A 144,179-nucleotide genomic window follows, 5' to 3' on the forward strand; every position below is an offset into this window, starting at 1 on the left:
AGTGAACGTACGGTGGGATATTTTCCTGAGCCAAACAAGCCATTATTTTTCCCATTGACAAAAGCTAACCTAAGGATCATAGATGATTATCAAGTGATTTATCATGCGTAACGGGCTATATTTTTTTGTAAGGAATGACTGATGGATTGGGAGTCAACATTCAGTAAAAAATCCCACGCCTCCTCTTTTCCTGACAATTGCAAAACCTAATATATAAAAACTAAAAAGTGTTTACAATCCCTAAATATTACATACACTTTTTGGAATTATCTCTCTCTACATTGGTGCACTATGCATTTCCATTTTAAATGTATACTTTTTTTCTTAAATCAAAACTTGAGTTTTCACTTTCATTTCATCTCTTAAACAAAAAAAAGATTAAAGGCAAATAGATCACAACAAAATGAAAATTTTAGAGTTTATGAATGGAAAAAATTTTCAAAAATATAAAATGTAAGCAAATAAAATTTATTGACACACCACAGATGCACACAAAAGTTTTGTTATCCAAGCTTGGGAAATTCCAGTAGTTCAACCAAAATAGCTTGGAATTTTATATGAAAGAGATTTCCACACATATTTTAAAAAAGGATATGCATGCTTGAAAAATGTTAGACATGCAAATGACCAATGGATCCAAACCTATTAAACGCTCATTAAATTCTCAAGTGAGCGTGCGGTAGGATATTTACCCGAGTCAAACAAGCCATTATTTTGCCCATTTTAAAAAACTGACCTAACAATCCTAGATGATTGTAAAGTGATTTATCATGCATAATGGGCTACATTTTTTTATAAGGAATGACTGATAGATTGGGAGTCAACACTCAATTAAAAATCCTTCACCTCCCCCTTTTGCCAACGATTGCAAAACCTAAAATAAAAAAAACTAAAAAGAGTTTACAATCCCTAAAAATTATAGACAATTTTTGGAATTATCTCTCTCTACATTTGGGCATTGTGCATTTCCATTTTAGATGTATACTTTTCATCTTAAATCTAAACTTGAGTTTTTACTTCCCTTCATCTCGTAAACAAAAAAGAGATAAAAGGCAAATAGATCACAAAAAATGAAAATTTTAGAGTTTATGTATGGAAAAAATTTAAAACAATAACAAATGTAAGAAAAGAAAATTTATTCACACAAGAGATGAACACAAAAGTTTTGTTATCCAAGTTTGGGAAATTCCACTAGTTCAACCCTTATAGCTTGGAATTTTATAATAAAGAGATTTCTACTCATGTTTTAAAAATGGATATGCATGCTTGAAACATGTTAAAGATGCAAATGACCTATGGATCCAAACCTTTTAAAGATAATAACAAACACTCATTAAATTCTCAAGTGAGCGTGCTGTGGGATTTTTTACCCAAGTCAAACAAGCCATTATTTTTCCCATTTACATAAAGCAGACATAACGATCATAGATGATTGTAAAGTGATTTATCATGTGTAACGGGCTATATTTTTAGTAAGGAATGACTTATGGATTGGGAGTCAACCCTCAGTTAAAAATCCCCCACCTGCCCCTTTTCCCGACGATTGCAAAACCTAATATATAAAAACTAAAAAGAGTTGACAATCCCATAAAATTATAGACACGTATGGGAATTATCACTCTCCATTTTTCCATTATGCTTTTCCATTTTAGATGATTACTTTTTTTCTTAAATCAAATCTTGAGTTTTCACTTTTCCTTCATCTTGTAAACAAAATAGAGATAAAAGGCAAATAGATCACAACAAAATGAAAATTTAAGAGTTGATGTATGGAAAAAATTTAAAACAATATCAAATGTAACGAAAGAAAATTTATTCACACACCACAGATGAACACAAAAGTTTTGCTATCCAAGTTTGGGAAATTTCACTAGTTCAAACCCAATAGCTTGGAATTTTATAAGAAAGAGATTTCTACACATGTTTTAAAAATGGATATGCAAGCTTGAAACATGTTAAAGATGCAAGTGACCTATGGATCCAAACCTTTTAAAGAGAATAACAAACGCTCATTAAATTCTCAAGTCAGTGTAAAGTGGGAAATTTACCCGAGTCAAACATGCCCATTTACTAAAAGCTGACCTAACGATCAAAGATGATTGTAAAGTGAATTATCATGCATAACGGGCTATATTCTTTTATAAGGAATGACTTATGGATTGAGAGTCAACACTCAGTTAAAAATCCCCCGCCTCCCCCTTTTCCCGATGATTGCAAAACCATATATATTAAAAATAAAATTAGTTTACAATCCCTAAAAATTACAGATACTTTTGGGAATTATCTCTCTCAACAATTGTGCACTGTGCAATTCCATTTTAGATGTATACTTTTCTTCTTATATGAAAATGCGAGTTATCACATTCCCTTCATCTCATAAATAAAAAAGAGATAAAAGGCAAACAGATCACAACAAAATTAAAATTTTAGAGTTTAAGAATGGAAAAAAATTTAAAAAATATAAAATGTCAGCAAATAAAATTTATTCACACACCACAAATGAACACTAAAGTTTTTTTATCCAATTTTAGTAAATTCCACTTGTTCAACCCTAATAGCTTGGAATTTTATAAGAAAGAGAATTCTACACATGTTTTAAAAATGGATATGCATGATTGAAACTTGTTAAAGATGGAAATGACATATGGATCCAAATATTTTAAAGTGAATAACAAAGGCTCATTAAATTCTCAAATCAACGTGCGGAGGGATATTTACTCGAGTCAAACAAGCCATTATTTTTCACATTTACAAAAAGCTGACCTAAAAATTATAGATGATTGTAAAGCGATTTATCATGCGTAACGGGCTATATTTTTTTGTAAGAAATGACTTATGGATTGGGAGCAACACTCAGTTAAAATTTCTCCGCATCCCTCTTTTCCAGACGATAGCAAAACCTAATATATAAAAACTAAAAAGAGTTTACAATCCCTAAAAATTACAGACACTTTTTGGACTTATATCTCTCTACATTTGTGTACTGTGCATTTCCAATTTAGATATATACTTTTTTTCTTAAATCGAAACTTGAGTTTTCACTTTCACTTCATCTCGTAAACAAAAAAGAGATTAAAGGCAAATAGATCACAACAAAATGAAAAATTTAGAGTAGAAGTGTGGAAAAAATTTAAAAAAAAAAACAAATGGAGGAAAAGAAAATTTATTCACTCACCACTGATGAACACAAAAGTTTTGCTATCCAATTTTGGTAAATTCCACTTGTTCAACCCTAATAGCTTGGAATTTTATAATAAAGAGAATTCTACACATGTTTTAAAAAAGGATATGCATGATTGAAACGTGTTAAAGAAGCAAATGACTTATGGATCCAAACCTTTTAAAGTGAATAATAAAGGCTCACTAAATTCTCAAATCTACGTGCGGTGGGATATGTACTCGAGTCAAACAAGCCATAATTGTGCACATTTACAAAAAGCTGACCTAACAATCATAGATGATTGTAAAGCAATTTATCATGCGTAACGGGCTTTTTTTTTGGTAAGAAATGACTTATGGATTGGGAGCAACACTCAGTTAAAATTTCTCTGCCTCCCTCTTTTCCAGACGATAGCAAAACCCAATATATAAAAACTAAAAAGAGTTTTTCAATCCCTAAAAATTATAGACACTTTTTGGACTTATCTCTCTCTACATTTGTGTACTGTGCATTTCCAATTTAGATATATAGTTTTTTTCTTAAATCGAAACTTGAGTTTTCACTTTCACTTCATCTCGTAAACAAAAAAGAGATAAAAGGCAAATAGATCAGAGTTGATGTGTGGAAAAAATTTTTAAAAAAAACTAAATGGAAGAAAAGAAAATTTATTCACTCACCACTGATGAACACCAAAGTTTTGCTATTCAAGTTTGGGAAATTCCACTAGTTCAACCCCAATAGCTTGGAATTTTATATGAAAGAGATTTCTACACATGTTTTAAAAATGGATATGCATGCTTGAAACATGTTACAAATGCAAACGACCAATGGATCCAAATATTTAAAAAAGAATAACAATGTTCATTAAATTCTCAAGTGAGAGTGATGTGGGATATTTACCAGAGTCAAACAAGCCATTATTTTGCCCATTTACAAAAAGCTGGCCTAATGAACATAGATGTTGTCAAAGTGATTTATCATGTGTAACAGGCAATATTATTTTGTAAGGAATGACTTAAGGATTGGGAGTCAACACTCTGTTAAAAGTCATTTGCCTCCCCCTTTTCCCAACGATTGCAAAACCTAATATATAAAACCTTAAAAGATTTTAGAATCCCTAAAAAAAACAGACGTTTTTTGGAATTCTCTCTCTCTAAATTTTTGCACTGTGCAGTTCCATTTTAGATGTATAGTTTTTTTCTTAAATCAAAACTTGAGTTTTAACTTTGCCTTCATCTCGTAAACAAAAAAGAGATAAAAGGCAAATAGATCACAACAAAATGAAAATTTTAGAGTTGATATACGAAAAATTTTAAAACAATAACAAATGTAAGCAAATAAAATTTATTCACACACCACAAATAAACACAAAGGTTTTGTTATCATAGTTTGGTTGATTTAATTAGTTCAACCCTAAAATTTTGGAATTTTATTAGAAAGATATTTCTACACATGTTTAAAAATTGGATATGCAAGCTTGAAACATGTTAGAGATGCAATTGACCTATGGATCCAAACCTTTTAAAGAGAATAACAAACGGTTATTAAATTCTAAAGTAAACGTGCGGTGGGATATTTACTCGAGTCAAACAAGCCATTCTATTCCCATTTACAAAAAGCTGACCTAAAGATCATAGATGATTGTCAAGTGATTTATCATGCGTAAAGGGCTATATTTTTGTAAGGAATGACTTATAGATTGGGCATCAACACTCAATTAAAAATCCCCAGCCTCCCCCTTGTCCCGAAGATTGCAAAACCTAATATATAAAAACTAAAAAGAGTTTACAATACCTAAAAATTACAAAAGCTTTTTGGAATTATCTCTCCCTACATTTGTGCACAGTACATTTCCATTTTAGATGTATATTTTATTTCTTAAATAAAAACTTGAGTTTTAACTTTCCCTTCATCTCGAAAACAAAAAAAGAGATAAATGGCAAATAGGTTAGAACAAAATGAAATTTTTAGAGTTAATGTATGGAAATAATTTTAAAAAATAACAAATATAAGAAAAGAAAATATATTCACACACTATAGATGAACTCAAAAGTTTTTTTATCCAAGTTTGGGAAATTCCACTCGTTCAACCCTTATAGCTTGGAATTTTATAAGAAAGAGATTGCTACACATGTTTTATAAATGTATATGCATGCATGAAACATGTGAAAGATGCAAATGACCTATGGATCCAAACCTCCTAAAGAGAATAGCAAACGCTGATTAAATTCTCAAGTGAACGTGCAGTGGGATATTTACCCGATTCAAACAAGCCATTATGTTGCCCATTTACAATAGGCTGACATAACGATCATAGATGATTGTAAAGTGATTTATCATGTGTAATGGGCTATATTTTTTGTAAGGAAGGATTTATGGATTGGGAGTCAACACTCAGTTAATAATTCCCCGCCTACCCCTTGCCCCGACGATTGCAAAACCTAATATATAAAAACTAAAAAGAGTTTACAAGCCCTAAAAATTATAGACACTATTTGGAATTATCTCTATCTACATGTGTGCACTGTGCATTTCCATTTTAGATACATACTTTTTTACTTAAATAGAAACTTGAGTTTTCACTTTCCCTTTATCTCATAAACAAAAAAGTGATAAAAGGCAAATAGATCACAACAAAATGAAAACTTTAGAGTTTATGTATGGAAAAAATTTAAAACAATAACAAATGTAAGCAAAACATTTTTTTACACACCACATATGAACACAAAAGTTTTGTTATCCAAGTTTGGGAAATTCGACTAGTTCAACCCTATTAGCTTGGAATTTTATAAGAAAGAGATTTCTACACATGTTTTAAAAATGGATATGCATGTTTGAAACATGTTAAAGATGAAAATGACCTATGGATGAAAATATTTTAAAGAGAATAACATATGCTCATCAAATTCTCAGGTGAGTGAGCAGTCGGCTTTTCACCCGAGTTAAAATAGCCATTATTTTGCCCATTTGTAAAAATCTGGCCTAATGATCATAGATGATTGTAAAGTGATTTTTCATGCAAAACATGCTATATTTTTTTGTAAGGAATGACATACGGATTGGGAATCAACACTCAGTTAAAAATTATCTGCCTCTGCCTTTTCCCGATGATTGCAAAACCTATTACATAAAACTTAAAAAGAGCTTACAATCCCTAAAACTTATAGACACTTGTAGGAATTATCTCTATCTACATTTGTAATTTGTGAATTTCCATTTTATATGTATACTTTTTTCTGAAATCAAAACTTGAGTTTTAACTTTCCCTTCATCTCATAAACAAAAAAGAGATAAAAGGAAAACAGATCACAACAAAATGAAAATTTTAGAGTTTATGTATGGAAAAAATTTAATACAATAAAAATGTAAGAAAAGAAAATTTATGCACACTCCACAGATGAACACAAAAGTGTGATATCCAAGTTTGGGAAATTCCACTAGTTCAACCCTAATAACACCGAATTTGATCAGCAACAGATTTCTACACATGTTGTAAAAAAAGATAATTTCTTGAAACATTTTAAAGATGCAAATGACCTATGGATCCAAACCTTTTAAAGAGCATAACAAACGCTCACTAAATTCTCAAGTGAACGTGCAGTGGGATATTTACCCGAGTCGAACAAGCCATTATTTTACCCATTCAAAAAGAGCTGACCTAACGATCATAGATGATTGTAAAGTGATTTATCATGCGTAACGGGCTATATTTCTTTGTAAGGAATGACTTATGGATTGGGTGTCAACACTTAATTGAAAATTCCCCACCTCCCCCTTTTCCCGACGATTGCAAAACCTAATATGTAAAACTAAAAAGTCTTTAAAATCCTTAAAAATTACTGACACTTTTTTGAATTTTCTCTCTCTACTTTTGTGCACTGTGCATTTCCATTTTAGATATATACTTTTTTTCTTAAATCAAAACTTTCCCTTCATCTCGTAAACAAAAAAGAGATAAAAGGCAAATAGCTCACAACAAAACTATAGAGTTGATGTGTGAAAAAAATTTAAAACTAACAAATATAAGAAAAGAAAATTTATTCACACAGTACCGATGAACACAAAAATTTTGGTATCCAAGTTTGGGAAATTCCACTAGTTCAACCCTGACTGCTTGGAATTTTATAAGAAAGAGATTTCTTCACATGTTTTAAAAATGGATATGCATGCTTGAAACATGTTAAAGATGCAAATGACCAATGGATCCAAACCTTTTAAAAAGAATAACAAACGCTCATTAAATTCTCAAGTGATTGTGATGTGGGATATTTACCCGAGTCAAACAAGTCATTATTTTGCCCATTTATAGAAAGCAGACCTAAAGATCATATATGATTGTAAAGTGATTTATCAAGCATAACAAGCAATATTTTTTTCTAAGGAATGACTTAAGGATTGGGAATCAACACTCAGTTAAAAATCATTCACCTCCCCCTTTTCCCAATGATTGAAAAACCTTATATATAAAACTTTAAAAGAGTTTACAATCCCTAAAAATTATAGACGTTTTTTGGAATTATCTCTCCGTAAATTTATGCACTGTTCAGTTCCATTATAGATGTATAGTTTTTTTCTTAAATCAAAACTTGAATTTTAACTTTGCCTTCATCTCATAAACAAAAAAGAGATAAAAGGCAAATAGATCACAACAAAATGAAAATATTCGAGTTCATTTGTGGAAAAAATTTAAAACAATAACAAATGTAAGCAAAGAAAATTTATTCGCACACGACAGATGAACACAAAGGTTTTGTTATCCTAGTTTGGGAAATTCCACTAGTTCAACTATGAAAGCTATGAATTTTATAAGAAAGAGATTTCTGCACATGTTTAAAAATGGATATCCAAGCTTGAAACAAGTTGGAGATGCAAATGACCTATGGATCCAAACCTTTTAAATAGAATAACAAACGCTCATTAAATTCGCAAGTGGGCGTACGGTGGGATATTTACCCGAGTCAAACAAGCCATTATTTTGCCCATTTACAAAAAAATTGACCTAACGATCATAGATGATTGTAAAGTGATTTAGCATGCATAACAGGCTATATTTTTTTGTAATGACTTATGGATTGGGAGTCAACACTCAGTTTAAAATCATCCGCCTCCCCCTTTTCCCAACGATTGCAAAACCCATTATAATAAGAATAAAAAGAGTTTAAAATCCCTAAAAATTACAGACACTTTTTGGAATTATCTCTCTGAACATTTGTACACAGTGTATTTCTATTTTAGATGTTTACTTTTTTTCTTATTTCAAAACTTGAGTTTTCACTTTCCCTTTACTTCGTAAACAAAAAAGAGATAAAAGGCAAATAGATCACAACAAAATGAAAAGTTTAGATTTTATGTACAGAAAAAATTTAAAACAATAACAAATTTAAGCAAAGAAAATTTATTCATACACCAAAGATGAACACAAAAGTTTTGTTATCCAAGTTTAGGAAATTCCAATAGTTCAACCCTAATAGCCTGGAATTTTATAAGAAAGCGATTTCTACTCACATTTGAAAATTGGATATTCATGCTTGAAACATATAAAAGATGCAAATGACCTATGGATCCAAACCTTTTAAAAAGAATAACAAACCTTTATTAAATTTTCAAGTGAATTTACGGTGGGATATTTACCCTAGTCAAACAAGCCACTATTTTGCCCTTATACAAAAAGCTGACTTAATGATCATAGATGATTTTAAAGTGATTTTTCATGCATAACGGGCCATATTTTTTTGTAAGGAATAACTTTTAGGTTGGGATTCAACACTCAGTTAAAAATCCCCTGCCTCCCCCTTCTCCCAACGATTACGAAACCTAATATATAAAAACTAAAAAGAGTTTACAATCCCTAAAAATTATAGACCCTTTTTGGAATTATCTCTCTCTACATTGTGCACTGTGCATTTCCATTTTACATGTATATTTTTTATCTTAAATTAAAACTTGATTTTTCACTTTCCCTTCATCTCTTAAACCAAATAGAGATAAAAGCCAAACAGATCACAACAAAATAAAAATTTTAGAGTTTATGGATGGAAAAAATTTAAAACAATAAGAAATGTAAGCAAATAAAATTTATTCACACACCACAAATGAATAGAAAAGTTTTGATATCCATGTTTGGGAAATTCTACTAGTTCAACCCTAATAGCTTGGAATTTTATAAGAAAGAGATTTCTTCTACACATGTTTTAAAAATGGATATGCATGCATGAAACATGTTAAAGATGCAAATAACCAATGGATCCAAACCTTTTAAAGAGAAAACAAACGCTCACTAAATTCTCAAGTGAACATGCAGTGGGATATTTACCCGAGTCAAACATGCCCTTCTTTTGCCCATTTTCAAAAAGTTGACCTAACAATGTTAGATGATTCTAAAGTGATTGGTCATGTGTAACGGGTTATATTTTTTTAAGGAAATACTTATGGATTGGGTGTCAACAGTCAGTTAAAAATTCCCCACCTCCCTCTTTTCCCGATCATTGCAAAACCTAATATATATAATCTAATACGAGTTTAGAATCCGTAAAAATTATAGACACTTTATGGAATTATCTCTCTCTTCATTTTTGCACTGTGCATTTCCATTTTAGATGTATAATTTTTTTCTTAAATCAAAACTTGAGTTTTCACTTTTCCTTCATCTCATAATCAAAAAAGAGATAAAAGGCAAGTAGATCACCACAAAATGAAAATTTTAAAGTTTATGGATGGAAAAAATTTTAAAAATAACAAATTTAAGCAAACAAAATTTATTCACACACCACAGATGAACACAAAATTTTAGTTAAGCTAGTTCGGGAAATTTCTCTAGTTCAACCCTAATTTCTTGAAATTTTATAAGAAAGAGATTTCTACACATGTTTTAAAAACTGATATGCATGCTTTAAACATGTCAAAGATGCAAATGACCTATGGATCCAACCCGTTTAAAGAGAATAAAAAATGATAATTAAATTCTCAAGTGAGTATGAGGTGGGCTATTGACCCGAATCAAACAAGGCATTATTTTGCCCTTTTAGAAAAAGTTGGCCTAATGATAATAGATGATTGTAAAGTGATTTATCATGCATAACATGCTATATTTTTTTTAAGGAATGACATATGGATTGGGAGTCAACACTCAGTTAAAAATCAACCACCTCACCCTTTTCTTGACGATTGAAAAACATAATATATAAAACCAAAAAAGAGTTTACAATCCCTAAAAATTACAGACAATTTTTGGAATTATCTCTCTCTACATTTCTTCACTGTGCATTTCCATTTTAGATGTATACTTTTTTTCTTAAATAATAACTTGATTTTTCATTTTCCCTTCATCTCGTAAACAAAAGAGAGATAAAAGGCAAATAGATCACAACAAAATGAAATTTTAGAGTTTATGTATGGAAAAAATTTAAAACAATAACAAATGTAAGCAAAGAAAATTTATTCACTCACCACAGATGAACACAAAAGTTTTGTCATCCAAGTTTGGGAAATTCCGCTAGTTCAATCCACATAACTTGGAATTTTATAAGAAAGAGATTTCTACACATGTTTTAAAAATGGATATGCATGCTTGAAACATGTTAAAGATGCAAATGACCTATGGATCCAAACCTTTTAAAGAGAATACCAAATGCTCATTAATTCTCAAGTGAACGTGCGGTGGGATATTTACCCGAGTCGAAAAAGCCATTATTTTGCCCATTCACAAAAAGTTGATCTAACGATCATAGATGATTGTAAAGTGATTTATCATGTGTAACGGGGTATTTTTTTTGTAAGGAATGACTTATGGATTGGGTGTCGACACTTAATTAAAAATTCCCCGCCTCCCCCTTTTCCCGATGATTGGAAAACCTAATATATAAAAACTAAAAAGTCTTAAAATCCCTAAAAATTACTGACACTTTTTGGAATTTTCTCTCTCTACATTTGTGCACTGTGCATTTCCATTTTATATATATACATTTTTTCTTAAATCAAAACTTTCCCTTCATCTCGTAAAAAAAAAAGATAAAAGGCAAATAGAGCACAACAAAATGAAAACTTTAGAGTTGCTGTGTGAAAAAAATTTAAAACTAAAAAATGTAAGAAAATAAAATTTATTCACATACTACCGATGAACACAAAAGTTTTGTTATCCAAGTTTGGGAAATTCCACTAGTTCAACCCTAATAGCTTAGAATTTTATAAGAAAGAGATTTCTACGCATGTTTTAAAAATGGATATGCATGCTTGAAACATGGTAAAGATGCAAATGACCAATGGATCCAAACCTTTTAAAGAGAATAACAAACGCTCATTAAATTCTCAAGTGAGTGTGATGTGGCATATTTACCCAAGTCAAACAAGCCATTATTTTGCCCATTTACAAAAAGCAGGCCTAATGATCATAGATGATTGTATAGTGATTTATCATGCGTAACAGGCAATATTTGTTTGTAAGGAATGACTTAAGGATTGGGAGTCAACACTCAGTTAAAAATCATTCGCCTCCCCCTTTTCCCGATGATTGAAAAACCTTATATATAAAACTTTAAAAGAGTTTACAATCCGTAAACTTTATAGATGTTTTATCTCTCTCTAAATTTATGCACTGTATAGTTCCATATTAGATGTATACTTTTTTTCTTAAATCAAAATTTGAGTTTTAACTTTGCCAACTTGTCAAAAACAAAAAAGAGATAAAAGTCAAATAGAGCACAACAAAATGGAAATTTTAGAGTTCATATGTGGAAAAAATAACAAATGTAAGAAAAGAAAATTTATTCACACACCACAGATTAACATAAAGGTTTTGTTATCCTAGTTTGGGAAATTCCACTAATTCAACTCTAAAAGCATGGAATTTTATAAGAAAGAGATTTCGGCACATGTTTAAAAATTTGATATGCAAGCTTGAAACATGTTGGAGATGAAAATGACCTATGGATCCAAACCTTTTAAATAGAATAACAAACGCTCATTAAATTCTCAAGTGGGCGGCGGTGGGATATTTACCCGAGTCAAACAAGCCATTATTTTGCCCATTTACAAAAAGTTGACCTAACGATCATAGATGATTGTAAAGTGGTTTATCATGTGTAACAGACTATATTTTTTTGTAAGGAATGACTAATGGATTGGGAGTCAACACTCAGTTTAAAATCATTCGTCTCCCCCTTTTCCTGACGATTGTAAAACCTATGATAATAAAAATAAAAAGAGTTTAAATCCCTAAAAATTATAGACACTTTTTGGAATTATCTCTCTCTACATTTGTGCATAGTGTATTTTTATTTTAGATGTATACTTTTTTTCTCAATTCAAAACTTGAGTTTTCACTTTCCCTTTATCTCGTAAATAAAAAAGAGATAAAAGGCAAATAGATCACAACAAAATGAAAAGTTTAGAGTTTATCTACAGAAAAAATTTAAAACAATAACAAATGTAAGCAAAGAAAATTTATTCATACACCAAAGATGAACACAAAAGTTTTGTTATCCAAGTTTGGGAAATTCCACTAGTTCAACCCTAATAGCCTGGAATTTTATAAGAAAGCGATTTCTACTCACATTTTAAAAATGGATATGCATGCTTGAAACATGTTAAAATTGCAAATGACCTATGGATCCAAACCTTTTAAAAAGAATAACAAACCTTCATTAAATTCTCAAGTGAGCGTGCGGTGGGATATTTACCCGAGTCAAACAAGCCATTATTTTGCCCATTTACAAAAAGCTAACCTAATGACCGTAGATGATTGTAAAGTGATTTATCATGCGTAACTGGCTATATTTTTTGTAAGGAATGACTTATGGATTGTGAGTCAACACTCAGCAAAAAATCTGCCACCTCTCCCTTTCTCCGACGATTGTAAAACCTAATATATAAAAACAAAAAAGAGTTTACAATCCTTAAATATTAGTGACACTTTTTGGAATTATCTTTCTCCACATTTGTGAACTATGCATTTCCATTTTAGATGTATACATTTTTTCTTAAATCAAAACTTGAGTTTTCACTTCCCTTCATCTCGTAAACAAAAAGAGATAAAAGGAAAATAGATCACAACAAAATGAAAATTTTAGAGTTTATGAATGGAAAATATTTGAAACAATATGAAAGGTAAGCACAAATTTTTTTTTCCCACACCATAGATGAACACTGAAGTTTTGTTATCCAAGTTTGCGAAATTCCACTAGTTCAACCCTATTTGCTTGGAATTTTATAAGAAAGAGATTTCTACACATGTTTTAAAAATGGATATGCATGCTTGAAACATGTTTAAGATGCAAATGACCGAAGGATCCAAACCTTTTAAAGAGAATAACAAACACTTATTAAATTCTCAAGTGAGTGTGCGGTGGGATATTTACCCGAGTCAAACAAGCCATTATTTTTTCGATTTACAAAAAGCTGACCTAACGATCATAGATGATTGTAAAGTGATTTATCATGCGTAACAGGCTATATTTTTTGTAAGGAAGGACTTATGGATTGGGAGTCAACACTCGGATAAAAATCCCCATCTCCCCCTTTTCCCAACGATTACAAAACCTAATATATAAAACCTAAAAAGAGTTTACAATACCTAAAAATTACAGACACTTTTAGGAATTATCTCTTTCTAAATTTCTGCAATGTGCATTTCTATTTTAGATGTATACCTTTTTTCTTAAATCAAAACTTCAGTTTTAACTTTGCCTTCATCTTGTAAACAAAAAAGAGTTACAATGCAAATATATCACAACAAAATGAAAATTTCAGAGTTGATGTATTGAAAAAATTCAAAGTAATAACAAATGTAAGCAAAGAAAATTTATTCACACACCATAGATGAACATAAAGGTTTTGTTATAAAAGTTTGGGAAATTCCACTTGTTCGAACCGAATAGTTTTGAATTTTATAAGAAAGAGATTTCTACGCATGTTTAAAAAATGGATATGCAAGTTTGAAGCATGTTAAAGATGCAAATGACCTATGGATCCAAAGCTTTTTAAGAGAATAACAAACGCTCATTAAATTCTCAAGTGGGCTTGCGGTGGGATATTTACCCGAGTCAAACAAGCCATTATTTTGCCGATTTACAAAATATTGGCTTAACGATCATAGATGATTGTAAAGAGATTTATCAAGCATAACAGGCTATCTTTTTTTTGTAAGGAATGACTTATGGATTGTGAGTCAAACACTCATTTAAAAATCATCCATCTCCCACTTTTCGTGACGATTGCAAAACCTAATATACAAAACAAAAAAAGATTTTACAATTCCTAAAAATTACAGACACTTTTTGGAATTATCTCTCTCTTTGCTTGTGCACTGTGCATTTCTATTTTAGATGTATACTTTTTTTCTTAGAACAAAACTTGAGTTTCCAGTTTCCCTTCATCTCGTCAACAAAAAAGTGATAAAAGGAAAATAGATTTCTACAAAATGAAAATTTTAGAATTTATGTAAGCAAATAACTTAAAACTATAACAAACGTAAGCAAAGAAAATTTATTCACACACCACATATGAACACAAAAGTTTTGTTATCCATGTTTGGGAAATTGCACTAGTTTAACCCTAATAGCTTGGAATTTTATTAGAAAGAGATTTCTACACAAGTTTTAAAAATGGATATGCATGCTTGAAACATGTTAAAGATGCAAATGACCTATGGATCCAAACCTTTTAAAGAGAATAACAAACACTCATTAATTCTCAAGTGAACGTGCGGTGGGATATTTACCCGAGTCAAACATGCCATTATTTTGCCCATTTGCAAAAAGCTGACATAACGATCATAGATGATTGTAAAGTTATTTATCAAGTGTAACGTGCTATATTTTTTTAAAGGAAAGACTTATGGATTGGGAGTCAACACTTGGTTAAAAATTCCCCGCCTCCCCCTTTTCCCGACGATTACAAAACCTAATATATTAAAAATAAAAAGAGTTTACAGTCCCTAAAAATTACAGACACTTTTTGAAATTTTCTCTCTCTACATTTGTGCACTGTGCATTTCCATTTTAGATTAATCCTTTTTTTCTTAAATCAAAACTTGAGTTTTCACTTTCCCTTTATCTCATGAACAAAAAAGAGAAAAAAGGCAAATAGATAACAGCAAAAAGAAAATTTTAGAGTTTATGTTTGGAAAAAATTTAAAACAATAACAAATGTAAGAAAACAAAATTTATTCACACATTATAGATGAACTCAAAAGTTTTGTTATCCGAGTTTGGGAAATTCTACTAGTTCAACCCTAACATCTTGGAATTTTATTAGAAAGAGATTTTTCTACACATGTTTTGAAAATGGATATCCATGCTTGAAACATGTTAAAGATGGAAATGACCTATTGATGCAAAAATTTTAAAGAGAATAACAAACACTTTAAATTCTCAGTTGAACGTGCAGTGGCATATTTAACTGAATCATACATGCCATTATTTTGTCCATTTACAAAAAGCTGACCTAACGATCATAGATGATTGTAAAGTGATTTATCATGCGTAACGGGCAATATTTTTTCTAAGGAACGACTAATGGATTGAGAGTCAACAAATAGTTAAAAATCCCCCACCTCCCCCTTTTCTTGACGATTGCAAAACCTAATTTATAAAAACTAAAAAGTGTTTACAATCCCTAAAAATTACAGCCACTTTTCGAATTATCTCTCTCTACCTTTGTGCACTGTGCATTTCCATTTCAGATGTATACTTTTGTTGTTAAATCAAAACTTGAGTTTTCACTTTCCCTTCATCTCGTAAACAAAAAATAAATAAAAGGCAAATAGATCACAACAAAATAAAAATTTTAGAGTTTATGGTTTGAAAAAATTTAAAACAATAACAAATGTAAAGAATGAAAATTTATTCACACACCACAGATGAACACAAAAGTTTTGTTATCCAAGTTTGGGAAATTCCACTAGTTCAACCCTAATAGCTTGGAATTTTATAAGAAAGAGATTTATAAATATGTTTTAAAAATGGATATGCATGCTTGAAACATTTTAAAGATGCAAATGACCATTGGAACCAAACCTCTTTAAGAGAATAACAAACGCCCATTAAATTCTCAAGAGAACGTGTGGTGGGATATTTACCCCAGTCACACAAGCCATCATTTTGCCAATTTTAAAAAAGCTGACCTAATGATCATCGATGATTGTAAAGTGATTTATCATGCGTAATGGGCTATTTTTTTTTGTAAGGAATGACTTATGGCTTTGGAGTCAACACTCAGTTAAACATTCCCCTCCTCCCCCTTTTTCCGACGATTGTAAAACCTACTATATAAAAACTAAAAAGAGTTTACAATCCCTAAAAATTATAGGCACTTTTTGGAATTATCTACCTTTACATTTGTGCACTGTGCATTTCGAATTTAGATATATACTTTTTTTGTTAAATGAAAACTTGAGGTTTCACTTTCCCTTCATCTCAGAAACAAAAAAAAAAAAAGATAAAAGGGAAATTGATCACCAAAAAATGAAAATTTTAGAGTTTATGTATGGAAAAAATTTAAAACAATAACAAATGTAAGCAAAGAAAATTTATTCACACACGACAAAAGAATACCAAAATTTTATTATCCAAGTTTGGGAAATTCCACTAGTTCACCCAAATAGATTGGAATTTTAAAAGAAAGAGATTTCTTCACAAGTTTTAAAAATGGATATGCATATTTGAAACATGTTAAAGATGCAAATGACCTATGGATCCATACCTTTTAAAGAGAATAAAAAACGCTCATTAAATCAACCACCACCCCCTTTTCCCGACGATTGCAAAACCAAATATATAAAAATTAAAAAGAGTTTAAAATCCCTAAACATTACACACTTTTCCGAATTATATCTCTCCAAATTTGTGCACTGTGCATTTCCATTTTAGATGTATACTTTTTTTTTTAAATCAAAACTTGAGTTTACAGCTTCCCTTCATCACGTAAACAAAAAAAAAAAAAGGCAAATAGATCTCAAAAGAAAGAAAATTTTAGAGTTTATGTACATAAAAAATTTAAAACGATAAAAAATGTGAGAAAATAAAATTTATTCACACACCACAGATGAACACAAAAGTTTTGTTATCCAAGTTTTGGAAATTCCACTAGTTCAACCCTAATAGCTTGAAATTTTATAAGAAAGAGATTTCTACACATGTTTTAAAAATGGATATGCATGCTTTAAACATGTTAAAGATGCAAATGACCTATAGATCTAAACCTCTTAAAGAGAATAACAAATGCTCATTAAATTCTCAAGTGAACGTGCAATGGGATATTTACCTGAGTCAAACAAGCCATTATTTTACCCATTTACAAAAAGCTGACCTAACGATCATAGATGATTGTAAAATGATTTATCTTGCGTAACAGGCTATATTTTTTTGTAAGGAATGACTTATAGATTGGCAATAATCATTTAGTTAAAAATTTCCTGCCTCCCCCTACTCGCGACAATTGTAAAACCTTATATATAAAAACTAAAAAGAGATTACAATCCCAAAAAATTACAGATACTTGTTGCAATTATCTCTCTCGACATTTGTGAACTATGCATATCAATTTGAGATGTATACTTTTTTTGTTAAATCAAAACTTGAGTTTTCACTTTCCCTTCTTCTAGTAAGCAAAAAAGAGATAAAAGGCAAATAGATCACAACAAAATGAAAATTTTAGAGTTTATGAATGGAAAAAATTTCAAACAATAACAAATGTAAGCAAAGAAAATTTATTCACACACCACAGATGAACACAAAAGTTTTGTTATCCATGTTTGGGAAATTTCACTAGTTCAACCCTAAGAGCTTAGAATTTCCTAAGAAAGAGATTTCTACATATGTTTTAAAAATGGATAAGCATGCTTGAAACATATTATAGATGAAAATAACCTATGGATCCAAATCTCTTATAGATAATAACAAACGGTCATCAAATTCTCAAGTGAACGTGCGGTGGGATATTTACCTAAGTCAAACAAGCAATTATTTTGCCCATTTACAAAAAGTTGGCCTCACGATCATAGATGATTGAAAAGTGATTTATCATGCATAACGGGCTATATTTTTTGTAAGGAATGACTTAAAGATTGGGAGTCAACACTCAGTTAAAAATTCACCACCTCCCCCTTTTCCCGATGATTGCAAAACCTAATATATAAAAACTAAAAAGAGTTGACTATCCCTAAAAATTATGGACACTTTTTGGAATTATCTCTCTCTTCATTTTTGCATTGTCCATTTCTATTTTAGATGTATACTTTTTTCTTAAATTAAAACTTGAGTTTTCACTTTCCCTTCATCTTGTAAACAAAAAACAGATAAAAGGCAAATAGATCACTAAAAAATGAAATTTTAGAGTTTATGTATGGAAAAAATTTAAAACAATAACAAATGTTAGCAAAGAAACTTTATTCCCACACCACAGATGACCACAAAAGTTTTGTTATCCTAGTTTGGGAAATTCCACTAGTTCAACCCTAATAGCTTGGAATTTTATAAGAAAGAGATTTCTCATCATGTTTTAAAAATGGATATTTATGTTTGAAACATGTCAAATATGCAAATGACCTATGGATCCAAAACTCTTAAAGAGAATAACAAACACTCATTAATTCTCAAGTGAACATGCGATGGGATATTTACCCGAGTCAAACATGCCATTATTTTGCACTTTTGCAAAAAGCTGACGTAACGATCATAGATGATTGTAAAGTTATTTATCATGCATAATAGGCTATATTTTTTTAAGGAAAGACTTATGGATTGGGAGTCAACACTCGGTTAAAAATCCCCCGCCTCCCCCTTTTTCCAACGATTACAAAACCTAATATATTAAAACTAAAAAGAGTTTACAGTCCCTAAAAATTACAGACACTTTTTAAAATTATCTCTCTACATTTGTGCACTGTGCATTTCCATTTTAGATTTATCCTTTTTTTCTTAAATCAAAACTTGAGTTTTCACTTTCCCTTTATCTCATGAACAAAAAAGAGATAAAAGCAAATAGATAACAACAAAATTAAAATTTTTAAGTTGAGGTATGGAAAAAACTTAATACAATAACAAATGTAAGCAAAGAAAACATATTCACACACCACAAATGAACACAAAATTTTGTTATCCTAGTTTGGAAAATTCCACTACTTCAACCCTAATAGCATGAAATTTTATAAGAAAGAGATTTCTACACATGTTTTAAAAATGGATAGGCATGCTTGAAACATGTTAAGATGCAAATGACCTATGGATCCAAACCTTTTAAAGAGACTAAAAAACACTCTTTAAATTCTCAAGTGAACGTGCGGTGGGATATTTACACGAGTCAAACATTCCATTATTTTACCCATTTACCAAAAAAGCTGACCTATCGATCATAGTTGAATGTAAAGTTATTTATCATTCGTAATGGTCTATAACTTTGTAAGGAATGACTTATGGATTGCGTGTCAACACTCAGATAAATATCTCCCGCCTCCCACTTTTCCCGATTATTGCAAAACCTAATATAAAAAAACTAAAAAGAGTTTACAATCCCTAAAAATTACTGACACTTTTTGGAATTATCTCTCTCTAAATTTGTGCACTGTGCATTTCTATTTTAGTTGTAAATTTTTTTCTTAAATCAAAACTTGGGTTTTCACTTTCCCTTCAACTCGTAAACAAAAAAAAGATCAAAGGCAATTAGATCACAACAAAATTAAAATTTAAGAGTTTATGTATGGAAAAAATTTGAAACAACAACTAATGTTAGTAAAGAAAATTTATTCACACACGACAGATGAACACAAAAGTTTTGTTATCCAAATTTGGGAAATTCCAAAAGTTCAACCCTAAGACCTTGGAATTTTATAAGAAAGATATTTCTACACATGTTTTAAAAATGGATATGCATGTTTGAAACATGTTAAAGAAGCAAATAACCTATGGATCCAAACCTTTTAAAGAGAATAACAAACTCTCATTAAATTCTCAAGTGAACGTGTGGTGGAATATTTACCCGAATCATACAAGCAGTTATTTTGCCCATTTACAAAAAAGCTGACCTAACGATCTTAGATGATTGTAAAGTGATTTATCATGCGTAACGGGCGATATTTTTTTTAAGGAATGCATTATGGAATGGGAGTCAACATTCAGTTTAAAATCCCCCGCCTCCCCCTTTTCCCTACGATTGTAAAACCTAAAAAATAAAAACTAAAAAGAGTTTACAATCCCTAAAAATTACATACAATTTTTGGAATTATCTCTCTCTACATTTGTGCACTATGTATTTCCATTGTAGATGTACACTTTTTTCTTAAATCAAAACTTGACTTTTCACTTTCTCTTCATCTCGTAAACAAAAAAGATATAAAAGGCAAATAGATCACAACAAAATGAAAATTTTAGAGTTGAAGTATGGAAAAAATTTAAAACAATAACAAATGTTAGCAAAGAAAATTTATTCACACACCACAGATGAACAAAAAAGTTTTGTGATCAAGTTCTAGAAATTCAACTAGTTCAACCCTAATTGCTTGGAATTTTATAAGAAAGAGATTTCTACAAATGTTTTAAAAATGGATATGCATTCTTGAAACATGTTAAAGACGAAAATAACCTATGGATTCAAATCTTTTAAAGAGAATAACAAAAGCTCATTAAATTCTCAAGTCAACAGGCGGTCGGACATTTACCCGAGTCAAACAAACCATTATTTTTCCCATTTACAAAAACGTTGACCTAATGATCATAGATCATTAATTATAAAGTGATTTATCATGTGTAACAGGCTATAATTTTTAAAGGAATGACTTATGGTTTGGGAGTTAACACTGAGTTAAAAACCCAGCCTCTCCCTTTTCTCCACGATTGCAAAATCTAATAGAAAAAAACTAAAATGAGTTTACGATCCCTAAAAATTACAGACACTTTTTGGAATTATCTCTCTCTATATTTGTGCACTATGCATTTCCATTTTAGATGTATACTTTTTCTTAAATCAAAACTTGATTTTTCAATTTCTCTTCATCTCGTAAACAAAAAAGAGATAAAAGGCAAATAGATCATAACAAAATGAAAATTTTAGAGTTTATGTTTGGAAAAAATTTAAAACAATAAAAAATGTAAGCAAAGAAAATTTATTCACACACCACAAATAAACACAAAAGTTTTGTTATCCAAATTTGGAAAATTCGACAAGTTCACCCCCAATAGCTTTAAATTTCATAAGAAAGAGATTTCTATACATGTTTTAAAAATGGATATGCATGCTTGATACAGGTTAAAGATGCAAATGACCTATGCATCCAAACCTTTTAAGGAGAATAACAAACGCTCATTAAATTCTCAAGTGAGCGTGCGGTGGGATATTTACCTAAATAAAACAAGCCATTATTTTGCACATTTACGCAAAGCTGGCCTAACGATCATAGATGATTGTAAAGTGATTTATCATGTGTTACTGACTATATTTTTTTGTAAGGAATGACTTAAGGATTGGGAGTCAACACTCAGTTAAAACTCATCCGCCTCCCCCTTTTCCCGACGATTACAAAACCTAATATATATAAAAAAAAGAGTTTACAATCCCTAAAAATTACCGACACTTTTTGGAATTATCTCTCTCTACATTTGTGCACTGTGCATTTCCATTTTAGATGAATACTTTTTTTTTTTAAATCAAAATTTGATTTTTCACTTTCCCTTCATCTCGTTAACAACAAAGAGATAAAAGGGAAATAGATCACAACAAAATAAAAATTTTACAGTTGATGTCTGGGAAAAATTTAAAACAATAGCAAATGTAAGCAAAGAAAATGTATTCAGACACCACAGATGAACCCAAAGGTTTTGTTATCCAAGTTTTAGAAATTCCATTAGTTCAACGCTAATAGTTTGGAATTTTATAAGAAAGAAATTTCAACACAGGTTTAAAATATGGATTTGTAAGCTTGAAACAAGTTAAAGATGCAAATGACCTATGGATCCAAACCTTTTAAAGAGAACAACAAACGTTCATTAAATTCTCAAGTGGACGTGCTGTGGGAGATTTACTCGAGTCAAACAAGCCATTATGTTGCCCATTTACAAAAAGCTAACCTAACGATCATAGATGATTGTAAAGGGATTTATCATGCGTAACAGGCTATATTTTTTTTTAAGGAATGACTTATGGATTGGGAGTCAACACTCAGTTAAAAATCATCCACCTCCCCCTTTTCCCGATGATTACAAAACCTCATATATAAAAACTAAAAAAAGTTTACAATCCCTAAAAATTACAGAAACACTTTGGAATTATCTCTCTCCAAATTTGTGCACTGTGCGTTTCCATTTTAGATGTATACTTTTTTTCTTAAAAAAAAAACTTGATTTTCAGTTTCCCTTCATTCATAAACTAAAAAGAGATAACAGGCAAAAACATTAAAACAAAATAAAAATTTTAGAGTTTACGTATGGAAAAAATTTAAAGCAATATCAAATGTAAGCAAACAAAATTTATTCACACACCATAGATGAACACAAAAGTTTTCTTATCCATGTTTGTGAAATTCCACTAGTTCAACCCTAATAGTTAGGAATTTTATAAGAAAGAGATTTCAACACATGTTTTAAAAATAGACATGCATGCTTGTAACATGTTAAAGATCCAAATGATGTATGGATCCATACCTTTTAAAGAGAATAAGAAAGTGCACATTAAATTCTCAAGTGGGCGTGCGATGGCATATTTACCCGATTCAACCAAGCAATTATTGGCGCATTTACAAAAACTTGGCCTAACGATCATAGATGATTGTATAGTGATTTATCATGTGTAACAGGCTAAATTTATTGTAAGGAAAGACTTATGGATTGGGACTCAACACTCAGTTAAAAATCATCCGCCTCCCCTTTTTCTTGACGATTGCAAAACCTAATATTTAAAAACTAAAAAGAGTTTACAATCCCTAAAAATTACATAAGACTTTTTGGAATTATCTCTCTCTACATTTGTGCACTGTGCATTACCATTTTAGATGTATACTTTTTTTCTTAAATCAAAACTTGAGTTTTCACTTTCCCATAATCTTGTAAACAAAAAAGAGATAAAAGGCAAATAGATAGCAACAAAATGAAAATTTTATAGTTTATGGATGGAAAACATTTGAAACAATAACAAATGTAAGCAAAGAAAATTTATTCACACACAACCGATGAACACAAAAGTTTGTATATCCAAATTTGGGAAATTTCACTAGTTAACACTAATAGCTTTGAATTTTATAAGAAAGAGATTTCTACACATGTTTTAAAAATTGATAAGCATGCTTGAAACATGTTATAGATTCAAATGACCTATAAATCCAAGCCTCTTAAAAAGAATAACAAACACTCATTAAATTCTCAAGTGAACGTGCGGTGGGATATTTAGCCGAGTCAAACAAACCATTATTTAGCCCATTTTAAAAAGGATCACCTAATGATCATAGATGATCATAAAATGATTTATCATGCATCACGGGCTATGTTTTTTGTAAGGAATGACTTATGGATTGGGTGTCAACACTCAGTTAAAAATTCCCCGTCTCCCCCGTTTCTCGATGATTGAAAAACCTAATAAATAAAAACTAAAAAGAGTTTACAATCCCTAAAAATTATAAACAATTTTTGGAATTATCTCTCTATACATTTGCGCATTGTGCATTTCCATTTTAGATGTATGGAAAAAATTTGAAACAATAACAAATGTGAGCAAAGAAAATTTATTTACACACCACAGATGAAGACAAAAGTTTTGTTATCCAAGTTCTGGAAATTCAACTAGTTCAACCCTAATTGCTTGGAATTTTATAAGAAAGACATTTCTACAAATGTTTTAAAAATTGATATGCGTGCTTGAAACATGTTAAAGATGAAAATGACCTATGGATTCAAACCTTTTAAAGACAATAACAAACGCTCATTAAATTCTCAACTTAACATGCATCCGGATATTTTCCAGAGTAAAAAACAATTGACCTAACGATCATATATCATTAATTATAAAGTGATTTATCATGTGTAATGGGCTCTATTTTTTAAAAGAAAGACTTATTGATTGGGAGTGAACATTCAGTTAAAAACCCTGCCTCCCCCTTTTCCTAACAATTGTAAAATCTAATAGATAAAAACTAAAAAGTGTTTACAATCCCAAAAAATTACAGACACTTTTTGGAATTATCTCTCTCTACATTTGTCCACTGTGTATTTCCATTTTAGATGTATACTTTTTTTCTTAAATCAAAATTTGAGTTTTCACTTTCGCTTCATCTCGTAAACAAAAAAGATATAAAAGGCAAATAGATCACAAAATTTATTCACACAATAGATGAACACAAAAGTTTGTATATCCCAGTTTGGGAAATTCCACTAGTTCATCCCTAATTGCTTGGAATTTTATAAGAAAGTGATTTCTACACATTTTTTAAAAATTGATATGCATTCTTGAAACATGTTATAGATTCAAATGACCTAAGAATCCAAACCTCTTAAAGAGAATAACAAATGGTCATTAAATTCTCAAGTGAACTTGCAGTGGGATATTTACCCGAGTCAAACAATCCATTATTTTGCCCATTCAAAAAAGGCTGACCTAATGATCATAGATGATCGTAAAGTTATTTATCATGCGTCACGGGCTATATTTTTTGTAAGAAATGACTTATGGATTGGGTGTCAAAACTCAGTTAAAAATTCCCCGTCTCCCCCTTTTCCCAATGATTGCAAAACCTAATAAATAAATACTAAAAAGATTTTTAAATCCCTAAAAATTACAGACACTTTTTGGAATTATCTCTCTATACATTTGTGCACTGTGCCTTTCCATTTTAGATGTATACTTTTTTCTTAAATAAAAACTTAGAGTTTTCAATTTCCCTTCATCTCATCAACAAAAAAGAGATAAAAGGAAAAAACATCACAACAAAATGAAAATTTTAGAGTTTATGTATAGAAAAATTTAAAATAATAACAAATGGAAGGAAAGAAAATTTATTCACACACCACAAATGAACACAAAACGTTTGTTATCGAAGTTTGGGAAATTCCACTAGTTCAACCCTAATGGCTTGGAATTTTATAAGAAAGAGATTTCTTCAATTGTTTTAAAAATGGATATGCATGCTTAAAACATATTAAAGATGCAAATGACCTGTGGATCCATACCTTTTCAAGAGAATAAAAAATGTTGTTTAAATTCTCAAGTGAACATGCGGTGGGATATTTACCCTAGTCAAACATTCCATTATTGAGCCCATTTACAAAAAAAATGACCTAACGACCACAGATGACTATAAAGTTATTTATCATGCATAACGGGCTATAATTCTGTAAGGAATGACTTATGGATTGGGAGTCAACACTCAGTTAAAAATTCCCCACCTCCCCCTTTTCCCGATGATTACAAAACCTAATATATAAAAACTAAAAAGAGTTTACAATCCCTACAAATAACAGACACTTTTTTGAATTATCTCTCTCAAAATTTGAGCACTGTGTATTTCCGTTTTAGATGCATACTTTTTTCTTAAATCAAAACTTGAGTTTTCACTTTCCCTTCATCTCGTAAACAAAAAAAAAGAAAAAAGGCAAATAGATCACAACAAAATGAAAATTTAAGAGTTTATGTATGGAAAAAATTTAAAACAACAACGAATGTAAGCAAAGAAAATTTATTCATACACCACACATGAAAACAAAAGTTTAGTTATCCAAATTTTGGAAATTGAAATAGTTCAATCCTAATAGCTTGAAATTTTATAAGAAAGATATTTCTACACATGTTTTAAAAATGGATATGCTTGTTTGAAACATGTTCAAGATGCAAATGACCTATGGATCCAAACATTTTAAAGAGAATAACAAACGCTCATTAAATTCTCAAGTGAACGTGCGGTGGAATATTTGCCCGAGTCATACAAGCCATTATTTTGCCCGTTTACAAAAAAGCCGCCTAACGATCTTAGAAGATTGTATAGTGATTTATCTTACGTAACGGGCTAAATTTTTTTTAAGGAATGACTTATGGAATGGGAGTCAACATTCAGTTAAAAATCCACTGCCTCCCCCTTTTCTCGACGATTGCAAAACCTAATAAATAAATAAAAAATTTTACAATACCTAAAAGTTACCGAAACTTTTTGGAATTATCTTTCTCTACATTTGTGCACTATGCATTTCCCTTGTAGATGTATACTTTTTTCTTAAATCAAAACTTGAGTTTTCACTTTTCCTTCATCTCGTCATCAAATAAGATATAAAAGGCAAATAGATCACAACAAAATGAAAATTTTAGAGTTTATGTAAGGAAAATGTTTTAAACAACAACAAATGTCAGGAAAGAAAATTTATTTACACACCAGAGATGAACACAAAAGTTTTGTTATCCAAGTTCTGGAAATTCAACTAATTGAACCCTAATTGCTTGGAATTTAATAAAAATGAAATTTCTAAATTTGTTTTAAAAATGGATATGCGTGCTTGAAACATGTTAAAGATGAAAATGACCTATGGATTCAAACCTTTTAAAGAGAATAACAAACGCTCATTAAATTCTTGAGTTAACATGCGGTCGGATATATACCCAAAGCAATTATTTTGCCCATTTACTAAAAAGATGACCTAACGATCATAGATCATTAATTATAAAGTGATTTATCATGTGTAACGGGCTATATTTTTTAAAAGAAAGACTTATGGATTGGGAGTCAACATTCAGTTAAAAACCCTGTGTCCCCCTTTTCCCGATAAAAACTAAAAAGAGTTTACGATCCCAAAAATTTACAAACTCTTTTTGGAATTATCTCTCTCTACATTTGTGCACTGTGCATTTCCATTTTTGATGTATAATTTTTTTCTTAAATCAAAACTTGAGGTTTCACTTTCTCTTCATCTCGTAAACAAAAAAGAAATAAAATCCAAATAGATGACAACAAAATGAAAATTTTAGAGTTTATGTATGGAAAAAATTTAAAACAATAAAAAATGTAAGCAAATAAAATTTATTCACACACCACAAATAAACACAAAAGTTTTGTTATCCAAGTTTGGGAAATTCCACAAGTTCACCTTAATTGCTTGAAATTTTATAAGAAAGAGATTTCTACACATGATTTAAAAATGGATATGCATATTTGAAACATGTTCAAGATGAAAATGACCTATGGATCCAAACCTTTTAAAGAGAATATTAAACGCTCATTAAATTCTCAAGTGAACGTGCAGTGGGATATTTACCCGAGTCAAACAAACCTTATTTTGCCCATTTACAAAAAAGATGACTTACGATCATAGATTATTGTAAAGTTATTTATCATGCATAACGGGCAATATTTTTTTGCGAAATGACTTATGGATTGGGAGTCAACAATCAGTTAAAAATAACACGCCTCTTCCTTTTCCCGATGATTCCAAATCCTAATATATAAAAACTAAAGAGAGTTTTCAATCCCTAAAAATTACAAACACTTTTTGGAATTATCTCTCTATACATTTGTGCACTGTCCATTTCCATTTTAGATGTATACTTTTTTCCTAAATCAAAACTTGAGTTTTCACTTTCCCTTCTTCTCATCAACAAAAAAGAGATAAAAGGCGAATAGATCACAACAAAATGAAAATTTTAGAGTTTATGTATGGAAAAAATTTAAAACATTAACAAATGTAAGGAAAGAAAATTTATTCATACACCATGGATGAACACAAAAGGTTTGTTATCGAAGTTTGGGAAATTCTACTAGTTACACCTTAATAGCTAGGAATTTAATAAGAAAGAGATTTCTACACATGTTTTAAAAATGGATATGCATGCTTGAAACATGTTATAGATGCAAATGACCTATGGATCCAAAACTTTTGAAGATAATAAAAAACACACTTTAAATTCTCTAGCGAACGTGCGGTGGGATACTTACCCGAGTCAAACATGCCATTATTTTGCCCATTTACAAAAAAAAATGACCTAACGATCATAGATGACTGTAAAGTTATTTATCACGCATAACAGGCTATATTTTTTAGTAAAGAATGACTTATGGAATGGGAGTCAACATTCAGTTAAAAATCCTCCGTCTCCCCCTTTTCCCGACAATTGTAAAACCTAATAAATAAAAAATAAAAAGAGTTTACAATCCCTAAAAATTATAGACACTTTTTCGAATTACCTCTCTCTACATTTGTGCACTATCCATTTTCCATTGTAGACAAAAACTTGAGTTTTCACATTCCCTTCACCTTGTAAACAAAAAAGAGATAAAAGGCAAATAGATCACAACAAAATGAAAATTTTAAAATTTATGTAAGGAAAAAATTTAAAACAATAACAAATGTAAGCAAAGAAAATTTATTCACACACCACAGATGAAGACAAAAGTTTTGTTATCCAAGTTTGAGAAATTCCATCAGTTCAACCCCAATAGTTTGGAATTTTATAAGAAAGAGATTTCTATACATGTTTTAAAATTGGATATGCATGCATGAAACATGTTAAAGATGAAAATTTCCTATGTATCCAAACCTTTTAAAGAGAATAACAAACGCTCTTTAAATTCTCAAGTGTACATGCGGTGGGATATTTACCCGAGTCAAACATGCCATTATTTTTCCCATTTACAAAAAAGCTGACTTAATGATCATAGATGATTGTAAAGTGATTTACCATGTGTAACGGGCTATATTTTTGTTAGGAATGACCTATGGATTGGGTGTAAACACTCAGTTAAAAATCCCCCGCCTCCCCCTTTTCCCGACGATTGCAAAACCTAATATATAAAAACAAAAAAAATGTTAACAATCCCTAAAAATTGCAGACACTTTTTGGAATTTTCTCTCTCTACATTTGTACACTGTGCATTTCCATTTTGTATGTATACTTTTTTCTTAAATGCAGACTTGAGTTTTCACTTTCCCTTCATCTCGTCAACAAAAAAGACATAAAAGGCAAATAGATCACAACAAAATGACATTTTAGAGTATGTATGGAAAAAATTAAAAACACTAACAAATGTCAACAAAGAAAATTTATTCACACACCACAGATGAACACTAAAATTTTGTAATTCAAGTTTGGAAAATTCCATTAGTTCAACCCTTATAGCATGGAATTCTATAAGAAAGAGATTTCGAGAAATGTTTTAAAAATGGATATGCATGCTTGAAACATGTTAAAGATGCAAATGACCTATTAATTCAAACCTTTTATAGAGAATAACAAACGATCTTTAAATTCTCAAGTGAATGTGCGGTGGAATTTTTACCCGAGTCAAACAAGCCATTATTATGCATATTTACTAAAAAGCTCACCTAATGATCATAGATGATTATAAAGTGATTTATCATGTGTAGCAGGTGATATTTTTGTGAGGAATGACTTATGGATTGCAACTCAACACTCAGTTAAAAATCACTCGCCTCCCCCTTTTCCCGGTGATTGCAAATCCTAATATATAAAAACTAAAAAAATTTTACAATACCAAAAAATTACCGACACTTTTTGGTATTATCTCTCTCTAAATTTGTGCACTGTGCATTTCCATTTTAGATTTATACTTTTTTCTTAAATCAAAACTTGAATTTTCATTTTCCCTTCTTCTCGTAAAATAAAAAGAAAAAAAAAGCAAATCGATCACAACAAAATGAAAATTTTAGAGTTGATAAAAAATTTAAAACAATAACAAATATACGGAAATAAAATTTATTCACACACCACAGATGAACACAAAAAGTTTTTATCCAAGTTTGAGAAATTCCACTAGTTCAACCCTAATAGCTTGGAATTTTATGAGAAAGAGATTTCTACACATATTTTAAAAATGGATATGCATGCTTGAAACATGTTAAAGATGCAAATGACCTTTGGATCCAAACCTTTTAAAGAGAATAACAGATGATCATTAAATTCTCAAGTGAACGTGCGGTGAAATATTTACCTGAGTCAAAAGCCCATTATTTTGCCCATTTACAAAAAAGCTGACCTAACGCTCATAGATGATTGTAAAGTGATTTCTCATGCATGTCGGGCTATATTTTTCATACGGAATGACTTATGGATTGGGATTCAAAACTCAGTTAAAAATCCCCGGCCTCCCCCATTTCCCGACAATTGCAAAACCAAATATATCAAAACAAAAATGAGTTTACCAAACCCTAAAATTTACAGACAATTTTTTGAATTATCCTTCTCTTAATTTGTTCATTGTGCCTTTCCATTTTAGATGTGTACTTTTTTCTTAAATCAAAACTTGAGCTATCACTTTACCTTCATCTGGTAAACAAAAAAGAGATAAAAGGCAAAAATAGATCACAACACAATGAAAATTTTAGTGTTTATGTAAGGAAAAAATTTAAAACTAAAACAAATGCCCGCAAAGAAAATTTATTCACACACAATGAATGAACACAAAAGTTTTGTTATCCAAGTTTGGGATATTCCACTAGTTCAACCCCAATAGCTTGAAATTTTATAAGAAAGAGATTTCTACACATGTTTTAAAAATGGATATGTATGCTTGAAACATGTTAAAGATGCAAATGACCTTTGGATCCAAACCTTTTAAAGATAATAAAAAACACTCATAAAATTTTAAACTGAATATGCGGTGGGATATTTGCGCGAGTCAAATCCCCATTATTTTGCCCAATTGCAAAAAAGTTGGACTAACTATAACAGATGATTGTAAAGTGATTTCTCACGCGTAATGGACTATATTTTTTTTAAGGAATGGCATATGGATTGGGACTCAACTTGCAGTTAAAAATCCCCCACCTCCCCCTTTTCTCGACGATTGCAAAACCTAATATATAAAAACTAAAAAAGAGTTTACAATCCCTAAAAATTTTAGAGACTTTTTTGGAGTTATCCATCTCTACATTTGTGCACTATGCATTTCAATTCTATATTTATACTTTTTTCTTAAATCAAAACTTGAGTTTTCACTTTCCCTTCATCTCGTAAACAAAAAAGATATAAAAGGCAAAAAGATCACAAAAGAATGAAAATTTTAGAGTTTCTGTATGGAAAAAATTTCAAACAATAACAAATGTCAGCAAAGAATATTTATTCACACACCACAAAGGAACACAAAAGTTTTGTTATCAGAGTTTGAAAATTCCATTAGTTCAACCCAAATAGTTTGGAATTTTATAAGAAAGAGATGTCTACAAATGTTTTAAAAATGGATATGCATGTTTGAAACATGTTAAAGATGCAAATGACCAATGGATCTAAACCTTTTAAAGAGAATAACAAACACTCATTAAATTCTCATGTGAACGTGCGGTGGGGTATTTACCCGAGTCAAACAAGCCATTATTTTGCCCATTTACAAAAAAGCTGACCAAATGATCATAGATGATTGCAAAGTGATTTATCATGCATAACGAGCTATTTCTTTTGTGAGGAATGACTTATGGATTTGGAGTCAACACTCAATTAAAAATCCCCCGCCTTCCCCTTTTCTCGATGATTGCAAAACCTAATAGATAAAACCAGAAAAGTGTTTACAATCCCTAAAAATTACAGAGACTTTTTGGAATTTTCTCTCTCTAGATTTGTGCACTGTACATTTCCATTTTAGATGTATACTTTTTTCTTAAATCAAAACTAGATTTTTCGCTTTCACTTCATATCGTAAATGAAAAAGAGATAAAAGGCAAAAAGATCACAACAAAATGAAAATTTTGGAGTACATGAATGGCAAAAATTTAAAACAATTAAAAATGTAAGGAAAGAAAATTTATTCACACACCACAGATGAACACAAAAGTTTTGTTATCCAAGTTTTGGAAATTCCACTAGTTCAACCCTAATAGCTTGGAAGAAGAGATTTCTACACATGTTTTAAAAATGGATATGCATGCATGAAACATGTTAAAGTTTCAGTTGACTTATGGATCCAAAATTTTTAAAGAGAATAACAAACGCTCATTAAATTTTGAAGTGAACGTGCGGTTGGATATTTACCCAAGCAAAACGAAGCCATTATTTTGCCCAATCACAAAAACTTGATCTAACGATCATAGATGATTGTAAAGTGATTTATCATGCGTAACGGGCTATTTTTTTGTAAGGATTTATTTATGGATTGCGAGTCAAAACTCAATTAAAAATCCCCCGCCTCCCCCTTATCCTATTGATTGCAAAACCTAATATATAAAACTAAAATGACATTAAAATCCCAAAAAATTACAGACACTTTTTGGAATTATCTCTCTCTACATTTGTGTAGTGTGCAATTCCTTTTCAGATGTATACATTTTTATTAAATCAAAACCCACAGATGAACACAAATATTTTGTTATCCAAGTTTGGGAAATTCCACCAATTCCCAAGTTTTAACTAGAGTGTTCACTTTCCCTTCATCTCGTAAACAAAAAAGAGATAACAGGAAAATAGATCACAGAAAAATGAAAATTTTAGTGTTTATGTATGGAAAAATTTTAAAACAATAACAAATGTAATCAAAGAAAATTTTAAAACGATCATAGATGATTGTAAAGTGATTTATCATGCGTAGGAGGTTATATTTTTTTTAAGGAATGACTTATGGATTGGGAGTCAACACTCAGTTAAAAATCCCCCACCTCCCCCTTTTCCCGATGATTGCAAAACCTAACATATAAAAACTAAAAAGAGTATACAATCCCTAAAAATTACAGACACATTTTGGAATTATCTCTCTCTACATTTGTGCACTGTGCATTTCAATTTTTGTTGTATACTTTTTTCGTAAATTAAAACTTGAGTTTTCACTTTCCCTTCATCTCGTAAACAAAAAAGATATAAAAGGCAAATAGATCACAACAAAATGAAAATTTTAGAGTTTATGTATGGAAAAAATTTAAAACAATAACAAATGTCAGCAAAGAAAATGTATTCACACACCACAAATGAACACAAAAGTTTTTATTATCCAAGTTTGGGAAATTCCACTAGTTCAACCCTAATAGCTTGGAATTTTGTAAGAAAGAGATTTCTACAAATCTTTTAAAAATGAACATGCATGCTTGGAACATGTTAAAGATGCAAATGACCAATGGATCCAAACCTTCATTCTCAAGTGAACATGCGGTGGGATATTTACCCGAGTCAAACAAGCCATTATTTTGCTCATTTAAAAAAAATCTGACCTAACAATCATAGATGATTGTAAAGTGAATTACCATGCGTAACGGGCTATATATTTCGTAAGGAATGGCTTATGGATTGGGAGTCAACAATCAGTTAAAATTCCCCCGCCTTTCCCTTTTCCCGATGATTGCAAAACCTAAAAGATAAAAACTAAAAAGTGTTTACAATCCCTAAAAATAACAAACACTTTTTGGAATTTTCTTTCTCTACATTTGTGCACTGTGCATTTCCATTTTAGATGTATACTTTCTTCTTAAATCAAAACTTGATTTTTTATTTTCCCTTCATCTAGTAAACAAAAAATAGATAAAAGGCAAATTGATCACAACAAAATGAAAATTTTAGATTTTATGTATGAAATAAATATAAAACAATAAAAAATGTAGGCAAAGAAAATTTATTCACACACCACTGAAGAACACAAAAGTTTTGTTATCCAAGTTTTGGAAATTCCACTAGTTCAACCCTAATAGCTTGGAATAAAGAGATTTCTACACATGTTTTTAAAATGGATATGCATGCTTGAAACATGTTAAAGTTGCCATTGACCTATGGATCCTAACCTTTTAAAGAGAATAACAAACACTAATTAAATTCTCAAGTGAACGTGCGGTGGGATATTTACTCGAGTGAAACAAAGCCATTATTTTGCCCTTTTACAAAAAGCTGAGCTAACTATCATAGATGATTGTAAAGTGATTTATCATACCTATATTTTTTGTATGGAATTACTTATGGATTGGGTGTCAACACTCAGTTACAAATTCCCCGCCTCCCCCTTTTCCCGATGATTGCAAAACCTAATTTGTAAAAAATCAAAAGTGTTTACAATCCCTAAAAATTATAGACACTTTTTTGAATTATCTCTCTCTACATTTGTGCACTATGCATTTCCGTTTTAGATTTATACTTTTTTCTTAAATCTATTTGAAGATAATATCAAGCCATAACGACCAAAGAAGGCCAACATATGTAAGATTATTATAAGATGGGCCACATGACCAAGGAAGGCCCACAAGATGGGCCCAAGCCCATAAGAATTAGGACCCACAATTATTACCAAGATTTGCCATACTTATCCCATCAGTTGGAAGATCAAGAAGGACTCACAAAAATATCTTTATCTTAGGTTCACGACCAAGAAGAGTTTTAGTTTAAGTTATATTTTTCTTTTATCAGTATTGAGTTATCTAATTATTTTAGGACTTACCTTAAGTGTTAGAGTTTGGGTATAATTGGGACAATGGTAGTTTTACTGTAATTGGACTCTACTACCTTCCTCTATTATAAATAGAGGTTCATGTACTCTATTTACAACAAGTTATTTATGTCAATGAAATATTTCACTTTTCCATAAATTCAAAAAAATCAAAACTTGAGTTTTCACATTCCCTTAATCTCAAAAAAAAGAAAGAGATAACTCGCAAATAGATCACAACAAAATGAAAATTTCAGAGTTTACATATGGAAAAAAATTAACACAATAACAAATGTATGGAAAGAAAATTTATTCACACACCATAGATGAACACAAAAGTTTTGTTATCAAAGTTTGGGAAATTCCACTAGTTCATCCCTAATAGCTTGGAATTTTATTGGAAAGAGATTTTTCTCCACATGTTTTAAAAATGGATATGCATCATTGAAACATGTTAAGGATGCAAATGACTTATTAATCCAAACCTTTTAAAGATAATAACAAACGCTTATTAAATTCTCAAGTGCACGTGCGGTGGGATATTTACCCGAGTCAAACAAGTCATTATTTTGCCCATTTACAAAAATCTGATCTAATGATAAAAGATGATTGTAAAGTGATTTATGATGCGTAATGGCCTATATTTTTGTAAGGAATGACTTATGGATTGGGAGTCAACACTCAGTTAAAAATCGCCCGCCTTCCCCTTTACCCCACGATTGCAAAACCTAGTATATAAAAACTAAAAAGAATTAACAATCCCTAAAAATTATAGACACTTTTTGGAATTATCTGTCTCTACATTTGTGCACTGTTCAATTCCATTTTAGATGCATACATTTTTTACTTAAATCAAAACTTGAGTTTTCAGTTTCCTTTAATCTAGTAAACTAAAAAGGGATAAAAGGCAAATAGATCACAACAAAATGAAAATTTTAGAGTTTATGTAGGAAAAAAATTTAAAACAATAACAAATGTAAGCAAAGAAAATTTATTCACTCACCACTGATGAACACAAAAGTTTTGTTATCCATGTTTGGCAAATTCCACTTGTTCAACCCTAATAGCTTAGAATTTTATAAGAAAGATTTTTCTACACGTGTTTTCAAAATGGATATGCATGCTTGAAACATGTTAAAGATGCAAATGACCTATGGATCAAAACCATTTAAAGAGAATAACAAATGCTAATTAAATTCTCAAGTGAACGTGCGGTGGAATATTTACCCGAGTCAAACAAGCCATTATTTTTCCCATTTACAAAAAGCTAACCTAAAGATCATAGATGATCGTAAAGTGATTTATCAAGTGTAACGGGATATATTTTTGTAAGGAATGACTTATGGATAGGCAATCAACACTCAGTTAAAAATCCCCCGCCTCCCCCTCTTCTTGACCATTGAAAAAACTTATATATAAAAACAAAAAAGAGTTTACAATCCCTAAAAATTAGAAACACTTTTGGAATTATCTCTCTCTATATTTGAGCACTGTGCATTTCCATATTAGATGTATACTTTTTTCTTAAATCAAAACTTGAGTTTTCACTTTCCCTTAATCTCGTAAAAAAAAAGAGATAATAAAATGAAAATTTTAGAGTTTATGTATGGAAAAAAATTAAAACAATTACAAATGTATGTAAATAAAATTTATTCACGCACCACAGATGAACACAAAAGTTTTGTTATCCATGTTTTGGAAATTCCACTAGTTCAACCCTAATAGCTTGGAATTTTATAAGAAAGATATTTTTCTACACATGTTTTAAAAATGGATATGAATGCTTGAAACATGTTAAGAATACAAATGACCTATGGATCCAAATATTTCAAAGAGAACAACAAACGCTCATTAAATTCCCATGTGAACGTGCGGTGGTATATGTACCTGAGTCAAACAACCCAATTTTTTGCCCATTTACAAAAAAGTTGACCTAACAATCATAGATGATTCTAAAGTGATTTATCATGCATAACTGGCTATATTTTTTGAAGGAATGACTTATCGATTGGGAGTCAACACTCAGTTAAAAATCCCCAGCCTCCCCCTTTTCCCGTCGATTGAAAAACCTATTACATAAAAACTAAAAAGAGTTTACAATCCCTAAAAATTAAAGACACTTTTTAGAATTATCTCTCTCTACATTTGTGCATTGTGCATTACCATTTTTAATGTATACTTTTTTCGTAAATAAAGACTTGAGTTTTCACTGTCCCTTCATCTCGTAAACAAAAAACAGATAAAAGGCAAATAGATCACAATAAAATGAAAATTTTAGAGTTTATGTATGGAAAATATTTAAAACAATAGCAAATGTAAGCAAAGAAAATTTATTCACACACCAAAGATGAACACAAAACTTTTTGTTATCCAAGTTTGCGAAATTCCACTAGTTCAACCCTAATAGATTGGAATTTTATAAGAAGAGATTTTTCTACACATGTTTTAAAAAGGGATATGCATGCTTGAGACATGTTAAAGATGCAAATGACCTATGGATCCAATCGTTTTTAATAGAACAACAAACGCTCATTAAATTCTCAAGTGAACGTGCGGTGGGATATTTACCCAAGTCAAACAAGCCATTATTTTGCCCTTTTACAAAAAGTTGACCTAATGATCATATATGATTGTAAAGTGATTTATTATGCGTAACGGGCAATACTTTTGTAAGAAATGACTTATGGATTGGGAGTCAACACTCATTTAAAAACCCCCCACCTTCCCCTTTTTTCGACGATTGCAAAACCTAATATATAAAAACTAAAAAGAGTTTACAATCCCTAAAAATTACAGATACTTTTTTGAATTATCTATCTCTACATTTGTGCACTGTGAATTTCCATTTCAGATGTATACTTTTTTCTTAAATGAAAACTTGAATTTTCACTTTCCCTTCATCTCGTAAAGAAAAAATAGATAAAAGGCAAATTGATCACTACAAAATGAAAATTTAAGAGTTTATGTATAGAAAAAAATTAAAAAATTGACAATTTTAAGCAAAGAAAATTTATTCACACACCATAGATGAACACAAAAGTTTTGTTATCGAAGTTTGTGAAATTCCACTAGTTCAACCCTAATAGCTTGGAATTTTTTGAGAAAGTGATTTTTCTACACATGTTTTAAAAATGGATATGCATGCTTGAACATGTTAAAGATACAAATGACCTATGGATCCAAAACTTTTAAAGAGAGTAACCTATGCTCATTAAATTCTCAAGTGAGCGTGCGGTGGGATATTTACCCAAGTCAAACAAGCCATTATTTTGTCCATTTACAAAAAGCTGACCTAACGATCATAGATGATCGTAAAGTGATTTATCAAGCGTAATAGGCAATATTTTGTCAGGTATGGCTTATGGATTGGAAGTTAACACTCAGTTAAAAATCCCTCACCTCCCCCTTTTCCTGACGATTGCAAAACCTTATATATAAAAACTAAAAAGATTTTACAATCCCTAAAAATTATAGGCACTTTTTGGAATTATCTCTCTCTAAATTTATGCACAGTGCATTTCCTTTTTAGATGTATACTTTTTTCTTAAATCAAAACTTGATTTTTCACTTTCCCTTCATCTCGTAAACAAAAAAGAGATAAAAGACAAATAGATCACAATAAAATGAAAATTTTAGAGTTTTGTATGGAAAAAAAGTTTAAACAATTAAAAATGTAACCAAAGAAAATTTATTCACACACCACAGATGAACACAAAAGTTTTGTTATCCAAGTTTGGGAAATTCCACTAGTTCAACCCTAATAGCTCGGAATTTTATAAGAAAGAAATTTTTCTACACATGTTTTATATTGAATTTATAGAAAAGTGAAATACTTCATGGACTTCAACAACTTGTTGTAATCAGAGTATATGAACCTCTATTTATAATACAGGAAGGTAGTAGAGTCCAATTACAATAAAACTACCCTTGTCCCAATTACAGAAAAACTCTAACACTTAAGGTAAGTCCTAACATAATTAGGTAACTCAATATTGATAAAAGACAAATATAACTTAAACTAAAACTCTTTTTGGTCGTGATACTTTTGTGAGTCCTTCTTGATCTTCCAACAGATGTGATTAGGATGCCAGCTGATGGTAATCGTTGTGGGTCTTACTTATTATGGGCTTGGGCCCATCCTGTGGCCTTCCTTGACCATGTGGCCCATCTTATAATAATCTGAGATATGTGGGCCTCCCTTGGTCGTGTGGGCTTGAGCTTATCTTCTAACACTCCCCCTCAAGCTGGGGGTGAGAAAACAACATGAATTCCCAGCTTGATACAGATGATGTATAGAATATTTTTGTATAAAATGACACATCTTCCAATATGCCTTCATCTTCCAATACTCCCCCTCTTGTTGTGGCGTCCTTCATTGATGCACTGTGGCATAATATAAGTGAGAGTAAAAATCACTCCTAGCCGGTAGGCCATTGCTCCATATTCCATTCCTAATGCTGGATGTAGGGCACACTCTGTCTTCTATTGGAATTGTGTCTATCTCTGAAGTGTCCACCACTATGTCTCCTCACAGGACAAACGACTCTCAAGTGGAAGGAGACATAAAAGCCATTACATGGGGGGGGAGTGGGGAAGGGGGAAGGGAGGAATCACCTAGATATAATAAGAAGTTCCTTCATCTTGGACTTCTAACCTCAAATAATTTAAATCTTTTTGACGGGGATGTAGTTCCTCTGTCATGGACTTCCAACCACAAATAATTTTGATCTTTTTGACGGGGATGAAGTTCCTCCGTCATTGACTCCCAACCACAAATAATATTGATCTCTTTGACGGGGTAAAATAAATGAAGACATGAGGTCACCTCTTCTTCAATAATAATGTCTCCAAAGAGACATAATAGTTGCAACTATATACAACATGACCATCTTCCAACACATATAACACGAACCAAATAATAAACTTTGTAAATGAACCCATGAAATAATCTGATATAAAAATTTCTTCTTAGATGCACAAGCTTCATCTTTTGTGCTCCCCCTTTCTTGAATATTTTGGTTACATAAACTTATTCACTACATAAGAAATAAAATACCTATTTTTTGTACATCTTCTATTTCTCCCCTCAAGTTGGGAAGTTATGGCAGTGATCCTATCTTGAACCAAATATCATAGATGTTGCGATAAACCTAAATAATAGAGATGCTTAAATAAGCTCTCAAACCATGGAGAAGTGATATATTTTCCTGATATATCAACTCAAAAAGTGACACAAAATAATTGGCATAAAATTGGATTTTTCAATATAGCAGAATACCAGCATTACCTTTAATTCTTCCTTTGTGAATATATCTTTAAATATAGATCAGATTAACATGAAATTTTCTCATTCTAAAACGATACTTAAATACCTTTCATCCAAGTATAATTTCTCTTCATAAAATATAAATATCAGAAGATAAATAATCTGATAGATTTTGGTCTCTATCATCTGGCCGAACTAAGTACCGTTTCTCTTTTTTCCAGAATAACCATTGACTCTTCCAAGATCAATATATCCTTATATAAAAATCATACCAAGAATTGGTTGAATAGGTAAGAAAATATACTTACAGATCTTTCTTTGGATATATAATTATCCATATAAAGTCAATTTCTTGATAGCATAAAATACCTCGAAAGTTGAGGTTTTCTGCTGCCACTCAAACCTCTTATTCAAGCTAACCTTTGCTACTTCAATTAACGATTTCACTTTGTAGATAACTCAGATAAAAAATTTGTTGAATAGTTAAAATAATAGACTTACAGATATTTCTTTTGATATATATTTTGTTGTGGACTCAATAGCACACCGAGTCACACAACGAAGGAGGCAACAACAACTCACTCAATAGGATTTATTTCTTATATTACTTTGTGTAGGATTTATTTTTTATATTGTTTTAAGTAGGAGTTATTTCTAATTACTTTTATATGTAAGGGCATTTTGGGGAATTATTGTAACCCTAACCCTAAAACTCTATGACATGATCTATTTAAGGGACAGGCTGAGATCACCTATTGATCCTGAGTGTAGGGTTTACTCCAAAAATCCAACCTATCCTTCACCCTCCATTGCCCTCCATTTTCATCCACCTTCATCCACCATCATCCATAGTTGGAAGAGGAGCTTCCTGCCCCTTTTTCAAGCCCAAAGAGAGGTCTTCCCTCCTCCTCAACGTCAAAAACAAGTAGGGGTTCAATCCCTCTTGATGAGCAGCAAAAAGGAAGAGTTTCTAGTTCTTCCACATGAAGGACTAGTGGAACTCCTCTTGTTATGGAATCATCATGGAAACAGAGCAAGAACAGCCATCAACGTGTGCCAAGGCTGCCCCCAAAGCTAGGTCTTCAATCCTAGCACGAGCTGCACCAAATCAGGGTTGAAAGCCTGATTTACGTGAGCAAGAACAGGTATTTCTTCCATTATCTCTCCACCTGAATTAATTCCATTCTAGCTATAACTTTAGCACTAGAGTGAGTTCATAAAAAGGGAGACTGATCACTGGTGGAAGATTAGCCTAAGAAGGGATCTTTAACCCTCCTTACCGAGTCCAGCAACTCAGTACCAGTGTTGGATTCACAAATACCACGCCGTGTTACTCGATCCATGACCAGGGACCGTAAAAACTTGGTATCAGAGTAGGGTAACATGGGGGATACTCTCAGCAATGAAGAAATCCAAATCACGATACAAAAGATAGAAGATAGCCTTGAAACAGCACAACCAGTGTTGGGGATGGTTTGTGGTTTGGAAGAGGAGATGAGCCGAGTCTTCAGCATGATAACAGAGTTGAGGCAGAGAGACATCAGAATCCAGAGGTGAGAGAGATTCCTCAACCATATCACAAAAGAGGGGAGCAGTGGCCTGGCCGCACTGCTGTCCAACGACCCCAGCATTGAGGCATAGTTCTAAGGTACACCAAGTTAGAGTTTCCCTCTTTCAATGGTTCAGTTGATCCCTTAATTTGGTTCCATAGATGTGAAATTTTTTTTTGAACCAAGGGACTACTGAATGGGATAAGGTGAAACTAGCCTCTTTCCATATGACAGATGAAGCCATGTTATGGGTTACTCAAGTAGAGAAAGAGAGACCATGGATGACTTGGGGAGAATTTAAAAATCTATGCACAGTTAGATTTGGCCCTCCCGCCAACAGCAACCCCTTGGGGGAGTTAGTCCTATTGTGACAAACTGGTTCGGTGGAACAATATAAAAAATTGTTCGAGAAAAAGTTGGCTCATACTGGTGAGAGGTTATTGGTTGACATACAGGTCTCCCTATTCATAGTAGGTCTCAATGAGTATCTACGGCTAGAGGTAGAACTCCTTATGCCTACGGATTTAGTTCATGCAATGAATATGGCCCTAGCAATGGAACAACGAAAACAGTTGCAGCAACGTAAGCTGGGTTGGTCAGGTGACAGGAACACTTCCTCCACGTGGCAAGGGCATCGCTATACGTGGCAAGGGCATCGCTATACTTCATCTCAGGGAGCATCTCCAGTAGCCCCATCCAGACACACTCCAACTACGACTCAGGTAGCCGATCCCGGCGCTAGTAATCTCCCACCGAAGTTTATAAAAAAAATTAACGAGTGCGGAGATGGTAGAAAGGCGGTCCAAAAATTTATGTTATAACTGCGATGAGCAGTATCGGGTAAGGCACCTATGTAGACGAATTTTTTGGCTCGAGGTGGAGGATTCAGAGGATCCAGAAGATATTATCGAGGAGGAACCACCGGAGATATCCTTGCATGCTATTACTGGGCAGAAATTGCCTAATACAATCCAAGTCCGAGCTCATGACATCGACCGAGAATTGGTGGGACTAGTCGGCTCAGGGAGTACACATAATTTTTTGAGTTTGACAACCGCACAGCATATCCAGGTCCGATACACACTCATCTAACAGCCACCGTCTCAGTGGCCAATGGCAAGAAGGTCCCTAGCTATGGGACTAGTAAGGCGGTAACTTTTTTCATTGGCTCTATTTCGTTTGATGCTGAATTTTTTGTTATTCCCCTGGCGGGATTTGATATGGTAGTAGGCATTAAATGGTTACAAACATTGGGGCCCATTCTGTGGGACTTTTCGGCTTTAACCATGAGCTTTGATTTGGCCGGGAGTCGGGTGCTTTTACAGGGCTGTCAGGTGGACATGGCCCACCGCATGCACACTTTGCAGACACAGGAACAACCTGACAGTACTAGTGATGATCTGCTTGAGGAGTTCTCTGACCTCTTCCAGGAGCCATCAGGTTTGCCTTCCCCGAGGCACTAGGACCACATGATCTGTCTGAAACCAGGATTTGAGGTAGTGGTGGTACGACTGTACCATTACCCACACCTTCAAAAGGACAAGATAGAGCATCAATGCTAGGAGATGTTGAAATAGGGTCTTATTCATCCCAGTCGCTCCCCGTTCTCTTCACCTGTCTTACTTGTGAAGAAACAATATGGGACATGGAGGTTTTACGTGGATTATCGGGAGTTGAACAAGCAGACAGTAAAAGACAAGTTTCAGATTCCTGTAGTGGATGAGCTCCTGGATGAGTTACATGGGTCGTGGTTATTCACTAAACTCGACTTTCGTTCGGGATACCATCAGGTCCTGATGCACCCCTCTGATATAGAGAAGACGGCGTTCCGCACGCACCTTGGCCACTTTGAGTTCGTCATCATGCCGTTCAGGTTATCCAATGCACCCTCCACATTTTTAAGCTTTGATGAACAAGGTATTTAGCCCCTATCTTCAAAAATTTGTTCTTGTGTTTTTCGATGATATTCTTATTTATAGCAAGTCGGCAGAGGAGCACTTGGCACACTTGAGGATTGTTTTCGACTAGTTATGAGCACATCAGCTCTATTTGAAATATTCTAAGTGTTCTTTTGTGGCTTCACATGTGGGGTATCTGGGACACATTATCTCACATGAGGGGGTTACGGTGAAGATCTGAGTTATTCATGAGTGGCCACCGCCACAGTCTTGTTCTGCATTATGGGGTTTTTTGGGTCTTGCGGGCTACTACCGCAAGTTTATTCAGAACTATGGGCCAGTGGTAGCATCATTGACCAGTCTACTCAAGAAAAATTCCTTTATTTGGAATGAGGAGGCCACCAAGTCGTTTGCGGCACTCAAAGTTGCACTCGCATCTGTGCCAGTATTACAACTTCCTAACTTTGACGAATTGTTCATGTAGAGTCTGACGCTTCGTGCGTGGGCATTGGGGCCGTTTTACAGTAGTTGGGCCATCCTATTGAGTATTTTAGCAGACAGTTGACAGTCCGTCATCACAAGCTAGCAGCCTATGAGCACGAATTGATTGGGTTAGCCAAAGCGGTCCAACATTGGAGGCCTTATCTCTTGGGTCGGGCTTTTCTCATACACAAGGATCATTATAGCCTTAAATTCCTACTAGAACAACATTTGATGATGTTGCCACAGCAACACTGGATCAATAAGTTGTTGGGGTTTGACTTCTCGGTGGAATATCGTGTGGACAGATTAAATAAGGTGGCAGATGCCTTGTCATGGTGTTTTGAGGATCCGCAGTTAGTCTATTCGATCAGCCAGCAGAGATTTCTCATCCTAGACTTGGTGAGAGATGCACATGCCACTGACCCTGCACTGCAGGAACTGCATCAGAAGATTTCAGAAGGGACAATGAATTCGAAGTGGTCCATCCAGAATTCACTTATTTATTACAAGAAGTGGATTTTCCTTCCACTTGAGTCCGAGTTGGTTCCAGCTATTCTCTCGGCCTACCATGACAATACACACGAGAGGATACAGAAGACCTTGCATAGAATTCGAGCTGATTTTTACTGGCAAGCCATGAAACCCTCAATTGCGACTTATGTGGGCAACTGTCAGGTCTGCCAGCGCAACAAAGCCGAGCACTTGAGTCCAGCCGGTCTTCTCCAGCCTCTGGCCCTTCCTACGCAGGTTTGGGCTGACATTTTGATGGATTTTGTGGAAGGTCTACCCCTGTCCTCCGACAAATCAGTACTTTTCATGGTGGTTGATAGACTCTCCAAGTACTGACATTTTATACCGTTGGCTCATCTGTATACAGCAACACGAGTTGCTCAGACTTTCCTGGAGCAGATAGTCCACTTACATGGCATTCCAGAATCCATTGTGAGTGACAGAGATGCAGTTTTCATGAGCACCTTTCGGTGGGAATTGTTTCGCTTGAGTGGGACTAAATTGAAGTTCTCCTCCGACTATCATCCATAGACAGACGGGCAGACAGAGGTGGTGAACCGCACCATCGAGATGTATTTACGGTGCTTGGTGGGGGATCCTCCACGGCAATGGGTTCAGTGGCTTCCTTAGGCTGAATACTATTACAACACTTCGTTCCACTCTGCCTTGCAATCCACTCCTTTCCTGGTTATATATGGCCAGAATCCACCTCGCCTTCTCTCGTAGAACCCAGGGTCCACCCGCATGGACGCTATTGATCAGGCACTCATGGACCGGGATGTGCTGCTACAGAATATCACAGAATGGCTACGACGCGCCCAATCTCGGATGAGGGAAGTCTACGACAAAGGCCACCGAGAGGTCTCTTTTGAGGTTGAGGATTATGTGTGGCTACGGCTCCAGCCCTACCGTCAACAGTCTCTTGCGGGACCTCCACGTCATAAGCTCTCTCCCAGATTTTTTGGGCCTTTTCCCATTCTTAGACGTGTGGGACCAGTCGCCTACCAGCTCAAACTATGGGATACGGCCAAAATTCATGATGTATTTCATGTCTTTCTTTTGAAGCCACATTCCGGGGTGCAGCCTACATCCACTCCATTCCTACCACCAGTTGATAATGGTGAGGTTATTCTTAACCCAGTCATGGTGTTACGCTCACGGCTGACCAATGACCATTGGGAGATTCTCGTTTAGTGGACGGACACTGACCCTGATGCTGCAACATGGGAACGTGTGGACATCTTCAACCAAGTCTACCCAACTTTTGAGCTTGAGGACAAGCTCTTTCTCCTTGGGGAGGCAGATGTTGTGGACTCAATAGCACACCGAGTCACACAACGAAGGAGGCAACAACAACTCACTTAGAAGGATTTATTTCTTATATTACTTTGAGTAGGACTTATTTCTTATATTGTTTTAAGTAGGAGTTATTTCTAATTACTTCTATATGTAGGGGCATTATGGTGAATTATTGTATCCCTAACCCTAAAACTTCATGATGTGATCTATTTAAGGGAAAGGAATGAATGAAATAGTGAGGCTTTGAGATTTTAGAATAACCTAGTGTAAACAGGCTGAGATCACCTCTTGATCCCGAGTGTAGGTTTACTCCAAAAATCCAACCTATCCTTCACCCTCCATTGCCCTCCATCTTCATCCACCTTCATCCACCATCATCCATAGTTGGAAGAGGACCTTCCTACCCCTTTTCCAAGCCCAAAGAGAGGGTCTTCCCTCCTCCTCAGCGTCAACAACAAGTAGGGGTTCAATCCCTCTTGACGAGTAGCAAAAAGGAAGAGTTTCTGGTTCTTCCACGTGAAGGACTTGTGCAACTCCTCTTGTTGGGGAATCATCATGGAAACAAAGAAAGAACAGCCATCAACGTGAGCCAAGGCTGCCCCCTAAGCTAGGCCTTCAATCCTAGCATGAGCTGCACCAAATCAAGGTTGAAACCCTGATTTACGTGAGCAAGAACAGGTATTTCTTCCATTATCTCTCCACCTGAATTAATTTCATTCTAGCTATAAATTTAGCACTAGAGTGAGTTCATAAAAAGGGAGACTGATCACTGGTGGAAGATTAGCCTAAGAAGGGATCTTTAACCCTGCTTACCAAGTCCAACAACTCAATACCTGTACTGGATTCATAAATCCCACGCCATGTTACTCGATCCATGACCCGAGACAGTAACATATTTCTCCATATAAAGTCTAGTTCTTGATAGCAAAAAATACATCAGATTCCGAAGATTTCTGCTGCTTCTCGAACCTTTTGGAAATCCGACCTTTGATCATTCAAATATCAATATCCCTCTTAATATAACTCCGATTGGAACAGATCATTCTTATTTGGAAAGTAGACTCAAATATCTTTCCATCAATATTTAATTTGAAATATTAAAACCTCCGTATAGAGGTAAACAACGTAAAGTTACCTCTGTGAGTTGACCAAGTCAACTCACAGAACCTGCTCTGATACATTGTTGAATTGATGGAAAAGTGAAATACTTCATTGACTTCAATAACTTGTTGTAACCAGATTACATAAACCTCTATTTATAATAGAGAAAGGTAGTAGAGTCCAATTGCAATAAAATTACCCTTGTCCCAATTACACACAAACTCTAACAATTAAGGTAATTCCTAACATAATTAGGTAACTCAATATTGATAAAAGACAAATATAACTTAAACTAAAACTCTTCTTGGTCGTGACCCTAAGATAAAGATACTTTTGTGAGTCCTTCTTGATCTTCCAACTGATGTGATAAGGATGTCAGCTCATTGTAATCATTGTGGGTCCTACTTCTTATGGGCTTGGGCCCATCTTGTGGCCTCCCTTGCTCATGTGACCCATCTTAAAATAATCTTAAATATGTTGGCCTTCCTTGGTCGTGTGGGCTTGAGCCTATCTTCTAACATTTAAAAAATGGATATGCATGCTTGAAACATGTCCAAGATCCAAATGACCTATGGATCCAAACCTTTTAAAGAGAATAACAAACGCTCATTAAACTCGCAAGCGAACGTGCACTGGGATATTTACCCGAGTCAAACAACCCATTATTTTTCCCAATTACAAAAAGCTGACTTAACGATCATAGATGATTGTAAAGTGATTTCGCATGCGTAACGGGCTATATTTTTGTACTGAATGACTTATTGATTGGGAGTCAACACTCAGTTAAAAATCCCCCGCCTCCCTCTTTTCCCGACGATTGCAAAACGTAATATATAAAAACTAAAAAGAGTTTACAATCCCTAAAAATTACAGACACATTTTGAAATTATCTCTCTCTACATTTGACCACTGTGCATTTCCATTTTATATGTATACTTTTTTCTTAAATCAAGACTTGAGTTTTCACTTTCCCTTCATCTCGTAAACAAAAAAGAGATAAAAGGCAAATAGATCACAACAAAATGAAAATTTTAGAGTTTATGTATGGAAAAAATATAAAAAAATAACAAATGTAAGCAAAGAAAATTTATTCATACACCACAGATGAACACAAAATTTTTGTTATTCAAGTTTTGGAAATTCCACTAGTTCAACCCTAATAGCTAGGAATTTTATGAGAATGATATTTTTCTACACATGTTTTAAAAATGGATATGCATGCTTGAAACATGTTAAAGATGCAAATGACCTATGGATGCAAATCTTTCAAAGAGAACAACAAACGCTCATTAAATTCCCAAGTGAACGTGCGGTGGTATATTTACCCGAGTCAAACAACCCATTATTTTGACCATTTACAAAAAGCTGGCCTAATGATCATAGATGATTATAAAGTGATTTATCATGCGTAACGGGCTATATTTTTTTAAGGAATGACTTATGGATAGGGAGTCAACACTCAGTTAAAAATCCCCCGCCTCCCCCTTTTCTCGACGATTGCAAAACCTATTATAAAAACTAAAAAGAGTTTACAATCCCTAAAAATTACAGACACTTTTTGGAATTATCAATCTCTACATTTATGCACTGTATATTTCAATTTTAGATGTATACTTTTTTCTTAAATCAAAACTTGAGTTTTCACTTTCCCTTCATCTCGTAAAAAACAAAAAAAGAGATAAAAGGCAAATAAATCACAACAAAATGAAAATTTTAGAGTTTATGTATGGAAATAAATAAAAAATAAATAAAAAATGTAATCAAAGAAAATTTATTCACACACCACAGATGAACACAAAAGTATTGTTATCCAAGTTTTGGAAATTCCACTAGTTCAATCCTAATAGCTTGCAATTTTATAAGAAGGACATTTTTCTACACATGTTTTAAAAAGGGATATGCATGCTTGAAACATGTTAAAGAAGGAAATGATCTATGTATCCAAACTTTTTAAAGAGAATAACAAACGCTCATTAATTTCTCTAGTGAACGTGCGATGGGATATTTACCAGAGTCAAACAAGCCATTATTTTACCCATTTACAAAAAGCAGACCAAACGATCATAGATGATCATTAAGTGATTTATCATGCATAACGGGCTATATTTTTGTAAGGAATGAGTTATGGATTGGGAGTCGACACTTAGTTAAAAATCCCCCGCTTCCCCCTTTTCCTGACGATTGCAAAACCTAATATATAAAAACTCAATAGAGTTTACAATCCCTAAAATTTACGGACACTTTTTGGAATTATCTCTCTCAACATTTGTTCACTATGCATTTCCATTTTAGATGTATACTTTTTTCTTAAATTAAAACTTGAGTTTTCACTTTCCCTTCATCTCGTAAACAAAAAAGTGATAAAAGGCAAATAGATCACAACCAAATAAAAATTTTAGAGTTTATGTTTGGAAAAAATTTAAAACAATAACAATTGTAAGCAAAAAAAATTTATTCACAAACCACAGATGAACTCAAAAGTTTTGTTATACAAGTTTGGGAAATTCCACTAGTAACCCTTAATAGCTAGGAATTTTATAAGAAAGAGATTTTTCTACACATGTTTTAAAAATGGATATGCATGTTTGAAACATGTTAAATATTCAAATGACCTATGGATACAAACCTTTTAAAGAGATTAACAAACGCACAGTGGGATATTTAACCAAGTCAAACAATCCATTATTTTGCCCATTTACCAAAAGTTGACCTAATGATCATAGATGATTGTAAAGTGATTTATCATGCATAATGGGCTATATTTTTGTAAGGAATGACTTATGGATTGGAAGACACTCAATTAAAAATCCTCTGCCTCCCTCCTTTCCCCACGATTACAAAACCTAATATATAAATACTAAAAAGAGTTTACATTCCCTAAAAATTATAGACACTTTTTGTAATTATCTTTCACTACATTTTTGCACAGTGCATTTCAATTTTAGATGGATACTTTTTCTTAAATCAAAACTTGAGTTTTCACTTTCCCTTAATATTGTAAACAAAAAAGAGATAAAAGGCAAATAGAACACAACAAAATGAAAAATTAAGAGTTTACGTATGGAAAAAATTTTAAAAAATAACCAATGTATGCAAAAAAAATGTATACATACACCACAAATGAACACAAAAGTTTTGTTATCCAAGTTTGGGAAATTCAACTAGTTCAACCATAATAGTTTGGAATTTAATAAGAAAGAGATTTTTCTACACATGTTTTAAAAATGGATATGGATGCTAGACACATATTAAAGATACAAATGACCTATGGATCCAAACCTTTTAAAAAGATTAACAAACGCTCATAAAATTTTCAAGTGAACGTGCGGTGGGATATTTACCCGAGTCAAACAAGCCGTTATTTTGCCCAATTACAAAAATCTGACCTAACAATCATAGATGATTGTAAAGTGATTTACCATGAGTAACAAGCTATATTTTTTAAAGGAATGACTTATGGATTGGGAGTCAACACTCAGTTAAAAATCCCCCGCCTCCCCCTTTTCTAGACGATTGCAAAACCTAATATATAAAAACTTAAAAGAGTTTACAATCCCTCAAAATTAAAGACACTTTTTGGAATGATCTCTCTTTACATTTGTGCTCTGTACATTTCCATTTTAGATGTATACCTTTTTCTTATATCAAAACTTGAGTTATCACTTTCCCTTCATCTTAGAAACAAAAAAGACAAACGACAAATAGATCACAACAAAATGAAAATTTTAGAGTTTATGTATGGAAAAAAATTTAAACAATAAAAAATGTGAAAAAAGAAAATGTATTCACACACCACAGATGAATGCAAAAGTTTTGTTATCCAAGTTTGGGAAATTCCACTAGTTCAACCCTAATAGCTAGGAATTTTAAAAGAAAGAGATTTTTCTACACATGTTTTAAAAATGTATATGCATGCTTGAAACATGTTAAAGATGCAAATTACCTATGGATCCAAACCCTTTAAAGAGAATAAAAAATTCTCATTAAATTCTCAAGTGAACGTGCGGTGGGATATTTACCCGAGTCAAACAAGCCATTATTTTTTCTATTTATCAAAAGCGGACCTAACAATCATAGATGATTGTAAAGTGATTTATCAGGCATAACGGGCTATATTTTTTTATGGAATGACTTCTGGATTGGGAGTCAGCACTCAGTTAAAAATCCCACGCCTCCCCCTTTTCCTGACGATTGCAAAACCTAATATATAAAAACTAAAAAATAGTTTAAAATCCCTAAAAATTACATACGGTTTTTGGAATTATCTCTCTCTACATTTGTGCACTGTGCATTTCCATTTTAGATGTATACTTTTTTCTTAAAAGAAAACTTGAGTTTTCACTTTCCCTGCATCTCGTAAATAAAAAAGAGATCAAAGGCGAATAGATCACAACAAAATGAAAATTTTAGAGTTTAAGTATAGAAAAAATTTAAAACAATAAAAAATGTAAGCAAAAGAAATTTTTTCACACACCACAGATGAACACAAAAGTTTCGTTATCCAAGTTTGGAAAATTCCTCTTGTTCAACCCTAATAGCTTAGAATATTATAAGGAAGAAATTTTTCTACACTTTTTTTCTAAATGGATATGCATGCTGGAAACATGTTAAAGATGCAAATGACTTGTGGATCCATATATTTTAAAGAGAATAACAAACGCTAATTAAATTCTCAAGTGAACGTGCGGTGGGATATTTACCCGAGTCAAACAAGCCAATATTTTGCCCATTTAAAAAAAGTTGACCTAATGATCATAGATGATCGTAAAGTGATTTATCAATATTTTTTTAAGGAATGACTTATGGATTGGGAGTCAACACTCAATTAAAAATCCCCCGCCTCCCACTCTTCCTGACGATTGCAAAACCTAATATATATAAAAACTAAAAAGAGTTTACAATCCCTAAAAATTACACACACTTTGTAGAATTATCTCTCTCTACATTTGTGCACTGTGCATTTCCATCTTAGATGTATACTTTTTTCTCAAATCAAAACTTGAGTTTTCACTTTCTCTTCATCTCATAAACAAAAAAGAGATAAAAGGCAAATAGATCACAACAAAATAAAAATTTTAGAGTTTATGTTTGGAAAAAATTTAAAAAAATAACAAATGTATGCAAAGAAAATTTATTCACACACCACAGATGAACACAAAAGTTTGGTTATCCAAATTTGGGAAATTCCACTAGTTCAACCCTAATAGCTTGGAATTTAATAAAAAAGAGATTTAGCTACACATGTTTTAAAAATGGATGTGCATGCTTGAAACATGTTACAGATACAATGACCTATGGATCCAAACCTTTTAAAGAGAATAAAAAACACTCATAAAATTCTTAAGTGAACGTGCAGTGGATATTTACCAGAGTAAAACAAGTCATTATTTTGCCCAATTACAAAAAGCTGACCTAACAATCATAGATGATTGTAAAGTGATTTATCATGCGTAATGGGCTATATTTTTGTAAGGAATGACTTATGGATATGGAGTCAACACTGTGTAAAAAAGCGCCCGCCTCCCCATTTTCTCGACGATTGCAAAACCTAATATATAAAAATTAAAAAGATACAATCCTAAATAGACACTTTTTGGAATTATCTCTCTGTAAATTTGTGCACTGTGTATTTCCATTTTAGATGTATAGTTTTTTCTTATATCAAAACATGAGTTTTCACTATCCCTTCATCTCGTAATAAAAAAAGAGATAAACGGTAAATTAATCACAACAAAATGAAAATTTTAGAGTTTATGTACGGAAAAAATTTAAAACTATAACAAATGTAAGCAAAGAAAACTTATTTTCACACCGCAGATGAACACAAAAGTTTTGTTATCCAAGTTTGGGAAATTCCACTAGTTCAACCCTAATAGCTTGGAATTTTATAAGAAAGAGACTTTTCTACACTTGTTTTAAAAATGGATATGCATGCTTGAAACATGTTAAAGATGAAAATTACCTATGGATCCAACAATTTCAAGAGAATAAAAAATGTTCGTTAAATTCTCAAGTGAGCGTGCGGTGGGATATTTACCCGAGTCAAACGATCCATTATTTTGGCCATTTATGAAAAGCTGACCTAATGATCATAGATGATTGTAAAGTGATTTATCATGCATAATCGGCTATATTTTTGTAAGGAATGACTTATGGATGGGAGTCTACACTTAGTTAAAAATCCCCTGACCCCCACCCCCCCCCCCCCTTTTCCCGACGATTGCAAAACCTAATATATAAAAACTCAAAAAGAGTTTACAATCCCTAAAGTTTACATACGATTTTTGGAATTATCTCTCTCTACATTTGTGCACTGTACATTTCCACTTTAGATGTATACTTTTTTCTTAAATGAAAACTTGAGTTTTCTCTTTCCCTTCATCTCGTAACCAAAAAAAAGATCAAAGCCAAATAGATCACCACAAAATGAAAATTTAAGAGTTTAAGCATGGAAAAAATTTAATACAATAACAATTGTAAACAAAGAAAATTTATTCACACACCACAGATGGACGCAAAAGTTTTGTTATCATAGTTGGGAAAATTCCACTTGTTCAACCCTAATAGCTTAGAATTTTATAAGAAAGAGATTTTTCTACACATGTTTTCAAAATAGATATGCGTGCTTGAAACATGTTAAAGATGCAAAAGACCTATGGATCGAAACCTTTTAAAGAGAATAACAAACACAAATGAAATTCTCAAGTGAGCGTGCGGTGGGATATTTACCTGAGTCAAACAAGCCATTATTTTGCCCATTTACAAAAAGTTGACCTATCGATCATAGATGATCGTAAAGTGATTTATCAAGTGTAACAGGCTATATATTAGTAACTAATGACTTATGGATTGGGAGTCAACACTGTTAAAAATCCCCCGCCATCTCCACTTTCGGACGATTGCAAAACCTAATATATAAATCCCAAAAAATTACGCACACTTTGTGGAATTATCTCTCTCTACATTTGTGCATTGTTCATTTCCATCTTAGATGTATACTTTTTTCTTAAATCAAAACATGAGTTTTCACTTTCCCTTCACCTCGTAAAAAAAAGACATCAAATGCAAATATATCACAACAAAATGAAAATTTTAGAGTTTATGTATGGAAAAAATTTAAAAGAATAATAAATGTAGGCAAGAAAATTTATTCACACACCACAGATGAACACAAAACTTTTGTTATCCAAGTTTGGGAAATTCAACTAGTTCAACACTAATAGCTTGAAATCTTATAAGAAAGAGATTTTTCTTCACATGTTTTAAAAATGGATATACATGCTTGAAACATGTTAAAGATGAATAAAACCATTTAAAGAGAATAAAACAATATAAAATGTATGCAAAGAAAATTTATTCACACACCACAGATGAACACAAAAGTTTTGTGATCTAAGTTTGGCTAATTCCACTTGTCCAACCCTAATAGCTTAGAATTTTTTAAGAAAGAGATTTTTCTACCCATGTTTTCAAAATGCATATGCATGCTTGAAACATGTTAAAGATCCAAATGAGCTAAGGATCCAAACCTTTTAAAGAGAATAACAAACGATAATTAAATTATAGTGTGAATGTGCGGTGGGATATTTACCCGAGTCAAACAAGCCATTATTTTGCCCATTTACAAAAAGTTGACCTAACGATCGTAGATGATTGTAAAGTGATTTATCAAGCGTAACGGGCTATATTTTTGTAAGGAATTACTTCTGGATTGGAGTCAACACTCAGTTAAAATTCCCCCGCCTCCTCCTCTTCCTGATGATTGCAAAACCTAATATATAAAAATTAAAAAGAGTTTACTATCCCTAAAAATTACACACACTTTTTGGAATTATCTCTCTTTACATTTGTGGACTGTGCATTTCCATCTTAGATGTATATTTTTTTCTTAAATCAATACTTGAGTTTTCACTTTCCCTTCATCTCGTAAAAAAAAAAAAACAGAGATAAAAGGCAAATAGAACACAACAAAATGAAAATTTTCGAGTTTATGTATCAAATTTTTTTAAAAAAATAACAATTGAATGCAAAGAAATTTGTTCACGCACCACAAATGAACACAAAAGTTTGTTATCCAAGTTTTGGAAATTGAACTAGTTCAACCCTAATAGCTTGGAATTTAATAAGAAAGAGATTTTTCTATACATGTTTTAAAAATGGATATGCATGCACTAAACATTTTAAAGATGCAAATGACCTATGGATCCAAACCTTTTAAAGAGAATAACAATCGCTCAAAAAATTCTTAAGTGAACGTGCAATGGGATATTTACCCGAGTCAAACAAGCCATTATTTTGCCCAATTTTAAAAGGCTGATGTAACAATCATTGATGATCGTAAAGTGATCTATCATGCATAATGGCTATATTTTTTATGGAATGACTTATGGAGTGGGAGTCAACACTCATATAAAAATCCCCTGCCTCGCTCATTTCCCGAAGATTACGAAACCTAATATATAAAAACTAAAAAGAGTTTACAATCCGTAAAAATTATAGACACTTTGTAGAATTATCTCTCTCTACATTTATCCATTGTTCATTTCCATTTTATATGTATACTTTTTTCGTAAATCAAGACATGAGTTTTCACTTTCCCTTCATCTCGTACACAAAAAAGAGATAAAAGGCAAATAGATCACAATAAAATGAAAATTTTAAAATTTATGTATGGAAAAAATTTAAAACAATAACAAATGTAAGCAAAGAAAATTTATTCACACACCATAGATGAACACAAAAATTTTGTTATCCAAGTTTGCCGAATTCCACAAATTCAACCCTAATAGATTGGAATTTTATAAGAAAGAGATTTTTCTACACATGTTTTAAAAATGGATATGCATGCTTGAAACATGTTAAAGATGCAAATGATCTATGGATGCAAACGTTTAAAACAAAACAACAAACGCTCAGTAAATTCTCAAGTGAACGTGAGGTGGGAAATTTACCCGAGTCAAACAAGCCATTATTTTGCCCATTTACAAAAAGCTGACAAAACGATCAAAGATGATTTTAAAGTGATTTATTATGCATAATGGGCTATAATTTTGTAAGGAATAATGACTTATGGATTGGGAGTCAACACTCAGTTAAAAATCCCCTACCTCCCACTTTTTCCGACAATTGCAAAACCTAATAAATAAAAACTAAAAAGAGTTTACAATCCCTAAAAACTACAGATACTTTTTTTTAATTATCTATCTCTACATTTGTGCACTGTGCGTTTCCATTTTAAAATTATACTTTTTTCTTAAATGAAAACTTGAATTTTCAGTTTCCATTCATCTCGTAAACAAAAAAGAGTTAAAAGGCAAATAGATCACAACAAAATAAAAAATTTAGAGTTTATGAATGGAAAAATTTAAAACAATAACAATTGTAAGCAAAGAATTTATTCACACACCACTGATGAAGACAAAAGTTTTGTTATCCAAGTTTGGAAAATTCCACTAATTTTACCCTAATAGATTGGAATTTTATGAGAAAGAGATTTTTCTGCACAAAATGGATATGCATGCTTGAAACATGTTAAAGATGTAAATCACCTATGGATCCAAAGCTTTTAAAGAGAATAACAAATGCTCATTAAATTCTCAAGTGAACATGCGGTGGGATATTTACCCAAGTCAAACAAGCCATTATTTTGCCCATTTACAAAAAAACTGACTTAACGATCGTAGATGATTGTAAAGTGATTTATCAAGCATCACGGGCTATATTTTTGTAAGGAATGGCTTATGGATTGGAAGTCAACACTCAGTTAAAAATCCCCCGTCTCCCCCTTTTTCCAGATGATTACAAAACCTAATATATAAAAACTAAAAAGAGTTTACAATCCCTAAAAATTACAGACACTTTTTGGAATTATCTCTCTAAAAATTTATGCATTGTGCCTTTCCATTTTAGATGTATACTTTTTTCTTAAATCAAAACTTGAGTTTTCACTTTCCCTTCTTCTCGTAAACAAAAAAGAGATAAAAGGCAAATAGATCACAACAATATGAAAATTTTAGAGTCTATGTATGGAAAAAATTTAAAAAAAATAACAAATGTAAGCAAAGAAAATTTATTCACACACCACAGATGAACACCAAAGTTTTGTTATCCAATTTTGGGAAATTCCACTAGCTGAACCTTAATAGCTTGGAATTTTGTAAGAAAGAGATTTTTCTACACATGTTTTATGTTGAATTTATGGAAAAGTGAAATACGTGATTGACTTCAATAACTTGTTGTAGTCAAAGTACATGAACCTCTATTTATAATTGAGGAAGGTAGTAGAGTCCAATTACAATAAAACTACCCTTGTCCCAATTACACACAAATTCTAACACTTAAAGTAAGTCCTAACATAATTAGGTAACTGAATATTGATAAAAGACAAATACAACTTAAACTGAAACTTTTCTTCCTCATAATACTTTTGTGAGTCCTTCTTGATCTTCCAACTGATGTGATAAGGATGCCAGTTGATGGTTGTCATTGTGGGTCCTACTTCTTATGGGCTTGGGCCCATCTTGTGGCCTTCCTTGATCATGTGTCCCTTCTTATAATAATTTTAGATATGTGGGCCTTCCTTGGTCTTGTGGGCTTGACCTTATCTTCTAACACTCTCCCTCAAGCTGGGGGTGAGAGAACAATATGAACTTCCAGCTTGCTGCAAATGATGTATATAATAATTTTTTATAAAATGATACATCTTCCAATACTCCCCCTCACGCTGTTGCATCCTTCATTGATGCCCTGCGGCATAATATAAGTGAGAGTAAAAATTACTCCTAGCCTGTAAGCCATTGCTCCATATTCCAGTCCTAATGCTGGATGTAGGGCACACTCTGTCTTCTATCGGAATTGTGTCTATTGGCCTTACTCTGAAGTGTCCACCACCGTGTCCCTCCACAGGACAACGACTCTCAAGTGGTAGGAGACATAAAAGCCATTATAGGAGGGGGGAGGGGGGGGGGGGGGGGGGGGGGGGGGGGGGGCGGGAGAGGGGAGGGGGGGATCATTTAGATGTAATAATAAGTTCCTCCTTCTTGGACTTCTAAAAACAAATAATTTAGATCTTTTTTACGGGTTTGAAGTTCCTCTGTCATGGACTTCCAACCACAAATAATTTTGATTTTTTTGACGGGGATGAAGCTCCTCTGTCATGGACTCCCAATCACAAATAATTTTGATCTTTTTATGGGGTAAAATAAATGATGACATGTGGTGACCTCTTCTTCAATAATAATGTCCCCAAAGAGACATAATATTTGCAGCTGAATATAGCATGACCATCTTCCAACACATATAACACGAACCAAATAACAAACTTTGTAAAAGAACCCATGAAATAATCTAATATAAAAATTTCTTCTTATATGCACAAGCTTCATCTTTTGTGCTCCCCCTTTCTTGAATATTTTGGTTACATAAACTTATTCACAACATAAGAAATAAAATACCTCTTTCTTGTATATCTTCTACTTCTCCCCCTCAAGCTGGGAGGTAATGGCAGTGATCCTAGCTTGAACCAAATATCATAGATGTTGCGATAAACCCAAATAACAGAGATGCTTAAATAATCTCTCAAACCATGGAGAAGTGCAATATTTTCCTGATATATCAACTCAAAAAATAACACAAAACAATTAGCATGAATTCAGATGTTTTCTTCATAAAATATAAATATCAGAAGATAAATAATCTGATAGATTTCGGTCTTTGTCATCTGGCCAAACTTAGTATTGTTTCTCCTTTTTTTCCGAATGACCATTGACTCTTCCAAGATCAATATATCCTTATATAAAAATCATACCGAGAATTGGTTGAATAGGTAAGAAAATATACTTAAAGATATTTCTTTGGATATATAACTATCCATATAAAGTCTTTGTCTTGATAGCATAAAATACCTCAGAAGTTGAGGTTTTCTGCTGTCGTTCGAACCTCTTTTTCAATCTGACCTTCGCTGCTTCAAATATCGATTTCACTTTGAAGATAACTCAGATAAAAAATTTGTTGAATATTTCAAAGAATAGACTTATAGATATTTCTTTTGATATATATTTCTCCATATAAAGTCTAGTTCTTGATAGCAAAAAATACCTCAGAATCTGAAGATTTCTGTTGCTTCTCGAACTTTTAGCAATCTGACCTTCGATCATTCAAATACCGATATCCCTCTTAATATAACTCCATCAATATATAATTTGAAATTTTGAAAACTCCATATAGAAGTAAACAATGCAAAGAAAACTATTGGTCTAGGGACAAAAAAAAATAACTACGAACCTAGACTTAGGGTTTAAGGTTTAGAGAAAACGATCACATTACCTCTGTGAGTTGACCAAGTCAACTCACAGAACCTGCTCTGATACCATGTTGAATTTATGGAAAAGTGAAATACTTCATTGACTTCATAAAAGCCATTATTTTGCCCACTTACAAAAAGCTGACCTATGGTCATAGATTATTGTAAAGTGATTTATCATGCGTAATGGGCTATATTTTTTTAAGGAATGACGTATGGATTGTGAATCAATACTAAGTTCAAAATCCCGCTCCTCCCCCTTGTTGAATTTATGGAAAAGTGAAATACTTCATTGACATCAATAACTTGTTGTAATCAGAGTATATGAACCTCTATTTATAATAGAGGAAGGTAGTAGAGTCCAATTACAATAAAACTACTCTTGTCCCAATTAAACCCAAACTCTAATACTTAAGGTAAGTCCTAACATAATTAGGTAACTCAATATTTATAAGAGACAAATATAACTTAAACTATAACTCTTCTTGGTCGTGACCCAAAGATAAAGATACTTTTGTGAGTCCTTCTTGATCTTCCAACTGATTCGATAAGGATGCCAGCTCCAGGAAATCATTGTGGGTCCTGCTTCTAATGGGCTTGGGCCCATCTTGTGGCCTTCCTTGGTCATGTGGCCCATCCTCTAATAATCTTAGAAATGTGGGCTTTCCTTAGTCGTGTGGGGTTGAACCTTTCTTCTAACATTTTAAAAATGGATATGCATGTTTGAAACATGTTAAAGATACAAATGACCTATGGATCATAGCTTTTAAAGAGAATAAAAAACACTCATTAAATTCTCAAGTGAACGTTCGGTGGGATATTTACCCGAGTCAAACAAACCATTATTTTGCCCAATTACAAAAAGTTGACCTAACGATCATAGATGATTGTAAACTGATTTATCATGCGTAATGGGCTATATTTTTGAAAAGAATGACTTATGGATTAGGAGTCAACACTCACTTAAAAATCCCCCACCTTCCCCATTTCTCGACGATTGCAAAAACTAATTCAAGTTTTGATTTAATAAAAAAGTATACATCTAAAATGGAAATGAACAATGCATAAATGTAGAGAGAGATAATTCCTAAAAGTATTTGTAATTTTTTTGGATTTTAAACTCTTTTTAGTTTTTATATATGATGTTTTGCAATCGTCGGGAAAAGAGGGAGGCGGGGAATTTTTAACTAAGTGTTGACTCCCAATCCATAAGTAATTCCTTACAAAAATATAGCCCGTTACGCTTGATAAATCACTTTACAATCGTCTATGATTGTTAGGTCAGCTTTTTATAAATGGGAAAAATAATGGCTTGTTTGACTCGGGTAAATATCCCACCGTATGTTCACTTGAGAATTTAATTAGAGTTTGTTACTCACTTTACAAGGTTTGGATCAATAGGCCATTTCCATATTTAACATGTTTCAAGCATGCATATCCATTTTTAAAATATGTGTAGAAAAATCTCATTCTGATAAAATTCAATGCTATTAGGGTTGAACCAGTGGAATTTCCAAAACTTGGATAACAAAAATTTTGTATTCATCTGTGGTGGGTGAATAAATTTTCCTTGCTTACATTTGTTATTTTTTTACATTTTTTCCATACTTATACTCTAAAATTTTCAGTTTGTCGTGATCATTTGCCTTTTATCTATCTCTTGTTTACAAGATGAAGGGAAAATGAAAATTCAAGTTTTGATTTAAGAAAAAGGTATACATCTAACATGGAAATGAACAATGCATAAATGTAGAGAGAGATAATTCCTAAAAGTGTCTGTAATTTTTAGGGATTTTAAAATCTTTTTAGTTTTTATATATGAGGTTTTGCAATCGTCGGAAAAAGAGGGAGGCGGGGGATTTTTAACTAAGTGTTGACTCCCAATCCATATGTAATTCCTTAGAAAAATATAGCCCGTTACACTTGATAAATCACTTTACAAACGTCTATGATCTTTTGGTCAACTTTTTTTAAATTGGAAAAATAATGGCTTGTTTGATTCATGTAAATATCCCACCGCCTGCTCACTTGAGAAATTAATGAGCTTTTGTTATTCTCTTTACAAGGTTTCGATCCATAGGTCATTTGCATCTTTAACATGTTTCAAGCATGCATATCCATTTTTAAAACATGTGTTGAAAAATCTCTTTCTTATAACTAGTGGAATTTCTAAAATTTAGATAACTAAACTTTTGTGTTCATCTGTGGTATATGAATACATTTTCTTTGCTTTCATTTGTCTTTGTTTAAATTTTTTTCCATACATAAACTCTAAAATTTTCATTTTGTTGTGATCTGTTTGCCTTTTATCTCTTTTTTGTTTACGAGATGAAGGGAATGTGAAAACTCAAGTTTTGATTCAAGAAAAAAGTATACCTCTAAAATGGAAATTCATAGTTAGGGGTGGCTTCAAACCGAGTCGGCTTGCGTGCGGCTCGAGTTTGGCTCGGTGCCTGCTCGGTTCAATTCGTTATCTCTCGAGCTCGAGCTCCGAAATTGGTTCATTTAAATTAACGAGCCGAGTTCAACCAAAGCCAGGTTTGGTTCATTGGCTCGCGAGCCAGCTTGAGGTGAGTCGGGATTGGTATCGAGATAGGGATCGGGATCGGGAGCGAGGGATCGGGAGCGGGACTGAGGGGGGGAAATTTTTTCCTCCCCTCGTCACTGCCAAGCCCCTCCCGTCGGCTGTTGTTGCCACCTCTACCGTCATCGATAGCTGCTTGCCGGCCTCCTCTCAGGTCGCCTGTTCGATTTCTTCATCTGGTTTCTACCTCTCCTTGCCGTCGCCTCTGTTTACGTCACCACCGCTTCCTTCACCACCGCTTCTGTCGTCGCCGCCTCTATCGCAGCCATCATCCTCAACGAAAGGTCCTCCCTAGCGCCGTAACTCCCTTCTTTCCAAGTCTTCTCGACGGAAAACCAGAACGAGTAAATTCAGGGGAGAAATAATATCCCCCCTCCCCTGCACGAAGATGATTTCGTATGTACGATTTTGCACGTACGAGATAATAAAGTAAAAAAAAAAAGTTTTTCCTTAAACTCTCCTTCCTCATAGCTCTTGAAATAAATAAAAAGTACATTTTATAGAAATAAATTTCTATGAACTATTAGTATCTCATGTTTTTTTAAACATTTTTCTAATTAAAAATTCTGATTAAAAATCATATAATTTTCTAAGTAAAATTTTCCTACCAAGATGGGGTAGAAAACTGTATAGAAATTTTTTGAATAAGTATTTAACAATTGATGCTGTAATACTTTTAGCATGAAACAATTTTTTGTTTGACATTTTATTTGATTAAAAATTTATCGATAAGTATAATAATATATTAGATTGATTATTAATTTTTATTTATTTCCTGAGAAAAGGTAATAAAAGGTCCATTTAACCTTCCTAAAAAAAATTTAAAATAATTCTTGTAGTTTTCTAATAAGTCACTAATAGTAAAAGGATTTTATTTAAAGGTTGTTTTAGGAATATGTATCATAGGAAAATATTTCTAGTTTTTCCTAGAATATAAATTTTCATCTAGGGGCACTAAGGAGGCCATAGTAAATTTAAGGCCAGATTCAAAAATTACAATACAATGTAGACAACAATTGGAGTATAAAAGATTAATATTGGTGCATTTTAATCCATTATTGAAATTCAATCCTGAACCTCCCCTATTATTTCTTTTCTTAAAAATGTATGCATAATTTTGTGTATAATTTATTCGAAGCCACCCCTACGTGCGAGATCATAAATAATGAAAAATAAATCTTTGCCCCTTCCTCATGGCTCTTGAAGAAATTGAAAAGATATTTTAATAGAAATACGTTTCTAGAGACTATTAGTGGTTTTTTCAATAAATGTTGAAAAGAATTTTTAGTAGAAATAAAGAGATCATTGGTGCCTCTTGTTTTTTGAAAATATTTTTCTAATTATAAATTCTTGTTAAAAAATCATATAATTTTCTAAGTAAGATTTTCTTGCCAAGATGGGCTAGAAAATCGTATAGAAAAAAATTGAATAAGTATTTGATAGTTGATGGTATAATACTTTTAGCATGAGGCAATTTTCATGGCAATTTTCTGTTTGAAATTTTATTTGATTAAAAAATTATCGATAAGTATAGTAATATATTAGATTAATTATTAATTATTATTTATTTTCTTAGAAAAGGCAATAAGAGGTCCATTAAATTTCCTAAGAAAAATTTAAAATATTTCTTGTAATTTTCTAGTAAGTCTCTAATAGTAATAGGATTTTATTAAAGGATTTATAATTTTTATTTGGGTGATTGTAAATTGATAGTGATATTTCATTTAATTTAGTTGTGTTTGATTATTGTATGGAGTTTATTCATAATGTTATGCAATGTATGGAGTGTTTAGAGTATTTTATGGAGTGTATGGAGTGTATAAACAATTTCATGGAGTGTTTATGGAATGTATAGACAATTTTATGGAGTGTTTATGCAGGTATTATATACATAGATTATGCTCAATTTTAAGTAGAGGTCATGCTCAATATTATAAATGTATTATGTATATAGGTTATGCCAAATTTTATATAGAGGTCATGCCCAATTTTATGTAAAATATATGCATAAATTTATATTCATTTTATTTTATATATATTTTTCAAAAATTTTAAAAGTATGTTGAAGCTCGAACTCAGCTCGAAGCTCGGCTCAAACTCGGTTAAAATTTTTGGGCTCGAGCTTGATAACAATTTTAGGCTTGAGACGAGGTTCGGCTCGAAGCTCGACTCAGAATATTTACATCAAGCTCGGTTCGAACATAGGCAAGTTTGGGCTCGGCTGGGCTCCATGCCACCCCTATGCACAATGCACAAATGTAGAGAGAGATAATTCCAAAAGTGTCTGTAATTTTCTGGGATTGTAAAATCTTTTTATTTTTTATATATTAGGTTTTGCAATAGTCAAGAAAAGGGGGAGGCGGGAGTTTTTAACTGAGTGTTAACTACCAATCCATAAACCATTCCTTAAAAAAATATAGCCGGTTACGCAAGATAAATCACTATAAAATCATCTATGATTGATAGGTCAGCTTTTTGTAAATCGACAAAATAATGGCTTGTTTGACTCGGGTAAATATCCCACCGCACGTTCACTTGACAATTTAATGAGCGTTTGTTATTCTCTTTAAAAGGTTTGGATCCATGGGTCATTTGCATCTTTAACATGTTTCAAGCATGCATATTCATATTTAAAACATGTGTAGAAAAATCTCTTTCTTATAAAATACCAAGCTATTAGGGTTGAACTAGTGGAATTTCCAAAACTTGGATAACAAAACTTGTGTTCATCTGTAGTGTGTGAAGAAATTTCTTTGCTTACATTTTTATTGTTTTAAATTTTTTCCACACATAAACTCTAAAATTTTCATTTTGTTGTGATTTATTTACCTTTTATCTCTTTTTTGTTTACGAGATGGAGGGAAAGTAAAAACTCAAGTTTTTATTTTAGAAAAAATTATACATTTAAAATTGAAATGCACTGTGCACAAATATAGAGAGAGATAATTCCAAAAAGTGTATGTAATTTTTAGGGATTGTAAACTCTTTTTAGTTTTTATATATTAGGTTTTCAAATCATCCGAAAAAGGGGGAGGCGGGTGATTTTTAACTGAGGGTTGACTCCCAATCCATAACTCATTCCTTAAAAAACTTTATCCCGCTAAAATTAAAAATTATTTTACAATCATCTATGAAAGTTAGGTCAGCTTTTTGTAAATGGCCAAAAAATGGCTTGTTTGACTCGAGTAAATATCCCACCGCACGTTGACTTGAGAATTTAATGAGTGTTTGTTATTCTCTTTAAAAGGTTTGGATCCATGGGTCATTTGCATCTTAAACATGATTCAAGCATGAAAATTCATTTTTAAAACATGTGAAGAAAAATTTCTTTCTTAAAAAATTCATGGCTGTTAGGGTTGAACTAGTGGAATTCCCCAAACTTGAATAACAAAACTTTTGTGTTCTTATGTGGCATGTGAATAAACTTTCTTTGCTTACATTTGTTATTGATTTAATTTTTTTCCGTACATAAACTCCAAAATTTTCATTTCGTTGTGATTTATTTACCTTTTATCTCGTTTTTGTCTACGAAATGAAGCGAAAGTGAAAACTGAATTTTCGATTTAAGAAAAAAGCATACATCTAAAATAGAAGTGAACAGTGCACAAATGTAGAAAGAGATAATTCCAAAAAGTGTCTGTATTTTTAGGGATTGTAAACTCTTTTTAGTTTATGTATATTAGGTTTTGCAATCGTCGGGAAAAGGGGGATGCGGGGGATTTTTAATCGAGTGTTGACTCCCAATCCATAAGTCATTCCTTAAAAAAAATAGCCCATTACGCATGATAAATCACTTTACAATCATCTATGATCGTTAAGTTAGGTTTTTTTAAATCGGCAAAATAATGGCTTGTCTCATTCGGGTAAATCTCCCACTGCATGTTCACTTGAGAATTTAATGAGCGTTTGTTATTTTATTTAAAAGGTTTGGATCCATAGTTCATTTGCATCTTTAACATGTGTCAAACATGCTTATCCATTTTTAAAACATGTGTAGAAAAATATCTTTCTTATAAAATTCCAAGATATTAGGGTTGAACTAGTGGAATTTCCCAAATTTGTATAACAAAATTTTTGTGTTCATCAGTGGTGTGTGAATAAATTTTCTTTGCTTACATTTTTAATTGTTTTAAATTTTTTCCATACATAAACTCTAAAATTTTTATTTTGTTGTGATCTATTTGACTTTTAACTCTTTTTTGTTTACGAGATGAAGGGAAAGTGAAAACTCAAGTTTTGATTTAAGAAAAAATTATACACTTATAATGGAAATGCATAGTGCACATTTGTAGAGAGAGATAATTCTGAAAAGTGTGTATAATTTGTAGTGATTGTAAACTCTTTTTAGTTTTTATATATTTGGTTTTACAATAATCGAGAAAAGGGGGAGGCGGGGGATTTATTACCAAGTGTTGACTCCCAATCCAAAAGTCATTCCTTACAAAAATATACACCGTTACACATGACAAATCACCTTTCGATAAGATGTGATCGTTTGGTCAACTTTTTGTGAATGGGCAAAATAATGGCTAGTTTGACTCGGGTAAATATCCCACCGCACGTTCACTCGAGAATTTAATGATCATTTTTTATTCTCTTTAAAAGGTTTAGATCCATAGGTCATCTTCATCTTTAACATGTTTCAAGCATGCATATCCATTTTTAAAACATGTGTAGAAAAATCACTTTCTTATAAAATTCTGAGCTATTAGGGTTGAACTAATATGATAACAAAACTTTTGTGTTCATCTGTGGTGTGTGATTTAATTTTCTTTGTTTACATTTGTTATTGTTTTTAATTTTTTTCATACATAAACTCTAAAGTTTTTATTTTGTTGTGATCTATTTGCCTTTTATCTCTTTTTTGTTTACGAGATGAAGGAAAGCGAAAACTCAAGTATTGATTTAAGAAAAAAGTTTACATATAAAATGGAAATGTACAGTGAAAAAATGTAGAGACAAATAATTCCAAAAAGTTTCTGTAATTTTTAGGGATTTTAAACTCTTTTTAGTTTTTATCTCAAAGGTTTTGCAATCATCGGGAAAAGGGGGAGGCAGAGGATTTTTAACTGAGTGTTGACTCCCAATCCATAAGTCATTCCTTACAAAAATATAGCCCATTGCGCATGATAGGTCACTTTACAATCATCTATGATCATTAGGTCAGGTTTTTGTAAATGGGAAAAATAATGACTTGTCTGACTGGGGTAAATATCCCACCGCATGTTCACTTGAGAATTTAATGAGCATTTGTTATTCTCTTTAAAAGGTTTGGATCCATAGGTCATTTCCATCTTTAACATGTTTCAAGCATTCATATCCATTTTTAAAACATGTGTAGAAAAATCTCTTTCATATAAAATTCCAAGCTATTAGGGTTCAACCAGTGTAATTTCCCAAACTTGGATAACAAATGTTTTGTGTTCATCTATGGTGGGTGATTAAATTTTATTTGCTTACATTTTTTTTGGTTTTAAATTTTTTCCATATATAAACTCTAAAACTTTCATTTTGTTGTGATATATTTGCCTTATATCTGTTTTTGGTTTACGAGATGAAAGGAAAGTGAACACTAGATTTTTGATTTAAGAAAACAATATACATATAAAATGGAATTGCACAATGCCCTCATGTAGAGAGAAATAATTTCAAAATGTGTCTAAAATTTTTAGGGATTGTAAACTGTTTTTAGTTTTGATATATTAGGTTTTGGAATTGTTGGGAAAAGGGTGGAGGCGTGGGATTTTTAACCGAGTGTTGGCTCCCAATCCATCAGTCATTCCTTACCAAAATATAGCCCGTTACACATAATAAATCACTTTACAATTGTCAATGATCGTTAGGTCAGCTTTTTTTAAATGGGAAAAATAATGGCTTGTTTGACTCAGGTAAATATCCCACCACACGTTCATTTCAGAATTTATTGAACGTTTGTTATTCAATTTAAAAGGTTTGGATCCATAGGTCATTTGCATCTTTAACAAGATTCAAGGTTGCATATCCATTTTTAAAACCTGTGTAGAAAAATCTATTTCTTATAAAACTTTTGTGTCGATCTGTGGTGTGTGAATAATAAAACTTATGTGTCGATCTATGGTGTGTGAATAAATTTTATTTGCTTACATTTGTTATTGTTTTTCATTTTTTGCATACATAAACTCTAAAATTTTTATTTTTTTGTGATCTATTTGCCTTTGATCACTTTTTTGTTTACGAGATGAAGGGATAGAGAAAACTCAAGTTTTGATTTAAGAAAAAATATACTTCTAAAATGGAAATGCACAACGCACAAATGCATGTAATTTTTAGGGATTGCAAACTCTTTTTAGTTTTTATATATTAGATTTTGTAATCATCAGGAAAATAGGGGGGGGGGGGGGGGGGGGGGGTGGGGGTTGGGTTAACTGAGTGTTGACTCCAAGTCCATAAGTCATTCCTTACAAAAATAGCTCTCGTTAAAATTAAAAATCATTTTACAATCATCTATGAACATTAGGTCGGCTTTTCGTAAATGGGCAAAATAATGGCTTGTTTGACTCAAGTAAATATCCCACCGCACGTTCACTTGAGAATTTAATTAGCGTTCATTATTCTCTTTAAAAGTTTTGGATCCATGGGTCATTTGCATCTTTAACATGTTTCAACCATGCATCTTCATTTTTAAAACATTTGTAGAAAAAATCTTTCTTATAAAATTCCAAGCTGTTAGGGTTGAACAAGTGGAATTTCCCAAACTTGGATAACAAAACTTTTGTGTTCTTTTGTGGTGTGAATAAATTTTTTGTGCTTACATTTGTTAATGTTTTAAATTTTTTGCATACATAAACTCTAATTTTTCATTTTGCTGTGATCTATTAGCCTTTTATCTCTTTTTTTTTACGAGATGAAGGGAAAGTGAAAACTCAAGTTTTAATTCAGGAAAAAAGTATAAATCTAAATGGAAATGCACAGTGCACAAATGTAGAAAGAGATAATTCGAAAAAGTATATGTATTTTTTAGGGATTCAAAACTCTTTTTAGTTTTTATGTATTAGGTTTTGCAATCGTTGGGAAAAGAGGGGAGGCGAAGGATTTTTAACTGAATGTTGACTCCCAATCCATTAGTCATTCTATTCAAAAATATAGCCCGTTACGCATGATAAATTTGTTTAAAATCATCTATGATCGTTAGGTTAGGTTTTTGTAAATGGGCTAAATAATGGCTTGTCTGTCTCGGGTAAATATCCCACCGCAAGTTCACATGAGATTTAATGAGCGTTTTCTATTCTCTGTAAAAGTTTGGATCCTTAGGTCATTTGCATCTTAAACATGGATCCTTAGGATGCATATCCATTTTTAAAACATGCGTAGAAAAATTTATTTCTTATAAAATTCCAAGCAATTGGGGTTGAACCAGTGGAATTTCCCAAACTTTGATAACAAAACTTTTGTGTTCATCTGTGGTGTGTGAATAAATTTTCTTTGCTTACATTTTTTATTGTTTCAAATTTTTTCCATACATAAAGTCTAAAATTTTCATTTTGTTGTGTCTATTTGCTTTTTATCTCTTTTTTGTTTACGAGATGAAGGGAAAGTGAAAAATCAAGTTATGATTTAAGAAAAAAGTATACATCTAAAGTGGAAACGCACAGTGCACAAATGTAGACAGAGATAATTCCAAAAAAGTTCTGTAATTTGTAGGTATTGTAGACTTTTTTTATTTTTTGTATATTAAGTTTTTTTTAGTTTTTATAAATTAGGTTTTTAACTGAGTGTTGACTCCCAATCCTTATGTCCTTCCTTACAAAAATATAGCCCGTTACACATGATAAATAACTTTAAAATCATCTACGATCATTAGGTCAGCTTTTTGCAAAATGGGCAAAATAAAGGCTTGTTTAACTTGGGTAAATATCCCACTGCATGTTCACTTAAGAATTTAAAGAGCGTTTGTTATTCTCTTTAGAAAGTTTGGATCCACAGGTCATTTGCATCTTTAACATGTTCCAAATATTCATATCCATTTACTAAACATGTGTAGAAAAATATCTTTCATATAAAATTCCAAGCTATTAGGGTTGAACCAGTGGAATTTCCCAAACTTGGATAACAAAACATTTTTGTTCATCTATGACGTGTGAATAAATGTTTTTTGGTTACTTTGTATTATTTTATATTTTTTCCTTACATAAACTATATAATTTTCATTTTGTTTTTACCTATTTGCCTTTTATATCTTTTTTGTATACAAGAAGAAGGGAAAGTGAAAACTCAAGTTTTGATTTAAGAAAAATTTTTACATCTAAATGGCAATGCACAGTGCACAAATGTAGAGAGAGATCATTCTGAAAACTGTCAGTAATTTTTAGGGATTGTAAACTCTTTTAAGTTTTTATATATTAGGTTTAGTAATCGTCGGGAAAAGGGGGGAGGCGGGGGATTTTTAGCTGCGTGCTGACTCCCAATCCATTAGTCATTCCTTACAAAAATATAGTCCATTATGCATGATCAATCACTTTACAATCATCTACGATTGTTAGGTCATCTTTTTTTAAATGGGCAAAATAATGGCTTATTTGACTCGGGTAAATATCCCACCGCACGTTCACTTGAGAATTTAATGAACGTTTGTTATTCTCCTTAAAAGGTTTGGATCCATAGGTTCATTTGCATCTTTAACATGTTTCAAGCATGCAAATCCTTTTTTAAAACATGTGTAAAAAAATCTCTTTCTTATAAATTCGAAGCTATTAGGGTTGAACAAGTGGAATTTCCCAAACTTGGATAACAAAACTTTTGTGTTGATCTGTGGTGTATGACAAAATTTTCTTTGCATACTTCTTTTTTTGTTTTAAATTTTTTGCATACTTAAACTCTAAAATTTCCATTTTGTTGTGATCTATTTACATTTCATCTCTTTTTTGTTTACGAGATGAAGGGAAAGTGAAAACTCAAGTTTTGATATAAGAAAAAAATATACATCTAAAATAGAAATGCACAGTGCACAAATGAAGAGAAAGATAATTCCAAAAAGTGTATGTAATTTTTAGGGATTGTATACTATTTTTAGTTTTTATATATTACGTTGTGCAATTGTCGGGAAACGGGGGGAGGATGTGGATTTTTAACTGAGTGTTGAATCCCAATGCATTAGTCATTCCTCACAAAAATATAACCCGTTACGCATGATAAATCACTTTACAATCATCTATGGACGTTAGGTCATTTTTTGTAAATGGGCAAAAAAATGGCTTGTCTGACTCTGGAAAATATCGCACCGCACGTTCACTTGAGAATTTAAAGAGCGTTTGTTATTCTCTTTAAAAATTTTGAGTCCACAGCTCATTTTCATCTTTAACATGTTTGAAGCATGCATATCCATTTTTAAAACATATGTAGAAAAATCTCTTGCTTCTAAAATTCAGATCTATTAGGGTTGAACCAATGGAATTTCACAAACTTTGATAACAAAACTTTTGTGTTCATCTGTTGTATGTGAATAAATTTTCTTTCCTTACATTAGTTATTGTTTTAAATTTTTTCCATACTTAAACTCTAAAATATTCATTTTGTTGTGATCTATTTTCCTTTTATCTCTTTTTTGTTTACGAGATGAAGGGAAAGTGAAAACTCAAGTTTTGATTTCAGAAAAAAGTATAGATCTAAAATTGAAATGCACAGGGCACAAATATAGAGAGAGATAATTCCAAAAAAGTTCTGTAATTTTAAGGGATTGTAAAGTCTTTTTTTTTATATATTACGTTTTGCAATCGTCGGGAAAAAGGGGGAGGCGGGGGATTTTTAATAGAGTGTTGACTCCCAATTCATACGTCCTTCCTTATAAAAATATAGCCCGTTACGCATGATAAATCACTTTACAATCATCTATGATTGTTAGGTGAGCTTTTTTGTAAATGGGCAAATTAATGGCTTGTCTGAGTCGGGTAAATATCCCACAGCTCGTTCACTTGAGAATTTCAATAGCGTTTGATATTCTCTTTAAAAGGTTTGGATCCATAATTCATTTGCATCTTTAACATGTTTCAAGCATGCATATCTATGTTTAAAACATGTGTAGAAAAATCTCTTTCTTAGAAAATTCCAAGCTATTAGGATTGAACCAGTGGCATTTCCCAAACTAGGATAACAAAACTTTTGGGTTGATCTGTGGTGTGTGAATCAATTTTCTTTGTTTAACTTTTTTTTGTTTAAATTTTGTTCCATACATAAACTCTAAAGTTTTCATTTTCTTGTGATCTATTTATCTTTTATCTCCTTTTTGTTTACGAGATATAGTAAGTGAAAACTCAAGTTTTGATCTAAGAAAAAAGTATACATCTAACATGGAAATGCATAGTGCACAAATGTAGAGAGAGATAATTCCAAAAATTGTCTGCAATTTTTAGGGATTGTAAACTCTTTTTAGTTTTTATATTTTAGGTTTTGCGTTCATTGGGAAAAGGGGGAGGCGGGGAATTTTGAACTGAGTATTGACTCCCAATCTATCAGTCATTCCTTACAAAAAATATTGCTCGTTAAGCGTGATAAATCACTTTACAATCATCTATGATCGTTATGTCATGTGTTTGTAAATGGGCAAAATAATGGCTTGTTTTTCTCGGGTAAATATCCCTCCGCACGTTCACTTGAGAATTTAATGAGCGTTTGTTATTCTTTTTAAAAGGTTTGGATCCTGAGGTCTTTTGCATCTTTAACATGTTTCAAGCATGCATATCCATTTTTAAAACTTGTGTAGCAAAATCTCTTTCTTATTAAATTCAAAACTATTAGGGTTGAATCAGTGAAATTTCCAAAACTTGGATAACAATACTTTTGTGGTCATCTATGGTGTGTAATTAAATTTTCTTTGCTTACATTTGTTATTGTTTTAAATATTTTTCATAGATAGACTCTTAAATTTTCATTTTGTTGTGATCTATTTGCCTTTTATCTCTTTTTTGTTTATGAGATGAAGGAAAGTGAAAACTAAAATATTTATTTAAGAAAAAATTATACATCTAAAATGGACATGTACAGTGCACAAATATAGAGACAGATAAGTCGAAAAAGTGTATGTAATTTTTAGGGATTGTAAACTCTTTTTAGTTTTTATCTAATAGGTTTTTCAATTGTCGTGAAAAGGGGGAGGGGGAGGATTTTTAACTGAGTGTTGACTCCCAATCCATAAGTCATTCCTTACAAAAATATAGACCGTTACGCATGATAAATCACTTTACAATCATCTATGATGGTTAGGTCGGGTTTTTGTAGATGGGAAAAATAATGGCTTGTCTGACTCTGGTAAATATCCCACCGGACATTCACTTGACAATTTATTGAGCGTTTGTTATTCTAATTAAAAGGTTTGGATCCATAGGTCATTTCGATCTTTAACATGTTTCAAGAATTCAAATCCATTTTTAAAACATGTGTAGAAAAATCTCTTTCATATACAATTCCAAGCAATGAGGGTTCAACCAGTGTAATTTCCCAAACTTTGATAACAAAACTTTTGTGTTCATCTATGGTGTGTGAATAAATTTTCTTTGCTTACATTTTTTATGGTTTTAAATTTTTTCCATACAAAAACTCTAAAATTTTCATTTTGTTGTGATTTGTTTGCCTTATATCTCTTTTTGGTTTACGAGATGAAGGGAAAGTGAACACTCAAGTTTTGATTTAAGAAAAAAATATACATCTAAAATGGAAATGCACAGTGCACTAATGTAGAGAGAGATAATTCCATAATGTGTCTGTAATTGTTAGGGATTGTAAACTATTTTTAGTTTTCATATATTATGTTTTGCAACCGTTGTGAAAAGCGAGGAGGCGGGGGTTTTTAACTAAGTGTTGTCTCCCAATCCATCATTCATTCCTTACCAAAAATATAGCCCATTACACATAATAAATCACTTTACAATCATCTATGATCGTTAGGTCAACTTTTTGTAAATGGGAAAAATAATGGCTTGTTTGACTCAGGTAAATATCCCACCGCACGTTCACTTCAGAATTTAATGTGCATTTGTTATTCACTTTAAAAGGCTTGGATCCATAGGTCATTTGCATCTTTAACATGTTCCAAGCATGCATATCCATTTTTAAACATGTGTAGAAAAAAATATTTCTTATAAAATTCAAAGCTATTTGGGTTGAACCAGTGGCATTTCCCAAACTGGAATAAAAAAAAACCTTTTTTGTCGATTAGTGGTGTGTGAATAAATTTTATTTGCTTACATTTGTTATTGTTTTAAATTTTTTCCATACATAAACTCTAAAATTTTCATTTTGTTGTGATCTATTTGCCTTTGATCTCTTTTTTGTATACGAGATGAAGGGAAAGTGAACACTCAACTTTTGATTCTAGAAAACAGTATACATCTAAAATTTAAATGCACAGTGAAAAAATGTAGAGAGAGATAATTCCAAAAAGTGTTTGTAATTTTTAGGGATTGTAAAGTCTTTTTATTTTTTATATATTAGGTTATTCAATCGTAGGGAAAAGGGGGAGACGGGGGTTTTTAACTGAGTGTTGACTCCCAATCCATAAGTCATTTCTTACAAAAATATAGCATGTTACACATGATAAATCACTTTACAAAAATCTATGACTGTTAGGTCAGCTAATTTTAAATGGGCAAATTAATGGCTTGTCCGACTCATATAAATATCCCACCGCATGTTCACTTGAGAATTTAAAGCATTGGTTATTCTCTTTAAAAGTTTTGGATCCATAAGTTATTTGCATCTTTAACATGTTTCAAGCATGCATATCAATTTTCAAAACATGAGTAGAAAAATGTCTTTCTTATAAAATTCCAAGCTATCAGGGTTGAGCTAGTGGAATTTCCCAAACTTGGATAACAAAACTTTTGTATTCATCTGTGGTGCTTGAATAAATTTTCTTTGCTTACATTTCTTATTGTTTTAAATTTTTTCCATACATAAACTCTAAAATTTTTATTTTGTTGTGATCTATTGTCCTTTTATCTCTTTTTTTGTTAACGAGAGGAAGGGAAAATGAAAACACAAGTTTTGATTTAACAAAAAATATACATCTAAAAAGGTGATGCATAGTGCACAAATGTAGAGAGAGATAATTCAAAAAAGTGTCTGTAATTTTTATGGATTGTAAAGTCTTTTTAGTTTTTATATATTAGGTTTTGCAATCATCGGGAAAAGGGGGCAGTCGGGGGATTTTTAGCTGAGTGTTGACTCCCAATCCATTAGTCATTCCTTACAAAAATATTGCCCGTTCTGCAAGATAAATGACTTTACAATCATCTACGATTGTTTAGTCATATTTTTGTAAATGGGCAAAATAATGGCATGTTTGACTCGAGTAAATTTCCCACCGCACGTTCACTTGAGAATTTAATGAGTGTTTGTTATTCTCTTTAAAAGGTTTGGATCATAGCTCATTTGCATCTTTAACATGTTTCAAGCATGCATATCCATTTTTAAAACATGTGTACAAAAATCTCTTTCTTTTAAAATTCCAAGCTATTAGGGTTGAACCAGTTCAATTTCCCAAACTTGTAATCAAAACTTTTGTGTTGATCTGTGGTGTGTGAATAAATTTTCTTTGCTTACATTTGTTTTTGTTTTAAAGTTTTTCTATACATAAACTCTAAAATTTTAATTTTGTTGTGATCTATTTGCCTTTTATCTCTTTTTTGTTTATGAGATGAAGGCAAAGTGAAAACTCAAGTTTTTATTTAAGAAATAAATGTACATCTAAAATGGAAATGCACAGTTCACAAATGCAGAGAGAGATAATTCCAAAATGTGTAAGTAATTTTTAGGGATTTTAAACTCCTTTTAGTTTTTATATATTAGGTTTTGCAATCGTCGGGGAAAGGGGGGAGGCGGGGGATTTTTAATTGAGTGTTGACTCCCAATCCATTAGTCATTCCTTACAAAAATATAGCTCGTTACGCATGATAAATCACTTTAAAATCATCTATGGTCGTTAGGTTAGGTGTTTGTAAATGGGCAAAATAATGGCTTGTCTTACTTGGGTAAATATCCCATTGCACGTTCACTTGAGAATTTAAAGTGTGTTTGTTATTCTTTTTAAAAGGTTTGGATCCATAGGTCATTTGCATCTTTAACATGTTTCAAGCATGCATATCCATTTTTAAAACGTGTAGAAAAATCTCTTTCTTATATAATTCCAAGTTATTAGGGTTGAACTAGAGGAATTTTCCAAACTTAGATAACAAAACTTTTGTGTTGATCTGTTGTATGTGAACAAATTTTCTTTGCTTATATTTGTTATTGTTTTAAAGTTATTTCCATACATAAACTCTAAAATTTTCATTTTGTCATTTTTCTTTTCGTGATGATGGAAAAGTGAAAAGCCAAGTTTTTATTTAAGAAAAAAGTTTACCTCTAAAATGGAAATGCATAATGCACAAATATAGAGAGAGATAATTCCAAAAAGTGTATGTAATTTTTAGGGATTGTAAACTCTTTTTAATTTTTATATGTTAGGTTTTGTAATCATCGGGAAAAGGGGGAAGCGGGGGATTTTTAATTGAATGTTGACTCCCAATCAAACAAAAATGTAGCCCGTTACGCTTGATAAATCACTTTATATTCAACTATGATAGTTAGGTCAAGTTTTTCTATATGGCAAAATAATGGCTTGTCAGACTTGGGTAAATATCAGACTGCCCGTTGACTTGAGAATTTCATTAACATTTGTTATTATCTTTAAAAGGCTTGGATCTATAATTCATTTGCATCTTTAACATGTTTCAAGCATGCATATACACTTTTAAACCATTTGTATAAAAATCTCTTTCTTATAAAATTCCAAGCAATTAGGGTTGAACTAGTTGAATTTTCCAAACTTGGATAACAATACTTTTGTGTTGATCTGTGGGGTGTGAATTAATTTTCTTTGTTTAAATTTGTTATTGTTCTAAATTTTTTCCATACATAAACTTTAAAATTTTCATTTTTTTGTGATCTATTTTGCTTTTATCTCTTTTTTTTTTTACGAGATGCAGAGTAAGTGAAAACTCAAGTTTATATTTAAGGAAAAAGTATACATCTAAAATGGAAATGCACAGTGCACAAATGTAGATAGAGATAATTCTAAAAAGTTTCTATATTTTTTAAGGATTGTATACTCTTTTTATTTTTTATATATTAGGTTTTTCAATCGTCAGGAAAAAGGTGGAGGCAAGGGACTTTTAACTGAGTATTGACTCCCAATCCATAAGTCATTTCATACAAAAATATAGCATGTTACGCAAGATAAATCACTATACAAAAATCTATGACCATTAGGTTAGCTAATTTTAATTGGGCAAAATAATGGCTTGTCCGACTCAAGTGAATATCCCACTGCACGTTCACTTGAGAATTTAATGAGCGTTTGTTATTCCCGTTAAAAGGTTTGGATCCATTGGTCATTTGCATCTTGAACATGTTTCAAGCATGCATATCCATTTTTAAAACATGTGTAGAAAAATCTCTTTCTTATAAAATTCCAAGCTATTAGGGTCGAACGAGTGGAATTTCCCAAAATTGGTTAATAAAACTTTTGTGTTCGCCTGTGGTGTGTGAATAAGTTTTCTTTGCTTACATTTATTATTTTTAAAAAAAATTTCCATATATTAACTCAAAAAATTTCATTTTTTTGTGATCTATTTACCTTTTATCTCTTTTATTTTTACGAGATGAAGGGAAAGTGAAAACTCACGTTTTGATTTAGGAAAAAACATATACATCTAAAATGGAAATGCACAGTGCACAAATGTAGAGAGAGATAATTCCAAAAACAGTATGTGATTTTTAAGGATTGTAAACTCTTATTAGTTTTTACATATTAGGTTTTTCAATCGTCGGGAAAAGGGGGGAGGTGGAGAAATTTTAGCTGAGTGTTGACTCCCAATACTTTAGTCATTCCTTACAAAAATGTAGCCCGTCATGCAAGATAAATCACTTTACAATCATCTACAATCAGTAGGTGAGATTTTTGTAAATGCACAAAATAATGGATTGTTTGACTTGGGTAAATATCCCACCGCACGTTCACTTGAGAATTTAATGAGCGTTTGTGTTTCTCTTTAAAAAGTTTGGATCCACAGGTCATTTGCATCTTTCACATGTTTCAAGCATGCTTATCCATTTTTAAAACATGTCTAGAAAAATATCTTTCTTATAAAATTCCAAGGTATAAGGGTTCAACCAGTGAAATTTCAAAAAGTTGGATAATAAAACTTTTTGGTTCATCTGTGGTGTGTAAATAAATTTTCTTTGCTTATATTTGTTATTTAAAAAAAAATCTATACATAAACTCTTAAATTTTCCTTTTGTTGTGATCTATTTGCCTTTTTTCTATTTTTCTTTTCATGATGAAGGAAAAGTGAAAAGCCAAATTTTTATTTAAGAAAAGTTTACATCTAAATTGGAAATGCACAGTGCACAAATGTAGAGAGAGATAATTCCAAAAAGTGTATGTAATTTTTAGGGATTGTAAACTCTTTTTAGTTTTTATATATTAGGTTTTGTAATCACCAGGAAAAGGGGGAAGCGGGGGATTTTTAATTGAATGTTGACTCCCAATCAAAAAAAAATGTAGCCCGTTACGCATGATAAATCACTTTATATTCAATTATGATTATTAGGTCAGGTTTTTCTATATGGCAAAAAAATGGCTTGTCTGACTCGGGTAAATATCAGACTGCACGTTCACTTGAGAATTTCATTAAGGTTTTTTATTATCTTTAAAATGTTTCGATCCATAATTCTTTTGCATCTTTAACATGTTTCAAGCATGAATATTCACTTTTAAAACATGTGTAGAAAAATCTCTTTCGTATAAAATTCCAAGCAGTTAGGGTTGAACCAGTGGAATTTCCCAAACTTGGATAACAATACTTTTGTGTTGATCTATGGTGTGTGAATTAATTTTATTTCTTTAAATTGGTTATTGTTTTAAATTTTTTCCATACAAAAACTATAAAATTTTCATTTTGTTCTGATCTATTTTCCTTTTACCTCTTTTTTTTTATGAGATGCAGAGTAAGTGAAAACTCAAGTTTATATTTAAGGAAAAAGTATACATCTAAAATGGAAATACACATAGCACAAATGCAGATAGAGATATTTCTAAAAAGTGTCTATATTTTTTCGGGATTGTATACTTTTTTTATTTTTTATATATTAGGTTTTTCAATCGTTAGGAAACGGGGGAGACGGGGGACTTTTAACTGAGTGTTGACTCCCAATCGATAAGTCATTTCTTACAAAAATATAGCATTTTACGCATGATAAATCACTTTACAAAAATCTATGACCGTTAGGTCAGCTAATTTTAAATGGGCAAATAATGGCTTGCCCAACTCAGGTAAATATCCCACCGCATGTTCACTTGAGAATTTAATGAGCGTTTGTTATTCTCTTTAAAAGGTTTAGATCCATTGGTCATTTGCATCTTGAACATGTTTCAAGCTTGCATATCCATTTTTAAAACATGTGTAGAAAAATCTCTTTCTAATAAAATTCCTAGCTATTAGGGTTGAACGAGTGGAATTTCCCAAACTTGGTTAATAAAACTTTTATGTTCACCTGCGGTGTGTGAATAAATTTTCTTTGCTTATATTTATTATTTTTTAAAAACATTTCCGTACATTAACTCAAAAATTTTCATTTTGTTGTGATCTATTTGCCTTTTACCTCTTTTATGTTTACGAGATGAAGGGAAAGTGAAAACTCAAGTTTTGATTTAAGAAAAAACATATACATCTAAAATAGAAATGCACAGTGCAAAAATGTAGAGAGAGATGATTCCAAAAAGTGTCTGTGATTTTTAAGGACAGTAAAATCTTATTAGTTTTTACATATTAGATTTTGTAATCGTCGGGAAAAGGGGGGAGGTGGGGGATTTTTAACTGAGTGTTGACTCCTAATCCTTTTGTCCTTCCTCACCAAAATGTAGCCCGTCATGCAAGATAAATCACTTTACAATCATCTACGATCGGTAGGTGAGCATTTTGTAAATGCGCAAAATAATGGATTGTTTGACTTGGGTAAATATCCCACCGCACGTTCACTTGAGAATTTATTGATCGTTTGTTTTTCTCTTTAAAAGGTTTGGATCCACAGGTCATTTTCATCTTTCACATGTTTCAAGCATGTTTATCCATTTTTAAAACTTGTCTAGAAAAATCTCTTTCTTATAAAACTCCAAGGTAAAAGGGTTGAACTAGTGGAATTTCCAAAAGTTGGATAATAAAACTTTTTGGTTGATCTGTGGTGTGAATAAATTTTATTTGCTTACATTTGTTATTTTTGAAAATAAATATCTACACAAAACTCTTAAATTTTCTTTTTGTTGTGATCTATTTACCTTTTTTCTATTTTTCTTTTCGTGATGATGGGAAAGTGAAAAGCCAAGTTTTTATTTAAGAAAAAAGTTTACATCTAAAATGTAAATGCATAGTTCACAAATGTAGAGAGAGATAATTTCAAAAAGTGTATGTAATTTTTAGGGATTTTAAACTCTTTTTAGTTTTTATGTATTAGGTTTTGTAATCATCGGGAAAAGGGGGAAGCGGGGGATTTTTAACTGAGTGTTGGCTCCCAATCCATACGTTATTCCTTACAAAAATATAGCCCATTACGCATGATAAATCTCATTACAATCATCTACGATTGTTAGGTCATCTTTTTTTGTGAATGGGCAAAATAATGGCTTGTTTGACTCGGGTAAATATCCCACCTCAAGTTCATTTGAGGATATAATGAGCGTTTGTTATTCTCTTTAAAAGCTTTGGATCCATAGGTCATTTGCATCTTGAACAATTTTCAAGCATGCATATCCATTTTAAAAACATGTGTAGAAATCTCTTTCTTATAAAATTCCAAATTATTAGGGTTGAACTAAAGGAATTTGCCAAACTTGGTTAACAAAAATTTTGTGTTCATCTGTGGTGTGTGAATAAATTTTCTTTCTTTCATTTGTTATGGTTTTAAATATTTTTAATACATAAATTCTAAAATTTTCATTTTGTTGTGATCTATTTGCCTTTTATCTCTTTTTTGTTTACGAGATGAAGGGAAAGGGGAAACTCAAGTTTGAATTTAAGAAAAAAAGTATAGATATAAAATGGAAAGGCATAGTGCACAAATTTAGAGAGAGATAATTCCAAAATGTGTCTGTCATTTTTAGGGATTGAAAACTCTTTTTTAGTTTTTATATGTTAGGTTTTGCAATCGTCAGCAAAAGGGGGAGGTGAGGGATTTTTAACTGAGTGTTAACTCCCAATCCATAAGTCATTCTTTACAAAAATATAGCCCATTACGCATGATAAATCACTTTACAATCATCTATGATCATTTGGTCAACTTTTTGTAAATGGGCAAAATAATGGCTTGTTTGACTCGGGTGAATATCCCACCGCACGTTCACTCGAGAATTTAATGAGTGTTTGTCATTCCCTTTAAAATGTTTGTATTGATAGGTCATTTGCTTCTTTAACATATTTCAAGAGTATATATCCATTTTTAAAAATGTGTAGAAAAATATCTTTGGTATAAAATTCCAAGTTATTAGGGTTGAACCAGTGGAATTTCCCAAACTTTGATAACAAAACTTTTGTGTTCATGTGTGGTGTGTGAATAAATTTTCTTTCCTTACATTTGTTATTTTTTTAAAGTTTTTTCCATAGATAAACTCTAAAATTTTCATTTTGTAGTGAGCTATTTGCCTTTTATCTATTTCTTGTTTACGAGATGAAGGGAAAGTGAAAACTGAAGTTTTGATTTAAGAAAAAAGTATACATCTAAAATGGAAATGCACACTGCAAAATTGTAGAGAGAGATAATTCAAAAAAGTATCTGTAATATTTAGGGATGGGAAAATCGTTTTAGTTTTTATATATTGGGTTTGGAAATCGTCGGCAAAAGGGGGGAGGCGGGGGATTTTTAACTGAGTGTTGACTCCCAACACATAAGTCATTCCTTACAAAAATATACCCCATTACGTATGAAAAATCTCTTTACAATCATCTATGATTGTAAGGTCATCTTCTTGTAAATGGGAAAAATAATGGCTTGTTTGACTCAGGAAAATATGCCACCGCACGTTCACTCTGGAATTTAATGAGCGTTAGCTATTCTCTTTGAAAGGTTTGTATCCAAAGGTCATTTGTATCTTTAACATGTTCTAACCATGCATATCCATTTTTAAAACATGTGAAGAAAAATCTCTTTCTTATAAAATTCCTAGCTATCAGGGTTAAACTAGTGGAATTTTCCAAACTTGGATAACAAAACTTTTTTGTTGATCAGTGGTGTGTGAATAAATTTTCTTCGCTTACATTTTTTTTTGTTTTAAATTTGTTCTACACATAAACTCTAAAATTTTCATTTTTTTATGATCTATTTGCATGTTATCTCTTTTTTGCTAACGAGATGAAGGGAATATGAAAACTAAAGTTTTTATTTAAGAAAGAAATATACATCTAAAATGGAAATGCACTGTGCACAAATGTAGAGAGAGATAATTCCAAATTTTTTTGTAATTTTTAGGGATTGTAAACTCTTTTTAGTTTTTATTTATTAGGTTTGCAATGGACTGGAAAAGGGCGGAGGCAGGGGATTTTTAACTGAGTGTTGACTCCCAATCCATTAGTCATTCCTTACAAAAATCTAACCCGTTACGCATGATAAATAACTTTACGATCTTCTATGATCGTTAGGTCAGGTTTTTGTAAATGGGCAAAATAAAGGCTTGTCTGACACTGGTAAATATCCCACCGCACGTTCACATGAGAATTTATAGAGCGTTTGTTATTCTCTTAAAAAGGTTTGGATCCATTGGTCATTCGCATCTTTAACATGTTTCAAGCATGCATATCCTATTTTAAAACATGTGTAGAAAAATCTCTTTCTTATTAAATTCCAAGCTATTAGGCTTGAGCTAGTGGAATTTCTCAAACTTGGATAACAAAACTTTTTCGTTGATCTATAGTGTGTGAATAAATTTTCTTTGCTTACATTTGTTATTGTTTTAAATTTTTTCCATACATAATCTCTAAAATATTCATTTTGTTGTGATCTATTTTCCTGGTATCTCTTTTTGATTTACAACATGAAGGGAAAGTGAAAACTAAAGTTTTGACTTAAGAAAAAAATATACTTCTAAAATCGAAATGCTCAGTTCTCAAATGTAGAGAGAGATAATTAAGGGGTGGCTGGCGATTTTTAACATAGTGTTGACTCCCAATCCATACGTCATTCTTTACAAAAATATAGCCCGTTATGCATGATAAATCACATTACAATCATCAATGATCGTAAGGTCAACTTTTTTGTAAATGGGCAAAATAATGGCTTGTCTAACTTGGGTACATATTCCACTGCACGTTCACTTAAGAATTTAATATGCGTTTGTTATTCTCTTTAAAAGGTTTTGATCCATAGGTCATTTGCATCTATAAGAAGTTTCAAGCTTGCATATCCATTTTCAAAACATGTGTACAAAAATGCCTTTCTTATAAAATTCCAAGCTATTAGGGTTGAACCAGTGGAATTTCCCAAACTTGGATATCAAAACTTTTGTGTTCATCTATGGTGTGTGAAATTTTTCTTTTCTTACATTTGTTCTTCTTTAATATTTTTTCCATACATAAACTCTAAAATTTTCATTTTGTTGTGATCTTTTTTCGTTTTATCAAATTTTTGTTTACAAGATGAAGGGAATGTTAAAACTGAAGTTTTGATTTAAGAAAAAAGTATTCATCTAAAATGGAAATGCATAGTGCACAAATGTAGAGAGAGATAATTCCAAAAAGTATATGTAATTTTTAGGGATTTTAAACTCTTTTCAGTTTTTATATAATACCGTCAGGAAAATGGGGGAGGCGGGGGATTTTTAACTGAGTGTTGAGTCCCAACCCATAAGTCATTCCATACAAAACTATAGCCCATTACGCTTGAAAAATCTCTTTACAATCATTTACGATTGTTAGGTCATCTTTTCGTAAATGGGCAAAATAATGGCTTGTTTGACTCGGGTAAATATCACACCGCACGTTCATTTTATAATTTAATGAGCGTTTGTTACTCTCTTTAGAAGGTTTTGATCCATAGGACATTTGCATCTTTAACAGGTTCCAAACACGCATATCATTTTTTAAAACATATGTAGAAAAATCTCTTTCTTATAAAATTCCAAGCTATCAAGGTTGAACCAGAGGAATTTCCCAAACTTGGATGACAAAACTTTGGTGTTCATCTGTGGTATTTGAATAACTTTTCTTTTCATACATTTGTTTTTTTTAAAATTTTTTGCATACATAAACTCTAAAATTTTCATTTTGTTGTGATCTATTTTTCTTTTATCTCTTTTTTGTTTACGAGATGAAGGGAAAGTTAAAACTCAAGTTTTGATTTAAGGAAAACTAAATCTAAAATGGAAATGCACACTGCACAAATGTAGAGAGAGATACTTCCAAATAGTGTATGTAACTTTTAGGGATTGTAAACTCTTTTTAGTTTTTATATATTAGGTTTTGCAAACGTCGGGAAAAGGTAGAGGGGAGGGGGATTTTTAATTACGTGTTGACTCCCAATCCATTTGTTATTCCTTAAAATAATATAGCCCGTTACGCATGATAAATCACTTTACAATCATCTATGATCCTCAGGTCAGGCTTTTGTAAAAGGGCAAAGTAATGGCTTGTCGAAGTGGGGTAAATATCCCATCGCACGTTCTCATGAGAATTTAATGAGCGTTTGTTATTCTCGTTAAATGGTTTGGACCCATAGGTCATTTGCATCTTTAACACATTTCAAGCATGCATATCCATTTTTAAAACATGTGAAGAAACGTCTCTTTCTTATCAAATTCCAAGCTATTAGAGTTGAACCAATGGAATTTCCCGAAATTCGATAACAAAACTTTTGTGTTGATCTGTGGTGTGTGAATAATTTTTTTTTGCTTACATTTTTATTGTTTTAAACTTTTCCAAACATAACCTCTAAAATATTCATTTTGTTGTGATCTATTTGGCTTTTATCTCTTTTTTGTTTATGAGATGAAGGGAAAGTGAAAACTCAAGTTTTGATTTATGAAAAAATCATACATCTAAAATGGAAATGCACAATTCACAAATTTAGAGAGCGATAATTCCAAAAACATTCTGTAATTTTTAGGGATTGTAAACTCTTTTTAGTTTTTATATATTTGGTCTTGCAATCGTCGGGAAAAGGGGTGAGGCGGGGGATTTTTAATTGAGTGTTGACTCCCAATCCATAAGTCATTCCGTACAAAAATATAGTCCGTTACGAATGATATATCACTTTACAATCATCTATGATCATTAGGTCAGGTTTTTGTTAAAGGGCAAAATAATGGCTTTCCTGACTCGGGTAAATATCCCACCGCATGTTCACTTGAGAATTTCATTAGCGTTTGTTATTCTCTTTAAATGGTTTGGATCCATAATTCATTTGCATCTTTAAAATGTTTCAACCATGTATATCCATTTTTAAAACATATGTAGAAAATTCTCTTTCTAATAAAATTCAAGGCTATTAGGGTTGAACCAGTGGCGTTTCCCAAACTTGGATAACAAAACATTTGGGTTGATCTGTGGTGTGTGAGTTAATTTTCTTTGCTTACATTAGTTATTCTTTTAAATTTTTTCCATACTTAAACTCTAAAATTTCTTTTTGTTGTGATCTATTTGCCTTTTATCTCTTTTTTTTTTACGAGAAGAAGGGAAAGTGAAAACTCAAGTTTTGATTTAAGAAAAAAGTATACATCTAAAATGGAAATGCTTAGTGCACAAATGTAGACAGAGATAGAGATAATTCCAAAAAGTGTTCGTAATTTTTAGGGATTGTAAAATCTTTTTAGTTTTTATATATTAGGTTTTGGAATCGTCAACTCAAGTTTTGATTTAGGGAAAAAGTATACATTTAAAATGGAAATGCACAGTGCACAAATGTAGAGAGAGATAATTCCAAAAAGTGTCTGTAATTTTTAGGGATTGTAAACCCTTTTTAGTTTTTATATATTAGGTTTTGGAATCGTTAGGAAAACGGGGGAGGTGGGGGATTTTTAACTGAGTGTTGACTCCCAATCCATAAGTCATTCCTTAAAAAAATATTGCCCATTACGCATGATAAATCACTTTACAATCATCTATGATCGTTAGGTCATGTTTTTGAAAATGGGCAAAATAATTGATTGTTTGACTCTGGTATCCCACCACACGTTCACTTGAGAATTTAATGACCGTTTGTTATTCTCTTTAAAAGGTTTGCATCCATAGCTCATTTGCATCTTTAACATGTTTCAAGCATGCATATCTATTTTTAAAACATGTGTAGAAACATATATTTCTTACAAAATTCCATGCTATTAGGGTTGAACAAGTGGGATTTCCCAAACTTGGATAACAAAACTTTTGTGTTGATCTGTGGTGTGTGAATAAATTTTCTTTGCTTACATTTGTTTTAGTTTTAAATTTTTTCTTTACATAAACTCTAAAATTTTCCTTTTGTCATGATATATTTGCCTTTTATCTCTTTTTTGCTGATGAGATGAAGGGAAAGTAAAAACTCAAGTTTTTATTTAATAAAGAAATATACATCTAAAATGGAAATGCACAGTGCAGAATTGTAGAGAGAGATAATTCCAAAAAGTGTCTATAATTTTTAGGGATTATAAACTCTTTTTAGTGTTTATATATTAGGTTTAACAATCGTCGGGAAAAGGGGGGAGGTGGGGGATTTTTAACTGAGTGTTGACTCCCAATCCAATAGTGATTCCTTAGAAAAATATTGCCCGTTACGCATGATAAATCACTTTACAATCATCGATGATCATTAGGGCAGCTTTTTGTAAATGGTTAAAATAATGGCTAGTTTGACTCGGGTAAATATCCCACCGCACGTTCACATGAGAATTTAATGAGTGTTTGTTATTCTCGTTAAAAGGTTGGGATCCATAGGTCATTTGAATCTTCAACATGTTTCAAGCATGCATATCCATTTTTTAAACATGTGTAGAAAACTCTATTTCTTATAAAATTCCAAACTATTCGGGTTGAACCAGTGGAATTTCCCAAACTTGGATTACAAAAATTTTGTGTTCATATGTGGTGTGTGAAAAAATTTCTTTGCTTACATTTGTTATTGTTTTAATTTTTTTCTAAATATAAACTCTAAAATTTTCATATTGTTGTGATCTATATGCCTTTTAACTCTTTTTTGTTTACAAGATGAATGGAAAGTGAAAACTCATGTTTTGATTTAAGAAAAAAGTATACATATAAAATGGAAATGCACAGTGCCCCAATGAAGAGAGAGATAATTCCAAAAAGTGTCTGTAATTTTTAGGGATTGTAAACTCTTTGTTGTTTTTATATATTACATTTTGCTATTGTCAGGAAAAAGGGGGAGGCGGGTAATTTTTAATTGAGTGTTGACTCCATATCCATAAGTCATTCCTTACAAATATATAGCCCATTACGCATGATAAATCACTTTACAGTCAACTATGATCGTTAGGTGAGGTTTTTATAAATGGGCAAAATAATGGCTGGTGTGACTCGGGTAAATATCCCTGCACTTGTTCACTTGAGAATTTAATGAGTGTTTGTTATTCGCTTTAAAAGGATTGGATCCATTGGTCATTTGCATGTTTAACATGTTTCAAGCATGCATATCCATTCTTAAAACATATGTAGAAAAATCTCTTTCTTATAAAATTCCAAGCTATTTGGGTTGAACCAGTGGAATTTCCCAAACTTGGATAACAAAACTTTTGTGTTCATCAATGGTGTGGATAAGATTTCTTTGAGTGCATTTGTTATTTTTTAAAATTTTTCCAAACATAAACTCTTAAATTTTCATTTTGTTGAGATCTATTTTCCTTTGATCTCTTTATTGTTTACGAGATGATGGGAAAGTGAAAACTAAAGTTTTGATTTAAGAAAAAAATATACATCTAAAATGGATATGCACAGTGCACAAATGTAGAGAGAGATAATTCCAAAATGTTTCTGTAATTTTTAGGGATTGTAAACACTTTTTAGTTTTTATAAATTAGGTTTTGCAATCGTCAGGAAAAGGCATATGGCAGTGGATTTTTAACTTAGTGTTGACTCCCAATCCATAAGTCACTCCTTACAAAAAATAGCTCGTTACGCATATAAAATCACTTTAAAATCATCTATTATCGTTAGGTCATCTTTTTGTAAATGGGTAACATAATGGCCTGTCTGACTCGGGCAAATATCCCATTGCACATTAACTTGAGAATTTAATGAGCGTTTGTTATTCTCTTTGAAAGATTTGGATCTATAGGTCATTTGCATCTTTATCATGTTTCAAGCATTCATATCCATTTTCAAAACATGTGTAGAAAAATCTGTTCTTAATGAAATTCCAAGATATTAGGGTTGAACAAGTGGAATTTCCCAAACTTGGATAACAAAACTTTTGTGTTGATCTGTGGTGTGTCAATAAATTCATTTTTCTAACACTTTTTATTGTTTTAAATTTTTTCCATAAAGAAATTATAAAATTTTCATTTTGAAATGATCTATTTGCCTTTTATGTCTTTTTTGTTTACGAAATGAAGGGAAAGTGAAAACTCAAGTTTTGATTTAAGAAAAAAGAATACATCTAAAATGGAAATGTAAAGTTCCCAAATGTAGAGAGAGATAATTCCAAAAAGAGTCTCTAATTTTTAGGGATTGTAAACTCTTTTTAGTTTTTATATATAATGTTTTGCAATTGTCGGGAAAAGGAGGTAGGCAGGGGATATTTAACTGAGTGTTGACTCCCAAACCATAAGTCACTCACAAAAATATAGCCCGTTACGCATGATAAATCACTTTACAATCATCTACGATCGTTAAGTCAACTTTTAGTAAATGGGCAAAATAATGCCTTGTCTGACTCGGGTAAATATCCCACTACACGTTCACCTGAGAATTTAATGAGTGTTTGTTATTCTCTTTAAAATGTTTGGATCCATAGGTCATTTGCATCTTTAACATTTTTCAAGCATGCAAATCCATTTTTAAAACATGTGTAGAAAAATCTATTTCTTATAAAATTCAATGATATTAGGGTTGAACCAGTGGAATTTCCCAAATTGGATAACCAAACTTTTGTGTTCATCTATGGTGTGTGAATAAATTTTATTTTGGGTTGATGTGTGGTGTGTGAATCTATTTTCTTTGCTTACATTTATTATGGTTGTAAACTGTTTCTATACATAAACTCTAAAATTTTCATTTTGTTGTGATCTATTTGCCTTTTATCTCTTTTTTGTTTATGAGATGAAGGGAAAGTGAAAACTCAAGTTTTGATTTAAGAAAAAAGATTACATCTAAAATGGAAATGCACAGTGCACAAATATAGAGAGAGATAATTCAAAAAAGTGTCTGTAATTTTTATGGATTGTAAACTCTTTTTAGTTTTTATATACTAGGTTTTGCTATCGTCCGGAAAAGGGGGGAGGTGGGGGATTTTTATCTGAGTGTTGACTCCCTATCCATTAGTCATTCCTTACAAAAAAATATAGCCTGTTACACATGATAAATCACTTTACAATCATCTATGATCATTATGTCAGCTTTTTGTAAAAGGGCAAAATAATGGCTTGTGTTACTCGGGTAAATATCCCACCGCACGTTCACTTGTGAATTTAAATAGCGTTTGTTATTATCTTTAAAAGGTTTGGATCCAAATGTAATTTACATATTTAACATGTTTCAAGCATGCATATCCATTTTTAAAACATGTGTAGAAAAATCTCTTTCTTATAAAATTCCAAGCTATTATGGGTGAAGCAATGGAATTTCCCAAAACTTGGATAACAAAAATTTTGTGTTCATCTGTGGTGTGTGAATAAATTTTATTTGCTTACATTTGTAATTTTTTTAAATTTTTTCCATACATCAACTCTAAAATTTTCATTATGTTGTGATCTATTTGCCTTTTATCTCTTTTTGGTTTATGAGATGAAGGGAAAGTGAAAACTTAAGTTTTGATTTAAGAAACCCATATCCATCTAAATTGGAAATGTATAGTGCACAAAAGTAGAGAGAGATAATTCAAAAAAATTTATGTAATTTTAGGGAATGTAAATTTTTTTTAGTTTTAATATATTAGGTTTTGCAATCGATGGGAAAAGGGGGAGGAGAGTGATTTTGAACTGAGTGTTGAATCCCAATCCATAAGTCATTCCTTAATAAAATATAGCCCTTTACGTATGATAAATCACTTTACAATCATCTATGATCATTAGGTCAGCTTTTTGGAATGGGGCAAAAAAATGGCTTCTTTTAGTCGTGTAAAAATCCCACTGCACGTTCACTTGAGAATTTAATGAGCGCTTGCTATTCTCTTTAAGTTGTTTGGATCCATAGGTAGTTTGCATCTTTAACATGTTTCAAGTATGCATATCCATTTTTAAAACATTTGTAGGAAAATCTCTTTTTGATATAATTGAAAGCTATTAGGGTTGAATCAGTGGAAATTCCCAAACTTGGATAACAAAACTTTTGTTTTCATCTGTGGCGTGTGAATAAATTTTCTTTGCTTACATTTGGTATTGTTTTAAATTTTTTCCATACATAAAATCTAAAATTTTCATTTTGTTGTGATCTATTTGCCTTTTACCTCTTTTTGGTTTACGAGATGAAGGGAAAGTGAAAACTGAAGTTTTGATTTAGGAAAAAAATATAGATCTAAAATGGAAATGCACAGTGCTCAAATGTAGAGAGAGATAATTCCAAAAAGTGTATGTAATTTTTAGGGATTGTAAACTCTTTTTATTTTTATATATTAGGTTTTGCAGTCATCGGGAAAAGGGGGAGGTGTGGGATTTTTAATTAAGTCTTGACTCCCTATGCATAAATCATTTCTTAAAAAAATAGCCCGTTAAGCATGACAAATTACTTTACAATCATCCATGATCTTTAGGACATGTTTTTGTAAATGGGAAAAATAATGGCTAGTTTGGTTCGGGTAAATATCCCACCATACGTTCACTAGAGAATTTAATGAGCGTTTTTTGTTCTCCTTGAAAGGTTTGGATCCATAGGTCATTTGCATGTTTAAAATGTTTCAGGCAAACATATCCATTTTTAAAACATGTCTAGAAAAATCTCTTTCTTTTAAAATTCCAAGCTAGTCGGGTTGAACCAATGGAATTTTGGAAACTTGGATAACAGAACTAGTGTGTTGATCTGTGGTGTGTGAATAAATTTTATTTTCTTACATTTGTTATTTTTTTAAATTTTTTGCACATATAAACTCTAAAATTTCCAATATTTTGTGATTTGTTTGTCTTTTATCTCTTTTTGATTTACAAGATGAAGAGAAAGTGAAAACTCAAGTTTTAATTTAAGAAAAAAGTATACATCTAAAATGGAAATGCATAGTGCAAAAATTTAGAGAGAGATAATTCCTATAATTGTATGTAATTTTAGGGATTTTAAACTCTTTTTAGTTTTTATATATTACGTTTTGCAATCGTCGGGAAAAGGGGGAGGTGGGGGATTTTTAACTGAGTCTTGACTCCAAATCCTTAAGTCATTCCTTACAAACATACATCCCGTTACGCATGATAAATCACTTTTCAATCATCTATGATCATTACGTCAGCTTTTTGTAAAGGGGCAAAATAATTGCTTCTTTACTCGTGTAAACATCCCACTGCACGTTCACTTTAGAATTTAATGAGCATTTTTTATTCTCTTTAAAAGGTTTGGATCCATAGGTAATTTTCATCTTTAACATGTTTCAAGCATGCATATCCATTTTTAAAAAATATGTAGAAAAATCTCTTTCTTATATCATTCCAAGCTATTAGTGTTGAACCAGTGGAATTTCCCAAACTTGGATAAGAAAACTTGTGTTCAGTTGTGGTGTGTGAATAAATTTTCTTTGCTTACATTGTTATTGTTTTAAATTTTTTCCACATATCAACTCTAAAATTTTCATTTTTTAGTGATGTATTTGCCATTTATCTCTTTTTGGTTTACGAGATGAAGGAAAAGTAAAAACTCAGGTATTTATTTAAGAAAAATATATACAACTAAAATGAAAATGCACAGTGCAAAAATGTAGAGAGAGGTAATTCTAAAAAGTGTATGTAATTTTAGGGATTGTAAACTCTTTTAAGTTTTTATATATTAGGTTTTGCAATCGTTGGGAAAAGGGGGAGGCAGGGGATTTTTAACTAAGTGTTGACTCCCAATCCATAAGTCATTCCTTACAAAAATATTGCCTGTAACGAATGATAAATCACTTTACAATCATCTATGATCATTAGGTCAGCTTTTTGTAATTGGGAAAAATAATGGCTTCTTTTGCTCGTATAAAAATCCTACTGCACGTTCACTTGAGAATTTAATGAGCGCTTGTTATTCTCTTTAAAAGGTTTGGATGCATAGGTAATTTGCATCTTTAACATGTTTCAAGCATGCATATCCATTTTTAAAACATGTGTATAAAAATCTCTTTCTGGTATAATTCCAAGCTATTAGGGTTGAACCAGTGGAATTTCCCAAATTTGGATAACAAAACTTTTGTGTTCATATGTGGTGTGTGAATACATTTTCTTTGCTTACATCTGTTATTGTTTTAAATTTTTTTCATACATAAACTCCAAAATTTTCATTTTGTTGTGATCTTTTTACCTTTTATCTCTTACAGGTTTACGAGATGAAGGGAAAGTGAAATCTCAAGTTTTGATTTAAGAAAAAAATATACATCTAAAATGGAAATGCATAGTGCACAATTGTAGAGAGAGATAATTCAAAAAAGTGTATATAATTTTTAGGGATTTTAAACTCTTTTTATTTTTATATATTAGATTTTGCAATCATCGGGAAAAGGGCGAGGCGGGGGATTTTTAACTAAGTGTTGACTCCCAATGCATAAGTCATTTATGACAAAAATATTGTCCGTTACGCTTGATAAATCACTTTACAATCATTTATAATCGTTTGGACATGTTTATGTAAATGGGAAAAATAATGGCTGGTCTGACTCAGGTAAATATCCCACCGGACGTTCACTTGAGAATTTAATTAGTGTTTGTTATTTTCTTTAAAAGGTTTGGATCCACAAGTCATTTGCATCTTTAACAAGTTTCAAGCATGCATATCTATTTTTAAAACATGTGTAGAAAAATCTCTTTGTTATAAAATTCCAAGCAATTTGGGATAAACCAGTGGAATTTCACAAACTTGGATAACAAAACTTTTGTATTCATCTTTGGTGTGTGAATAATATTTATTTTCTTACATTTGTTATTGTTTTAAATTTTTTCCATACATAAACTCTAAAATTTTCATTTCCTTCTATTTTAAGAAAAAATATTTGCCTTTTGTCTCTTTTTGGTTTAAGAGATGAAGGGAAAGTTAAAACTCAAGTTTAGTTTTAAGAAAAAAATATACATCTAAAATGGAAATGCATAATGCAAAAATGTAGAGAGATATAATTCCAAAAAGTGTCCGCAATTTTTAGGGATTGTAAACTTTTTTTTGTTTTTGTATATTAGGTTTTGCAATCATCAAGAAAACGGGGGAGGAGGGGGATTTTTAACTAAGTGTTGACTCCCAACCCATTAGTCATTCCTTACAAAAATATTGCCCATTACGCATGATAAATAACTTTACAATCATCTATGATCATTGGTTTATGTTTTTGTAAAAGGGCAAAATAATGGCTTGTCTTACTCGGGTAAATATCCCACCGCACGTTCACTTGAGAATTTAATGAACATTTTTTATTCTCTTTAAAAGGTTTGGATCCATAGGTCATTTGCATCTTTAACAGGTTTCAAGTATGCATATCCATTTTTCAAACATGTGTAGAAAAATCTCTTTCTTATAAAATTCCAAACTATTAGGGTTGAACCTGTGGAATTTCCCAAACTTGGATAAAAAACTTTTGTGTTCATGTGAGGCGTGTGAAAGATTTTCTTTGCTTACAGTTGTTATTGTTTTAATTTTTTTTCATACATAAACTCTAAAATTTTCATTTTGTTGTGATCTATATGCCTTTTATCTCTTTTTTCGTTTACGAGATGAAGGGAAAGTAAAAACTCAAGTTTTGATTTAAGAAAAAAGTATACATCTAAAATGGAAATTCACAGTGCCCAAATGTAGGGAGAGATAATTCGAAAAAGTGTCGGTAATTTTTAATGATTGTAAACTATTTTTGTTTTTATATATTATGTTTTGCAATTGTCAGGAAAATGGGGAGGCGGGGGATTTTTAACTGAGTGTTAACTCCATATCCACAAGTCATTCCTTATAAAAATATAGCCCGTTACGCATGATAAATCACTTTAGAATCATTTAGGTTTGTTAGGTGAGGGTTTTGTAAATAGGCAAAATAATGGCTTGTGTGACTCGGGTAAATATCCCAGCGCATGTCACTTGAGAATTTAATGAGTGTATGCTATTCTCTTTAAAAGGTTTGGATCCTTTGGTCATTTGCATGCTTAACATGTTTCAAGCATGCATATCCATTTATAAAACATGTGTAGAAAAATATCTTTCTTATAAAATTCGAAGATTTTCGGGTTGAACCAGTGGAATTTCCCACACTGGGATAAAAAAACTTTTGTGTTCAACTATGGTGTGACTAAATTTTCTTTGCTTACATTTGTTATTTTTAAAAAATTTCTATACATAAACTCTAAAATTTTCATTTGGTTGTGATCTATTTGCCTTTGATCTCTTTATTGTTTACAAGATGATGGGAAAGCAAAAACTCAAGTTTTGATTTAAGAAAAAAAATATACATCTAAAATGGAAATGCACAGTGCACAAATGTAGAGAGAGATAATTCCAAAACGTTTCTGTAATTTTTAGGGATTGTAAAATCTTTTTAGTGTTTATATATTAGGTTTTCCAATCGTCGGGAAAAGGGGGTGGCAGTGGATTTTTAACTTAGTGTTGACTCCCAATCCATAAGTCACTCCTTAAAAAAATATAGCCCATTATGCATGATAAATCACTTTAGAATAATCTATGATCGATAGGTCATCTTTTTGTAAATGGGCAAAATAATGGCTTGTCTGACTCGGGTAAATTTGCCACTACACGTTCACTTGAGAATTTAATGAGTATTTGTTATTCTCTTTAAAATATTTGGATCCATCGGTCATTTGCATCTTTAACATGTTTCAAGTATGCATATCCATTTTTAAAATATGTGTTCAAAAATCTGTTTCTTATAAAATTCCAAGATATTCGAGTTGAACGAGTGGAATTTCCCAAACTTGGATAAAAAAACTTTAGTGTTGATCTGTGGTGTGTGAATAAATTTTATTTTCTTATATTTGTTATTTTTTAAAATTTTTTCCATAAAGAAACTCTAGAATTTTCATTTTGTTGTGATCTATTTGCCTTTTATGTCTTTTTTGTTTATGAGATGAAGGGAAAAGTTTTGATTTAGGAAAAAAGAATAAATCTAAAATGGAAATGCAAAGTGCCCAAATGTAGAGAGAGATAATTCCAAAAAGTGTCTCTAATTTTTAGGGATTGTAAACGCTTTTTAGTTTTTATATATTAGGTTTTACAATCGTCGAGAAAAGAGGGTAGGCAGGGGATATTTAACAGTGTTGACTCCCAATCCATAAGTCAGTCCTTACAAAAATATAGCCCGTTACCGATGATAAATTACTTTACAATCATCTATGATTGTTAGGTCATCTTTTTGTAAATGGGAAAAATAAAGGCTTGTTTGACTCGGGTAAATATCCCACCGCACGTTCACTTGAGAATTTAAGAAGTGTTTGTTATTCTCTTTAAAAGGTTTACATCCATAGGTCATTTGCATCTCTATCATGTTTCAAGCACGCTGATCCATTTTTAAAACATGTGTAAAAAAATTATCTTTCTTATAAAATTCCAAGCAATTGGGGTTAAACCAGTGGAATTTTCCAAACTTGGATAATAAAACTTTTGTGTTCATCTGTGGTGTGTGAATACATTTTTTTTCTCACATTTGTTATTGTTTTAGTTTTTTCCATTCAGAAACTCTAAAATTTTTATTTTGTTGTGATCCATTTGCCTTTTATCTCTTTTTTGTTTACGAGATGAAGGGAAAGTGAAAAATCATGTTTTGATTTAAGAAAAAAGTATACATCTAAAATGGAAATGCACAGTTCACAAATGTAGAGAGATAATTCCAAAAAGTGTCTGTAATTTTTAGGGATTGTAAACTCTATTTAGTTTTAATATATTAGGTTTTGCAATTGTTGGGAAATAGGGGGAGGTGGGGGACTTTTAACTGAGTGTTGACTCTATATCCATAAGTCATTCCGTACAAAAATATAGCCCATTACGCATGATAAATCACTTTACAATCATCTATGATCGTTAGGTGAGGTTTTTGTAAATGGGCAAAATAATGGCTTGTCTGACTCGAGTAAATATCCTACCGCAAGTTCACTTGAGAACTTAATGAGCATTTGTCATTCTCTTTAAATGGTTTGGATCTATAGGACATTGGCATCTTTAACATGTCTCAAGCATGCATATCCATTTTTAAAACATGTGTCGAAAGATCTCTTTCATATAAAATTCCAAGTTGTTAGGGTTGAACCAGTGAAATTTCCCAAACTTGGATAACAAAAGTTATGTGTTGATTTGTGGTGTGTGAATAAATTTTCTTTCCTTACATTTGTTTTTGTTTTAAATTTTTTCCAAACATAAACTCAAAAATTTCCATTTTGTTGTGATCTATTTGCCTTTTATTTCTTTTTTGTTTATAAAAGAAGGGAAAGTGAAAACTCAAGTTTTGATTTAAGAAAAAAATATACGTCTAAAATGGAAATGCAAAGTGCACAAATGTAGATAGAGATAATTTTTTGGGTTTGTTAACTCTTTCTAGTTTTTATGTATTAGGTTTTGCAATCGACAAGAAAAAGGGGGAGCGGGGGATTTTTAACTGTGTGTGGACTCCCAATCCATAAGTCATTCCTAACAAAAATATAGCCGTTACGCATGATAAATCACTTTACAATTATCTATGATCGGTAGGTCAGCTTTTTGTGAATGGGAAAAATAATGGCTTATCTTACTCCGGTAAATATCCCACCTCTCGTGCACTTGAGAATTGAATGAGCGTTTGTTATTCTCTTTAAAAGGTTTGGATCCATAGGTCATTTGCATCTTGATGATGTTTCAAGCATGATTATCCATTTTTAAAACATGTGTAGAAAAATCTCTTTCTTTTAAAATTCCAAGTTATTAGGGTTGAACCAGTGGAATTTCCCAAACTTGGATAAAAAACTTTTGTGTTCTTTTGTGGTGTGTGAATAAATTTTGTTTGCTTACATTTTTTATTTTTAAAATTTTTTTTAATACATAAATTCTAAAATTTTAATTTTGTTGTGATCTATTTGCCCTTTATCTCTTTTTTATTTACGAGATGAAGGGAAAGTGAAAACATAAGTTTTGATTTAAGCAAAAAGTATACATCTAAAATGGAAATGAACAGTGCACAAATGTAGAGCGAGATAATTCCAAAAAGTATATGGAATTTTTAGGGATTGTTAACTCTTTTTAGTTTTTATATATTAGGTTTTGAAATCATCGGGAAAACGGGGAGGTGGGGGTTTTTTTAACTCATTGTTGATTCCCAATCCACAAGTCATTCCTTACAAAAATATAATCCATTTTGCATGAGAAATCATTTTACAATCATCTATGGTCGTTAGGTCACCTTTTTGTAAATGGGCTTAATAATGGCTTCTTTTACTCGAGTAAATATTCCACTGCACCTTCACATGAGAATTTAATGAGCATTTGTTTGTCTATTTAAAAGGTTTGGATCCATAGGTCATTCGCACCTTTAACATATTTCAAGCCTGCATATCCATATTTAAACTTGTGTTGAAAAATCTCTTTCTTATAAAATTTCAAGCTATTAGGGTTGAACTAGTCGAATTTCCCAAACTTGTATAACAAAAATTTTGTGTTCATCGGTGGAGTGTGAATAAAGTTTCTTTGCATACATTTGTTATTGTTTTAAATTTTTTCCATACATAAGCTCTAAAATTTTCATTTTGTTGTGATCTATTTGCCTTTTATCTATTTTTTGTTTACGAGATGAAGGGAAAGTGAAAACTGAAGTTTAGATTTAAGAAAAAAATATACATCTAAAATGAATATCCACAGTGCACAAATGTAAAGAGAGATAATTCCAAAAAGTGTACGTAATTTTTAGGGACTGTAAACTCTTTTTTTTATATATTATGTTTTTTAATCGTCGAGAAAAAGGAAGAGGCAGGAGATTTTTAATTGAGTGTTGACTCCATATCCATAAGTCATTCCTTAAAAAAATATAAACCGTTACACATGATAAATCAATTTACAATCATCTATGATCGTTAGGTCAGCTTTATGTCAATGCGCAAAATAATGACTTGTCTGACATGGGTAAATATCCCACCGCACGTTCATTTGCATCTTTAACATGTTTCAAGCATGAATATCCATTTTTAAAACATGTGTAGAAAAATCTGTTTCTTATAAAATTCCAAGCTATATGGGTTGAACCAAAGGAATTTTCCAAACATTGATAACAAACTTTTGTGTTGATCTGTGGTGTGTGAATAAATTTTCTTTGCTAACATTTCTTTTTGTTTTATTTTTTTTCCATACATAAACTCTAAAATTTTCATTTTGTTGTGATCTATTTGTCTTTTATCACTTTTTTGTTTATTAGATGAAGGGAAAGTGAATACTCAAGTTTTGATTGAAGAAAAAAATATATATCTAAAATGGAAACGCACAGTGCACAAATGTATAGAGAGATAATTCCAAAAAGTCCCTGTAATTTTTAGGGAAAGTAAACTGTTTTTTGTTTTTATATATTAGGTTTGGCAATCGACGGGGAAAGGGGGAAGGCCGGGGATTTTCAACTCAGTGTTGATTCCCAATCCATAAGTCATTCCTTACAAAAATATAGCTCATTACACTTGACAAATCACTTAACAATCTTTTGTGTTCGTTAGTTTTTTTAAATGGGATAATTATTGGCTTGTCTGATCGGGTAAATATACCACAGCACGTTCACTTGAGAATTTAATGAGCGTTTGTTATTCTCATTAAAAGGATTGGATCCATAGGTCATTTGCATCTTTAACATGTTTCAAGCATACATATCGATTTTTAAAACATGTGTAGAAAAATCTGTTTCTTATAAAATTCCAAGTTATATGGGTTGAACCAATGGAATTTTCCAAACTTGGATAACAAAACTTTTGTGTCGATCTGTGGTGTGTGAATAAATTTTCTTTGATAACATTTCTTTTTGTTTTAATTTTTTTCCATACATAAACTCTAAAATTTTCATTTTGTTGTGATCTATTTGTCTTTTATCTCTTTTTTGTTTATTAGATGAAGGGAAAGTGAAAACTCAAGTTTTGATTTAAGAAAAAAAATTACATCGAAAAAGGAAATGCACAGTGAAAAAATATAGAGAGAGATAATTCCAAAAATGTGTCTATAGTTTTTAGGGATTGTAAACTCTTTTTTAGTTTTTCATATATTAGGTTTCTCAATCCTCGGGAAAATGGGGGAGGCGGGGGATTTTTAACTGAGAGTTGACTCCCAATCCATAAGTCATTCCTCACATAAATATTGCCCGTTATGCTTGACAAATAACTTAACATTCATTTGTGTTCGTTAGTTTTTGTAAATAGGTAAAATAATGGCTTGTCTGAATCGGGTAAATATCGCACAACACGTTCACTAGAGAATTTAATGAGCGTTTGTTATTCTCTTCAAAAGGTATGGATCCATAGGTCATTTGCATATTTAACATGTTTCAAGCATGCATATCCATTTTTAAAACATGTGTAGAAAGGTCTCTTTATTATTAAATTCAAAGCAACTAGGGTTGAACTAGAGGAATTTCCAAAACTTGGTTAACAAAACGTTTTTTTTCATCTGTGGTGTGTGAATAAATTTTCTTTGCTTATATTTGTTATTGTTTTAAATTTTTTCCATACATAAACTCTAAAATTTTCATTTTTTTGTGATCTATTTGCCTTTTATCTCTTTTTTGTTTACGAGATGAAGGAAAAATGAAATCCAAAGTTTTTATTTAAGAAAAAAATATACATCTAAAATGTAAATGCACAGTGCACAAATGTAGAGAGAGATAATTCCAAAATGTGTCTATATTATTTAGGGATTGTAAACTCTTTTTAGTTTTTATATATTATGTTTTTCTATCGTTGGGAAAAGGGGGGTGTTGGGGGATTTTTAACTGAGTGTTGTCTCCCAATCCATAAGACATTTCTTACAAAAATATAGCCCGTTACGCATGATAAATCACTTTATAATCATCTACGATCGTTAGGTCAGTTTTTTTTATAAGGGCAAAATAATGGCATGTCTAAATCGGGTAAATATTCAATTGCACCTTCACTTGAGAATTTAATGTGTGTTTGTTTTTCTCTTTAAAAGGTTTGGTTCAATAGGTCATTTGCATCTTTAACTTGTTTCAAGCATGCATATCCATTTTTAAAATGTGTAGAACAATTTCTTTCTTATAAAATTTCAAGCTATTAGGGTCGAACTAGTCGGAATTATCAAACTTGGATAACAAAACTCTTTGGTTGATATGTGGTGTCTGAATAAATTTTTTTTGCTTATATTTTTTATTGTTTTAATTTTTTTTCTATACATAAGCTCTAAAATTTTCACTTTTTTGAGATCTATTTGCCTTTTATCTATTTATTTTTTACAAGATGAAGCGAAAGTGTAAACTCAAGTTTTGATTTAAGAAAAAAATGTACATCTTAAATGGAAATGCACAGTGCACAAAAGTAGAGAGATAATTCAAAAAATTGTAAGTAATTTATTAGGGATTGTAAATGGGCAAAATAATGGCTTGTCTGACTCGGGTAAAAATCCCACCGCATGTTCACTTGAGAATTAGGGTTGAACCAGTGGAATTTCCCAAACTTGGATAACAAAACTTTTGTGTTCATCTATGGTGTGTGAATAAATTTTCTTTTTGGTTGATTTTTGGTGTGTGAATCTATTTTCTTTGCTTAAATTTGTTATTGTTGTAAATTGTTTCTATACATAAACTCTAAAATTTTCATTTTGTTGTGAGCTATTTACCTTTTATCTCTTTTTTTTTTACGAGATGAAGGGAAAGTGAAAGCTCAAGTTTTGATTTAAGAAAAAAGTATATATCTAAAATGGAAATGCATAGTGCACAAATATAGAGAGAGACAATTCCAAAAAATGTCATTAATTTTTAGGGATTGTAAACTGTTTTTAGTTTTTATATACAAGGTTTTGCAATTGTCGGGAAAAGGGGGGAGGCCGGGAATTTTTATCTGAGTGTAGACTCCCTATCCATTAATCATTTCTTACAAAAATAAAGCTTGTCACACATGATAAATCACTTTACAATCATCTATGATCATTATGTTAGCTTTTTGTAAAAGGGCAATATAATGGCTTGCGTTACTCGGTAAATATCCCACCGTACGTTCACATGGGAATTTAATGAGCGTTTGTTATTATCTTCAAAAGGTTTGGATCCAAAGGTTATTTACATATTTAATATGTTTCAAGCATGCATATCCATTTTTAAAACATGTGTAGAAAATTGTCTTTCTTATAAAATTCCAAGCAATTTTGGTTAAACCAATGGAATTTCCAAGTGAAAATGCAAGTTTTGATTTGAGAAAAAAATATACATCTAAAATGGAAATGCCCAATGCACAAATGTATTGAGATATAATACAATAGAGTGTCTATAATTTTTAGGGATTGTAAACTCTTTTTAGTTTTTATATATTAGGTTTTGCGATCGTTAAGAAAAGGGGGGAGGCGAGGGATTTTTAACTGAGTGTTGACTCCCAATCTATAAGTCATTCCTTACAAAAATATTGCCCATTACGCATGATAAATCACTTTACAATCATCTATGACCGTTTGGTCATGTTTTTGTAAAAGGGCAAAATAATGGCTTATCTGACTCGGGTAAATATCCCCCCGCACGTTCACTTGAGAATTTAATGAGTATTTGTTATTCTCTTTAAAAGGTTTGGATCCACAGGTCATTTGGATCTTTAACATCTTTTAAGCATGCATATCTATTATTAAAACATGTGTAGATAAATCTCTTTCTTATAAATTCCAAACTATAAGGTTAAACTAGTGGAATTTCCCAAACTTGGATAACAAAACTTTTGTGTTCATCTGTGATGTCTGAATAAATTTTCATATCTTACATTTGTTATTGTTTTATATTTTTTCCATATAGAAACTCTAAAATTTTCATTTTGTAGGGATCTATTTGCCTTTTATCTCTTTTTTTTTTCGAGATGAAGGATAACTGAAAAATCAAGTTTTATTTAAGAAAAAAGTATACATTTAAAATGGAAATAAAATGTGCACAAATGTAGAGTGAGGTAATTCCAAAAAGTGACTGTAAATTTTAGGGATTGTAAACTCTTTTAAGTTTTTATATATTTTGTTTTGCAATCATCGAGAAAAGGGGGGAGGTGCATGATTTTTAACCGAGTGTTGACTCCCAATCCATAAGTCATTCCTTACAAAAATATAGCCCGTTATGCATTATAAATCACTTTACAATCATCTATAATTATTATGTTAGTTTTTTGCAAATCGGCAAAATAATGGCTTGTTTGAGTTGGGTAAATATCCCATCGCACTTTCACTTGGAAATTTAATGAGCATTTGTTATTCTCTTTAAAATTTTTGGATCCATAGGTCATTTGCATCTTCAGCATGTTTCAAGCATGCATATCCATTTTTAAAACATTTGTATAAAAATCTCTTTATTATAAAATTCCAAGCTATTAGTGTTGTACCAGTGGAATTTCCCAAACTTGGATAACAAAACTTTTGTGTTGATCTGTGGTGTGTGAATAAATTTTCTTTGCTTACATTTGTAATTGTTTTAAATTTTTTCCTCACATAAACTCTAAAATTTTCATTTTGTTGTGATCTATTTGCCTTTTGTCTCATTTTTGTATAACCGATTTAGGGAAAGTGAAAACTCAAGTTTTGATTTAAGAAAAAAATTTACATCTAAAATGGAAATGCGCAGTGCTCAATTGTAGAGAGAGATAATTCCAAAAAATGTCCATAATTTTTAGGGATTGTAAACACTTTTTAGTTTTTATTTATTAGGATTTGCAATTGTAAGGAAAAGGGGGGAGGCGGGGGATTTTTAATTGAGTGTTGACTTCCAATCCATTAGTTATTCCTTACAAAAATATTGCTAGTTACGCTTAATAAATCACTTTAAAATCATCTATGATCATTAGGTCAGGTTATTGCATATGGACAAAATAATGGCTTGTCTGACTCGGGTAAATATCCAACCGCACATTCACTTGAGAATTTATTGAGTGTTTGTTATTCTCTTTAAAAGGTTTGGAACCATAGGTCATTTGCATCTCTAACATGTTTCAAGCATGCATATCCATTTTTAGAACCTGTGAAGAAAAATCTCTTTCTAATTAAATTCCATGAAATTAGGTTTGAACGAGTGGAATTTCCCAAATTTGGATAACAAAACTTTTGTGTTCATTAGTGGTGTGTGAATAAATTTTTTTTGCTTACATTTGTTATTATTTAAAATTTTTCCCATACATAGACTCTTAAATTTTCATTTTGTAGTGATCTATTTGTGTTTTATCTCTTTTTTGTTTACAAGATGAAAGGAAAATGAAAACTTAAGTTTTGATTTAAGAATCTAAAATGGAAATGAACAGTGCACAAATGTAGTGAGAGATTATTCCAAAAAGTGTCCATAATTTTAGGGGTTGTAAACTCTTTTTAGTTTTTATATATTAGGTTTTGCAATCGTCAGGAAAAGGGAGAGGCGGGGGATTTTTAACTGAGTGTTGACTCCCAATCCATAAGTCATTCCTTACAAATATATTGCCCATTATGCATGATAAATCACTTTACAATCATCTATGACCGTTTGGTCATGTTTTTGTAAAAGGGAAAAAATGGCTTATCTGACTCGGGTAAATGTCCCACTGAACGTTCACTTGAGAATTTAATGAGCATTTTTTATTCTCTTTAAAAGTTTTGGATCCATAGGTCATTTGCATCTTTAACATGTTTCAAGCATGCATTTCCATTTTTAAAACATGTAAAGAAAAATCTCTTTCTTATTAAATTACAAGCTATTAGGATTGAACTAGTGGAATATGTGGTGTGTGAATAAATTTTCTTTGCTTACATTTGTTATTTTTTTTATATTTTTGCATGCATAAACTCAAAAATTTTCATTTTGTTGTGATCAATTTGACTTTTATCCCTTTTTTGTTTATGAGATGAACGGAAAGTGAAAACTCATGTTTTGATTTAAGAAAAACATATAAATCTAAAATGGAAATCACAGTGCACAAATGTAGAGAGAGATAATTCCAAAAAGTGTATGTAATTTTTAAAGATTGTAAACTCTTTTTAGTTTTTATATATTGGGTTTCTCAATCGTGGGGAAAAGGGGGGAGGCGGGGGAATTTTAACTAAGTGTTGACACCCAATCCATAAGTCATTGCTTACAAAAATATAACCCGTTACGCATGATAAATTACTTCTACGATCGTTAGGTCAGCTTTTTTAAAAGGGAAAATAAAGGTTTGTGTGACTCATGTAAATATCCCACCGCACTTTCACTTAAGACATTAATGAGCGTTTCTTATTCTCTTTAAAAGGTTAGGATCGATAGATCATTTGCATCTTTAAAATGTTTCAAGCATGCATATCCATTTTGAAAACATGTGTAGAAAAATCTCTTTCTTATAAAATTCCAAGCTATTGGCGTTGAACCAGTGGAATTTCCAAAACTTGGATAACAAAACTTTTGTGTTCACATGTGGTGTGAAAATAAAATTTCTTTTCTTACATTTGTTATTGTTTAAGATTTTTCCATACATAAACTCTAAAATTTTATGAGATGATCGAAGTGGAAACTCAAGTTTTGATTTAAAAAAAAGTATACTTCTAAATAAGAAGTGCACAATGCACAAATGTAGAGAGAGATAATTCCAAAAAGTGTCTGTAATTTTTAGGATTGTAAGATCTTATTAGTTTTTATACATAAGGTTTTGTAATCGTCGGGAAAAGGGGGGAGGTGGGGGATTTTTAATTGAGTGTTGACTCCCAATCCATAAGTCATTCCTTACAAAAATATAGCCCGTTATGGATGATAAATCACTTTACAATCATCTAATTTCGTTAGGTCAGCTTTTTGTAAATGCTAAAAATAATGGCTTGTTTTACTCCGGTAAATATCCCACCTAATGGTTAGTTGAGACTTTAATGAGCGTTTGTTATTCTATTTAAAAGGTTTGGATCCACAAGTCATTTGCATCTTTAACATGTTTCAAGCATGCATATCAATTTTTAATACTTGTGTTGCAAAATCTCTTTCTTATGAAATTCCAAGCAATTAGGGTTGAACCAGTGGAATTTCCCAAACTTAGATAACAAAAATTTTGTGTACATCTGTGGTGAGTAAAAAAATTTCTTTACTTACATTTGTTATTGTTTTAAATTTTTCCATACTTCAACTCTAAAATTTTCATTTTGTTGTGATCTATTTGCCTTCCAACACTTTTTTGTTTACGAGATGAAGGGAAAGTGAAAACTCAAGTTTTGATTTAAGAAAAAAATATCCATCTAAAATTGAAATGCATAGTTCGCAAATGTAGAGAGTTATAATTCCAAAAAGTGTCTGTAATTTTTAGGGATTGTAAACTTTCTTTTTATATATAAGGTTTTGCAATCGTCGAGAAAAAGGGGGTGTCGGCAGAATTTTAACTGAGTGTTGACTCCAAATTCATATGTCATTCCTTACAAAAATATATCCCGTTACGCTTGATAAATCCCTACACAATCATCTATGATCGTTAGGCCCGCTTTTTGTAAATGGGTGAAATAATGGCTTGTCTGACTCGTGTAAATATCCCCTGCACATTCACTTTAGAATTTAATAAGCGTTTGTTATTCCCTTTAAAAGGTTTGGATCCATAGGTCATTTGAATCTTTAACATGTTTCAAGCATGCATATCCATTTTAAAAACTTGTGTAGAAAAATATCTTTCTAATAAAATTCCAAGCTATTAGGTTTGAACGAGTGGAATTTCTAAAACTTGGATAACAAAATTTTTGTGTTCATATGTGGTGTTTGAATAAATTTTATTTGCATACATTTGTTTGTGTTTTAATTTTTTTCTAGACACAAACTAAAAAAATTTAATTTTGTTGTGATCTATTTGCCTTTTATCTCTTTTTTGTTTACGAGATAAAGGGAAAGTGAAAACTCAAGTTTTTATTTAAGAAAAAAATTTACATCTAAAATGGAAATGCATAGTGCTTTAATGTAGAGAGTGATAATTCCAAAAAGTGTCTATAATTATTTGGGATTGAAAACTCATTTTTTGTTTTTATATATTAAGTTTTGCAATCGTTGGGAAAAGGGGGGAGGCGGGGGAATTTTAACTGAGTGTTGACGCCCAATTCATAAGTCATTCCTTACAAAAATATTGCCCGTTACGTATGATAAATCACTTTACAATCATCTATCATCGTTGGGTCAGCTTTCTGTAAATTGGCAAAATAATAGCTTGTTTGACTCAGGTAAATATCCTAGCGCACGTTCACTTCAGAAATTAATGAGCGTTTGTTATTCTCATTAAAAAGGTTTGGATCCATAGGTCATTTGCATCTTTAACATGTTTCAAGCATGCATATCCATTTTTAAAGCATGCGTAGAAAAATCTCTTTCTTATAAAATTCCAAGCTATTAGGGTTGAACCAGTGGGATTTCCCAAACTTGGATAACAAAACTTTTGTATTAATTTGTGGTGTGTGAAAAAATTTTCGGTTGTTACATTTGTAATTGTTTTAAACTTTTTCTATACATAAACTTTAAAATTGTCTTTTTGTTGTGATCTGTTAGCCTTCTATCTCTTTTTTGTTAACGAGATGAAGGGAAATTGAAAACACAAGTTTTAATTAAAGAAATAAGTATACATCTAAAATGGAAACGCACAGTGCACAAATGTAGAGAGATAATTCCAAAAAGAGTTTGTAATTTTTAAGGATTGGAAAATCTTTTTAGTTTTTATATATTAGGTTTTGTAATCGTCGGGAAAAGAGGGGAGGCAAGGGATTTTTAACTAAGTGTTGACCCCCAATCCATAAGTCATTCTTTAAAAAAATATAGCCCATTACGCATGATCAATCACTTTACAATCATCTACGATTGTTAGGTCAGGTTTTTGTAAATGGGGAAAATAATGGCTTGTTTGACTCGGGTAAATATTCCGCCACACGTTCACTTGAGAATTTAATGAGCGTTTGTTATTCACTTTAAAAGGTTTGGATCCATAGGTCATATTCATCTTTAACATGTTTCAAGCATGCATATCCATTTTTAAAACATGTGTAGAAATATCTCTTTCTAATAAAATTCCAAGCTATTAGGGTTGAACCAGTGGAATTTCCCAAACTTGGATAACAAAACTTTTGTGTTCATCTATGGTGTGTGAATAAATTTTCTTTTCCTACATTTTTTATTGTTTTAAATTTTTTCCATTCATAAACTCTAAAATTTTCATTTGTTGCGATCTGTTTGCCTTTTATCTCTTTTTTGTTTACGAGATGAAGCAAAAGTGAAAACTCATGTTTTGATTTAAGCAAAAAATAAACATCTAAAATGGAAATTCACAGTCCAAAAACGAAGAGAGAGATAATTCCAATAAGTGTCTGTAATTTTTAGTGACTGTAAACTCTTTTTAGTTTTTATATCTTAGCTTTTACAATCATCAAAAAAGGGAGGGGCGGGGGATTTTTAACTGAGTGTTGCTCCCAATCCATAAGTCATTCCTTAAAAAAATATAGCCCGTTACTCATGATAAATAACTTTACAATCATTTATGATCGTTTAGTCATATTTTTGTAAATGGGCAAAATAATAGCTTGTCTGACTCGAGTGAATATCCCACCAGACGTTCTCTTGAGAATTTAATGAAGGTTTGTTATTCACTTTAAAAGGCTTGGATCTATAGGTCATTTGCATCTTTAACATGTTTCAAGCATGCATATCCATTTTTAAAACATGTGTAGAAATATCTCTTTCTTATAAAATTCCAAGCTATTAGGTTTGAACCAATGGAATTTCCCAAACTTGGTTAACAAAACTTTTGTGTTCATCAATGGTGTGTGAATAAATTTTCTTTGTTTACATTTGTTATTGTTTTAAATTGTTTCCAAACATAAACTCTAAAACTTTCCTTTCGTTGAGATGTATTTGCCTTTTATCAGTTTTTCGTTGACGAGATAATGGGAAAGTGAAAACTCAAGTTTTTATTTAAGAAAAAATTATACATCTAAAATAAAAATGCACGGTGCACAAATGTAGAGAATGATAATTCCAAAAAGTGTCTGTCATTTTTAGGGATTGCAAGCTCTTTTTAGTTTTTATACATTAGGTTTTGCAATCGTAGGGAAAAGGGGGGAGGCGGGGGATTTTTAACTAAGTGTTGACTTCCAATCCATAAGTTATTCCTTACAAAAATATAGTCCATTAGGCATGATAAATCACTTTACAATCATCTATGATCGTTAGGTCACCTTTTTGTGAATGGGCAAAAAAATGGCTTGTTTGACTAGGGTAAACATCCCACCGCACGTTCACTTGAGACTTTAATGAGCGTTTGTTATTCTCTTTAAAAGGTTTGGATCCATAGGTTATTTGCATCTTTATCTTGTTTCAAGCATGCATATTAATTTTTAAAACATGTGTTGAAAAAACTATTTCTTCTAAAATTCCAAGCTATTAGGGTTGAACCAGTGGAATTTCCCAAACTATGATAACAAAACTTTTGTGTTCATCTGTGGTGTGTGAATAAATTTCTTATGTTACATTTGTTATTGTTTTAAATTTTTTCCCTACATAAAGTCTAAAAATTTTATTTTGTTGTCATCTATTTGCCTTTTATCTCTTTTTTTTTATGAGATGAAGGGAAAGCGAAAACTCAAGTTTTGATTTAAAAAAAAAAAATATTCATCTAAAATGGAAATGCACAGTGCACAAATGTAGAGAGAGATAATTCCAAAAAGTGTTTGTAATTTTTAGGGATTTTAAATTCTTTTAGTTTTTATATATTTGGTTATACAATTGTCAGGAAAAGGGGGGGAGACGGGGGATTTTAAACTGATTGTTGACTCCCATCCATAAGTCATTCCTTACAAAAATATAGCCAGTTACGCACGATAAATCTTTTTACAATCAGCTATGATCGTTTGGTCACCTTTTTGTAAATGGGCAAAATAATGGTTTTCTTATTCGGGTAAATCTCCCATTGCACATTCACTTGCGAATTTAATAAGCGTTTATTATTCTCTTTAAAAGGTTTGGAATCATAGGTCATTTGCATTTTTAACATGTTTCTAGCATGAATATCCATTTTTAAAACATGTGTAGAAGAAATCTCTTTCTTATAAAATTCATAGCTATTTGGGTTGAACCAGTGGAATTTCCCAAACTTGGACAACAAAACTTTTGTGTTCATCTGTGGTGTGTGAATAATTTTTCTTTGCTTACATTTGGTATTGTTTAAATACTTTTCCATTCAAAAACTCTAAAATTTTCATTTTGTTGTGATCTTTTTGCCTTTTATCTCTTTTTTGTTTACAAGATGAAGGGAAAGTGAACACTCAAGTTTTGATTTAAGAAAAAAGTATACATCTAAAATGGAAATGCACAATGCAAAAAAGTAGAGTGAGATCATTCCAAAAAGTGTCTCTAACTTTTAGGGATTTTAACCTCTTTTTAGTTTTTATATATTAGGTTTTGTAATCGTCGGGAAGAGGGAGGAGGCGGCGGATTTTTACCTGAGTGTTGACTCCCAATCCATAACTCTTTCCTTAAAAAAATATAGCCCGTTACACATGATAAATCAATTTACAATCATCTATGATCGTTAGGTCAGCTTTTTGCAAAATGGGCAAAGTAATGGCTTGTCTAACTCGAGTAAATATCGCAGCGCACGTTCACTTGAGAATTTAAAGAGCATTTGTTACTCTCTTTAAAAAGTTTGGATCCATAGGTCATTAGACCCTTAAACATGTTTCAAGAATGCATATCCATTTTTAAAACATGTGTAGAAAAATCTATTTCTTATAAAATTCCAAGCTATTATGGTTGAACCAATGGAATTTCCAAAACTTGTATAACAAAATTTTGGGTTGATCTGTGGTGTATGAATTAATTTTCTTTGTATTCATTTGTTATTGTTTAAATTTTTTTTTATACAAAAACTCTAAAATTTTCATTTTGTTGTGATATATTTGCCTTTTATCTCGTTTTTTTAGGAGATGAAGGAAAAGTGAAAACTCAAGTTTTGATTTAAGAAAAAATATTGATTTAAAAGGGAAATGCACAGTGCACAAAAGTACAGAGAGATAATTCCTAAAAGTGTCTGTAAGTTTTAGGGATTGTAAACTCTTTTTAGTTTTTATATATTAGGTTTTCCAATCGTCGGGAAAAGGGGGGAGGCGGGGGATTTTTAACTCAATGTTGACTCCCAATCCATAAGTCATTTCTTACAAAAATTAATCCTGTTACGCATGATAAATCACTTTACAATCATGTATGATCGTTAGGTCAGGTTTTATTAAATGGGCAAAATAATGGCTTGTCTGACTCGGGTAAATATCCCACCACACGTTTAGTTGAGAATTTAATGAGCGTTTTTTATTTTCTTTAAAAGATTTGGATCCATAGGTCATTTGCATCTTTGTCCTATTTCAAGCATGCAAATGCATTTTGAAAAATGTGTTGAAAAAGATTTTTCTTCGAAAATTCCAACCAATTATGGTTAAACCAGTAAAATTTCTAAAACTTGGATAACAAAACTTTTGTGAACATCTGTGGTGTGTAAATAAATTTTCTTTGTTTATATTGTTATTGTTATAAATTTTTTCGATACATCAACTCTGAAATTTTCATTTTGTTGTGATTTATTGGAATTTTATCTTTTTTTTTTTTACGTCATGAAGGGATAATGAAAATTTAAGTTTTGATTTAAGAAAAATTATAAATCTAAAATGGAAATAAAAAGTGCACTAATGTGGAGAGAGATAATTCCAAAAAGTCTATGTAATTTTTAGGGATTGTAAACTCTTTTTAGTTTTACGTATTTGGTTTTCCAATCGTTGGGAAAATGGGGGAGGTGGGGGATTTTTAACTGAGGGTTGACTCTCAATCCATAAGTCATTCGGTACAAAAATAAAGCCCGTTAATATGATAAATCACTTTACAATCATTTATGATGGCTAGGCCATGTTTTTGTAAATGGGCAAAATAATGGCTTGTCTGACTTGGGTAAATATCCCACCACACGTTCACTTGAGAATTTTATGAGCGTTTGTTATGCTCTTTAAAAGGTTTGGATCCATAGGTTATTTGAATCTTTAAAATGTTTCAAGCATGCATATCCATTTTTAAAACATGTGTTGAAAAATCTCTTTCTTATGAAATTCCAAGCTATTAGGATTGAACAAGTGGAATTTCCCATACTTGGAGAACAAAATTTTTTTTGTTCATTTGTGGTGTGTGAATAAATTTTCTTTGTTTACATTTTTTATTGTTTCAAATTTTTTGCACATATAAACTCTAAAATTTTCATTTTGTTGTGTTCTATTTGCCTTTTATCACTTTTTAGTTTACGAGATGAAGGGAAAGTGAAAACTGAGGTTTTTATTTAAGAAAAAAATATACAACAAAAATATAAAAGCACAATGCACAAATATAGACAGGGATAATTCCAAAAAGTTTCTGTAATTTTTTTTGATTGTAAACTTTGTTTAGTTTTTATATATTAGGTTTTACAATCGTAGGGAAAAGATAGGAGGCGGGTCATTTTTAACTGAGTGTTGACTCCCAATCCATAAGTCATTCCTTAAAAAAAAGTTTAGCCTGTTACGCATGATAATTTAGTTTACAATAATCTATCATCGTTAGGTCAGCTTTTTTTAAATGGGCAAAGTAATGGGTTGTTTGACTCGGGTAAATATCCCAACGCACGTTCACTCGAGAAATTAATGAGAGTTTGTTATGCTCATTAAAAGGTTTGGATCCGTAGGTCATTTGTATCTTTAACATGTTTCAATCATGCATATCCATTTTTAAAACATGTGTAGAAAAATCTTTTTCTTATCAAATTCCAAGCTATTAGGTTTGAAGCAGTGGAATTTCCCAAACTTCTTTAATAAAACTTTTGTGTTCATCTGTGGTGTGTGTATAAATTTTCTTTGCTTGTATTTGTTATTGTTTTAAATCTTTTCCATACATAAACTTTAAAATTTTAATTTTGTTGCGATCTATTTGCCTTTTATCTCTTTTTTGTTTATGAGATTAAGGGAAAGGGAAAACTCAAGTTTTGATTTAAGAAAAAAATATACATCTCAAATGGAAATGCACAGTGCACAAATGAAGAGAGCGACAATTCCGAAAAGTGTACGTAATTTTTAGGGATTCTAAACACTTTTTAGTTTTTATATATTAGGTTTTGCAATCATCGGGAAAAGGGGGGAGGCGGGGGATTTTTAACTGAGTGTCGACTCCCAATCCATAAGTCATTCCTTACAAAAATATTGCCCGTTACGTATGATAAATCTGTTCTACGATGTTTAGGTCATCGTTTTGCAAAAGGGAGAATTAATGGCTTGGTTGACTCGGGTAAATATCCCATCGCACGTTCATTTGAGACTTTAATGAGCATTTTTTATTCTCTTTAAAAGGTTTGGATCCACACGTCATTTGCATCTTTAACAATTTTCAAGCATGCATATCCATTTTTATAACATGTGTAGAAAAATCATTTTCTTATATAATTCCAAGCTATTAGGGTTGAACCAGTGGAATTTCCAAAACTTGGATAACAAAACTTTTGTGTTCATCTGTGGCATGTGAATAAAATTTATTTGCTTACATTTGTTATTTTTTAAATTTTTTCCATACATAAACTCTAAAATTTTCATTTTGTTGTGATCTGTTTGCCTTTTATCTCTTTTTTTCTTACAAACTCAAGTTTTGATTTAAGAAAAAAATATTCATCTAAAATGGAAATGCACTATGCACAAGTGTAGAGAGAGATAATTCCAAAAAGTGTCAGTAATTTTTAGCGATTGGAAATTATTTTTTGTTTTTATATATTAGGTTATGCAATTGTCAGGAAAAGGGGGGGAGGCTGGGGATTTTTAACTGAGTGTTGACTCCCAATCCATAAGTCATTCCTTAAAAAAAATATGGCCCATTTCGCATAATGAATTACTTTACAATCATCGAAGATCGTTAGGTCAGCTTTTTGTAAAAGGCCATAATAATGGCATGTTGGACTCAGCTAAATATCCCACCGCATGTTCACTTGAGAATTTAATGAGTGTTGGTTATTCTCTTTAAAAGGTTTTGATCCATTGGTCATTTGCATCTTTAACATGTTTCAAGCATGCATATCCAATTTTAAAACATGTGCAGAAAGTCTCTTTCTTATAAATTCTGAGCTATTAGGGTTGTACGAGTGGAATTTCCCAAACTTGGATAACAAAACTTTTGTGTTCTTCTATGGTGTGTGAATAAATTTTATTTCCATACATTTGTTATTGTTTTAAATTTTTTCCATACATAAACTCTAAAATTTTCATTTTGTTGTGATGTATTTGTATTTTATCTCTTCTTTGTTTACGAGATAATGGGAAAGTGAAAACTCAGGTTTTATTTAAGAAAAAAATATACATCTAAAATGGAAATGCATAGTGCACAAATTTAGAGAGAGAGAATTCAGAAAAGTGTCTATGATTTTTAGGGATTGTAAAATCTTTTTATTTTTTATATATTAAGTTTTCTAATCGTCGGGAAAAGGGGGGTGGCGGGGGATTTTTAACTGAGTGTTGATTCCCAATCCATAAGTCATTCCTTAGAAAAATATTGCCAATTACGCATAATAAAATTACTTTACAATCATCTATGATCCTTAGATTAGCTTTTTTTAAATGGGCAAAATAATTGGTTGCCTGACTCGGGTAAATATCCCACTACTACTTCACTTGAAAATTTAATAAGCGTTCGTTATTCTCTTTAAAAGTTTTGGATCCATAGGTCTTTTGCACCTTTAACATGTTTCTAGCATGCATATCCATTTTTAAAACATGTGTAGAAAAATCTCTTCCTTTAAAATTGCAAGCTATTAGGGTTGAACCAGTAGAATTTCCCAAACTAGGATAACAAAACTTTTGTGTTAATCTGTGGTGTGTGAAGAAATTTTCTTTGCTTACATTTGTTATTGTTTTAAATTTTTTCCATGCATAAACTCTTAAATTTTAATCTTGTTGTGATCTATTTGCCTTTTTCTTTCTTTTTTAGGAGATGAAGGGAAAGTGAAAACTCAACTTTTGATTTAAGAAAAGAATATACATCTAAAATGGAAATGGGAAATGCACAAGTGTAGTGAGAGATAATTCCGAAAAGTGTCTGTAATTTTTAGGGATTGTGAACTCTTTTTAGTTTTTATATATTAGTTTTTGCAATCGTTGGGAAAAGGATGGAGGTAGGGGATTTTTAATTGAGTGTTGACTCCCAATCAATAAGTCATTTATTTAAAAAAATATAGCCCGTTATGCATGATAAATCACTTTACAACCATCTACGATTGTTAGGTCATCTTTTTGTAAATGGGTAAATAAATAGCTCTTTTGACTCCGATAAATATCCCATCGCATGTTCACTTCAGAATTTAATGAGCATTTGTTATTCTCTTTAAAAAGTTTAGATCCATGGGTCATTTGCATCTTTAACAATTTCAAACATGCATATCCATTTTTAAAACATGTGTAGAAAAATATCTTTCTAATAAAATTCCAAGCTATTAGGGTTACACCAGTGGTATTTCCCAAACTTGGATAACAAGACTTTTTTGTTCATTTGTGGTGTGAGAATAAATTTTCTTTGCTTACATTTGTTATGGTTTAAAATATTTTCCATACAAAAACTCTAAAAATTTCGTTTTGTTGTGATCTATTTGCCCTTTATCTCTTTTTTTGTTTACAAGCTGAAGGGAAAGTGAAAACTCAATTTTTGATTTAAGAAAAATGTATACATCGAAAATGGAAATGCAGCGTGCACAAATGTAGAGAGAGATAATTCCAAAAATTGTCGGTACTTTTTAGCTATTTTAACCTCTTTTTAGTTTTAATATATTAGGGTTTGCAATCGTCGGGAAAAGGGGGGAGGCGGGAGATTTTTAACTGTGTGTTGACTCCCAATCCATAGGTCCTTCCATACAAAAATATAGCTAGTTACACTTGATAAATCACTCTACAATCATCTATGATCGTTAGGTCAGGTTTTTGTAAATGGGCAAAATAATGCTTGTCTAACTCGGGTAAATATCCCATTGCACGTTCACTTCAGAATTTAATGAGCATTTGATATTCTCTTATAAAGTTTGGATTCATAGGTAATTGGCATCTTTAACATGTTTAAAGCATGCATATTCATTTTTAAAACATGTGTAGAAAAATCTCTTTCTTTAAAATTCCAAGCAATAAGGGTTAAACCAGTGGAATTTCCCAAAACTTTGTGGTTGATTCTGTGGTGTGTGAATAAATTTTATTTGCTAACATTTGTTATTGTTTTGAATTTTTTCCATACATGAACTCTAAAATTTTCATTTGGTTTTCATCTATTTGCCTTTTATCTCTTTTTTGTTTTACGAGATGAAGGGAATGTGAAAACTCAAGTTTTGATTTAAGAAAAAAGTATACATCTAAAATGGAAATGCACAGTCCACAAAAGTATAGAGAGAAATTCCAAAAAGTGTTTGTAATTTAAGGGATTGTAAACTCTTTTTAGTTTTTATATGTTATGTTTTGCAATCGTCAGGAAAAGGCGGGATTTTTAACTGAGTGTTGACTACCAATCCACAAGTCCTTCCTTACAAAAATATAGCCTATTACACTCGATAAATCAATTTACAATCATCTATGATTGTTAGGTCAGCTTTTTGTAAATGGGCAAAGTAATGGCTTGTCTAACTCGGGTAAATATCCCAGCGCACATTCACTTCAGAATTTAAAGAGCATTCGTTATTCTCTTTAAAAGGTTTGGATCCATAGGTCATTAGCATCATTAAGATGTTTCAAGCATGCATTTCCATTTTTAAAACATGTGTAGAAAAATCTCTTTCTTATAAAATTCCAAGCTATTATGGTTGAACCAGTGGAATTCCCCAAACTTGGATAACAAAATTTTGGGTTGATCTGTGGTGTGTGAATTAATTTTTTTTGCTTACATTTGTATAGTTTTAAATTTTTTCTATACATAAACTCTAAAATTTTCATTTTGTTGTGATATATTTTCCTTTTATCTCTTTTTTTTTTAACGAGATGAAGGGAAAGTGAAAGCTCAAGTTTTGATTTAAGAAAAAAATATTTATTTAAAATGGAAAGGCACAGTGCACAAAAGTACAGACAGATAATTCCAAAAAATGTCTGTAATTTTTAGGGATTGTAAATTCTTTTTAGTTTTTATATATTAGGTTTTCCAATCGTCTGGAAAAGGGGGGAGGCGGGGGATTTTAATCTGAATTTTGACTCGCAATCCATAAGTCATTTCTTACAAAAATATAGACTATTACGCATGATAAATCACTTTACAATCATCTATGATCGTTAGGTCAGGTTTTATTAATTGGGCAAAATAATGGCTTGTCTAACTCGGGTAAATATCCCACAACATATTCACTTGAGAATTTAATGAGCGTTTGTTATTCTCTTTAAGTGGTTTGGATCCATAGGTCATATGCATCTTTATCCTGTTTCAAGCACGCATATCCATTTTTAAAACACATGTAGAGAAATCTCTTTCTTATAAAATTCCTAGCTATTAAGGTTGAACCAGTGGAATTTCCCAAACTTGGATAACAAAACTTTTGTGTTCATCCGTGGTGTGTAAATAAATTTTCTTTGCATACATTTCTTATTGTTTCAACTTTTTTCCAAACATAATCTCTAAAATTTTTATTTTGTTGTGATAAAGGGAAAGTGAAAACTTAAGTTTTGTATTAAGAAAAAAGTATACATCTAAAATGGAAATGCACTGTGCACTAATATGGAGAGAGATAATTTTTAGGGATTATAAACTCTTTTTAGTTTTTATATAGTAGGTTTTGCAATCATCGGGAAATGGGAGGAGGTGGAGGATTTTTAATTGTGGGTTGACTCCCAATCCATAAGTCATTCCGTACAAAATTAAAGCACGTTACGCATGATAAATCACTTTACAATCATTTATGATGGTTGGTCATGTTTTTGTAAAAGGGCTAAATAATGGCTTGTTTGACTTGGGTAAATATCCCACCACATGTTCACTTGAGAATTTAATTAGCGTTTGTTATTCTCTTTAAAAGGTTTGGATCCATAGGTTATTTGCATATTTAACATGTTTCAAGCATGCATATCCATTTTTAAAACATGTGTAGAAAAATCTCTTTCTTATCAATTTCCAAGCTATTAGGGTTGAAGCAGTGGAATTTCCCAAACTTGGATAACAAAACTTTTGTGTTCATTTGCGGTGTGTGAATAAATTTTCTTTGTTTACATTTTTTATTGTTTTAAATTTTTTGCATACATAAACTCTAAAATTTTCATTTTGTTTTGAACCATTTGCCTTTTATCACTTTTTTGTTTACAAGATGAAGGGAAAGTGAAAACTGAAGTTTTTATTTAAGAAAAAAATATACAACTAAAATAGAAATGCACAGTGCACAAATGTAGAGAGAAATATTTCCAACTGAGTGTTGACTCCCTTTCCATAAGTCATTCCTTAAAAAAATATAGCCCGTTACGGATGATAATTCACTTTACAATCATCTATCATCGTTAGGTCAACTTTTTGTAAATGGGCTAAATAATGGGTTGTTTAACTCGGGTTAATATCCCATCGCACGTTCACTTGATAATTAATGAGCGTTTCTTATGCTCATTAAAAAGTTTGGATCTTTAGGTCATTTGCATCTTTAAAATGTTTCAAGCATGCATATTCATTTTTAAAACATGTGCAGAAAAATCTATTTCTTACTATTAGGGTTGATACAGTGGAATTTCCAAAACTTGGATAACAAAACTTTTGTGTTCATCAGTTGTGTGTATAAATTTTATTTGCTTACATTTGTTATTGTTTTAAATTTTTTCCGTACATAAAGTTTAAAATTTTCATTTTTTGTGATCTATTTGCCTTTTATCTCTTTTTTTTTATGAGATGAAGGGAAAGTGAAAACCCAAGTTTGGATTTAAGAAAAAAATGTACATCTAAAATGAAATGCACAGTGCACAAATGTAGAGAGCGACAATTCCAAAAAGTGTATGAAATTTTTAGGGGTTGTAAACTCTTTTTAGTTTTTATATATTAGGTTTTGCAATTGTCGAGAAAAGGGGGGAGGCGGGGGATTTTTAATTGAGTGTTGACTCCCAATCCATAAGTCATTCCTTACAAAAATATAGCCCATTACGCATGATAAATCTCTTCTACGATCGTTAGGTCAACTTTTTGCAAAAGTAAAAAATAATGGCTTGTTTGACTCAAGTAAATATCCCACCCCACATTCACTAGAGACTTTAATGAGCATTTTTTACTCTCTTTAAAAGGTTTTTGGATCCACATGTCATTTGCATATTTAAAATGTTTCAAGCAAGCATATCCATTTTTACAACATGTGTAGAAAAATCACTTTCTTATATAATTCGAAGCTATTAGGGTTGGTCCAGTGGAATTTCCCAAAATTTGATAACAAAACTTTTGTGTTCATCAGTGTTGTGTGAATAAATTTTCTTTGCTTACATTTGTTTGTGCTATAAATTTTTTCTATACATAAACTCTAAAATTTTCATTTTGTTGTGATCTGTTTGCCTTTTATCTCTTTTTTGTTTACGAGATGATGGGAAAGCGAAAACTCAAGTTTTGATTTATGAAAATAATATTCATCTAAAATGGAAATGGACAGTGCAAAAATGTAGAGAGAGATAATTCCAAAAAGTGTCTGTAATTTTTAGGGATGGTAAATTATTTTTAATTTTTATATATTAGGTTATGCAATTGTCAGGAAAGGGGGAAGGGGACTCCCAATCCATAAGTCATTCCTTAAAAATATATAGCCCATTTCGCATAATGAATCACTTTACAATCATCTAGGATCGTTCGGTCAGCTTTTTCTAAATGGGTAAAATAATGGCTTGTTGGACTCGGTTAAATATCCCACCGCATGTTCACTTGAAAATTTAATGAGCATTTGTTATTATTTTTAAAAGGTTTTGATCCATTGGTAATTTGCATCTTTAACATGTTTCAAGCATGCATATCCATTTTTAAAACATGTGTAGAAAAATGTCTTTCTTATAAAATTCCAAGCTATTAGGGTTGAACCAAAGGAATTTCCCAAACTTGGATTACAAAAATTTTGTGTTCAACTGTGGTGTGTGAATAAATTTAATTTACATAGATTTGTTATTGTTTTAAATTTTTTCCATACATAAACTCTAAAATTTTCATTTTGTTGTGATGTATTTGCATTTTATCTCTTTTTTGTTTACGAGATGATGGGAAAGTGAAAAATCAAGTTTTTATTTAAGAAAAAAATATACTTCTAAAATTGAAATGCAAAGGACGCTAATGTAGAGAGAGATAATTCCCAAAAGTATCTGTAATTTTTAGGGATTGTAAACTCTTTTTAGTTTTTATATATTAGATTTTGCAATTGTCGGGAAAAGGGGGGAGGCGGGGGATTTTTAACTAAGGGTTGAATCCCAATCCACAAGTCATTTCCAAAATATAGCCTGGTATGCATGATAAATCACTGTACAATCTTCTATGATCGTTAGGTCTGCTTTTTCTAAATGGGCAAAATAATGGCTTGTTTGACTCAGGTAAATATCCCACCGCACGTTCACTTTAGAATTTAATGAGCGTTTGTTATTCTCTTTAAAAGGTTTGGATTCATAGGTCATTTGCATCTTTAACATGTTACAAGAATGCATATCCATTTTTAAAACATGTGAAGAAAAATTTCTTTCTTATAAAATTCCAAGCTATAAGGGTTGAACCAGTGGAATTTCCCAAACTTGGATAACAAAATTTTTTTGTTCATCAGTGGTGTGTGAATAAACTTTCTTTGCTTACCTTTGTTATTGTTTTAAATTTTTTCCTTACATAAACTCTAAAATTTTCATTTTGTTGTGATCTATTTGCCTTTTATCACTTTTTTGTTTACGAGTTGAAGGGAAAGTGAAAACTCAAGTTATGATTTAAGAAAAAGTTATACATCCAAAATGGAAATGCACAGTGCACAAATGTAGAGAGATATAATTCCAAAACGTGTCTGTAATTTTTAGGGAATGTAAACTCTTTTTAGCTTTTATATATTAGGTTTTGCAATTGTCGGGAAAAGAGGGAGGCGGGAGAATTTTAACTGAGTGTTGACTCCTAATCCATAAGTCATTCCTTACAAAAATATAGCATGTTATGCATGATAAATCACTTTACAATCATTTATGATCGTTAGGTCTGCTGTTTCTAAATGGGCAAAATAATGGCTTGTCTCACTTGGGAAAATATCCCACCGCACGTTTACTTGAGAATTTAATGAGTGTTTGTTATTCTCTTTAAAAGATTTGGATCCATATGTCATTTGCATCTTTAACATGTTTCAAGCATGCATATCCATTTTGAAAAAAATGTGTAAACAAATCTCTTTCTTATAAAATTCCAAGTAATAAGGGTTGACCTAGAGGAATTTTCTAAACTTGAAAAACAAAACTTTTGTGTTCATTTGTGGTATGTGGAAAAATTTTCTTTGCTTACATTTTTATTGTTTTAAATTTTTTCCATACATGAACTCTAAAATTTCATTTTGTTGTGATCTATTTGCCTTTTATCTAATTTTTGTTTACGAGATTAAGGGAAAGTGAAAACTCAAGTATTGATTTCAGAAAAAAATATACATCTAAAATGGAAATGCACAATGCTCAAATGTTGAGAGAGATACTTCCAAAAAGTATCTGTAATTTTTAGTGTTTGTAAACTCTTTTAATTTTAATATATTAGGTTTTGCAAACTCGGGAAAAGGGGGTGGTAGGGTATTTTTAACTGAGTGTTGACTCCCAATCCATAAGTCATTCTTTACAAAAATATAGCCAATTATGCATGAAAAATCACTTTACAATCATTTATGATCCTTAGGTCAACTTTTTGTAAATGGGCAAAATAATGGTTTGTTTGACTCGTGTAAATATCCCACCGCACGTTCACTTGAGGATTTAATGAGCATTTGGTATTCTCTTTGCAAGGTTTGGATCCATATGTCATTTGCTTCTTTAACTTGTTTGAAGCATACGTATCCATTTTTAAAACATGGGTAGAAAAATTTCATTCTTCTAAAATTCCAAACTATTATGGTTGAACTAGTGAAATTTCTCAAACATGGATAACAAAACATTTGTGTTCATCTGTGGTGTGTGAATAAATTTTCTTTGCATTCATTTGCTATTATTTTAAAATTTTTCCATACATAAACTCTAAAATTTTGATTTTGTTGTAATCTATTTTCCATTTATTTTATTTTTTTTTATGAGATGAAAGAAAAGTGTAAACTCAAGTTTGGATTTAACAAAAAATGATAGATCTAAAATAGAAATGCACAGTGCACAAATGAAGAGAGAGATAATTCATAAAAGTGTGTGTAATTTTTATGGATTATAAACTCTTTTTATTTTTTATAAAGTAGGTTTTGCAATCATCAAGAAAAGAGGGGTGGCCGGGGATTTTAAATTGAGTGTTGACTCTCAATCCATAAGTAATTCCTTTACAAAATATAGCCCATTAAGCATGATAAATCACTTTACAATCATCTATCATCATTCGGTCATCTATTTGTAAATGGGCAAAATAATGGCTTGTTTGACTCGGGTAAATATACCACCGCACGTTCACTTGAGAAATTAATGTGCATTTGTTATTCTCATTAAAAGGTTTGGATCCATAGGTCATTTGCATCTTCAACATGTTTCAAGCATGCATAACCATTTTTAAAACATGTGCAGAAAAATCTCTTTCTTACAAAATTCCAAGCAATTAGGGTTGAACCAGTGGAATTTCCAAAACATGGATAACAAAACTGTTGTCTTCATGTTTGGTGTGTGAATAAATTTTATTTGCATACATTAGTTATTGTTTTAAAATTTTTCCATACATTAACTTTAAAATTTTCATTTTATTGTGATCTACTTGCCTTTTATCTCTTTTTTGTAAACGAGATGATGGGAAAGTGAAAACTCAAGATTTGATTTAACAAAAAAGTATACATCTAAAATGGAAATGCACAGTGCACAAATGTAGAGAGAGATAATTCAAAAAAGTGACTTTAATTTTTAGGGATTGTAACATCTTTTTAGTTTTTATATATTAGGTTTTGCAATCGTCGGAAAAGGGGGGAGGCGGCGGTTTTTAACTGAGTGTTGACTCCCAATCCATAAGTAATTCCTCACAAAACTATAGCCTTTTACGCATGATAAATTAGTTTACAATCATCTATGATCGTTAGGTCACTTTTTTTTAAATGGGCAAAATAATGGCTTGTCTGCCTCATCTAAATATCCTACCGCACATTCACTTGAGAATTTAATGAGTGTTTGGTATTCTCTTTCAAATATTTGGATCCATAGGTAAGTTGCATCTTTAAAAAGTTTCGAGCATGCATATCAATTTTTAAAACATGAGTAGAAAAATCTAGTTCTTCTAAAATTCCAAGCAATTATGGTTGAACTAGTGGAATTTCCCAAACCTCGATAACAATACTTTTGTTTTCATCTCTGGTGTGTGAATAAATTGTTTTTGCTTACATTTTTTATTTTTTTAAATTTTTTCATACATAAACTTTAAAATTTTCATTTTGTTGTGATCTATTTGCCGTTTATTTCTGTTTTTTTTGCGAGATGAAGGGAAAGTGAAAACTCAGTGTTTTTTAACTCAGTGTTTTTTTAACTCAGTGTTGACTCCCTATCCATAAGTCATTCCTTAAAAACATAAAGCAAGTTAAGAATGATAAATCACTTTACAATCATCTATGATCATTAGGTTATTTTTTTTAAATGGATAAAATATTTGCTTGTCTGACAGGTAAATATCCCACCGCATGTTCACTTGAGAATTTAATGAGCGTTTGTTATTCTCTTTAAAAGGTTTAGTTCCATAGGTCATTTGCATCTTTAACATGTTTCAAGCATGCATATCCATTTTTAAACCATGTGTAGAAAAATCTCTTTCATATTAAATTCCAAGCTATTAGGGTTGAACCAGTGGAATTTCCTAAACATGCATAAAAAAAAATTTGTGTTCATCAGTAGTGTGTGAATAAATTTTCTTTGCTTACATTTGTTATTGTTGAAAAATTTTTCCATACATAAACTCTAAAATTTTCATTTTGTTGTGATCTATTTGCCTTTTATCTCTTTTTGGTTTACGAGATGATTGGAAAGTGAAAACTCACTTTTTGATTTAAGAAAAAACTATACATCTAAAATGGAAATGCACAGTGCACAAATGTGGAGTGAGATAATTCCAAAAAGTGTCTGTAATATTTGGGGATTGTAAACTCTTTTTAGTTTTTATATATTTGGTTATGCTATTGGCGGGGGATTTCTAACTGAGTGTTGACTCCCAATCCATAAGTCATTCCTTAAAAAAATATAGCCCATTACGCATGATAAATCACTTTACAATCATTTATCATCGTTAGGTTTGCTTTTTGTAAATGGGCAAAATAATGGCTTGTTTGACTCGGGTAAATATTCCATCGCATGTTCACTTGAGAAATTACTGAGCATTTGTTATTCTCATTAAAAGGTTTAGATCCTTAGGACATTTGCATATTTAACATGTTTCAAGCATGCATATCCATTTTTAAACATGTGTAGAAAAAAATATTTCTTATAAAATTCAGAGCTATTTGGGTTGAACCAGCGGCATTTCCCAAACTGGAATAAAAAAAAACCTTTTTTGTCGATTAGTGGTGTGTGAATAAATTTTATTTGCTTATATTTGTTATTGTTTTAAACTTTTTCCATACATAAACTCTAAAATTTTCATTTTGTTGTGATCTATTTGCCTTTTATCTCTTTTTTGTTTACGAGATGAAGGGAAAGTGAAAACTCAAGGTTTCATTTAAGAAAATAGTATACTTTCTATATTGGAAATGCACAGTGCACAAATGTGGAGAGAGATAATTCCAAAAAGTGTCTGTAATTTTGAGGGATTGTAAACTCTTTTTAGTTTTTATATATTAGGTTTCGCAATCGGCAAGAAAAGGGGGGAGGCAGGGGACTTTTAACTTAGTGTTGACAGCCAATCCATAAGTCATTCTTTAAAAAAATATAGCCTGCTAGGCATGATAAATCACTTTACAATTATTTATGATGGTTAGGTCAGATTTTTGTAAATGGGAAAAATAATGACTTGTCTAACTCAGGAAAATATCCCACCCACACGTTCACTTGAGAATTTAATGAGCATTTGTTGTTCTCTTTGAAAGGTTTGGATGCATAGGTCATTTGCATCTTTAACATGTTTCAAGCATGCATATCCGTTTTTAGAACATGTGTAGAAAAATCTCATTCTTACAAAATTCAAAGCTATTAGGGTTGAACCAGTTGAATTTTCCAAACTTGGATAACAAAACTTTTGTGTTTGTGGTGTGTGAATAAATTTTCTTTGCTTACGTTTGTTATTGTTTTAAATTTTTTCCATATATAAAATCTAAAATTTTCATTTTGTTGTGATCTATTTGCCTTGTATCTCTTATTTGTTAACGAGATGAAGGGAAAGTGAAAACTCAAGTTTTTATCTAAGAAACAAATATACAACTAAAATGGAAATTCACAGTGCATAAATGTAGAGAGAGATAATTCCAAATAGTGTCTGTAACTTTTAGGGATTGTAAACTCTTTTTAGTTTTTATATATTAGGTTTTGCAATCATCGGGAAAAGGGGAAGGCGTGGAATTTTTTACTGAGTGTTAATTCTCAATCCATAAGTCAATCCCATTACGCATTATAAATCACTTTACAATCTTCTATGATCTTTAGGTCATCTTTTTTTAAATGGGGAAAATAATGGTTTGTCTCACTCGAGTAAATATCCCATCGCACGTTAACTTGAGAATTTAATGAGCATTTGTTATTCCCTTTAAAAGGATAGGATCCATTGGTCATTTTCATCTTTAAAATGTTTCAAGCATGCATATCACTTTTTTATACCTATGTGGAAAAATCTCTTTCTTATAAAATTCCAAGCTATTAGGATTGAACCAGTGAAATTTTCCAAACTTGGATAACAAAACTTTTTTGTTCATCTGTGGTGTGTGAATAAATTTTCTTTGCTTACACTTGTTATTGTTTAAAATTTTTTCCATATATAAACTCTAAAATTTTTATTTGTTGTGATCTATTTTCCTTTTATCTCTTTTTTGTTTATGAGATGAAGGTAAAGTGAAAACTCAAATTTTGATTTAAGAAAAAAAAATATATCTAAAATGGAAATATACAGTGCACAAATGTAGAGAGAGATAATTCCAAAAAGTGTATGTAATTTGAAGGGATTTTAAACTCTTTTTAGTTTTTATATATTAGGTTTTACAATCGTCTAGAAAAGGGGAGAGGCATGGGATTTTTAACTGAGTGTTGACTCCCAATCCATAAGTCATTCCTTACCAAAATATAGCCCGTTACGCATGATAAATCACTTTACAATCATCTATGATCGTTAGGTTAGCTTTTTTTAAATAGGCAAAATAATAGTTTTTCTGACTCGGGTTAAAATCCCACTGCATGTTCACTTAAGAATTTAATGAGCGTTTTTTATTCTCTTCAAAAGGTTTGGATCCATAGGTCATTTGCATCTTTGACATGTTTCAAGCATGCATATCCATTTTTAAAACATCTGTAGAAAAATCTATTTCTTATAAAATTCCAAGCAAATAGGGTTGAACCAGTGGAATTTCAGAACTTGGATAACAAAACATTTGTGCTCATCTATGGTGTGTGAATAAATTTTCTTTGCTTACATTTGTTTTTTTTAAAAATTTTTCCATCAATAAAATTTAAAATTTTCATTTTGTTGTGATCTATTGGCCTTTTATCTCTTTTTTTACGTGATGATGGGAAAGTGAAAACTCAAATTTTTTATTTAAGAAAAAAGTGTACATCTAAAATGGAAATGCACAGTGCACAAATTTGGAGATAGATAATTCCAAAAAGTGTCTGTAATATTTAGGGATTGTAAACTCTTGTTAGTTTTGGTATATTAGGTTTTGCAATCGTCGGGAAAAGGGGGGAGGCGGGGAAATTTTAACTGAGGGTTGGCTCCCAATTCATAAGTCATTCTGTACAAAAATAAAGCCCGTTACGCATGAGAAATCACTTCACAATCATTTATGATGGTTAGGTCAGGTTTTAGTAAATGGGCAAAATAATGACTTATCTAACTCGGTTAAATATTCCACCGCACATTCACATGAGAATTTAATGAGCATTTGTTATTCTCTTTAAGAGGTTTGGATCCATAGGTCATTTGCATCTTTAACATGTTTCAAGCTTGCATATCCATTTTAAAACTTGTGTAGAAAAATGTCTTTCTTATAAAATTCCAAGCTATTAGGGTTGAACCAGTGGATTTTCCCAAACTTGGAGAACAAAACTTTTGCGTTCATCTGTGGTGTGTGAATAAATTTTCTATGCTTAAATTTCTTATTGTTTTATATTTTTTTCCGCACATGAACTCTAAATTTTTCATTTTGTTGTCATCTATTAGCCTTTTATCTCTTTTTTGTTTACGAGATGAAGGGAAAGTGAAAACTCAAGTTTTGATTTAAGACAAAAATATAGATCTAAAATGGATATGCAAAGTGCACAAATGTAGAGAGAGATAATTCCAAAAAGTGTCTATAATTTTTTGGGAATGTAAACTCTTTTCAGTTTTTATATATGAGGTTTTACAATCGTTGGGAAAAGGGTGGTGGTGGGGGAGTTTTTAACTGAGTGTTGACTCCCAAACCATAAGTAATTCCATACAAAAATTTAGCCATTTACCCAAGATAAATCACTTTACAATCATCTATGATCGTTAGGTCAGCTTTTTGTAAATGGGCAGAATAATGGCTTGTCTTACTCGTGTAAATATCCCACCACACGTTCACTTGAGAATTTAAAGAGCGTTTGTTATTCTCTTAAAATAGTTTGGATCCAAAGGTCATTTGCATCTTTAACATGTTTCAAGCATGCATATCCATTTTTAAAACATGCGTAGACAAATCTCTTTCTTATAAAATTTAGAGCTATTAGGGTTGAACCAGTGGAACTTCCCAAACTTGGATAACAAAACTTTTGTCTTCATCTGTGGTGTGTGAGGAAATTTTCTTTGCTTACATTTGTTTTTTTTTTAAATTTTTTCATACATAAACTTTAAATTTTTCATTTTGTTGTGATCTCTTTGCCTTTTATCTATTTTTTGTGTACAAGATGAAGGGAAAGTGAAAACTCAAGTTTTGATTTAAGAAAAAAATATACATCTAAAATGGAAATGTACAGTGCACAAATGTTGAGAGAGATAATTCAAAAAAGTGTCTGTAATTTTTATGGATTGTAAACTCTTTTTTGTTTTTATATATAAGGTTTTGCAATCGTCGGGAAAAAAGGGGAAGCGCGGGATTTTTAACTGAGTGTTTTGCTCTCAATCCGTTAGTCATTCCGTTTAAAAATATAGCATGTTACGCATGATAAATGACTTTACAATCATTTATGATAGTTCGGTCAGGTTTTTGTAAATAGGCAAAATAATGGCTAGTCTGACTCAGGTATATATCCTACCCCACGTTCACTTGATAATTTAATGACCGTTTGTTGTTCTCATAAAACCAGTGGAATTTCCAAAACTTGGATAACAAAACTTTTGTGTGTCATTTGTGGTGTGTGAATAAATTTTCTTTGATACATTTGTAATTTTTAAAAATTTTTCCATACATAAACTCTAAAATTTTCATTTTGTTCTGATCTATTTGCGTTTTATCACTTTTTGTTGACAAGATGAAGGGAAAGTGAAAACTGAAGTTTTGATTTAATAAAAAAATATACATCTAAAATGGAAATGCACAGTGCACAAATGTAGAGAGATATAATTCCAAAAAGTGTCTGTAATTGTTTGGGATTGTAAACTGTTTTTAGTTTTTATATATTAGGTTTTGAAATCATCGGGAAAGAGGGGAGGCAGGGGATTTTTAAATGAGTGTTGACTCCCAATCCATAAGTCATTCCATACAAAAATATAGCCTGTTACGCATGATAAATCACTTTAGAATCATTCATGATGGTTAGGTCAGGTTTTTGGAAATAGGCAAAATAATGGCTAGTCTGAGTCAGGTATATATCCCACCCCACATTCACTTGAGAAATGAATGAGCATTTTTTATGCTCATTAAAAGGTTTGGATCCGTAGGTCATTTGCATCTTTAACATGTTTCAAGTATGCATAGCCATTTTTAAAATAGGTGTATAAAAATCTCTTTCTTATAAAGTTCCAAGCTATTAGGGTTGAACCAGTGGAATTTCCCAAACTTGGATAACAAAACTTTTGTGTTAATTTGTGGTGTGTGAATAAATTTTCTTTGATACATTTGTAATTTTTAAAAATTTTTCCATACATAAACTCTAAAATTTTCATTTTGTTCTGATCTATTTGCCTTTTATGACCTTTTTTTTTACAAGATGATGGGAAAGTGAAAAATGAAGTTTTGATTTAAGAAAAAAATATACATTTAAAATGGAAATGCACAGTGCACAAATGTAGAGAGAGATAATTCCAAAAATTGTCTGAAATTTTTTGGGATTGTAAAATCTTTTTAGTTTTTATATATAAGGTATTGCAATTGTTGGGAAAAGGGGGGAGGGGGGATTTTTAACTAAGTGTTGACTCCCAATCCATAAGTTATTCCTTACAAAACTATAGCCCGTTACACATAATAAATCACTTTACAATCATTGATTATGGTTAGGTCAGGTTTTTGTAAATGGGCAAAATAATGGCATGTCTGACTCAGGTATATATCCGACTGCACGTTCACTCAAGAATTTAAAGAGCGTTTGATTTTTTATTTAAAAGGTTTGCATCCATAGGTCATTTGTATCTTTAACATATTTCAACCATGCATATCCATTTTTAAAACATTTGTAGAGAAATATGTTTTTTATAAAATTCCAAGCTATTAGGGTTGAACCAGTGGAATTTCCCAAACATGGATAACAAAAATTTTGTGTTCATTTGTGGTGTCTGAATAAATTTTCTATGCTTACATTTGTTATTGTTTTAAAGTTTTTCCATATATGAACTCGAAAATTTTCATTTTCCTGTGATCTATTTGCCTTTTATCACTTTTTTGTGTATGGGATGAAAGGAAATTGAAAACAGAAAATTTTATTTAAGAAAGAAACTTGACATCTAAAATGTAAATCCACAGTGCACAAATGTAGAGAGAAATAATTCCAAAAAGTGTCTATAATTTTTTGGGATTGTAAACTTTTTTTAGTTTTTATATATTAGGTTTTGTAATCGTCGAGAAAAGGGGGGTGGCGGGGGTGTTTTAACTGAATCTTGACTCCCAATCTATATGTCATTGCCTACAAAAATATAGCCTGTTACGGATGATAATTCACTTTACAATCATCTATGATCGTTAGGTCAGCTTTTTGTAAATCGACAAAATAATGTCTTGTTTGACTCGTGTAAATATCCCACCGCACGTTCACTTGAAAATTTTATGAGCGTTTGTTATTCTCTTTAAAAGGTTTGGATCCATAGGTCATTTGCATCTTTAACATGTTTCAAGCATGCTTATCAATTTGTATAACATGTGTAGAAAAATCTCTTCCTTAAAAAATTCCAAGCTATTAATTAGTGGAATTTCCCAAACTTGGTTAACAAAACTTTTGTGTTCATCTGTGGTGTGTGAATAAATTTTCTTTGCTTACTTATGTTATTGTTTTAAATTTTTTCCATACCTGAACTCTAAAATTTTCATTTTTTTGTGATCTATTTGCCTTTTATCTCTTTTTTTTGTTTACGAGATGAAGGGAATGTGAAAACTCATGTTTTGATTTAAGAAAAAGTATACATCTAAAATGGAAATGCATAGTGCACAAATGTGGAGAGAGATAATTGCAAAATATGTCTGTAATTTTTAGGGATTGTAAACTCTTTTTAGTTTTTATATATTGGGTTTTGTAATCTTTGATAAAAGGGGGGAGGCGGGGGATTTTTAACTGAGTGTTGACTCCCAATCCATAAGTCATTCCTTACAAAAATCTTGCCCGTTATGCACGATATATCAATTTACAATGATTTATGATGGTTAGGTCAGGTTTTTGTAAATGGACAATATAATGGCTTGTCTGAATCGGGTAAATATCCCACAGCAGGTTTAATTGAGAATTTAATGAGTGTTTCTTAATCTCTTTAAAAGGTTTTGATCCATAGGTCATTTCCATCTTTAACTTATTTCAAGCATGCATATCCATTTTTAAAACATGTGTAGAAAATTCTCTTTCTTATAAAATTCCAAACTATTAGGGTTGAACCAGTGGAAATTCCCAAACTTGGATAACAAAACTTTTTTGTTCATTTGTGGTGTGTGAATAAATTTTCTTTGCTTACATTTTTTATTGTTTAAAATTTTCCCATTCATAAACTCTAAAATTTTCATTTTTTGAGATCTATTTGCCATTTAACTCTTTTTTGTTTACGAGATGAAGGCAAAGTGAAAACTTAAGTTTTAATTTTAGAAAAAAATATACATCTAAAATGGAAATGCATAGTGCACAAATGTAGAGAGAGATAATTCCAAAATGTGTCTGTAATTTTTAGGGATTGTAAACCCTTTTTAATATTTATATATAAGGTTTTGTAATCGTCGCGAAAAGGGGGGAGGCGGAGAATTTTTATCTGAGTGTTGACTCCATATACATAAGTCATTCCTTACAAAACTATAGCCTGTTACGCATGATAAATCACTTTAAAATCATCTACGATCATTAGGTCATCTTAATTTTATGAAAATGGGCAAAATAATGGCTTGTCTCACTCGAGTAAATATCCCACTGCACGTTCACTTGAGAATTTAATGAGCGTTTGTTATTCTCTTTAAAAGGTTTGGATCCATAGGTCATTTTCATCTTTAACATGTTTCATCTTTTTCTTATAAAAAGCCAAGCTATTAGGATTGAACCAATGGAATTTCCCAAACTTGGAAAACAAAACTATTGTGTTCATATGTGGTGCGTGAATAAATTTTCTATGCTTATACTTGTTATTATTTAAACTTTTTTCCATATATAAAATCTAAAATTTTCATTTTGTTATGATCAATATGCCTATTTTTTCTTTTTTTTACGAGATGAAGGCAAAGTGAAAACTCAAGTTTTGATTCAAGAAAAAAATATACATCTAAAATTGAAATGAACAGTGCACAAATGTAGATGAAGGCAAAGTGAAAACTCAAGTTTTAAAAAAATGTCTGTATTTTTTAGAGATTGAAAACTATTTTTAATTTTTATATATTAGGTTTTGCAAAGGTCAGGAAAAGGGGGGAGGCGGGGGATTTTTAACTAAGTGTTGAATCCCAATCCATAAGTCATTCCTTACAAAAATAAAGCCCGTTACGCATGATAAATCACTTTACAATCACCTGTGATTATTAGGTCAACTTTTTTTAAATTTGCAAACTAATGGCTTGTCTGACTCGGGTAAATATCCCACTGCACATTCACATGAGAGGTTACCGAGCGTTTGTTATTCTCTTTAAAAGGTTTGGATCCATAGGTCATTTTCATCTTTAACATGTTTCAAGCATGCATATCCATTTTTGAAACATGTGTAGAAAAATCTCTTTCTAATAAAATTCCAAGCTATTTGGGTTGAACAAGTGGAAATTCCCAAAATTGGATAACAAAACGTTTGTCTTCATCTGTGGGTTGTGATTAAATTTTCTTTGCTTACACTTGTGATTGTTTAAAATTTTTTCCATACATAAACTCTAAAATTTTCATTTTGTTGTGATCTATTTGCCTTTTATCTCTTTTTTGTTTACGAGATGAAGGGAAAGTGAAAACTCAAGGTTTCATTTAAGAAAATAGTATACTTCTATATTGGAAATGCACAGTGCACAAATGTGGAGAGAGATAATTCCAAAAAGTGTCTGTAATTTTGAGGGATTGTAAATTCTTTTTAGTTTTTATATATTAGGTTTTGCAATCGTCAAGAAAAGGGGGGAGGCAGGGGATTTTTAACTGAGTGTTGACAGCCAATCCATAAGTCATTCTTTAAAAAAATATATCCTGCTAGGCATGATAAATCACTTTACAATCATTTATGATGGTTAGGTCAGATTTTTGTAAATGGGAAAAATAATGGCTTCTCTAACTAAGGAAAATATCCCTCCCGCACTTTCACTTGAGAATTTAATGAGCATTTGTTGTTCTCTTTGAAAGGTTTGGATGCATAGGTCATTTGCATCTTTAACATGTTTCAAGAATGCATATCCGTTTTTAAAACATGTGTAGAAAAATCTCATTCTTACAAAATTCCATGCTATTAGGGTTGAACCAGTTGAATTTTCCAAACTTGGATAACAAAACTTTTGTGTTCATTTGTGGTGTGTGAATAAATTTTCTTTGCTTATGTTTGTTATTTTTTAAAATTTTTCCATATATAAAATCTAAAATTTTCATTTTGTTGTGATCTATTTGCCTTGTATCTCTTATTTGTTAACGAGATGAAGGGAAAGTGAAAACTCAAGTTTTTATCTAAGAAACAAATATACAACTAAAACGGAAATTCACAGTGCATAAATGTAGAGAGAGATAATTCCAAATAGTGTCTGTAACTTTTAGGGATTGTAAACTCTTTTTAGTTTTTATATATTAGGTTTTGCAATCATCGGGAAAAGGGGGAGGCGTGGAATTTTTTACTGAGTGTTAATTCTCAATCCATAAGTCAATCCCATTACGCATTATAAATCACTTTACAATCCTCTATGATCTTTAGGTCATCTTTTTTTAAATGGGGAAAATAATGGTTTGTCTCACTCGAGTAAATATCCCATCGCACGTTAACTTGAGAATTTAATCAGCATTTGTTATTCCCTTTAAAAGGATAGGATCCATTGGTCATTTTCATCTTTAACATGTTTCAAGCATGCATATCACTTTTTTATACCTATGTGGAAAAATCTCTTTCTTATAAAATTCCAAGCTATTAGCATTGAACCAGTGAAATTTCCCAAACTTGGATAACAAAAATTTTTTGTTCATCTGTGGTGTGTGAATAAATTTTCTTTGCTTACACTTGTTATTGTTTAAAATTTTTTCCATATATAAACTCTAAAATTTTCATTTGTTGTGATCTATTTTCCTTTTATCTCTTTTTTGTTTATGTGATGAAGGTAAAGTGAAAACTCAAATTTTGATTTAAGAAAAAAATATACATCTAAAATGGAAATATAAAGTGCACAAATGTAGAGAGAGATAATTCCAAAAAGTGTATGTAATTTGAAGGGATTTTAAACTCTTTTTAGTTTTTATATATTAGGTTTTACAATCATCTAGAAAAGGGGAGAGGCATGGGATTTTTAACTGAGTGTTGACTCCCAATCCATAAGTCATTCCTTACCAAAATATAGCCCGTTACGTATGATAAATCACTTTACAATCATCTATGATCGTTAGGTTAGCTTTTTTTAAATAGGCAAAATAATAGTTTTTCTGACTCGGGTTAAAATCCCACTGCATGTTCACTTAAGAATTTAATGAGCGTTTTTTATTCTCTTTAAAAGGTTTGGATCCATAGGTGATTTGCATCTTTGATATGTTTCAAGCATGCATATCCATTTTTTAAACCTGTGTAGAAAATTTTCTTTCTTATAAAATTCCAAGCTATTAGGTTGAACCAGAGGAATGTCCCAAAATGGGATTAGAAAGCTTTTGCGTTCATCTGTGGTGTGTGAATAAATTTTCTTTGCTTAAAGTTTTTATTGTTTTAATTTTTTTCTATACATAAACTCTAAAATTTTCATTTAGTTGTGATCTATTTGCGTTTTATCTCTTTTTTTTTTTTATGAGATGAAGGGAAAGTGAAAACTCAAGTTTTGATTTAAGAAAAAAGTATACATCTAAAATGGAAATGCACAGTGCACAAATGTGGAGAGAGATAATTCCAAAAAGTGTCTGTTATTTTTGGGGATTGTAAACTCTTTTTATTTTTTATATATTGGGTTTTGAAATCATCGAGAAAAGGGGAGTGGCGAGGGCTTTTTAACTGAGTGTTGATGGCCAATCCATCAGTCATTCCTTACAAAAATATAGCCCGTAATGCATGATAAATCACTTTATAATCATTTATGATGGTTTGGTCAGGTTTTTTTATATGGGCAAAACAAAGGCTTGTCTGACTCGAGTAAATATCCCACCGCACGTTCACTTTAGAATTTAATGAGTGTTTGTTATTCTCTTTAAATTGTTTGGATCCTTAGGTCATTTGCATCTTTAACATGTTTTAAGCATGCATATCGACATTTTAAACTTGTGTAGAAAAATCTCTTTCTTATCAAATTCGAAGCTGTAATGATTCAACCAGTGGAGTTTCCCAAACTTGGATAACAAAAATTTTGTGTTCAACTTTTGTGTTCAACTTTTGCGCGTCAATAAATTTTCTTTGCTTACACTTGTTATTGTTTAAGATTTTTTTCCATACATAAACTCTAAAATTTTCATTTTGTTGTGATCTATTTGCTTTTTATCTCTTTTTTGTTTACGAGATGAAGGAAAAGTCATAACTCAAGTTTTGATTTAAGTAAAAAATATACATCTAAAATAGAAATGCACAATGCAAAAATGTAGATAGAGATAATTCCAAAGTGTGTCAGTAATTTTTAGGAATTATAAACACTCTTTAGTTTTTTAACTGAGTGTTGACTCCCAATCCATAAGTCTTTCCTTACAAAAATATAGCCAATTACGCATGATAAAACACTTTACAATCATCTATCATCGTTAGGTCAGCTTTTTGCAAATGGGTAAATATCACACTGCACGTTCACTTGAGAATTTAATGTGCATTTGTTATTCTCTTTAAAATGTTTGGATCCGTAGGTCATTTGCATCTTTAACATGTTTCAAGCATGCATATCCATTTTTAAAACATGTGTAGAAAAATCTTTTTCATATAAAATTCCAAGTTATTAGGGTTGAAGTAGTGGAATTTCCCAAACTTGGATAACAAAACTTTTGTGTTCATTTGTGGTGCGTGAATAAATTTTCTTTGCTTACATTTGTTATTGTTTTAAATTTTTTCCAGACATAAACTCTAAAATTTTCATTTTGTTGTGATCTATTTCCCTTTTATCTCTTTTTTGTTTACGAGATGAAGGGAAAGTGAAAGGTCAAGTTTTAATTTATGAATGCAAAATACATTGAAAATGGAAATGCATAGTGCACAAATGTCGAGAGAGGTAATTACAAAAAGTGTTAGTAATTTTAGGGGATTGTAAACTATTTTTAGTTTTTATTTATTAGGTTTTACAATCATCGGGAAAAGGGGGGAGGCGGGAATTTTTAACTTAGGGTTGACTGCCTATCCATAAGTCATTCCTTACAAAACTATAGCCCGTTACGCATGATAAATCACTTTACAATCATCTATGATCGTTAGGTCAACTTTTTTTAAATGGGAAATATAAAGGTTAGTTTGACTCGGGTTAATATGCCACCGCACGTTCACTTGAGAATTTAATCAGCGTTTTTTATTCTCTTTAAAAGGTTTGGATCCATAGCTCATTTGCTTCTTTAACATGTTTCAAGCATGCATATCCATTTTCTAAACCTGTATAGAAAAATCTCTTTCTTATATAATTCCAAGCTATTAGGGTTGAACCAGTGGAATTTCCCAAACTTGGATAAGAAAGGTTTTGTGTTCGTCTGTGGTGTGTGATTAAATTTTCTATGCTTCCACTTGTTATTGTTTAAAATTTTTTCAATACATGAACTCTAAAATTTTCATTTTGTTGTGGTGTATTTGCCTTTTATCTCTTTTTTGTTTACGAGATGAAGGGAAAGTGAAAACAAACTTTTTATTTAAGAAAAAAATTTACATCTAAATTGGAAATGAATAGTGCACAAATGTAGAGAGAGATAATTCCAAAAAATTTCTGTAATTTTTAGGGATTGTAAACTCTTTTTAGTTTTTATATATTAGGTTTTTCAATCGTCAGGAAAAGGGGGGAGGCGGGGGATTTTTAACTGAGTGTTCACTCCCAATCCATAAGTCATTCCTTACCAAAATATAGCCCGTTATGCATAATAAATCACTTTACAATCATCTATGATCATTAGGTCAACCTTTTTTAATTGGGAAAAATAAAGGATTGTCTGACTCGGGTAAATATCCCACTGCACGTTCACATGAGAGTTTAATGAGCGTTTGTAATTCTCTTTAAATGTTTTGGATCCATAGGACTTATCCATTTTTGAAACATGTTAGGAAAAATCACTTTCTGATAACATTCAAAGCTATTTGGGTTGTGATATATTTGCCTTTTATCACTTTTCGGTTTACGAAATGAAGGGAAAGTGAAAACTCAACTTTTGAATTAAGAAAGAAATATACATCTAAAAAGGAAATGCACAATGGACAAATGTAGAGAGAGATAATTCCAAAGTGTGTCTGTAATTATTAGGGATTGCAATCGTCGGGGAAGAGGGATTTTAACTGAGTGTTGACTCCCAATCCATAAGTCATTCCTTACAAAAATATAGCCCATTACTCATGATAAATCACTTTACAATCATCTATCATCGCTAGGTCAATTTTTCATTTTGTTGTGATCTATTTGCGTTTTATCTCTTTTTGGTTTACAAGATGAAGGGAAAGTGAAAACTCAAGTTTTGATTTAAGAAAAAAATATAAATCTAAAATGGAAATGCACAATGCACAAATGTGGAGAGAGATAATTCCAAAGTGTGTCTGTGATTTTTTGGTATTGTAAACTCTTTTGAGTTTTTATATATTAGGTTTGGCAATCGTCGGGGAAAAGGGGGCGGTGGGGGATTTTTAACTGAGTGCTGCCTCCCAATGCATAAGTGATAGATGCCATATTCTGACATGAGAACTAAGTTAATTATTATAGAATAACCTTTATAATTGTGTTATAGGTGGTTATTTATCGGTTTTCAAATAAAATGAGCATTTATTGAATTTGTCATTAATCACTGTCGATATTGCATATTTTTCTCTCCTGAATTATATTTCATTTTTTTTAAGGTTTATTTCTTCCTGAAATGCTTTTTATAGATTTAATTATGGAATTTCAGGAGAATTTTGGTGGAGAAGGAGATATTTACCAAAATGCCCTTAGTGAAATGGAGGTGATTTTTAGGTCAAATCATTTTCAAATAAATAAGATGGTATTAAAGGAGGGAGAGAAGCGTCGAACGAGAAAAAAAAAACGCCGAGAGGGGAGACCCGGGAGGGAAAACCCGAGAGGGGAGACCCGAGGGGAGGAGCGTGAAAAGAAAACAGAAACAGAGTATCGACCAAAACAGAGGAGCACCGTCGACCGAAACAGGGGAAGACCCGAGAGGAGTTTCCCACCATCGGTCGCCGTGCCACTGCCTTTCGCCACGCCACCGTCGTCCACCGCCGTCCAGAAACCGAGAACAAACCCTAGGAGAGCTCGAGAGAGTCTCCGTCGAGGTGAGTTCGACAGTCGTCGTTCGCCAGGCCGAGAAGTGATCCGAGAGGGCTTCTCCGGTGCCAATCCCGCTTTCCGACCATCCTCCGGTGTCTATCACATAGTTCTGACCATACTCCGGTGTCTATCACATATTTCGACCAATCCCGAAGCCATTTCGACTCCAACTGAGACTCGAGAGAGCCGGTTAGAGAACGTCAGCTCTGTTTCGCTCTTCGCCGGACGTTACCTCCTTCCGTCGGCTTCTAACCGTCGTCGCTGGCGTCGTCTCTACCTCCGGGCACTCACTCTTGCCAACCCGAAGCCATTGATTTCGGGAAATTGCAGCACCCGTGAGAACAAGTTGCTGCCCGAGCGAGAGGAGGAAGAAGGGGAGTAATTTGTCATTATTGAATTTAATTTTTATATAGTTTGAACTTAGGTTTTGAATGTTAATTGAATCTGATTTGATAATTAATGTTTATTGAATATTTGTTTTCTGGATATTTGATTAAATTAGCTAATTAGGGTAGGATTATAATTGAGGTTGGATTTTGGTATTTTAATCTGATTTCTATCTTTCACTCTATGCGCCCGAGAGGGGATAGACGCAAGGATTGGGAAATCGGATTCGTGGTTACGTGGCGCTCGAGAGAGGTACAAATCACCGTAAAATCCAAAGTTGACGTTTCCTATTGTGAAAGTAGTTAACCAGATGATTGCTTGATAATTTAGGATATAATTAGTGTTTAGTTCATATTAATTCATCATATTTGGTTAAGCTAGTTGATTGAAGAATACACAAAATTCAGTCCTCCCTGTGGATATGACCCTCGCTTCCCGCTAAATTACATGAACGATTCGTACGCTTGCGAGGTATTAAAGCCGATGTAATTAAATTCTACATCAATAAGTCATTCCTTACAAAAATATAGCCCATTACGCATGATAAATCACTTTACAATCTTCTATCATTGTTAGGTCAACTTTTTGTAAATGGGCAAAATAATGGCTTGTTTGACTTAGATAAATATACCACTACACCTTCACTTGAGAATTTAATTAGCGTCTATAATTCTCTTTAAAATGTTTGGATCCAAAGGTCATTTGCATCTTTACCATGTTTCAAGCATGCATATCCATTTTTAAAACGTGTAGGAAAATCACTTTCTTAGAAAATTCCAAGCTATTAGGGTTGAACGAGTGGAATTTCCCAAACATTGATAAAAAAACTTTTGTGTTCATCTGTTGTGTGTGAATAAATTTTCTTTGCTTACATTTGTTATTGTTTTAAATTTTTTCCATACATAAACTCTAAAATTTTCAATTTGTTGTGATCTATTTGCCTTTTATCTCTTTTTGGTTTACGAGATGAAGGAAAAGTGAAAAGTCAAGTTTTCATTTAAGAAAAAAATATACATCTTAAATGGAAATGCACAGTGCAAAAATGTAGAGAGAGATAATTCCAAAAAGTGTCTGTAATTTTTAGGGATTGTAAAATCTTTTTAGTTTTTATATAATAGGTTTTGCGATCGTCGAGAAAAGGGGAAGGCAAGCGATTTTTAATGGTGTGTTGACTCCCAATCCATAAATCATTCCTTACAAAAATAAAGCACGTTACGCATGATAAATCACTTTACAATCATATATGATCGATAGGTCTGCTTTTTGGCTTGTATGACAGGGAAATATCCCACCGCACGTGCACATGAGAATTTAATGAGCGTTTTTTATTCTCTTCAAAAGGTTTGGATCCATATGTCATTTGCATCTTTAACATTTTTTAAGCATGCATATCCAATTTTAAAACATGTGTAGAAAAATCTCTTTCTTATAAATACCAAGCTATTAGGGTTGAACTAGTGGCTTTTCCCGAACTTGGATAACAAAACTTTCGTGTTCATCTTTGGTATGTGAGTAAATTTTCTTTGCTTAACTTTTTTATTGCTTTAAATTTTTTCCATACATAAACTCTAAAATTTTCATTTTTTTTTATCTATTTGCCTTTTATCTCTTTTTTGTTTACGAGATGAAAGGAAAGTGAAAACTCAAGTTTTAATTTAAGAAAAAAATATGCATCAAAAAAGGAAATGCACAGTGCACAAATGGGTAGAGAGATAATTCCAAAAAGCGTCTTTAATTTTTAGGGATTGTAAACTCTTTTTAGTTTTTATATATTAAGTTTTGCAATCGTCGGGAAAAGGGGGGAGGCGGGGGATTTTTAACAGAGTGTTGACTCCCAATCCATAAGTCATTACTTACAAAACTAAGCCTGTTACACACTATAAATCACTTTACAATCATCTACGATCGTTAGGTCATGCTTTTGTAAATGGGCAAAATAATTGCTTGTTTGACTCGTGTAAATATCCCACTATTGGTTTACATGAGAATTAAATGAGCGTTTGTTATTCTCTTTAAAATATTTGGATCCATAGGTCATTTGCATCTTTAACATGTTTCAAGCATGCATATCCATTTTTGAAACATGTGTAGAAAAATCTCTTTCTTATAAACTTCCAAGCTATTAGGGTTGAACCAGTTGAATTTCCCAAACTTGGATAAAAAAACTTTTATGTTTATCTGTGGTGTGTGAATAAATTTTCTTTGCTTACATTTGTTGTTGTTTTAAATGTTTTCCATACATAAACTCTTAAATTTTCATTTTGTTGTGATCTATTTTCCTTTTATCTCTTTTTTGTTTACGAGATCAAGGGAGAGTAAAAACTCAAGTTTTGATTATAGAAAAAAGTATACATCTAAAATTGAAATGCACAGTGCAAAAATATGGAGAGAGATAATTCCAAAAAGTGTCTGTAATTTTAGGGATTGTAAACTGTTTTTTGTTTTTATAAATTAGGTTTTGCAATCGTCGGTAAAAAGGGGAAAGCGGGGGATTTTTAACTCAGTGTAGACTCCCAATCCATAAGTCATTCTTTACAAAAATATTGCACGTTCGAATTGATAAATCACTTTACAATCATTTATGATCGTTAGTTCAACTTTTTCGTAATGGGCAAAATAATGGCTTGTCTGATTCAGGTAAATATCCCACCGCACGTTCACTTGAGAATTTAATGAGCGTTTGTTATTCTCTTTAAAAGGTTTGGATCCATAGGTCGTTGGAATCTTTAAGATGTTTCAAGCATGGATATCCATTTTTAAAACATGTGCAGAAAAGTCTCTTTCTTATAAAAACCCAAGTTATAGGTTTGAACCAATGGAGTTTCCCTAACTTGGATAACAAAACATTTATGTTTACCTGTGGTGTGTGAATAAATTTTTTTGGCTTACATTTTTTTTTTGTTTAAAATTTTTTCCATACATGAACTCTAAAATTTTCATTTTGTTTCGATCAATTTGCCTTTTATCTCTTTTTTTCTACGAGATGAAGGCAAAGTGAAATCTTAAGTTTTGATTTAAGAAAAAAAAACATCTAAAATTGAAATGCATAGTGCACAAATGTAAAGAGAGATAATTCCAAAAAGTGTCTGTAATTTTTCAGGATTGTAAACTCTTTTGAGTTTTTATATATTAGGTTTTTTAATTGTTCAGAAAAGGGGGAAGGCGGGGGATTTTTAACCAAGCGTTGACTCCCAATCCATAAGTCATTCCTTACAAAAATATAGCCTATTACACATGATAAATACTTTTACAATTATCTACCATCGTTAGGTCAACTTTATGTAAATGGGCAAAATAATGGCTTGTTTGACTCGGGTATATATCCCACCGCTAGTTCACTTGAGAATTTAATGAGCGTTTGTTATTCTCTTTAAAATATTTTGATCCATAGGTCTTTTGCATCGTTAACATATTTCAAGCATGCATATCCATATTTAAAACATGTGCAGAAAAATTTCTTTCTTATAAAATCCCAAGCTAACAGGGTTGAACAAGTTGAATTTCCCTAACTTGGATAACAAAACTTTTTGTGTTTTTCTGTGTTGTGTGAATAAATTTTCATGGCTTACATTCGTTATTTTTTATAAAATTTTCCATACATAAACTCTAAATTTTTCATTTTGTTGTGATCTATTTGCTTTTTTTCTCTTTTTTGTTTACGAGATGAAGGGAAATTGAAAACTCAAGTTTTGATTTAAGAAAAAAATATACATCTAAAATGGAAATTCACAGTCCAAAAATCTAGAGAGAGATAATTCCAATACGTGTCTGTAATTTTTAGGGACAATAAAAACTTCTTAGTTTTTATTTATTAGCTTTTACAATCGTCGAGAAAAGAGGGGAGGCGGGGGATTTTTAACTGAGTTTTAACTCCCATTCGAAAAGTCATTCCTTAAAAAAATATAGCCCGTTATGCATGATAAATCACTTCACTATCATCTACGAACTTTGGGTCAACTTTTTGTAAATGATCAAAATAATGGCTTGTTTGATTATGGTCATTATCCCACAGCACGTTCACTTGAAAATTTAATGAGTGTTTTTTATTCGCTTTAAAAGGTATGAATCCATAGGACATTTGCATCTTTAACTTGTTTCAAGCATGCATATCCATTTTTAAAACATGTGTAGAAAAATTTCTTTCTTATATAATTCCAAGTTATTAGGGTTGAACTAGTGGAATTTCCCAAACATGGATAACAAAACTTTTGTGTTCATTTGTGGTGTGTGAATAAATTCTATTTGCTTACATTTGTTATTGTTTTAAATTTTTTCCATTCATAAACTTTAAAATTTACATTTTTTTTATGTAATTGCTTTTTATCTCTTTTTGGTTTACAATATTACGGGAAAGTGAAAACTCAAGTTTTGATTTAAGGAAAAAATATACATCTAAAATGGAAATGCACTGTGCTCAAATGTGGTGAGAGATAATTTCAAAAAGTGTCTGTAATTTTTAGGGATTTTAAACTCTTTTTTGGTTTTTATATATTAGGTTTTGCAATCGTCGGGAAAAGGGGGGAGGTGGGGGATTTTTAACTGAGTGTTGACTCCCAATCCATAAGTCATTCCTTATAAAAACTATTGCACATTACCCATGATAAATCACTTTACAATCATCTATGATCGTTAGTTCAGCTTTCTATCAATGGGCAAAATATTGATTTCTCTGACTCGGGTAAATATCTTACCGCACGTGCACTTGAGAATTTAAAGAACATGTCTTATTCTCTTTAAAAGGTTTGGATCCATAGGTTATTTGCATCTTTAACATGTTTCAAGCATGCAAATCCATTTTTAAAACATGTGTAGAAAAATCTCATTCTTTTAAAATCCCAAGCTATTTGGGTTGAACTAGTGGAAACTCCCTAACTTGGATAACAAAACTTTTGTTTTTATTTGTGGTGTGTGAATAAATTTTCTTTGCTTATATTTATTTTTTTAAAAATAAATTTCCATACATAAATTCTAAAATTTTGATTTTGTTGTGTTCTATTTTCCTTTTACCTCTTTTTTTGACGAGATGAAGGGAAAGTGAAAAATCAAGTTTTGATTTAAAAAAAAAATATACATCTAAAATGGAAATTCACAGTCCAAAAATGTAGAGAGAGATAATTCCAATAAGTGTCTGTAATTTTTAGGGATAGTAAAGACTTTTTAGTTTTTATTTATTAGCTTTTACAATCGTCGAGAAAAGGGGGGAGGCGGGGGATTTTTAACTGAGTTTTAACTCCCATTCCAAAAGTCATTCCTTAAAAAAATATAGCCCGTTATGCATGATAAATCACTTTACAATCATCTACGATCATTGAGTGAGTTTTTTGTAAATGATCAAAATAATGGCTTGTTTGATTAAGGTAAATATCCCACAACACGTTCACTTGAGAGTTTAATGAGTGTTTTTTATTCTCTTTAAAAGGTATGAATCCATAGGTCATTTCCATTTTTAAAACATGTGTAGAAAAATCTCTTTCTTATATAATTCCAAGTTATTAGGGTTGAACCAGTGGAATTTCCCAAACTTGGATAACAAAACTTTTGTGTTCATTTGTGGTGTGTGAATAAATTTTCTTTTCGTACATTTTTTATTGTTTTAAATTTTTTCCATTATTAAACTCTAAAATTTTCATTTTGTTGTGATGTATTTTCTTTTTATCTCTTTTTGGTTTACATTATTACGGGAAAGTGAAAACTCAAGTTTTGATTTAAGAAAAAAATATACATCTAAAATGTAAATGCATAGTGCTCAAATGTGGTGAGAGATAATTTCGAAAAGTGTCTGTAATTTTTAGGCATTGTAAAATCTTTTTTAGTGTTTATATATTAGGTTTTGCAATTATTGAAAAAAGGGGGGAGGTGGTGGATTTTTAACTGAGAGTTCACCGCAATCCATAAGTCATTCCTTACAAAAATATAGCCCATTATGCATGATAAATCACTTTACAATCATTTATTATTGTTAGGTCAGGTTTTTGTAAACGGGCAAAATAATGGCTTGTCTGACTAGGGTAAATATCGAACCGCACATTCACTTGAGAATTTAATGAGCATTTGTTATTCTCTTTAAAAGGTTTGGATGCATAGGTCATTTGCATCTTTAACATTTTTCAAGCGTGCATATCCCTTTTTAAAAGATGTGTAAAAAAATCTCTTTCTTATAAAATTTCAATCTAATAGGGTTGAACCAGTGGAATTTCCCAAACTTGGATAACAAAAATTTTGTGTTAATTTGTGGTGTATGAATAAATTTTCTTTGCTGACATTTTTTTGTTTTTAATTTTGTCCATACATAAACTCTAAAATTGCCATTTTGTTGTGATCTATTTGCCTTCTATCTCTTTTTTGTTTACGAGATGATGGGAAAGTGAAAAATCAAATTTTTATTTAAGAAACAAATATACATCTAAAATGGAAATGCATAGTCCACAAATGT

General features: G+C 31.4%; 1 protein-coding gene across 1 annotated transcript; it reads left to right on the top strand.

The window, feature by feature from the left end:
• Positions 1-41,106: 41,106 nt before the first annotated feature.
• LOC137943647 (uncharacterized) lies at positions 41,107-44,799 on the top strand. Its single transcript, XM_068789090.1, has 14 exons — positions 41,107-41,276; positions 41,365-41,371; positions 41,729-41,995; positions 42,108-42,300; positions 42,345-42,496; positions 42,641-42,713; positions 42,770-42,972; positions 43,064-43,146; positions 43,338-43,400; positions 43,532-43,645; positions 43,729-44,314; positions 44,402-44,493; positions 44,532-44,596; positions 44,696-44,799. Exons 1-14 carry the CDS (start codon positions 41,107-41,109, stop codon positions 44,797-44,799), a joined length of 2,172 nt encoding a protein of 723 aa, XP_068645191.1.
• Positions 44,800-144,179: the final 99,380 nt, after the last annotated feature.

Source organism: Aristolochia californica, unplaced genomic scaffold (genome assembly GCF_029961685.1).
Source record: "Aristolochia californica isolate CCGP_79_NKW_82.1479 unplaced genomic scaffold, dmAriCali1.0.hap1 SCAF_11, whole genome shotgun sequence".
In the NCBI taxonomy this organism is placed as follows: domain Eukaryota; kingdom Viridiplantae; phylum Streptophyta; class Magnoliopsida; order Piperales; family Aristolochiaceae; genus Aristolochia; species Aristolochia californica.

Bases quoted from the DNA above. Each gene is read 5' to 3' on its own strand.
- LOC137943647 (XM_068789090.1), top strand. From the start codon at position 41,107: ATGGGGGATACTCTCAGCAATGAAGAAATCCAAATCACGATACAAAAG. The intron at 42,973-43,063 runs GTTTCAGATTCC...GGATACCATCAG, and splicing joins AAGCAGACAGTAAAAGACAA to GTCCTGATGCACCCCTCTGA. The intron at 43,401-43,531 runs GTGAAGATCTGA...ATCATTGACCAG, and splicing joins TCTCACATGAGGGGGTTACG to TCTACTCAAGAAAAATTCCT.